Source organism: Solanum verrucosum, unplaced genomic scaffold, assembly GCF_900185275.1.
Source record: "Solanum verrucosum unplaced genomic scaffold, falcon-dt-bn FXZP01000078.1, whole genome shotgun sequence".
Classification (NCBI taxonomy): Eukaryota; Viridiplantae; Streptophyta; class Magnoliopsida; order Solanales; family Solanaceae; genus Solanum; species Solanum verrucosum.
The window spans coordinates 1,027,403-1,171,581 of record NW_026020150.1 but is presented as its reverse complement, the minus strand read 5'-3'; the positions used below and the strand labels follow the sequence as shown (position 1 = coordinate 1,171,581).

General features: G+C 36.4%; 3 protein-coding genes and 1 pseudogene across 3 annotated transcripts; 3 read left to right on the top strand and 1 right to left on the bottom strand.

Annotated features, from left to right (window-relative positions):
• The first annotated feature begins 91 nt into the window (after positions 1-91).
• Positions 92-925, top strand: LOC125828072 (uncharacterized). The gene is made up of 2 exons (XM_049507375.1): positions 92-567; positions 619-925. Exons 1-2 carry the CDS (start codon positions 92-94, stop codon positions 923-925), a joined length of 783 nt encoding a protein of 260 aa, XP_049363332.1.
• Positions 926-10,578: 9,653 nt separating this feature from the next.
• LOC125828071 (uncharacterized) lies at positions 10,579-11,205 on the top strand. The gene has a single exon (XM_049507374.1). The coding sequence runs from the start codon at positions 10,579-10,581 to the stop codon at positions 11,203-11,205; it is 627 nt and encodes a 208-aa protein (XP_049363331.1).
• Positions 11,206-31,070: 19,865 nt separating this feature from the next.
• Positions 31,071-84,397, bottom strand: LOC125828070 (uncharacterized). Its single transcript, XM_049507373.1, has 4 exons — positions 84,335-84,397; positions 32,018-32,128; positions 31,612-31,785; positions 31,071-31,163 (listed from the first exon to the last, which is right to left on the bottom strand). Exons 1-4 carry the CDS (start codon positions 84,395-84,397, stop codon positions 31,071-31,073), a joined length of 441 nt encoding a protein of 146 aa, XP_049363330.1.
• Positions 84,398-86,434: 2,037 nt separating this feature from the next.
• On the top strand, positions 86,435-109,024 carry LOC125828069 (uncharacterized; annotated as a pseudogene).
• Positions 109,025-144,179: the final 35,155 nt, after the last annotated feature.

Here is a 144,179-nt window from a genome sequence, read left to right as displayed (position 1 = left end):
CACAAGGATGAATTAACCTACCTTCTTGGGTTCGAAGGTAGAATAGGACCCACAAAACTTTATTAATGAGGTGTTTAAGATTGTGAATGCCATGGGAGTGACTCCTAGGGAGAAGGCGGAGTTGGCTTCCTACCAGCTCAAGGATGTAGCTACATTGTGGTTTGAGCAATGGAGGGATGAGAGACCCATAGTGGCTGACCCAATAGATTGGGGAGTATTTAAGACGACCTTTCTTGATAGGTTTTTCCCCTTAGAGTTGACGGAGCAAAAGTTGGTTGAGTTCATGAACCTACGTCAAGGCTATATGAGTGTGAAGGAATACTCTCTCAAGTTTACCCAACTCTCTCAGTATCCTCGTACTTTGGTAGCAAATTCTAGGGCTAGAATTAATAAGTGTGTGATGGGGGTTTCCGGTTTGGTTAAAGAAGAGTGTCGTACAACCGTGCTCCATCATGATATGGATACCTCTAGGCTCATGGTTTATGCTCAACAACATGAGGAGACAAAACTTAGGAAGATGAATAGACACATGAAGAGGGCTAGGCCGGATGAACAAAACCAATCTAGGTCTAAGAAAAGGTTCTATAACCAAGATTCTTCAATGGTCAACAATGATAGGGTGTCTAACCCTAAACCTCAAAAAGGGAATGGAGGTGGTTCTACTTTAGAGAGGACTAGGTGTGCTACTTGTGAAAAGCAACATTTGGGCAAGTGTCTTGCCAGCACGGATGGATGCTTTGGATGTGGGAGTAAGGGTCATAGGATGAGAGATTGCCCTACTCTTAAGGCAGAAGGAAAAGAGACTGATCAAGTTGCTCATGATGGCCCGGATCCAAATGCTCCTAAGAGGAACCGTTTCCTTATGCTTCAAGCCAACAAGGATAAGGGAACAAATGAAGGTAAGTCAATTTTCTTTGTTGTTTGATGATAACCTTAGATAGGTTTACCATAAGTGGGTGATGATGAGTTGAGTAGTAAGGTTGTTGATATCATTATCTTTTCCTTCTATTCTAATTCAAGATTGAAACAAAGAGTTCTTAGTAGCATGTTGCATGTTGCAGTCTTATGTGAATTGAGTTTCCATATTCTCCTTATGATGTGGATATTTTAGTTGAATTCTTGTTTAAATAAATAAATGAGTTTTCATGACTTTGTCCCTCATGATTAACATGCATTTATAAGAAATTGTTTAAATTGCTCCATGAGATGCCTAGTCGAGCATGATATGCTATGGAGAAGGAAGTACCTCCAAAAAAATGAGAAGTGGTAAAGTTTTGTGCATATTGAGTGGTAGATGTTATTCTTAATTCTTTGAATTGCACGAAAGTCGCGTTGTAATGCTTTTTATGTGATTTGATGCTTCCTCCTTGATGTGTGTTGTAGTAATGATATTACATTATTGTTGGGCTGCTAGTCCTAGAGTCTTTACTCTTTAATGCTAGAAGTGTCATTCGAGGATTAATGTTCCCAAGTGGGGGATACTGTAACGCCCTTCAAAATGAAATAGGATAATTAGAGCTTCACATGTGTGTTAGTACTTGATAAACTTGTATAAATTTTTGAAAATGAGTTTATAAGTCAGTTTAGTTGAGTTTGAAGTCAAACGTCAAAGAGACGTTCAAGACGTTTGGAAACTAGTCTTTTACATGTTGGTGAGTTCTTGTGTGTTGTTGATATTTAATATGTTGTTTGGAGTCTAAAATCAGTGGAGGGGACCCTATTGTCTTAAAAAATGTTTTTAGGGTGAAAACGTTCGGGTATGACTCCCTACGACCACCCTAAGGGTCCCCAAGGATGACCCCAACCCTTGGCTAAACAAGCTGCCAAGGTAGCTTGAAAATACACTTGGAGGGAGCTTGTCCGCGTCGCGGACTAGCTGCACCAATGGCCAAAAATCTTGGTCCGCATCGCGGAAGTGTCGCGGACTCCTCTGTCTCGAAATTCAATATCCAGAAACTTGTGGGAACTGCTCCGTGTCGCGGACATGTTTACTGATGAAATCTGCGAAAATAATGCTGAAGTTTGACTTGTTTTAAAATGTCCGACTAAGTGAGGGGTGATTTGGGGTACTTTGGCGAAGTATTATAATTGGTTATTCTACCTATTTTAGGGTATTTTGAGTGGATGAAACCCCAAGACCTAGAATTAGACCTCATTATCTAAATTGAACCTTCCCTCTCAAATAAACTTTCTCTCTAGAACTACATGGAAGACATCTTTGAAGCTACAAGCTACGGGATGGGTTTTCACTAATTTCTCCTTCAAATTCCTAATAAATTAATCATAAAGGTATGGGGATTTTATCTTTGATTCTCCTTTCAATCAAAGAGCCAAATCAAAGAGATTTCAATGTTTTTCAAAAACACTAAAAAACCGCAATTACAATTCTAAACTTTGGTTCTTGTATGAAAGTATTTCAAATGATGTTTTATGTTAATAATGATGATTTTAAGGTTAAAAATTCCATGAACCCTTGCATATATTGAAACCCTAATTTTGGGTCTAAAGTGGGTCTATTGATTATGAGCTAATAATGTGATATTAATGTGTCGATTGTTATGGGCTATTGATATATGTATTGTTCTATATTGGATTAAGAGGAATTGATGGTCAATTGTGTTATATTGGATGTTGGCCTTGAATGGGCAATTGTGACCTAAGGTTTATGACGATAATGAAGTTGTGAATAGATTGTTTAATTCTTATATAATATATATGTGTTGTAGATGTTAGAATTGTGAGGTTTGATCCCTTTTAAAGTGGGGAGGTGTTTACTTTATAAGCATGTTGTGACCATGGCCTTGTAGGCAAAGTTGGATGATTGTTGTTTTGAGTAAATGTGATTATCTGAAGCTAATGTGATATGATGTGAATTTGTTTATGGTCTATGAGCATGAAAGGTGACCTTGTGTAAGAGACTTTATGTATTATGCTTGGTTGTTTTCTTCATTGAATGACTTATAATGAACGTGAGGTTAGGGTAGACTATGTTTACCTACTCTCACACCTAGTGAAGAATGAATGAAAGAATGTAAGAATGAATGAAAAGAATGGGAGTTATTGCTAATGAATGAAATTTGCGTCTATTGTAATGATAGTCTCATAAAGTTCTCATTTAAATGAACGGGGTTCCTAGATGAAAGGTTTTCTCCTTTTTGAATCCAAGAACTTTCTTAATGAATGAATGTGGATTAGGATGGGTATTCCTTCGTGAGTTGAGATGAGAATACTTAGTAGCAATCCCTATCCCTAAATGAATGAATGTTGCGCTAGGATGGGTGCTTCTTTGTGAGTTGAGATGTGAGTACCTAGTAGCAATCCTTATCCCTAAATGAATGTCCTACTCCGTGGGGGAGTAATGCCTAGAACCGAGAGGATATAAAGATGGGTGGATACTCCTTCGTTAGTTGAGATGTGAGTATTTAGTAGCAACCCTTAAAATAGGTGCCTCTTCGTTAGTTGAAATGTGGGAACTTAGAAGCAACCCTTCTATCCCTTAACTATGTGCCCACATAGGACTAGCAAGTTGTCTCTACCACGTAAAGACTAAAAGAATGACCCTATCTTAGGCAAATTGGGATCTCTCATCTGGTAAGGGTACTATCGGGATTCCATGTCAAGCTCTATGGTCTATGTCGGTTAACGTTTTTCCCCCACATTAATGAATGAATGAACTAGGGTCTCTTAAGGATGTACTACTTAGTATAGGTGGTGGAATGGGACACCATCTAGACGTTGCACAAGTAGACATTTAAAGGAGATCTTGGTGTGTCTTAGTAATGATAATGAATGAATGAGTCTCTTTGGGCTAATTAATGAAAGTGTTTGTCTTTGAGAAAGCTATTGTGAATGTAAGTGCTTATATTGAATTGGATGTATGTGTTGATCTTATGTCATTAGTGCATGAAGTTGTCTAAATGCATTAAGTTGAAAGAATAATTTATGTTAATATGTGAATGGAGATTGTCTTGGGTAGCCTTAAAGATTACTTGGGTTGGTATGGAGGGGTAGTATAGGCTACCTCACCATGTCTTACTTAGGTGAGTCTTGGGAAAACATTTGATAAGTGTTCTAAGTTTATGAAGTGACTTGTTGGATTATGTGGTTATATGTCTTATGTGATTAATTGGTGAAGGTTGAGGTATGCATGGTAAGTGCACTTTGTGTGACCTTAAGGTTGTTCCTTAGTGTGGGTGATGGTATGGGACGTTGCCCATACAATGCACAAAGGTATTGATTGAGGGTTACTTAAGGTGGAGGTCCAAGGCAAGAAGGTAAAGTTAAATGGGTTATGTATGTTTATGAGGTATTGTGAAGCATATGACTTTGCATTGTTAGTTGTGACTTGTAAGGTGCTTATTATGTTGATGTTCATGAGATTTTATTAAAATGGCATGAAAGCATAACTTCCGAACAAATGTCCTTTTTAGCATGTTTTTCATATCCTCATACTTAGTACGTGTGTTGTACTAACCCTTTTCTTCTATTTTACTACAAGTGTAGGTTGTGGTAACTAGGAGGAGATTGTGCTTTGGAGTTGCTTGGATTGCTTCACTCTTCCAAGTCTTTGGTATGTCCTCAAGATTCGAGGACTATGTTTAGAAGTTTCTTAGTCATTGTAATAGACACTTAAGTTTCATTTCGTTTGTGAATGGTCGTGTCCCTTAGTACGTTTTAAGTTCTTGTCTAAAATTGGCTAAAAAGACTTAGTAGTTCCGCTTGCGTATTAGTGTTTTCAAATGTTGATGACTCTTGAAGTCTCATGGTTTTATTGAATAAAAGGTTTAAATTCTTAGTGATTCTTATGATCTATGCGATGAATGAATGCTAAGGCTTGTATAAGACCTCCAAGAGGTCGAATACGCATGTAACGGCTAGGGGGTCCGCCCGGGTCGTTACAAACTTGGTATCTGAGCATAAGGTTTAAAGATAGCTTGTAGGTTCAAAGTATCGAAAGCCACATCTAGTAGAGTCTTGTTCAGTGGTGTGAGTCAGGACACATCTATGAGCGAGAGGCTATAGACCGATAGAAGTTTCACTTTCTTTCATTATTCTAGAGGTCGTGCCTGAGAGTTTGGTCTATACGTGTCCTTTTCCTAATTTGTCTCTTGTGTTTATATGATATGAATACGAGGGCTAACCGGAGGAGCGCGGAAGAGGAGATAGATGATGGGGGAGTTAGTCCCCAAGGAGTGTAAGGTGGCCAAGCCTCTCTAGGTGGACAAGAGAATGTGATTCCGGTGGTTCCCCCGTATATGACTAATGGGGAGATTAGAGAGCTTTTTCTCTCCCTAGCCGGTGCCATGACTACTCAAGAATATAGTGATGTGAGGCCTAGGGCGTATGCTATTGACAGTACCGTGGCCTCAAGGTTAAGGCATTTCACAAGGATGAATTATCCTACCTTCTTGGGTTCGAAGGTAGAATAGGACCCACAAAACTTTATTAATGAGGTGTTTAAGATTGTGAATGCCATGGGAGTGACTCCTAGGGAGAAGGCGGAGTTGGCTTCCTACCAGCTCAAGGATGTAGCTACATTGTGGTTTGAGCAATGGAGGGATGAGAGACCCATAGTGGCTGACCCAATAGATTGGGGAGTATTTAAGACGACCTTTCTTGATAGGTTTTTCCCCTTAGATTTTGACGGAGCAAAAGTTGGTTGAGTTCATGAACCTACGTCAAGGCTATATGAGTGTGAAGGAATACTCTCTCAAGTTTACCCAACTCTCTCAGTATCCTCGTACTTTGGTAGCAAATTCTAGGGCTAGTATTAATAAGTGTGTGATGGGGGTTTCCGGTTTGGTTAAAGAAGAGTGTCGTACGGCCATGCTCCATCACGATATGGATATCTCTAGGCTTTTGGTTTATGCTCATCAACTTGAGGAGACTAAACTTAGGAAGATGAATAGAGATATGAAGAGGGCTAGGCCGGATGAACAAAACCAATCTAGGTCTAAGAAGAGGTTCTATAACCAAGATTCTTCAATGGTCAACAATGATAGGGTGTCTAACCCTAAACCTCAAAGAGGGAATGGAGGTGGTTCTAATTTTGAGAGACTAGGTGTGCTACTTGTGGAAAGCAATATTTGGGCAAGTGTCTTGTCGGCACGGATGGATTCTTTGGATGTGGGATTGAGGGTCATATGATGAGAGATTACCCTACACTTAAGGAAAAAGTGATAGAGACCGATCAAGTTGCTCATGATGGCCCGGATCCAAATGCTCCTAAGAGGAACCGTTTCTATATGTTTCAAGCTAACAAGGATAAGGGAACAAATGAAGGTATGTCAATTTTATTTCTTGTTCGATGATAACCTTAGATTGGTTTAACCTAAGTGGGGGATGATGAGTTGAGTAGTAAGGTTGTTGATTTCCTTATCATTTCCTTCTATTCTAATTCAAGCTTGAAACAAAGAGTTCTTAGTAGCATGTTGCATGTTGGAGTCTTGTGTAGATTGAGTTTTCATATTCTCCTTATGATGTGCATATTTTAGTTGAATTCTTGTTTAAATAAATAAATGAGTTTTCATGACTTTGTCTCTCATGATTACATGCAATTATGAAGAATTGTTTAAATTGCTCCATGAGATGCCTAGTCGAGCATGCTATGGTATAGATAAGGAAGTTCCTCCAAAAAAATGAGAAGTGGTACAACTTTGTGCATATTGAGTGGTAGATGTTGTTCCTACTTCCTTGAATTGCAAGAAAGTCTTGTTGTGATGCTTTTTATGTGATTTGATGTTTCCTCCATGATGTGTGTTGTAGTAATAATATTACATTCTTGTTGTGGGCTGCTAGTCCTAGAGTCCTTACTCTTTTATGCTTGAAGTGTCATTCGAGGAGAAATGTTCCCAAGTGGGGGATATTGTAATGCCCCTCAAAATGAAATAGGATAATTAGAGCTTCACATTCGTGTTAGTAGTTGATAAACTTGTATAAATTTTTGAAAATGAGTTTATAAGTCAGTTTAGTTGAGTTTGAAGTCAAACGTCAAAGAGACGTTCAAGATGTTTGGAAACTAGTCTTTTATGTGTTGGTGTGTTCTAGTGTGATGTTCATGTTTTTATGTGTTGTTTGGAGTCTAAATTCTGCAGAGGTGACCCTAGTGTCCTAATAAATGTTTTTAGGGTGAAAATATTCGGGTATGACTCCTCGGTACCACCCTAAGGTCCCCGAGGAAGACCCCAACCCTTGGCTAAACAAGCTGCCAAGGCAGCTTGAAAATACACTTGGAGGGAGCATGTCCGCGTCACGGACAAGCTCCACCAAGGGCCAAAAATCTTGCTCCGCATCGCGGACATGTTTCCGGACGAAATCTGTGAAAATAAAACTGAAGTTTGAGTTGTTTTAAAAGGTCCGACTAAGTGAGGGGTGATTTGGTCACTTTGGGGAATTATTATAATTGGTTATTCATGCTATTTTAGTGTATTTTGAGTGGATGAAACCCCAAGACCTAGAATTTGACCTCATTATCTAAATTGAACCTTCCCTCTCAAATAAACTCTCTCTAGAACTACATGGAAGACATCTTTGAAGCTTCAAGCTAGGGGATTGGTTTTTCCTGATTTCTCCTTCAAATTCCTAGGAAATTAATCATAAAGGTATAGGGATTTTTTCTTTGATTCTCCTTTCAATAAAAGAGCCAAATTAAAGAGATTTCAATGTTTTTTCAAAAACACTAAAAAACCCCAATTACAATTCTATGCTTGGATTCTTGCTTGAAAGTATTTCAAATGATGTTTTATGTTAATATTGATGGTTTTAAGGTCAAAAACTCCATGAGCCCTTGCATATCTTGAAACCCTAATTTTGCGTCTAAAGTGGGTTTATTGATTATGAGCTAATAATATGATATTAATATATAGATTGTTATGGGCTATTGATTTATGTATTGTTCTATATTGGATTAAGAGGAATTCATGGTCAATTGTGTTATATTGGATGTTGTCCTTGAATGGGCAATTGTGACCTAAGGTTTATGATGATAATGAAGTTGTGAATAGATTATTTGATTCTAGTATTATATATATATGTGTTGTAGATGTTAGAATTGTGAGGTTTGATCCCTTTGAAAGTGGGGAGGTGTTTACTTTATACGCATGTTGTGACCACGGCCTTGTAGGCAAAGTTGGATGATTGTTCTTTTGTGTAAATGTGATTATGTGAAGGTAATGTGATATGATGTGAATTTGTGTATGCTCTAAGAGCATGAAAGGTGACCTTGTGTAAGAGACTTTATGTATTATGCTTGGTTGTTGTCTTCTTTGAATGACTTATAATGAATGTGGGGTTAGGGTAGACTATGTTCACCTACTCTCACACCTAGGGAAGAATGAATGAAAAAAAGTAAGAATGAATGAATAGAATGGGAGGTAATGCTAATAAATGAAAGTTGGGTCTATTATAAGGATAGTTTCATAAAGTAGTCCTTTAAATGAACGGGGTTCGTAGATGAAAGGTTTTCTCATCTTTGAATCTAAGAACTTCTTTAATGAATGAATGAGGGTTAGGATGGGTATTCCTTCGTGAGTTGAGATAAGAATACTTAGTAACAATCCTTATCACTAAATGAATGCATGTTGGGCTAGGATGGGTGCTCCTTCGTGAGTTGAGATGTGAGTATTTAGTAGCTCTCCTTATCCCTAAATGAATGAAATGAATGTCCTACTCCGTAGTGTAATAATGCCTAGAACCAAGAGGATATGAAGATGGGTGGATACTCCTTCGTTAGTTGAGATGTGAGTATTTAGTAGCAACCCTTAAGATGGGTGCCCCTTCGTTAGTTGAGATGTGGGTACTTGGAAACAATCCTTCTATCCCTTAACTATGTGCCCAAATCGGTCTAGCAAGTGGTCTCTACCACGTAAAGGCTAAAAGAATGACCCTACCTTAGGCAAGTGGGGATCCTCATTCAGTAAGGGTACTACCGGGATTCCATGTCAAGCTCCATGGTCTATGTCGGTTAAGGCTTTTCCCCCACATTAATGAATGAATGAACTAGGGTCTCTTAAGGATGTAATACTTAGGATAGGTGGTGGAATAGGAAACCATCAAGATATTGCACGAGTAGACATTTAAAGGAGATCTTGGTGTGTCTTAGTAGTGATAATGAATGAATGAATCTCTTTAGGCTAATTAATCAAAGTGTTGGTCTTTGAGCATGCTAACTTGAACGTAGGTTCTTATGTTGAATTGAATGTATGTGACAATCTTATGCCATTAGTGAATGAAGTTGTCTAAATGCATTTAGTTGAAAGAATGATTTATGTTGAGATGTGAATGGAGCTTGTCTTGGGTAGCCTTAAGGATCACTTGGGTGTGGTATGGAGAGGTAGTATGGGCTGCCTCACCATGTCTTACTTAGGTGAGTCTTGGGATGACATTTGATCAGTGTTCTAGATTTATGAAGTGACTTGTTGGCTTATGATCTTATACGTCTTATGTGATTAATTGGTGAAGGTGGAGGTACGCATGGTAAGTGCACTTTGTCTGACCTTAATGTGGTGCCTTAGTGTGGGATGGTATGGGACGTTGCCCATACATTGCTCTAAGGTATTGCTTAAGGGTTACTTAAGGTGGAGGTCCAAGGCAAGATGGTAAAGGTAAATGGGTTATGTATGTTTATGAGGTATTGTGAAGCATATGACTTCGTATTGTTTAGTTGTGACTTGTAAGTGCCTATAATGTTGATGTTCATGAGATTTTATTAAAATGGCATGAAAGCATAACTTCTGAACAAATGCCCTTTTTAGCATGTTTTGCATATCCTCATAATTAGTACGTGTGTCGTACTAACTCTTTTCTTCTATTTTACTACAAGTGTTGGTTGTGGTAACTAGGATAAGATTGTGCTTTGGAGTTTCTTGGATTCCTTCACTATTCCAAGTCTTTGGTATGTCCTCAAGATTCGAGGACTATGTTTAGAAGTTTCTTAGTCATTGCAATAGACTCTTAAGTTTCATTTCGTGTGTAAATGGTCGTGTCCCTTAGTACATTTTAAGTTCTTGTCTAAGATTGGCAAAAGAGACTTAGTAGTTCCGTTTGCGTATAGGTGTTTTCAAATGTTGATGACTCTTGAAGTCTTATGGTTTTATTGAATAAAAGTTTTAAATTCTTAGTGATTTTTATGATTTATGCGATGAATGAATGCTAAGGCTTGTATAAGACCTCCAAGAGGTCGAATACGCATGTAACGGCTAGGGGGTGCTCCTGGGTCATTACAAACTTGGTATCAGAGCAATATGGTTTAAAGATTGCTTGTAGGTTCAAAGTCTCGAAAGCCACATCTAGTACAGTGTTGTTCATCGGTGTGAGTCGGGACACATCTATGAGCGAGAGGCTATAGGACGATAGAAGTTTAAATTTCTTTCATTATTCTGTAGGTCGTGCCTTAGAGTTTGGTCTATAAGTGTTCTTTTCCTAATTTGTCTCTTGTGTTTATATGATATGAATACGAGGGCTAATCGGAAGAGAGCGGAAAAGTAGATAGATCATGAGGGAGTTCCTCCCCAAGGAGTGCAAGGTGGCCAAGCATTTTTAGGTGTGTAAGAGAATGAGGTTCCGGTGGTTCCCTCGGATATGACTAATGGGGAGATTAGTGAGGCTTTTCTCTCCCTAGCCTGTGCCATGACTACTCAAGCAAATAGAGATGTTATGCCTAGGGTGAATGATATTGAGAGTACCGTGGCCTCAAGGTTAAGGGATTTCACAAGGATGAATCATTCTACCTTCTTGGGTTCTAAGGTAGATGAGGACCCACAAAACTTTATTGATGAGGTTTTTAAGATTGTGGATGCCATGGGAGTGACTCCTATGGAGAAGGCGGAGTTGGTTTTCAACCAACTCAAGGATGTAGCTCTAGTGTGGTTTGAGAAATGGAGGGATGAGAGACGCATAGTGGCTGACCCAATGGATTGGGGAGTGTTTAAGACGACCTTTCTTGATAGGTTTTTCCCCTTAGAGTTGAGGGAGAAAAAGTTGGTTGAGTTCATGAACCTACGTCAAGACAATATGAATGTGAAGGAATACTCTCTCAAGTTTACTGAACTCTTTAAGTATTCTCCTACCTTGGTAGCAAATTCTTGGGCAAGAATGAATAAGTGTGTGATGGTGATTTCCGGTTTGGTTAAAGAAAAGTGTCGTACGGCCATACTCCATCATGATATGGATATATCTAGACTTATGGTTTATGCTCATCAACTTTAGGAGACGAAACTTAGGAAGATGAATAGAGATATGAAGAGGGATAGGCCGGATGAACAAAACCAATCTAGGTCTAAGAAGAGGTTCTATAAACAAGATTCTTCAATGGTCAACAATGATATGGTGTCTAACCATAAACCTCATAGAGGGAATGGAGGTGGTTCTACTTTTGAGAGGACTAGGTGTGCAACTTGTGGAAAGTAACATTTGGGCAAGTGTCTTGTCAACACGGATGGATTCTTTGGATGTGGGAGTAAGGGTCATAGGATGAGAGATTGCCCTATACTTAAGACAAAAGGGTAAGAGACCAATCAAGTTTCTCATGATGGCCCGGATCCAAATGCTTCTAATAGGAACCGTTTCTATATGCTTCAAGGTAACAAAGATAAGGGAACAAATGAAGGTAAGTCAATTTTCTTTCTTGTTTGATGATAAGTTTAGATGGGTTTACCCTCAGTGGGGGATGATGAGTTGAGTAGTAAGGTTGTTGATATCCTTATATTTTCCTTCTATTCTAATTCAAGTTTGAAACGAAGAGTTCTTAGTAGCATGTTGCGTGTTGGAGTCTTATGTGAATTGAGTTTCGATATTCTCCTTATGATGTGCATATTTTTGTTGAATTCTTGTTTAAATAAATAAATTAGTTTTCATGACTTTGTCCCTTATGATTAACATGCGTTTATGAAGAATTGTTTAAATTGCTCCATGAGATGCCTAGTCGAGCATGATATGCTATGGAGAAGGAAGTTCCTCCAAAAAAATGAGAAGTGGTAAAGTTTTGTGCATATTGAGTGGTAGATGTTATTACTATTTCCTTGATGTTTCCTCCTTGATGTGTGTTGCAGTAATGATATTACATTCTTGTTGTGGGGTGCTAGTCCTAGATTATGTACTCTTTAATGCTTGAAGTGTCATTCGAGGACGAATGTTCCCAAGTGGGGGATATTGTAACTCCCCTCAAAATGAAATAGGATAATTAGAGCTTCACATACGTGTTAGTAGTTCATAAGTCTGTATAAATTTTTTAAAATGAGTTTATAAGTCAGTTTAGTTGAGTTTGAAGTCAAACGTCAAAGAGATGTTCAAGACGTTTGGAAACTAGTGTTTTACGTGTTGTTGTGTTCTAGTGTGTTGGTAATGTTTTTATGTGTTGTTTGAAGTCTAAAATCAGTGGAGGTGACCCTAGTATCTTAATAAATATTTTTTGGGTCAAAACGTTCGGGTATGACTCCCCGGGACCACCCTAAGGGTCCCCGAGGAGGACCCCAACCCTTGGCTAAACAAGCTGCCAAGGCAGCTTGAAAATACACTTGGAGGGAGCATGTCCGCGTTGCAGACTAGCTCCACCAAGGGCCAAAAATCTTGGTCCGCGTTGCGGACATTTCACGGACTCTTCTGTCTCAATATTTAATATCCAAAAACTTGTGGGAACACCTTCGCATCACGAACATGTTTCACGACGAAATCTGCGAAAATAAAACTGAAGGTTGACTTGTTTTAAAAGGTCCAACTAAGTGAGGGGTGATTTGCGTACTTTGGGGAATTAATATAATTGGTTATTCAACTTATTTTAGAGTTTTTTGAGTGGATAAAACCCCAAGACCTAGAATTAGACATCATTATCAAAATTGAACCTTCCCTCTCCAATAAACTTTCTCTGTTGAACCCCATGGAAGAGACCTTTGAAGCTTCAAGCTAAGGGATTGGTTTTTACTGATTTCTCTGTCAAATTCCTAGGAAATTAATCATAAAGGTGTAGGGATTTTTTCTTTGATTCTCCTTTCAATAAAAGAGCCAAATCAAAGATATTTCAATGTTTTTCAAAAACACTAAAAAACCCCAATTACAATTCTATTCTTGGATTCTTGCTTGAAAGTATTTCAAATGATGTTTAATGTTAATATTGATGGTTTTAAGGTCAAAAACTCCATGAGCCCTTGCATATCTTGAAACCCTAATTTTGTGTCTAAAGTGGGTTTATTGATTATGAGCTAATAATATGATATTAATATATAGATTGTTATGGGCTATTGATTTATGTATTGTTCTATATTGGATTAAGAGGAATTCATGGTCAATTGTGTTATATTGGATGTTGTCCTTGAATGGGCAATTGTGACCTAAGGTTTATGATGATAATGAAGTTGTGAATAGATTATTTGATTCTAGTATTATATATATATATATATATATATGTGGTAGATGTTAGAATTGTGAGGTTTGATCCCTTTGAAAGTGGGGAGGTGTTTACTTTATACGCATGTTGTGACCATGTCCTTGTAGGCAAAGTTGGATGATTGCTCTTTTGTGTAAATGTGATTATGTGAAGGTAATGTGATATGATGTGAATTTGTGTATGCTCTAAGAGCATCAAAGGTGACCTTGTGTAAGAGACTTTATGTATTATGCTTGGTTGTTGTCTTCTTTGAATGACTTATAATGAATGTGGGGTTAGGGTAGACTATGTTTACCTACTCTCACACCTAGAGAAGAATGAATGAAAGAATGTAAGAATGAATGAATAGAATGGGAGGTAATGCTAATAAATGAAAGTTGGGTCTATTATAAGGATAGTTTCATAAAGTTCTCCTTTAAATGAACGGGGTTCCTCGATGAAAGGTTTTCTCATCTTTGAATCCAAGAACTTCCTTAATGAATGAATGAGGGTTAGGATGGGTATTCCTTCGTGAGTTGAGATGAGAATACTAAGTAGCAATCCTTATCCCTAAATAAATGAATGCTGGGCTAGGATTGGTGCTCCTTCGTGAGTTGAGATGTGAATACTTAGTAGCAATCCTTATCCCTAAATGAATGAAATGAATGTCCTTTTCCATGGGGGAGTAATGCCTAGCACTGAGAGGATATGAAGATGGGTGGATACTCCTTCGTTAGTTGAGATGTGAGAATTTAGTAGCAACCCTTAAGATGGGTGCCCCTTCGTTAATTGAGATGTGGGTACTTGGAAACAATCCTTCTATCCCTTAAGTATGTGCCCAAATCGGTCTAGCAAGTGGTCTTTACCACGTCAAGGCTAAAAGAATGACCCTACCTTAGGCAAGTGGGGATCCCTCATTCAGTAAGGGTACTACCGGGATTCCATGTCAAGCTCCATGGTCTATGTCTTTTAAGGCTTTTCCCCCACATTAATGAATGAATGAACTAGAGTCTCTTAAGGATTTACTACTTAGGATAGGTGGTGGAATAGGAAATTAATCATAAAGGTATGGGGATTTTATCTTTGATTCTCCTTTCAATCAAAGAGATTTCAATGTTTTTCAAAAACACTAAAAAACCCCAATTACAATTCTAAGCTTAGGTTCTTGCATAAATGTATTTCAAATGATGTTTTATGTTAATATTGATGGTTTTAAGGTAAAAAAGTCCATGAACCCTTGCATATCGTCTAAAGTGGGTCTATTGATTATGATAAGGGGGTAACAAAGGAAAGGGTGGCACCCGGATCAATTAAAGTATAAACATCAAGATCAAAGATTTGCAACATACCGGTTACCACATCCGGAGTCTCATTAACACCTTGTCTACCATGCAAAGCATAAAATCGATTGTCCCTTGGGGCACCACTTTGAGAAGCACCTCTACCCAAAGGAGTAGTGTTAGAACTTCGGACCTCGTTGCGGATCTTGGGACATTCAAACCTCTTATGACCCACTTCTCCACATTCGAAGCAAGCACCCGAACCCTTCATGCAAGGACCACCATGCTTCCTCCCATACTTAGGGCATACATCCATAGAACCCACTTCACCTCCCCCTTGAGGTCTAGGAACATTGATAGCAAATCCCCGGTTGACATGAGGGTTTCCTCGGCCTTGATGAAATCTAGCACCCTTAGGGAACCTATTCTCCAATCGGGCCCTCTTGGCCTCGTGCCCCCTTCTCTTCCTCAATTTCTCCTCCTCCATTTGCTCGGCATAAGTCATCAACCGAGACAAATCCATATCTCCAATGAGCATAGCGGACAGACACTCCTCGCTAACCAAGTCGGATACACCCATCACAAATTTGTTCATCCTCGACCTAGAGTCGGCCACCAAGTGAGGTGCATACTTGGAGAGTTGGACAAATTTGAGGGCATACTCCCTCACACTCATAGCTCCTTGCTTCAAGTTCATGAACTCCACCAACTTTGCCTCCCTAAGCTCAAGAGGGAAGAACCTATTAAGGAAAGCAAGTTTAAACTCCTCCCACAACACCACATAGCCATTACCTTTCTCACCCTTCCATTGATCAAACCAAATTTGAGCAACCCCCTTGAGTTGGTAGGCCGCCAATTCCGCCTTCTCACAAGCACCAACATCCATAATGGTCAAGATTTTGCATACCTCATCGATGAACTCTTGCGGGTCCTCATCCACCTTTGAACCATGGAAGACCGGAGGGTTCAACCTCATGAAATCTCTCACCCTTTCCCCCGGGGTGGTAGCTCGAGGAGCTTGGGCTCCTTGTTGCACTTGGTTAGCTACCACTTGTGCAAGCATGGTGAGTGCATCACAGAGCTCACCATTGGTGGGTGGCTCTTCCGGTGATCGGGCCCGTCTTCCCCTCATGTTTGGCATGATGATCTAGCAATCCAAAGAACAAGCGTTATGGAGGAATCACCCTATCGCACTCTAAGCACGACATAGAACATGAAGAAGGGAAACCTTTCCTAAAACGTTTGTAGCCTCCCATTCATAGTCGTGGGGCGCTTCACAACCATGATTAGGACTCTATTCAACGCGGTGTGTTGGACTTCGAGGATTTAACAACCTAGTACTTTGATACCAAGCTTGTCACAACCCAAGCCTAGGGCCTAGACGTGACATGGCGAATGAGGAACCCGAAGGAACCCCAAACAAGCCTCTCAAACTTGTCATCACACTTCATCGGTCGCGGAAGTACAATCAACATTAATTAACGGGAAATAGGGACTAAGGGCAAACCATTTCAAAATGACATCATAGAATAAGAGTCAAGCTCACTTACAAAATACTTGTCCAACGCACACCTCTACATACATAGATAGGACGGGGGCCATGACATACTACCGGCTCCCCTCATAGTCAAAATACAATTGCAAGCTAAAGTCTCAAAACATAAGAGTAGGAAACATAACATAGCCCTCGAATCATTGAGGACTCACCAACAAACTCGGATAAGCACCGTACTAGCCACGTGAATGGAGAGAAGGATCAAGAGTAGCTCCGGTCCCTACATGGTGACATCATGAAGGCAAAATATGTGTTAGTACTTGGAATGTACTAAGTATGCGGGGTGCAACACAACAATAGACAAGGACACAATCGAAATACAAGAAATAGTTTCATAGGAATTATGAATAACAATATGAGGATGCATGATCAAAGTGAACTCAAAACATGTTTAAGTAAATCTATACTAATAGTAGATATCATATGTGTATGCATGATCCAACCAATCTATAACCCCAACTTAAGATGGGGGATGCCGTTCACACCCGGACACCCTGGTGGCAAGGTATAAACCCCTCACATGGTTGATATTGGTCACACCCCAAGCATCCTAGGTGGTGAGATATAAACCTCTCACATGGTTGATGTTGGTCACACCCCAAGCATCCTAGGTGGTGAGATATAAACCTCTCACGTGGTTGTCCGGTTCTTTTCCCCCAGACTGGGCATGGTCATGCAACACTTTATATAGGAAATTCCCATTAGGCTCTAATGCAATCTCACGTATGGAATGAACATATACACAAGCTTAGTTTCTCATCAACACATCTCTGGATTGCCATACATCTCATAACTCAAGCTTTAAAGCATCGATTCATCAATTCTCCATAATTGGACATTTTGTCAAACACCTTGAAGGCATGTAATGGAATCAAAGAGCATGGAAAATAGGGTAGTAATTATGCAGCCAAACCAATGAACAACGTACAACAACACCTTTTAACACCCACAATACCACATGAAAATCTCCACATCTATTCCAAATTTAGATTCAAGTTCTAGAGTCACAACATGCTTTAAACAATAACTTTTCATGTTTAAAATTCAATGTGTAGGAAATTAATACAAAGAACAAGACTAAATTATGAATCTTAACTTAAACCATGAATTAGTGAGTAGAATAGAGTCTAGGCACTATGGGTGGAAGAACCCATGAGTTCAACACCACATACCTTGAGTTCTTATGAAGGTCTTGAGAGTGTCTTCAATGGAAGCTTGGAACTTGGAGCAAGAGTCTCTTCAATCTTGAGGAAGGTTTTGGATTAGGGTTCTTGAGAGAACTTGAGAGAAAATGTGTCTAAGTATGGGCGAGGTGTTTTGGGAAATGTTTTAGAAATGGGAATTGAACTAATGGTATATAGGAAATAACATATTCCCTTTGGAAAAATGGTCCAACACTTAGAAAAAAAAATGAGGCGGGTGAACAATAAAAACGCTCACTGGAAATTGCATTTTCTGCCGGACAGATTTTACGAAAATGGGCATAACTTCTTCGTCCGAACTCCGAATGAGGTGAAACGAAGTGCGTTAAGTAGATAACTCCAAGATCTTTCCATGGATATGTTATTGGACACGAAATTATTTGTTTTCTAGGAGATATGACCCTCCAAAGTAGACCCTCGAATAAGGCTTCACTTGGAAATTTCGGATTTTGATACGGTTGCTCTAAAATTTGGGTTAGACCCATTTTCCACTCAATTTTACCCCCTAAACAAGAATATGAAGTCGGATTTTCGAAAAACGAAATGGATTTTTTTGATATAGCTAAACAAGTTTCCGGTAACTTCCGAAGCACATTTTTAAGAACCTTTTGGGTCATTTCACTATGCTCTTGTGTGTTTTCACTGTTGTGGGTGGATCCCTAGTGGTGGATCAGGGGTACCAAATCCTGCGATGTTCTCTTTTTTGAAGGGAAAGATTTTGTCATTTCAAATGACTTAATTGTTGTTGTCTTGGAGTTAATTAAAGTATTTTAGTGGTTCTACATGTACCCCCATTCTTATGTGAATTTATAGGAGAGCTACCATGCGTATTTGTGGTTGTTCTACAATATTAATATTCCTCTAGTCGTGATGTCATGTATCGATTATGTGTGGTTGAATGTGGGGATCATTAGGTCCAATTCTACTGTTCTTAAGAGATAATCTACAATTACTAAATCTAGCATTTCGATAATGTTGTTGGAGGGGTGGATGCTTGGACATATCCCTCGATGAATATTTGATTTCTAAAGATTAAATTTGTTATAACCTAAGCTCATGGGAATTTATGTTATGGGATGGAGATGTTGTTAATAACTGTGATTGTTTGGGTATTATAAGTGTGTGTTGGTTGGTTTAGGTTCACTTCTATTTGTAGCGAATATTGACTTGGAATTTTATCATGCTTAACTGCGAAAGGATTCGTCTGGATGATCGTGTCAAGGTCCTTGATAACATGTTGTAGACGTGTGTACGATGGACGTTGGTGGTTGTTGGGAATCAATTTTGTTGTAGATAAGTTTACACACAACAGTAATTATCAGTCGAGTATTGTGATGACTTCATTGAGGCATTTGTGGATGGGTGTGTAGGTATTCAATTGGTTGGGACGAAGATTATATCATAACATGAGACTCAAAATTGTTAAATAGGACCTTCTGTGTGATGAAGAACCGGTTAAAATTCTTGATCGCGATGTCCGAAAGCTAAGGACATGCGAGACAAGTATCCCTAGTAATTCAACGATTCAGATACTACTCTACCATTACTTCAGCCAATCCTTCCTAGTTTATCCCTCAGGGACTAGTGATGGGTAAATTGGAACCTATTGTAACGGCTTAATTCCGTCGTTAGAGAAAAGCCAATGGGGAAAGAATTGTGGTAAAGAAAAAACTTTTTGGTAGTAAATTGGGATTTCCTAGCCTAGTCCAGATTTGAAGAAAACCAGAGTCATGATGGTGAAGGGAAATATGGTAACAAATTATAGATCTATTAATGAATTTTATTACATGAGTAAATAGTTAAGACGTTAAGGATACCGTACGACTTTACAGAATTGAATTCGGGTGAGTAGAACTCTCAAAATCGATCTTAGCGCTAAGTGTATTTTCTGAGCAGCGTTGGTTAGAGGTGTGCTGTGAAATGGGGATTTTGGAATTCTCAAAATAGCTCTATGTTTCGTTACAGCCACTTTGGCGTTGGAATTTGCCGCTCTGTCGGGGCCACTACAACGAGATGAGGGTTGTTGTGGCGGGGTCGATGCGACTTAAAGTCGTTAATAAACCCCTATACGACCTTATTATGCACTTTTTGACTTTTAAAGCTAAAGAACGAACCCAGGCGACTCCTACTCATTTTTCACTATTCTTGAGGCTAAAGGTAAGCTTTTCACTCCCCAAATACATTGTTCGATCCGTAGAACGTAATCGAATTGATAAATATTGATGTGAAAGGGTTTTGTTATAGATTCTATGGTGGAAACAACCCTAAATTGGATAATTGGATTAAGGGTTTGATCTAGGGTTCATAGAATTGTTAGTAATTTGGGTAATTAATGATTGTTTATTGATTCTCATATTAAATTGATTGTTTGTAGAGCAAGAACAAGCGGAACGAATCTGGAAAGGGAAGGATCAAGTTTCTTAGGGTTTCAAGCTTGGATTCGAGGTAGGTGATGGTTGTGATTCTATGATTGTGTGATGTATGTTTGTTCTTGCTTCATTATGATACTTGTATATGTATGAATGTTGCAATGTTGATCACACTTGTTGTAAATGAGATAGATGAATAATGATTGTCATGAAATCATGACTTAAATGTATGATCTTGTGACATACTTGTGATTATGATTGTGGTGTGTTAGATGGATCGGTTGCCATGTTCCAGCATAACTGACTAGGATCGGTTGCCACGTTTTGGCATAAATATGGGATCGATTGTGACGTTCCGGTATAAATATGGGATCGGCTTCCACATTCTGGCACACTAACTTGGATCGGGTACCACGAACCGTATGCTAACAGTTTGGGTTTGGGTTCCATGAAAGGACCATTGAATTGGGTTCCGTGAGAGGACCATTGAATTGTGTTGTGTATCTATTTGTGATGAGTTCATTCATATCTCATGATGATTGATATTGGAAGACGGTATGTTGATCTAATTTGATATAACTATGATATGTGAGAATCGTGAAGTTTTTCATTGTACGTATATGTTGATGATATTGTATATGTTCGATAACTGCATATGATTTTATTGTCGTATTGACTTATGTTTGTTACATTTAGTGGGATAGCCACGTGATCCTACCAGTACACGGTGGTTGTATACTAATACTGCACTTGCTCTTATTTTTGTTGAGTACAGGGCATCTTCCGGCAGCAATTGACAGACCGCGCTTAGAAGATCAGTGATCGTTGATTCGAATTCAAAGGTGAGCCAGTTCTTCCGGGCTGCCTTGAGTTCTCTTTTTGTTTAGTCCATCCTATTCAGATTTAGACTAGTTCTTTAGACGATTTTCTTGTTTAGACTTATGAATCTTGTTAGAGTTTTGGTACATTGACTTTCAGGTTCTAGGGGTTGTTCTTCCACATTAGTTTGATTAGTTGTTTGTTAAAAACCTTGGGAGTTTATGGGAACTCTATATAATTTTTGTATTTAAAAACTTACTTCCGTATCTTTAAATGCATAGTTTTTGGTTAAGATGTTTAGTTTGGGTTGTAGTAATGGTTCTCCCATCGGAGGGTTTGTGTGGATGACAATCACGACGGTCTGGGTCGTGACACCATTATGGTCGTTGCTCATTCACAAGTCAAGCTTCATGATAAAATGAGTCTGATGGACAAAAGGATGGACAAAATGTCAAGTCGACATATCAGACTAAACAAAGCATTAGAGAAAAGGTTGCAAACAATACTGTTCGATATACGTCCCAGGAATGCCACTTGGACACTTTATTGAACAACAAAGAAGAGACGTAGCCTCAATCAAAGAGCAGATCCAACTATTGAGATATAGTAACCCTGGACCTAGGAGAGCTCAATCATCTCCCATAAGGTCTACCCTATTCTCTATGTGCTCACAACGATACTCTTTGTCGAAACCGACCTTATCATTTAGCGCGGTGAAACTACATAAAGAGGAACATGATTTTGACATAGCTAAGCTAGTGTGGGAGGGAAAAGATGCAATGGCTACTCAAAAGCAACCTAAAGAAGCACAAGCAAGGTCCAAATACAAAAAGGTTGCAGACCTTGGAGCTATGATGATGTCAAGTTACAAGGCCCCAATTAACGACTCTATCTTTGGATATTTTAGTCCATTTGTTGAAGAGTTGACGACCTTAGATAATAAAAAATCAGATTGAGAAAAGGAATGGGATGCCCTCGTACATGACATCACTAATGGGGAAGACTGGTTTTTCCGAACACATCGTTTTTCGGACCCCATCTTAGGTATGAATGACCAAGTTGTTCCAGAGCTTTACACTCTAAAAGATGATAGTCCAACCAATGATTCTCTCAGTGCCATTGACGATTACCTCAGATGCGATGAACATCTTGATGACCTAAATCTAGAGCATCTCGATGACATTGATTTGGAGCATGAGCCTGAAGATAATTATCCCTCAGATGGATATATCGACGATAGCGAATCTTCCACTGAAGCCCAGGAATATGCTGATGATTCCTAGGAATATGTTAAAGAAACTGTTTAATATGCACTAGAATCTGATGAAGAGGACTATCCACCCATCTTCACGAATCGTCACAAAGAACCAAACGTCTCTGAAATTGATAATGACCAGAATGGCATGATTGATGATCTGATCCCGGAAAGGAGACAAGAACTAGCGTATACAATACCTAAAAACGTTGGAACTGGGTTTCATACTTTTACTCTCGACGATATTAAGATCGCTGCATGGCCTCAAAGAATCCAAGACTTCTATACTTGGATGGTTACATAGAACCTAGTTGAGCGAGAAAAGTATATGATCCTTTCAGAATTTACTTCAAGGTTCTCCGGTATTCTCAGGGATCCAATAGGTGATGTGAACAAGAACTTATTCCTAACATCCTAAGACTTCGCTGTAAATTTGAACATACTTCTAGAAGTCTTTTGTAGAGATACCGGTCAAATACATGAAAAACTGCAGAGACAACTCTTCGAAATGAATTGTATATCATTTGATATTAATTTCCAAAAGATGGCAAGAATCTACTTTCAGCTTGGTGAAGATTCCAGCTTGTAGCAAGCTTTTGTGTCATTATTGCCAAAGGTATTAGCAGTGCATGCAATGATGATCATCGAGGATACATTCAAATCTAGAACTATCCCACATATTGGCTACATCAGGCAAGCTATCTTTCAAGCCCTGGATAGTATCTGCACGAAGAGATCTGTTCTGAAACAGATCGTTGAAAATAATCCAGCTCTTGATAAGGCATGCAGCCGAAGTGACCTTGTCACTAAGTCTGACTGCTCTTGCTCAAGTCGTCGAGTAACATGAAAGAGTGTCAAGCAATATCAGAGATTCAAGCTGCTTAGGCCACCTGATAATCGATATAGGATGACCAGGAGTACTATGTTTTTCAGGAGAAGAAGTCTAGGCAATTACCAGAAAAATGATCGTTGCTTTATTTGCAACAAAACTGGACACGTTGCGAAGAATTTCCCTCAATCTAAAAGCTCTGTCAAGACCCTCCAACGCCTTGATGACATAGCCGACCATACAGGAATATATCTCAGCAGAGATGATGATCTTGAATCGGTATTTTCATTAGAGGATGAACCGACGGGCGAAACTCTTTTCTCAATAGATGTCTATGAGATGGCTAGCGATGATATTGATATTAATGATGATCGAGGCCACAACATGTATCAGATATCCAATACAAACGAAGAGATTGTTGAATTCCCTCAAGAAGTTGATACACCTCATGTTCAATTGGATATCTACTCTTTAAAATGGGATAAAGTTGTGCAAGTCATTGCGCTTATGGATACATGAGCCGCATCATCCATTTTTTACCCAACAGTTCTACCTGATGACCAATGGATTTCTCATTTACAAAATTTTAGTACACCATCTAAGGAAATCCCTATGACCAAGTTGATTGCAAAACAACAAATTTTAATTGAGTGGTTCCCTAGGTTACAATTTCGGACCAAACTCCTTGGTTCAGCTATTCCAAGAAGAGATATCATCATTGGGTTCGACATCTACACACATCTCAAGGATTGACTTGGGATAAGAAATAAGGGAATAGCTTTCAGACAACTGTTCAAGCCATATACTTCAATGTCGAAGTTATTCTAAATATCCAATGATGAAAAGTATAGGAAATCCCGCCAACACAATCTATATGTTTCAAAAGCCAAAAATCAACCTAGATAAGATGGCGGAGTATCCATCGGAAAGATTCACACAATTTGGGGAACCCTTTGATCCGTCAATTATAATAGAAAAAAGGACATATTATGAACTCCAAGCATTTAAGAAGTATGGAGGATCTATCCTCAAACCTTTTGGAGTCCACCCGGAGTATCCATATTGCCATGTGTTTATTCTATTGGTAGATGATTCCCCCAAGAACTCCTATGGTTATTCTAGTACTTATGTCACCAGTATTAAACTTTTAGAGAGTTCAAGTGCAACTTGTTTAGGGATTTTGATGAAAGACAACCAACACTACAGAGAATTCTATAGTGGTTCCGGCCACGAACTTAGTGGGTTCATTGCTTCAAAAATTCCTACGAGGTTAAGATATCATATTGCACCGTGAGGTGAAGTTTATCAACAATCGGGTCCTAGCTAGACCAGAAATTTCCAGTATCTATTTTATCCTTGGAAGATGAATATCACAAATCTCAACAAAGTATCTTCCAACAAAATTGGTGTATCCCAAATGAAATATGGCTTAAAGAATGGGCTCGAACTACATCGACAACCACCCCCACTAGGAGAAATTCCGATAAGTTGCGAAAGAATATCAAGTGGGGAAAACCTAATTCAATGAATTTATAACCCTCCCCGTTGGATTTCCATAGATAACATGCCTCTTTAGGACGTTACTAGAAAATACAAAGTGGGGAAAAGCCTAGTGAAGGAAAATAGTACACACATTTGATAATACACCTTGAGTGTTACCTCATTAAAAACCTTACTAGAAAAACCCATTTGAGACAAAATCATGGTTAAGGAAAAGAGTACAACGCGTAACTCACTCCCCCCCTAATTTAAACTTTACTTGATATCTTGGAAATGACACATTTTAATGTTATATATCAATTTCTCAAAGATTGAAGTTAGCAATGCCTTCGTAAATAAATCTGCAAGATTATCACTTAAGTTGATCTGTTATACTTCTATCTCACCATTTTATTGAAGATAATGTGTAAAAAAAACTTTGTTGAAATGTGTTTCGTTCACTCTCTTTTGATGTTTCCTTCGTCAATTAAGTTGTACATGCAATATTATCTTCATACATGGTCATTAAAATATTCTTTTTAAAGAAAGCTACACATTTCATGAATATATTATGTCTTTTTATGATAAAAAAATCGGACGTGATGACAACTGTCTTAGACCACTGAAACAGGCCAGCCTAAACAAACCCCGATAAGGCAAATGCGGAAGTAAGAACATGATAAGGAACTAAACAGAACATAAACATGCATAAATAACGATATAACTCACGTTCCCCCCAAAACATGGTATCACGTGTACGAGCCTCTAAGTATTACAATAGATTCAAAGAAATACAATTCTGAATGTCTTTGTATCTAGAATAAAACAAAGGCATAATGAAAGAGTAAGTGATGTCTGCCAAGATGATAAGAAACTACCTCATGAATTCTCAAAGCAAGCCTCAGACGAAGTTAAGAAGGGGATGATCAAGGCAATCCATGGTAGTAACCTACACAAGTGTAGAAAGAAAGGGAATGAATACCAAACAACAATGATAATCACAAGCATTCCTACTAACCCTAAGTAAATCAATACAAAATACATGTTCTCCCAACAGTCCATTCAAACCTCCACATAATACAACCTGCATAGAAATCCGACCAACTCAACCTAACAATTCACAATTCATATAGCACATAACAAGATAATTACATCACAACATGCATCTCAACATATACAAATTATCATCACAGTCCTTCATATTCAAACAACCACAATGGTTATGACAAATCACTCATAAAGATCAAAGTACAATAATGATGTACAATGCAAGAAGTGCAATGTCACATATAGTGATGCACATGTGTCCGAACGATACACACCTACTGATACATAGGTCGATACCCATGGAGAACTCATAAGGTCCATTTATCCACTAAACCATTTTCCTTTGGCATATCTCATCCCTCAAAATAATTTTCCTTCGACATCACCGAAATTATTTCCCTTCAGCATAAACATCAATCACTGAAACCATTTTCCTTCGGTACAAGCATTAATCCAATAAATTTGATATCAATACACAATCCATACTCACACAATCATGAAACATCATCAATTGTGAATCAATATAACCATTTAAATCATCCACGACACATAATGCATTACTATAATGAGTTTAATTTTATCCAACCTTATCATTTAGAAGCAAACAAGAACTACAGAACACTTCTCCAATTCTCATTACTCCCAAGTACACACAATAAGGCATACAATGTTCAATACGCTTAACGTAGGGTCAATAGGTCCATTTACTTAAAAGTAATGAAATCGACTCGGTACCTGAAGCTTCCCTTCACGTCGAGCCACATAATCCACACCAACTAATTAAATATAGAACACCCATAAGAAAATTTGAACAACAACACCCATAATGCTAATTTTGAAAACTGGTTCTAAATTAACATAAAATTCATCCTCGAAGGCTAATGATAATCTTGTATTTTTATAGAAAAATATGTTTCCCAAAGATTTAGGAAATCACATGCAAAATTGTATTGAAAAAAGGGTTAGAAGTCATCCCCAAAAGTCCAGAACATAAGATTAAAGTTCATGAGAAAACCCCTAATAACCAAGTCCGAGAGCCTTGCTCAAATATGAAATATTTCTTGAGAAATATCTTACCCATGATTAAGGAAGTTCAGATATGAAGTTTTTTTAAAATAAAATAGAGTTAAAATCAACCTTGAAATTTTCAATTTATCAAAGATTAACGTTATTGGAAAATTCCAAATTCTCAAGCGTCGTCAATATGATAAAAATAATTGCTGAAAAAGAAGTTTACACCAAAATCAAATTACCCATAACATAAGGATCTTAAATATGCATTTTCATCAAAAACCGAGTCTAATTGATAAAATCCTATTTTCTCCCAATAATATATGGATAATGAAAGAAAACTAGATGAAGAAATCATGATAAATTTTCAAAATGAGGATCAAATACAACCCCCCTATTAAATTGAGAATAATGCTACAAGAATGACTCTATTCCGAGCTCTAAAACTCCCAATATGCTCAAAATACGAAATGAACACAGTCTGAAATTTTAAATACCTGAACAACAATATTTACACCATAACCACGCAACTTTATTTTTCACTAAAAGACCTGTAACTTCCTTATACGATAGAGAAATGAAATATTTCCTTTTTCTAAATGTCTTAAATAATTATATAGAGTTGCTCGTTCAATCAAAACTCAATTATGTTCTCGTTTTCCAGTCAATTGCCAATTCTTTTCGGTAAATAATTATTTCATATATCGCGATAAAAGTTAAATCTTGGCTTAGGAAAAAATGTTCCAAACTTTACTTATCAGTCCTATGATTCATACTTAAACTTTGAAATGTTTTGGAATAACTTTTCGATCTTTAAAACTAATAAGGAACTTTTAGTTGATACAAATTGCTGAAACAATGCCAAAGAACCTAAAAAGCTTTAAAAGTAACCTAAAACTCATTCAAAACTTCCCAATCACAAACCAATTATGGTACTAGCTTAGAAAGGATAATGGAATCATCAAAACACCCAAATAAGATCACCTTAACCTGATATTGACCAAAATCAACTTTAACTGGAGAATCTCCACATTTCTAAATAAGGATATGAAACTCATCAAAAAGTTTTTGGGATTGGTCCAAACCTTCAACTAGATCAAATATCATTATTTGGAACTAGTGGAATCATCAAAACATAAAAATAACCTCAAGCTTTGGAGATAACAAAACTGTCAGAATTAGCTTGCGATTATAAAATGTTCACTTCGATCAACTATCTAATGCTTTCAACATTCAAAATACAAAAAACACTTCCAAAACTCATCTAAATACATGAGGACCTAATCCATTAGTCCTATAACCCAAAAGTCACATTTTGGAGCTGATGGAACTGCTAGAATTCCATTTCAAGACTCGAAACTTCGAACGTTTACTAAAGTCAACCACTTCAACTTAAAAGCTTCCAAATCTAAAAAACATACAAAAATATCAAATTTATAATTTGATTTCCAATCTGACTGCAAAAACTGATTAAACATGACTCAGGACAATTATCATGACTGTTAAAATGGTAATTTTTCCCAGAAAATTATAAAAATGACCTTCAGGATCATTACATTCATTGATCTCAACCAAACACGCTGCCGACTTGCTTCATGGATGACTATTATTTTTACCTGATTTGAAGTAATGACTACTAGCGTTTATTTAGTTGAATACCAAGATACTATTGTCCCTACACATATAGACAAATAACTTATTTATGACCAAGCTTTATGAAAATCATATGAAGACCATACATCTGCTTAACCAATCATTTCTAATATGAATTCGTTGGATAAAATAAATGCATGTCCATGATACTCTAAAAATATCTAAATAAGTACGTAACGTCATTCCAATTTCTTCTTGTTGGGGAGGAGCTGAATTTTGCCAATAAACTCACTACAAAATAAATATCCGATAGAGTATTATTAGCAAGGCACATCAATGCTTTTTTTGTACCAAGAAATGAAGTTTCATCATCAAGAGGCTCATCATCTTTCTTTTCAGGTCAAAATGTATCTTTATTTCTGTCAAGCAATTTCACAATTGTTGGGGGTACTCAATGAACGTGATTTATCCATGTAAAATTACTTCAGATTTTTTTTGTGTGTATGTTGATTTATGAACAAATATTCTATTTGTCAAATGCCCAAACTTTTGGTCAAGACAAAATATTTTCTTATCAAGATTTGTCATTTCAAATTTCATTTTTAAGCAATCAACAACTTTAGAAAGATGTTTTAGAGTGTCAATGATATTCAAGTAATGAATATACACAACTGTTAAAATAAATTCAGATCCCCCATTCTTATAAAAGATGTAAGGACAAATATGATTATTGATGAGTGGTGGATTTGCACTCATTTAAAGTTCTTTACTTAAGATTTTATGGAACTCAAAGTAGAGAAAGAGGTTAATTATGCTTTAAGTTGTGTTATTTCAGGTAATTTGATGTTGGGAAAGAAAATGCTAATAAAAAGTTGAATCGAAGCTGAAAAAGAGAGAAACCTGGCAGAAAAATAAGTCCCAAGTATCGCACTTGTGGAGCACTGATCGCTTTAGAAATCCATTCAACGAAGTCAACCATCCGCTTAAGCGAGGACACGAGGTGAGATTTTGCGAACTAGTTCAAAAGGGCGGAGGTCACTTAAGCGAACTGAAGATAGGCTTAGATTTGAGCATAATGGATGATCCAAGAATAGTTAGAGAGAGAACATTGTAGAGAGAAAAACACATTCAAAAAGTAGATCTGCTAGTGTGCTTGATTTGGGGTTAAGACATTGAAGACAAGTTGCCTCGCATTTCATTTGTGGATTCGAAGTTTGTGTTCTATTTTAGTAATATCTTTTAACTTACTTTAGTTTCTTGTTCTTATTACTAGAAATGCGGGTGTAATATTTGTATGAAATTGGGGCTTTTGTTCTAGAAATAGACAAACCTATATGGGTTTTTGATTAATTGCTTTATTGCTTTTGTAGTTCCTTTTTTCGATGTTAGATTTAATGAAATAGGTTCCATATAGTTTTCATATTTGAATTTATAGGTTGAGAGTAAACCCTCAATCTTAGCTTTCGATCTCTAGTCGATGCTAAAAAAAGATTGATTGTAGTGAAGAATTATATTAATGATAACATTTTGACATTGAATCTTAAATTTGAGATCAAAACCTAAAAGTTTAGATCAATTGTTGGGTGCAAGGATTCCTTCAAAGAGAGGTCTAAGTTATGGTAGTGGGTTATTTTGTATTTGTGTGTTTGAGACCAAAAGGAAATATCACAATAAAATGTTTTGAGATCAAAAGATAATTAGTGTTATTGAAGATGACCTAGACTACTTATTGATGATTGATCTTAGATTGAATTGTAATGGATCATTGAGTGTTAATTGGTTCCAAAAATTTTCCAATTCTCATACATCCCTTGCTTGATATCGTCTTTACCCACATTAGAGGTGTAGTTATAAAAATTACTTTCTATTTGGTAGTTGTGTACCTTATATGTCTAAATTCAAACTAGTATCTAGTAAGCCTTTATACTCTTAATTGCCATTATATTTTTCCTTGTGGGATTCGACCCCGACTCTTAGTTGGATATTTTTATTGATGATAATCGCTCACTCTTTTTATTTGTTTAGAGGATGATTTGAGCGTTATAAAAAATGGAGTCACTGCTAGGGAACAATTAGGTGTATTGAATTGATTTAGGATTTTGAGTTCACTTGTTTCTAGCTAGATTGTGAATAGTTGTCTTTATTTGCATTTGATTTTTTTCTATGGCTTATTGTGATCACTACATCTTTGGGAGTGGTTTGCCCTTTACTGACCTTGGGACTTACGATTAACTAAATGTAATAAGTCAATTGAGGCTTAGGGATGTGGATGTAAAGCTCAGTTGGGGAAAAAACAACCAAATTCCTTCTCTCTAAATAAATTGAAAGGTTTTGGAAAATGCACCTAGCTCGGTGCTATGGCATGGTCAACCTTGAATTTGGAATTCCTACTCTTAGGACGGAGATGAAGGAAATTATGAGGGTGAAAACTCCTCATTATCCAATGGTTGAAAAGAGAGAAGAAGAATATCACGACTTGCCCCTTGCTTGGTGTATGAGACATTCCAATTCATTTTCGGAGATGAATGGTTTGGAACCGATCCAAGTGAAGAGGTAAAGGTGGATATATAAGATATCTTGAGTTTTTGCAACCAACAAAAAGCAATAACAATCCAAGAAGGCGAAATAAGTATCATGATACTAGAGCTGCAAGAAAAAGAAAAAAAAAGATAATATATGGCAACTCTAGATCATGTGAATATGAGAGTGTCATTCACTTGAAGGACACGAATTATGAATTTCAATGCTCACGTGGCCTAGTGACTCTTTCACTCTTGATCAACGATCCAAAATTAAACCATGATACGAAGTTCGGTAAGAGATTCAAGTATTCAAAGTGGAGAGATCAGGTGAAATACTTGATGCTCTCTTGCACTTCCCATGCTCTTCAGAGTAAAATTGATCTCATGTTGGTAGAAGGTTCATTGCCTCAAAGATGAAAAATAAAGGGTAATGTACCCGACATTGCGTCACGACGTTATATTGCGAGGTCGATGAGAGACACCCAATTGGTATGAATGCTAAGTGACTTGTATGGGGCCTCTCGGGGTCTGATGTTCCATGCTACGCCTAGGTGGATACCTTGGTTCGTGACACATTGTAATATAGCAAAAATAGAACAATTAATATCTTGATAGAATAAAACTCAAAGTGTCTTCTTTCAAGAAATTCATCAAACACTTAGGGTACAAATAGTTTTGACTAACAAAACTAAATTATTGTCTGAAAACACCGAATACCAATGTTTGTATGTTCAAATTCTACCACTATCATGTCAATGGCCTCTCCCTCCTTCGTTGCTACCACTGTTTACACCATTACTAGCTCTGTCGTCGTCACCAACTAGACCTCCAACAATTACCTGAACCTTGTGATGCCAACACCAATTTCCGTTGTTGAGAAAATATTCTCACTTGTATTTGTCCTTTGGTGTGAAAATATTCTTATTTGATCTATAGTTCGAGTCTCTCCATCCAAGATTGAAGATTCTATTGTTCTTTTCGGAGAGGAATCTTCTTCTGACATTCCAACATCCTTTCATTTTAAATTATTAATGTTGTAAGAATACATAAAATATATATTAAAAAATTACAACCAAAAAAATAGTGCAACTATAAAATTAGTCGCCAAATAGCTTATGTCTAACAAGTATTTTTTCATAATTTGTTTTTAATCTGTTATTAAATAAGATTATATAATGATAACTTTATTTATTCTAATGATGAGATTTATCAATTTCAAATTCCAATATTTTCTATAGTGGTTTTTTTGTTGAAAAAAACTCTTGTCTAATATCTAGCGTAGCATTAACTTACCTTATTTATGTGTTTGACATCCCTATTCTTGAGGTTGTTCATTGCTTTACCAAGAAACATTTTGACCTCCCTCTTGACATAGTTGTTGCTTTTCTGTTTCTTTGTGGTACACTTCCTTTTCAAGATGGAATGTTCAACTTTTCTTTTCATGTAGTGCTTTTTAATAACCCCAACCTTTGGATTAATAAGAAAAATTTAATAAGAATAATGTAAATGTCTTTGTGTCTTAACATGACAATAAAAGTTAGTGCCATATAGTTAGGAGGTCGTCATGGAAATCACTTCTTGCAGAAATGCAAGGTAAGACTTAGTAAATATTTCTTACACACACATATATATGTGCACAAGAAACTTAGTCAAATAAGCTATAGTAGTCCAACAAAATGCAAATAATGTAAGAGCTTACCTCTTTTACTTCAGTGGTTTCTTGATCAACTTCAAACTTTGATAAATCTTTGAATACATATTTTCTTACCTCCAAAATAGAAGGATATTTTTTGCTCTTATGATAGTAAAACTGCAATGCAAAAAAGATTTTTGTTAAGAACTAACTATATATATGATTTTACAAAGTACAAATTATACACATTACAAAGTAATTATATTACTAGCTATCATTTTCTTGATATATCATTGGTTAGAGATTCACTGGTCCTTAATTAGTGATAAAACTAGTTATATATAAAAAATAAAACAACTAAAGAAAAATATACAATATAAAATCCAAATAAGTTTGAATGTGATAGTATAGTTGTAGTTTAGTAGTCCAGTTTAAAATAAGAAAATAAAGTTTAATTATCGTCTAACACAAACAAAACAAATATTATGAGTTTTTTTTCTTTCTTTTTTTTTTAGGAAAAACAAAAGATAAAACAAGCAATGATATAATTAAGTGGAGGATTCACGATATTGGTAGTAATCAATAAATCCAAAAAATTGTATTTACAATATCAAATGCTCTGGATCCATTTTCACATTGTCTATTTCTAGCTACCTTGTCAAGCCCCGAAGCTACCCGCAGGACATAGACACATGACGTAGGATCACGAGTGGCCCCAACCTAACCCTGCTGGCATACCATAAGCATACTATAGTAAACTGAAGTAAACAAATATTGTGCGGAAGCTAAATAATCATGTAAACTAAAATGATGGGGAATACCCATAAACTACCTAAATATATATATACAAAAAAGCTGAGAGTTTAACAACAACTGAAAAGTCAAACTCAAATACTAAAGCTGAAACTAAATATGTCTGAAAATAGCTTGTAACTGACTAGAATTGCTAGGACATGCCCCAGCTAAATCTAGCAAAACTGAAACTAACACTAAATGTAAAGGAACCATATATGTCATCCTCGAAGAATGAGGACTCACCACTGATGTTGCTGAGTTGATGATCGGGAACCGATCTATGCGTGATCTGGAAGCTGAGAACGTGAACCTACATCACGAAAACATGTAGCACAGACTATGTGTCAGTAATCGAAAGGTACTGAGCATGCAGGATAGAATAAGGCTGAACAATAAACATAACTGAACCAAAGCATGTATTTGAGCAATGATAAGAGATAAGCATGATACTATACGGAGAATACTGAACATAATCTAACTGGATGCAATGACCAAGTTTGTAACATGCTGAGACTGAAAACTGATAGCATGGTCAATGCAATAAAATCTGACTTTAAGGGAGCTACTAATAACTGACATAAAACCAGATGAGCTAAATGTGGAGTCCGATGTATACGCCCCATCGAGAGGACCGAATATACCCTATCCGACGTATAGAGTCATGACTGCGCGATAACTAAAATGTAATGCCCATAGAGGGGAATTATAAATATATGGGGGCACGTAGTTCTTGGATTTGAGGGTGACTGACCCTAGTCCACCCGGTATTATGCTACTCCCAATTGATTATTTAATTAACAATTTATGACTAAATTTCTGTAATACTGGATCGCTCAAAATACTGACATGCTAACTGAAAATGCAACATTCAAATCTAATGAATGTCTATCTGAAATAAGTAACATAGCATGTGTAATTCATGCACTAAATGAACTACATATCTAGGGTTCTGAATTAATGAAAGTATCTACACAAAACCATACTAAAATCATGACAATCTGATTTGGATCATTCTAACAGCTAAAACCCAACAATTTCTAACATTCAATAAACCTTAGGTCTAGATAGTATTAAGGGAATAAATATTCTGACTAAAATCTAGGGACCTAATGGGTGAAAGGAACTCACTAGTGAAATCCCACATACCTGATGATGAAATTCACAGAGAAATCTTTCAATTTTGGAGCAGGAACTTATGAAAACTCACTGCATTTTTGAATTAGTGCTGCTCGACTTTCTCCTCTATTTTGCCCTAAGTTTGATGATTTTTTTGTGAATAATTGATTAAGTTAGGTTCTAATTTGTTTACTAGGATAAAACTGACCAAAACTATGTAGTTTAGGGGTTAAACGACGTAGTTTACGGGTCCAATGCATAAGGAAAAAATCAAAAGACCCTTGACTTAAAAGTCTGCCGAAGTCGACCACAGGCTGACTGACAGTCCATGGGCTAACCCATGATCCATCCTGTCCACCGTGGATTGGCTTCAGAGACTTGTTTCTGGGGCTTTAATCCACGGGACAGGAATACAACTCATGGCTTGACTAATGGTCTGGGAGTTCGGTCGTCGATCAACCATTAGACTTTTTTTCATGAGTTGATTCTGGGAAGGCACTTCATGGGCACTACCATGACCCGTCGTCAGGACTACGACCCGTGAAGGGTCCCGTGGTCTGACGTCTAGGCCAGGTGGTCTATATCTGGTGACCATGACTTGCCAGTACAGTCCGTGAGGTAGTCCACGGCTCGTGAAGAGTCTCGTGGTCCACCCCTTCTTGACCAATGTGAGTCAATGGACAGGTCAACGGACTGTGGTCCCTTTCACAGTTTGTGAACCCTGTCATGATTCACCTGTTGCTGCTGGTTTTTTGCTGTATTTTCTTAGTATGGGTTCCGAGGTGTTACAATATTTCCCCCTTGGGAGCATTCGTCCTGGAATGAAGTCTAAAGTAGCTGGATGGGGAGGGAAAGACCATGAAACCCTACCACTAATTACTAGAAATTGATTTCTGACTGCACTAAGTTCCAAGGACATGCAAATACACTAAAAATGCAAGTACAAACTAAAAGAACATGATACTAAGACTAAATCAGTGCCTGAATGACTGAAAAAACTAGAGAGGAAATATTACCTCAAGCCGGAATGGAATTGGAAGGAAAGAGATGAGGATACTTGGCCTTCATGGCTTCTTCTGCTTCCCAAGCAGCTCCCTCTACTGACTAACTCCTCCACAAAACCTTAACTGATGCAACTTCCCTGTTTCTCAACCTTCGAACTTGATGACAAGAATTTGAACTGGTACCTCGTCATAAGTGAGACTATAATTCGCAACCACACTTTCTAAAGGTACAATAGATGCTGGATCACCCATAGACTTCTTCAACAATGTAATGTGAAAAACTGGATGGACTGGTGCTAGTTCTGTTGACAACTCTATCTCATAAGCTACTTTACCAACCCTTTTCAAGATCTTTTAAAGGCCTACATATCTAGGACTGAGCTTCCCCTTCTTGCCAAATCTCATCACCCCTTTCATAGGTGACACTTTCAGAAAAACCCAATCATTAACCTGGAACTCTTAATCCCTTCTCCTTACATTTGCATAGGATTTCTGGAGACTCTGGGTTGTCTTAAGTCTATCTCTAATGAGTTTCACTTTATCCATAGCATCATGAACTAAATCTGGCCCTATCAAGGCCGTTTCACCTAGTTCAAACCAGCCAACTAGATATTTACATCTACGCCCATACAATGCCTCATATGGGGCCATCGAACACTCTAATGGTAACTATTACTATGAGTGAACTCTATAAGAGGAAGGTGATCATCCCAACTACCCTTGAAATCGATCACGCAAGCTCTCAACATGCCCTCTAAGGTCTGAATGGTACGCTCTGCCTGACCATCCGTCTACCGATGAAATGATGTGCTAAGATTAACCTGAGTACCAAGACCTTTCTGAAATGACTTTTATAAATGAGAGGTAAACTCAGGACCTCTATCTGACATGATAGACAACGGAACTCCAAGCAACCTGACTATCTCATTAATGAAAACTTTGGCGTAGTCCTCCACCAAGTCTATAGTCTTAACAGCCAAAAAGTGCACAGACTTAGTAGCTCTATCAACTATCACCCAAATAGAGTCATGTGGTACGTGAGTATGAGGTAAACCTATAATGAAGTCCATGTTGATCACTTCCCATTTCCATGTAGGAATGTTGATCTCTTAAGTCATACCTCTTGGTTTCTGATGTTCTACCTTCACTTGCTGGCAATTAGGGCACTTAGCCAAAAAATGGGCTATATCCTTTTCATACCATTCCACCAAAAGAATTCTCATAGATCACGGTACATCTTAGTAGTGCCTGGATGAATAGAATATCTTGAATTACGGACTTCTGCAAGAATCTGCTATCTCAACTCACCCACCTTAGGAACACATAATCGACCCTGATAGCGAAGCATAGCATCCCACCCTTGGGAGAAAACCTTAACCCTCTGCTGATGGAGTGCACCGTTTAGTTGAAGAAATATCCGATCATTGTCTTGTCTTTCCTTAACCTCTTCTACCAAAGAAGATTTTGACCCATTCTGAATTGTTACACCACCATCTGATATGCTCATAAGGCAAACTCCTAAGTGAGCCAGCCTATGAACATATTTTTCTAGTTCATTTCTCTCTTCCTCAACATATGCTACACTACACATAGATAGTCTACTAAGAGAATCTGCTACTACATTGGCCATACCAGGATGGTATTGCACACTCATATCATAATCTTTGAGGAACTCAAGCCATCTCCTCCAGTGAAGATTCAACTCCTTTTGGGTGAACACATATTGAAGGCTCTTATGGTCTGTGAACACATCTACGTGAATAACATACAAGTAATGTCTCAAAATCTTAAGGGCAAATACCACTGTTGGAAGCTTGAGGTCATAAGTCAGATAATTCTTCTCATGCACCTTAAGCTGTCTAGATGCATAATTCTTCTCACAACGTAGGCCGACTTTGGATGCATCACAAAAGATCACACATCGTCTGAACCTTCTGGTAGAGTTAAAACTGGAGTTGTAGTCAACCTAGTTTCCAGTTCTACAAAACGTTTATGACAATCATCTGACCACTGAAACCTGACCTTTTTCTGAGTTAACTTAGTCAATGGAGTGGCTATATAAGAAAATCCTTCGACGAACCTTCTTTAACAACCCGTTAGGCCCAGAAAATTTCTTATATATGTAGGAGAGGTAGGTTTGAGCGATTGCTTCACTGCTTCTATTTTCTGAGAATCCACTCAGATCACTTCTGTAGACACAATATGACAAAGGAAAGCAACATATTTCAACCAAAAATCACATTTGCTAATCTTAGCGAATAACTGACGATCTTTGAGAGTTTGCAAGACAACCCTCAAATGATTCACATGTTCTTCCTCATTCCTAGAGTAGATGAGGATATCATCAATAAAGACAAGAACGAACAAGTCCAAATACTGCTTGAACACTCTATTCATCAAATTCATGAAAGTTGTAGAAGCATTGGTTAGTACAAATGACATAACTACAAATTCATAATCACCATTCCAAGTTCTGAAGGATGTTTTTGGGATGTCACTATCTCTGACTCTAATCTGATGATAAGCGGATCTGAGGTCTATCTTTGAGAAATGACTAGCACCCTGAAATTGGTCGAACAAGTCATCAATCCATGGTATGAGATACTTATTTTTGATTGTAACTTTGTTCAACTGCCGATAGTCAATGCACATTGTGAGAGAACCATCTTTCTTTTTCACAAACAACACTGGTGCACCCCATGGGGAAATACTAGGTCTAATGAAGCCCTCATCTAGAAGGCCTTTCAACTGCTCTTTCAATTCCTTATTCTCAGTTGGAGCCATTCTGTAAGGAGGAATAGAAATAGGTTGGGTATCTGGAATGAGATCCACTCCAAAGTCGAGTTCCCTTTCGGGTGGAACTCCAGGAAGATCTTCCGGAAAAACTTCTGAGAACTCATTAACTACTATGATTGACTCAATAGTTGGGGTTTCGGAGCATGAATCCTTAACCAAAACTAGATGATAGAAATAACCATTAGAGATTATATTTTTTGCCTTAAGGTAAGAAATGAATCGACCCATAGGAGCTAAGCTACTACCCTTCTATTCTAAGATTGGTTCGTCTGGAAACTGAAAAAGAATAATCCTAGTTCTACAATCGACTAAGGCATAACATGAATGTAACGAATCCATGCCTACAACAATATCGAAATATACCATTTCTAACTCTACAAGATCTGCTGAGGTGACTTTCTGGGAGACTGTGACAGGGCAATTTTTGTATACCTGTCTAGCTATAACTAGATTACCGATTGAAGTGGAGACTAAGAAATGTTCTGAGAGATTTTTTGGATTGACACCGAAGTTGGCTGCTATATAGGGAGTTACGAAGGAATGAGTATTCCCTGGATCTAATAAAGCATAAACATCTAAGTTAAAAACTCGTAATGTACCAATGACTACATTAGGAGAATCTTCCTGAGCCTGGCGAGCTTGAAGGGCATACAACCTGTTTTGGCATTGTCCGCCACCTTTACCAGATGAGTTGCCCTGCTTAGTCGGGCGACCTGCTCGTGCTGCTGAAGTTGTAGTCTGAGCTCTAATATTATTGCCCCCTTGACCCTATTTAGCAGAAGGACAATCTCAAAACCTGTAACCAGAGTTACCACACCAAAAACATCTTATATTTCCTGCAAGACACTCGCTCAGATGGTTCTTACCACACTTTGTACAAGTTGGTAGGTTCTAGTGCCTGAAACACTCCCGTGAGACTTAGAGGCTGACGTCCTACCTTTCTGATCAAGTTGGAACTTGGAGGATGGAACATTAGCTCATAAAGGTGCTGGAGTTGAAGACTTTTGCTGAAACTACGAGCGATTTCCACCACCCAATTTCTATTGAGAATACTCAGAGTTTCCTATTCTAGCCTTCTTATTATCCTTAGACCGTTCCATAAGCTTATCTCGCTCAACCTGCTGAGCATGTTTCATGAGACTAGAGATTTTCATATTTTCCAAAAACATAGCATTCCTACACTTTGTTTTCACCAAGTCGGATACCTCGTATAGGAACTTGTTCATTTGAGCCCTGGAATTGAAAACCATGCAAGGAGCATACCTGGAGAGTTGGGTGAACCTAAGTCCATACTTTTTGACTATCATGTTACCTTGCCTCAAATTCATGAACTCCTCATCATTTGCCTCCCTGAACTCTCTTGGGAAGAACCTATACAGAAAGGTCTCAATAAAGCATTCACAAGTGATAGGAGTTGCATCTTTACCCTTGTTCTCTTTCCATTGAATATACGAGGTATGAGCTATATCCTTAAGCTGATAGGATGCCAACTCTACCTTATCATTACTTGTCACTTGTATCACTCCAAAGATCTTCTTGACTTCATCTATGATGTTTTGGGGATCCTTACCAATCTGCGATCCTAAGAACTCAAGCAGATTAATCCTAACGAAGTCACGAACCCTGGCTGCCACTGATGCACCTCTAGCATTTGCAGGAACTAGAACGTGCTGGTTGTTCACACTATGAGCCAAAAGCTGCAAGGCATTCCAAAATTCAGTATTTGAAACTTCCTGATCTGGGACTGGAGGAGTTGTGTTAGCATTGCATGCATTTGCATTCCTTCCATAAGCTCTACGATGAGGCATGATCTGAAACACATAACGAGGGATTAGAACGAAGAACTTAGATCATACCTCACGCACCATAAAAGTAACAAAAAAATGAAGTTATCCTAAAACACTTCTTAGCCTCCCTCTCATTAGATGAGGTGCTCTTCACACCCATGAAAAGGACTATACGTAGTGCGGCTTTTCAAGCATCCTAGGACTCCTCAACCTAATGATCTGATACCAAGTTTATCACGCCCAGAAGCTACCTCTCAGACGCGGACACGTGACCTAGGATCACGAGTGACCCTAAGCTAACCCTGCTGGGATACCATAAGCATACTAAATTAAACTCAGGTAAAGAAATACTGTGCGGAAGCTAAATCATCATGTAAACAGAAATGATGGGGAATACCCTTAAAATGTGACACCTTTTCAAATGGATGGGTAGTGACTTTTCTGAAGGGTTGTGACTTTTCTACAGAGTTAAGACTTTTTCGTTGAGTTATGGCATATCTGAAAAGTTGTGACTTCTCTGAAGGGTTGTGACTTATCTGATAAGGCACGGTAAATACCTTTTTATCCTATCATTTGTAGTCTATAAATAGAGGGGTTTTCTCACACTTCTATACTATGAACTTTGTATGTTTTCTATTCTTCTTCTTTAAATAAAGAAGATTGTGAGAGTTGTTCAATTATGCAATTAAAATATACTTTTTTGGGTAAATTAGATAGATCAACAAAAAATGGTTCAACAAGGAGAGTGAAATAAATCAACTTCAAACGAGACGAGTATTTTGATAATTAATATACTTTTGCAGCAACATCAACTTGACAAGAATTTCAATGATTTTTCGTTACACAAACTACAACTTGGTGTTCAGGTTGTGAAAAGTCTTAAACTGTTGGAGAAAAATGATTTCATCAAAAACTTGCTTGAAGTGTCCAAAATAGATTTAATAAGTACTCCTTTGTTTCCAATTTATTTGTTGTACTTTTATTTTTATTAAGTTAAGTATAGAATTATTATTTTTCTTGTGGGTGAGGGCGCACATCTTTAAGATCACAAAGTTAAAAGACACTTTTATATATTCTCCATATGATCCTTTAATTAAAAGTCTTCTTTATTTTTTAAAATTTACTATCAAATTCAAATTAGGCAAATCTATATCTATCTTTTTTAGTCTATACTACCTTAAAAGAATGAACAACCTAACTTTAATGATAAATTATTGTAATACCTCCAACTTAAAAAATCAAATTTAGTATATCTTCTATATTTTATATTGTATTAAATTTATTTATTTATATTATAGTAAAGGTAAACACCTTTTAACATGGAATGGTTGTGACATTTCCAAAAAATTATAACTTCTCCGATGAGTTCTAATATTTTCGAAGCGTTCTGACTTTTCTATAGAGTTGCGACTTTTCCAAAGAGTTATGACTTTTATGATGAGTTGTGACCTTCTGGAAGGGTGGTGATTTTTCTAAAGGGTTGTGATTTTTTTTTATAAATGACAATAAATAGTTTTTCAAATGTGAAAATCTCAAAGTTTAGTGAAATTATAACACTCCCTAATATGAATGTTAAATTAATCTAATTCTTCTACTAAAAACATCCAATTCAGTATATTTTCTATATATTATATTGTCACGACTCGAGTCTACATCCTGGATGTGACCAACACTTGAGAACCATTGTTGGTCCCCAAGCGAACCCTCATCCTCGTTGACTACAAGCGGAAGACTAACTAAAGCATACAAAAAGTTAAAAACTTAATTAAATTCAAATACTCAACTTTAAAATAATCTGAATAATATTGAATAGATAACTCTGAATAAAAATAACGTATTCAACTCGCCATAAATAGACACCTTAAGTTTTTAAAAAATTTAACAAAATAAATGAATAGACTTTTGAAACTCTACTGGCTATCTATGAAACCTCTAACTGACAAAACTGGAAGTCGTGACAAGACCCACGACTTCATAACAACTGATATAACTGAAAGTACAAGTGGAACCCTCCGGAACCAAGAAGGCTCACCATGGTGCCATAGAAGTTAAAGATCAAGAAGGACCCCGATTTAAAGTGAACGGCCAATGTTTCAAATTATATTTTGGGGATTGTCAAGAGATTTCTTTTGTTGAAGAGGTGTATCTGGAGGATGCTTGAAGGCATATCCGTGTCGTGCTACGACGGTAACTAAGGCGTTGTTTGGGAGGCAACCCAAAACCCTTAATTGCTTTATGTTGCCTTGATAAAATAATGGTGTGTTAATTTTGCGGGAAGAAGAGTGAGAAGCATCTGGAAAGAAAGAAATTGGCGACGGAAATGTCGTTTGGCGAGTTGCCAATGTATTAGGCTACCAGACTCACACCCCCGTTTGATCCAACCGAGCTTGGGTTTGGGGTCTGTAAAACATGGCGGTCCCAAAGAAATGATTGGCCAGTCGCCTATCAGCTCGGTGACCCCGATTTGTATTGCAATTTGGATACCCACATTAACTAGGTATTCTATAAAACTTAGCGAGAAAGGTGATTGGTCGGCATGACGCTGAATGGTTCGGCGCTCACGACTAATGTCACTGAGTGGACAAAAACTAGACGGTTTTCAAGCCAAAGGTTTAAAAGTTTCAATTTCCTACGCTTTCCCACATTTTCAAACTTTACAAACTCACACCTAGTTTTACTTTCAATATCGTTGCATCTCTATTGTATTTTAGTTGATTTGTGCTCGGAATTGGATTACTTTGCCGCCTAGCATTTGAATCATTTTGTAGTCAGCACAAAAGGTAGGTTTTCTACGCACCAAATTTAGTTTATTAAAATTTATGCTCATTTGCAATAACCAGATCTTATTGAAAGTATTTTGACCCTACCAGATATGACTAGATTGTTTGCGCGCATGGTTTAATTTGACAATCGTGCTCGAGTAGTTGTGACTGTTGAATTCCAATAATTGTATGCCTTAATCTGGATTAAAATTTGAAGGGTTGTGTTTGGGTGCTATGGGTCATACCTTGATTGTACTAGTGCTCACTTTGATTTTGTTTTCAGGGTTTATAGGGTTGAATTCGAGAAGATGGGTTGAAACTAGGTACATTGAGCCGTTTGGCGAGCTGAGTCGAGCTCGCCGAACAACTCGGCGGTTCACCTAACGTCCCCATCTCAACTTTAATTTATTGATAAATGTGCTATTAATTCTGTAACTTTTGGCGAATTAACTATAGATCAGCGAATAATATCGGTGACTCCCAGAAAGAGTCAGCGAAGTTTATTAGTGCTTTTGTCAAATATTTGTCTAAATTTCTTCAAGATTTTTCAGATATGACTAAACCTAAAGTTGTTGAAAGAATAACGCCAGCCCAAGAGAAGTCCAAAGGAATTGCGATAAAGGAAGATGCAGTTATGTCGAAAGGAAAAGCTTCGAAACTACCCACAACTACTGGGAAAGGCAAGGGTAAGAGGCCCACTCCTGCTAAGAAAGCTATCACCCTAGATCCTAATACTCCTCCATGGGCCAGGGGATTCTGCAGAGCGGTGCATGTCTTTTTGGCAGATTTACAATAACCAGACCTTGGTGAAGCAGGCACTACTATTCCTTCTAGGGTTACTCTAGCCACTGAAGCCTAGACAGATGAAGATACTACATAGACAGGATTTATCCTTACCTCCCTCTCTGTCTTTCTTTAATTTACATTTTTGATTCTGTATTATTTGCATTTGAGGAAAAATAGCTTTTATTTGTGCTGGGGTGAGGCCCACTTCTTTGTGTTGCTTGTGACTCGTGTTTTTATGTATATATTTGGGTTGTTCTGTTTAAATTGTGGTTACACTGCTTTCTGTGGATGTTTGAGCTTGCGACTCCTTTTATTTTTAAATTGCGAAATGATTTTGACCCGTCTGAAAATTTATTTTTGCCACCTCTTGTGTGTTGAATGTGGCTGTTCTTTTGCAAAATTTGAGTCTTAGTTTCGATCAATACTGATGACTTGAATAGTGCTCTCAATCGAACGAACATGAATGTGCGGCTACGATAAGGCCAAATGAAGTTGCATGGACAATATGTGAACTCTTTGCATCTCGTTATGACTAGCCTAGTATCAAATTGAGTTTGTTGTGATGATCATTGCACACTAGCAAAATTGTGGAGCCTTGTTTGACTTATAGTTTCAATGCCTAGTGTGATGAGCTTACGTGTCAACTATGCATGATGGATCCTAGAATTTGCCCCGTGTATCCGGTCAACTAAGTGATGCTATCTCCTGTTATGATCTTAGGCAACTTCTAAGAATGTGAGCTAATTTGACATATACCTCTTTTGTGGCCTACCTTTTGAGTGTGTGTGAACCTTTTTTGAACACCCCTGGCTCCTTACCTTTTCTTTGAAAGAAACATGGACAAAACAATGACATATCTTTATCCATTACCCATAATCCTCATGAAGTTGTGGTTTAGTTGAATAACCAACTTAGGCCAAAAGCCTAAGTTAGGGGTATGGTGAAAAGATAAGGGCAAGTCAAGAAGTGCAAGGAAAGTCTCCTCTTACCCATGGTTTTGAGAAAAATGGAACCCCTTCATATAAAAAAAAGAAAAAAAATGAAAAAGAAAGTTATGGAATAAAGTACAAAAGAAATGGGGTTTCTAAACAATTCATGGAAAGTGATTAATGGGATGACTTATGAGCACTAAAGAAAATGATGAAGGAAGAGGAAAGGAAGTGTTCTAAGTACCACATTTCATGTGGATAAAAGTCAATGAGCCTAAATGACCATACCTTTGCACTTAGCCGCATTTCAAGCCTTGAAAAGCCTTTTTGATCTTGAGTGAGCTGAAGCAAGTGTTGATTGGAAAATACGGGCAAACATATGGGTGAAATTATGCATTATGCTCTTCTTTGTGAGTGTGAGTGTTGCCTCTAATTCGGAAGCTTTAAAGTGTGGACTATTATGTGAATATGGAATCATTCCTTGCGTGAGGGAATTTGAACCATTTGGTTGAGCTTGAACTTTAATTTGAAGCAAGTATTGTGAGCATGAGATTCTTTGATATTGGTAAGTCACAACTTGAATCTTTGAGTGCACATTTGATCTTTGCATAAGTAAATTGAGTCTTGTTGTGTGGATTCATGATTGAGTCTTGTGTAGCGCTATTCGAGATACCCTTTTTGAACGGCTGAACTTGAGTTTGCTTGAGGACAAGCAAAAGTTTAAGTTGGGGGTGTTGACGAGCCTACAAATTGGACTCATTTAGGGCAACATGTTGATAGAATTAGTGTCCTCAAATGCATATTTTATCTCAATATCTGATGAAAACACTTAAGTTTCAGGTATTTGGAGTTTGAGGGAAAGCATGGACACTACTTAGCAAAAAATAGGAACAAAGGCAGTTGAAAGAATGAAGAAATGAAGATCTGAGAATCGCCGAACCAATTCGGCAAATCGCCAAAAAGTCTTAGCCTCACCTTTTGTTCCAGTGTGCCGAGCTCTGAAAGAAAGGATCAAATCGGCGGTGAAAATGAAAAGTCGGTGTATCACAGAGCAGTTCCACGAAGCTGCACTACGTCACGCAATGATCCAAAACATGACGATGTTGAAGGTTAACGCAATAAAGCGATGAGACCTACAAAAGGGCAAATCACCGAGTTGATCGATGATCTCGACTAACGAAGACGTACGATCTGCTGCAGCATAGATTTTTGAAAATTTTAAATACTCGTTGAGAGTTGTAGCTTATTATCATATTTTTAATATAGAATTTTCAACATAGACTTTTGAGTTCTATGTTTGGAGAGGGTTTTGAAGAACTTCCAGATTCTAAGGGTTTCAACTCCACGAATTTGGACTTGGGTCTTGTGGATTCTTCGTTCTTTTATTGTTTTGAGACTTAAATCTTCATACCCATTTGAATGCAAACTCATTATGGTATAAATTTCTATCTCTTTTACATGTCTAGCTAAAACCTTAATTCTTGGGGTGTGTTTTTGTGAATATGGGTTAGATTATCTCTTGGGTCTTGCTTGTTGATGGTTTATTTGTTGAGTAAATGTGATTTCGTTTAGTAGTTATGGTGGAACCTAATAAAATTGTAGTTGCAAATACGATTTCACCTTTGTGTTTTTGGCTTGCACGAGAGAGAGGTCGTAAAACTAAGACTACCAAATTGATGGCCGATGGGATTGGGTCGATATGAGGCTCAGTTTGAGAGAGTGAACCCTAGTCCTTCTCCCACACACTCAGCTAGAGAGAGTGAGTGGGCTAAGGTGGGTTGTTCTTCATGCTACAAGTGGGTATCTGAGAGTAACCCATTTGATTCGGGGTGAGTTGCTCGAGAGACAATTTACCCCCACTATAGTCTAGCCTAGTCAGAAATATTCATCGGGCTTATTATCAAAATCATGTACCCAATAGTTTAATTTATCCTGTATTACTATCACATCCCAAGAATCCCGTCTCATTGATTAGTACTTTTTGTATTTTTGTTGTTTTTGCTTACTTATGACAAACCCATTTGTTAATTGATGCTTGTGTCACCACTTTGATTTATAATGTTTTTAATCGATAATATTTTTAGCTATGACTAATTCAAACTTAATTTTATTTTTCTACTAATTCTCAAGACCACTCCCTTGGGACTCGACCCCAACCATTAGTTCGGTTACTCTACTATTGTACGATCGTAGACATTTGCATTGGAAGTTGTCTCTTGATTATGCAAATATCAGTAACGTACCACTGACTACAGCAGGAGAATCTTCCTAATCCTAGCAAGCCTGAAGAGCATACAACATGTTTTGGCTTTGACTGCCACTTGTACCCGATGAGTTACCTTGCTGAGTCGGGCGACCTGTTGGTGCTGCTGAAGTTGTAGACCGAGCCCTACCATTATTTCCTCCTCTACCCTATTTAGCTGAAGGACAATCAATCAACATATGACCAAACTGACCCACCCAAAGCATCTTCCCTTTTCTGCAAGACATTCGCCTGGATGGTTCTTACCACACTTTGCACAAGTTGGGTAGGGTCTGATGCGTGAAATACTCCTTTGAGACTTAGAGCCTTATTCCCTACCTTTCTGATCCTATCTAAACCTTGAAGATGGAACATTAGCTTATGAAGGTGCTGGAGATGATGACTTTGGTTGAAATTGCACGAGATTTCCACTACCCGATTTATTTTGAGAATACTCATAGTTTCATGTTCTAGCCTTCTTATTATCCTTAGCATGTTCCCAAATCATATATCTCTTAACCTGTTGAGCATGAGTGATGAGCCTAGATATGTTCATATTTTCCAACAACATAGCATTTCTACACTCTATTTTCGCTAAGTCGGATACCCCATATAGAAATTTGTTCATTTGAGCCCTAGAATCGCCAACCATGTAAGGAGCATACCTGGAGAGTTGGGTGAACTTGAGTCTGTATTCTTGGACTGTTATGTTACCTTGCCTCAAATTCATGAACTCCTGAGCTCTTGCCTCCCTCTACTCTCTTGAGAACCTATCCAGAAAAGTCTGACTGAAGCACTCCCAAGGGATAGGAGGTGCATCCTAACCTCTGTTTTCTTTCCATTGAGTAAACCAGATGTGAGATACATCCTTAAGCTGTTAGGATGCTAATTCCACCATATCATTTACAGTCACTTGCATCACTCCAAAGATCTTCTTGACCTTATCTATGAAGTTTTAGGGATCCTCACCAATCTGCGACCCTAAGAACTCAGGAGGATTCATTCTAACAAAATCACGAACCATGGCTGCCACTAATCTACCATTAGCATTTGCAGGAACTAGAACATGCTGGTTGTTCTAGTTGGTCACACTCTAAGCCAAAAGCTGGATAGCGTTCCGAAATGCATCATTCGAAACTTCCTGATCAAGGACCGGAGGAGCTACGTTAGCGTTGCGTGCATTCACATTCCTTTCGTAAGCCTTACAAGGAGGCATGATCTGAAAGCGGATAACGATGGATTAGTAAGAGATCATACCTTACACATAATAAGAATATCAAGAAAGTGAAGTCTTCCTAAAACACTTCGTAGCCTCCCTCTCATTAGATGTGGTGCACTTCACACACATGAAAAGGACTCTACTTATTGCGGCTTTTCATACATTTTAGGACTCTTATACCTAATGCTCTAATACAAAATTTGTCAAACCCCAAAGCTACCCCTGAGATGCGGACACGGGACCTAGGATCACGAGTGACACAAGGTTAAACCTGATGGCATAGCATAAGCATACTTAAAGTTACCTGAATTGAGACTGTATTGTGCGGAAGCTTAAATCATCATGTAAATTGAAAGGATGGGGAATACCCATTAATATTTGAATAAAATAACTATGAGTTTAATGACAACTGAAATATCAAACTCTAAAGTTAAAACTAAATCTAACTATGTCTGAAATAAAGCCTCTATCTGACTAGAAATGTTGGGACATGCCCCAGATTGATCTATAAAAACTGAAACTAAAGACTAAAAGTAGAAAATATAATCATGTCAATCGTCCTTGAAAAATGAGGACTCACCACTTGTGCTGCTGAAATGGAGATCGGGAACCAATCTATGCGTGATCTGAAAGTTGAGTGCCTGAACCTATAACACAACAATATGTAGATAGAGTATGCGTCAGTACTTGAAAGGTACTGAGCATGCAATATAGAATAAAGGTGAACAATGTACATAACTAAACAAAGCATATAACTGAGCAAGGATATAAAATGAACTAATTGAATGCAATGACCAAGTCTATGCATACTAAAACTGAATACTGAACTGTAACTAATAACTTGGTTAATACACTAGAATCTAGATGTGGGAGCTACGATTAACCGACATAAAAGCACATGACCTAAATGTGGGGTCCGATGTATACACCCCATCGAGAGGACCCAAGATATCCTGTCAGAGGTATAGAGGCATGACTGGCATGATCGCTAAACTGATGCCCATAGAGGGGACTTATAAACCTGTGGGGCCACGTAGTTCTGGGACTATGAGTGCGACTGACCCTAGTCCAACTCGGTATATAACCCTACTCCCAACAGACTTCATAAAATACAATAAAACTTAAATAAACTAGATAACTCGATATTCTGAAATGCTTACTGAAAATGCATCATTAATGTACTGATAAAAAAACATTGTTAGTTAAGACATATATGTCTAAGTAATCTCACCTAGCAAGTGTAACTCATAAACTAAACGAATCTACACAACTAGGGTTATGAGTTTCAAGCAAGACCTAAGAAACAATTCCTTGAAAACATAATAATCTGATTTGGATTAGTCTAACAACTAAATCACAACATACACTCCGAAATTCTAGAAACCCTAGGTCTAACATGTTGTAGAGAATAAAGAATCAGACTGAATTCTAGGGACCTAATGGGTGAAAGGAACCCACTAGTGAAATCTCACATACCTAGTGACGAATTTCACGGAGAAATCTTTCGATTTCGGGGATGGCAACGGTACTGGTAACGAAACTACTGGAACAGCACTGACCAAAACCGAATCGGAACTGGGGCCCATTAGGTGAAAAGGTACCGGAACCAGACTGGTAATTTTAGAAAATATACATATTATCCATCCCAGACAGGTATAGTACCGGGACCGAACCGGTAATCGGGACTAACGGCAATATTTTTTTTAAAAATAACTTATTAGAATTCTAAAATTAGATTATGTTACAAATTCATTTAATTATCGATGTTTCATTTCATCAACAACCTAACGTTATATATTAAATTAATGTATGCCTTAAAGATTACTAACGTATTTTGGTTTAAAGTTGTAAACATATGTTTTCTACATCCTATAAAAAAAGTATTCTTTTACCCTTAAGAAAGACAACAACAAGAGATAAAAGATCATATTCTTTACTCTATACTTCGCATTAGCATTTCTCTTCCATTTCTTGTTTAGTATTATTGTATTTTGCTCTTATTTTATAACACGTTATCAGCACGAGTCTCTAACCAATTGATACCTACTTAATTCGGGATTATCTTTTTTTTTCTAAGAGTTAATCAACTTTCATTTAGAGTCAGATATACATTTATATGTTTACAACATCTCTAATAAGACATGCATAAATCTTTGATCTACATTTTAATTACTTCATATATAACTTGATTGAGGTATTATTGTGATACTTTACTAGGCATAATAATCAATATGTTGCAGGTTTATATTGTTATGTTATTTATATACTACTAACTTATAACTCTAAATTAACTACTAAGTAATATGATAACATGCTAGTCAGAATACTAGTAAGTATTTTATTAACATAAATTTATGATTAATATTGGTGTGTCATAAAGAAAATATTACTATATTCAATATGACTTGAAACTCTTTAAAAATGACGTTTAATATCTATTGAAACTATAATAAATATTGTAGAACTATTAAAAGTACATATTAATTTACTATTTCAATACTTCCTGAATTTACATGTTTTAAGACATTCCATATGCATGCATATAATATAATTTATAATCATATTATACCTTATTATTTGAACATTAACTTAACCATTCATTATAAAGAAACCAACATAATAATATTAACTCAATTATTTTATGATAGTTTTCATCATGTCAAATTTGCCAAAGCTTAAATTTGTCGCACTTGACATTTCTTGAAAGCACTATTTCTCATGGGTACTTGATGCTGAAATAAACCTTACAGCTAATGGTCTTGCTCATAGTATAATCGAAGGAAATAAGGCATCAAGTCAAGATAAAGCGAAAGCTATGATTTTCCTTCGTCATCATCTTAATGAAAACATGAAGGTTGATTACTTAGCAGTGAAAGATCCACTTGAATTGTGGATAGGTTTGAAAGGGAAGTAGGACCACCTCAAGGCAACGGTATTGCCAAGGGCTCGTTATGAGTGGATGCACTTACAGTTTCAAGATTATAAAACCGTAATTGAGTATAACTTTGTTGTATTTAGAATCAATTTCGATTTAAAATTATGTGGGGAAGTTATACAAGATGAGGACATGTTGGAAAAGACAATAACTACTTTTCATGCCTCCAACATGATATTACAACAACAATACCGTGAAAAGGATTTTACAAAATAATCTGAATTAATATCATGCCTTCTAGTGGCTAAATAACATAATGACCTTTTAATGAAAAATCCTGAAGCCCATCCGTCTGGAAGTGCTCCATTACTGGAGGAACGCGGGGAAAAAGGATACCGCCAGTCTGAAATAAGGTAAAATAATCGGGGTCATGATAATGTGTGTGGGCGTGGCAAGGGAAAAAGACGATATAATAATCGTCGAGGTGGTGCTCATAACAAAAGGGAGAAGAATATCGGTTCTAAAAATAATCCTTCTAAAGGAAAGGGCGATCACTGTCATCATTGTGGCCTTTGAGATCATCGAAAAAATGAATGTCGGGCACTTGAGCATTTTGTCAGGTTTTATCAAAATTCCTTCAAAAGGAAAGGAAATAAAGGCGGTGCCTCCTCTTCTAATGATCGAGTGGAGTCACATTTGACTTTTACAGATGTTGTTTTGGCAAGATCTTCTCAAAAATATGATGAGAATGTTGAGGCAAATTAGCATTGAAAGATGATGCTTTTGATGGGCTCGATGATATTTCTCATCTAGAAGTTGATGACTTCTTTGGGGATCACATCTGAGATTGATAATTGAGCTGGGAAATGAATAATGTTTTTATGTTTTTTTATTGTCTTAATTAAAGTTTATGTACTTAAGATTTCTTTTGTTAGCTTTCTTACTTCTTATTATGTATTTTTTTTATGAAGATAAATAAAATTTTCTAGTCTTCAGTTGGATCCAAGATGAGTAATGGAGATATGTACCTTCGGACAGTGCCCCAACTCATACGATACTAAGAGAAAAGAAATATTCTCTAATTTGGTAATGAAAAAAGCATATGTTAATACAATATCCGGTAGTACAAAATTGATTGAGGGCTCTGGAAGAGCGACCTTATTGCTACCTGGAGGAACATTATTGGTAATTGATAATGCATTGTATTGTAGTAAGTGTCAATGAAACTTGTTAAGTTTTAAGGTTATTCACCAAAATGGCTAACATGTTGAGACTACGAATAGAGGATATGTTGAATACCTTTATATTACTACAATAAATGCAGAGAAGAAAATTGTGCATGAAAAATTTATTGCACTTTCTTCTAGGTTGTTCCATACAAATATTAGTACGGTTGAATCACATGCCGTAATAAACAAAAGGTTAACTGGTTCTAATGATTTTATCATTTGGCATGATCGGTTGGGCCATTCTGATTATAATATGATGCGCAGAATAATTGAGAATTCACATGGGCATACTTTGAAGAATCAAAATGTTCTTCAATCAAAGGAATTCTCTTGTGTTGCTTGTTCACAACGGAAGTTGGTTATCAAACCACAGTGGCTAAGGTTGGGGTGGAATCCCCTGTATTTCTCGAATGGATACAGGGTGATATATTTGGACCTATTCACCCTGCATGTGGACCATTTAAATATTATATGGTCTTGATAGATGCATCTACAAGATGGTCACGTGTGTGCTTATTGTCAACTTGCAATATGCCTTTTGCAAGGTTGTTGTCTCATATAATAAGGTTAAAAGCACAATTTCTAGATTATTGATGAGTCCACAATTTGGACTCATTTACGACATTATTTGGATAGATTTAGTATCCTCAAATGCTTATTTTGTGCCAATAACTTATTTAAAATCCTTCATTTCTAGGTATTTGGATTGAGGAACAAAGCATGGACACTAATGGGAAAAAAGGAACAAGGCAGCTGAAGGAACGAAGAAAAGAAGACATGTTGATCGCCTAATCCATTGGTTGAGTCGCTAAATAGCAATTATCTAGCCTAAAGTTCCATTGTGCCTAGCCTTGAAGGCAAAAACCAAGTCGGACATAGAAAGGAGTAGTCGGCGTGTCGCGGAGTGGTTCTACGATGCAGTGTTGGATCACTCAAAGTTACAGAACTTGAGGATTCTAAAGGCCAAAGAAAAAAGGTGATAAAACTAACCAAAGGGCGGATCATCGAGTGGATCGGTGATCTCGACTTACTGCACCGACAGGTCCTTCAGAACTTATTTTTGGCGACTATAAATATATTTCTGAACATTTAGTTTATGAGGAGTGATCATTTAAGAGTTTTTTCATAATATAAAATTTTTATCAGTTTTTGAGTTGGAACTCTGAGTTTTGAGACAAACTTTTGCTTAGCTTTGAACAATTGAAGTTTTCCATTTTTGAGAAATTGGAAGTGGGTCTTTGAGATTCTTCAATTTGGTCCTTTGTAAAGAGGAAATTAATCTTACCCAGTTGATGGAAACATAATTTGGTAACGATTTATATATATATTTTGTGTCTAGCTAATACCCTAATTCTTGGTGTTTGATTATGTCATTATGGGTTTATTTAGCTTATGGATATTGCTAATTGATGGATTAAATGCTATTTAGAAGTGATTTCAATCAGTAATAGCGGTCTAATTTAAAGGGTTGTAGTTGCAAATGCAACTCTACCTTCATGTTTTTGTCTTGCTCGAGAGAGATGTTTTAAAACCAAGATTACTGAATTGATGGTCTGTGGGTATTGGGTTGTCATGGGTTCAGCTCGAGAGAGTGAATCTTAAATCCTTTTCCACAAATTCACCTCGAGAGAGTGAATGGGCTAAAGCATAGGTTGTTCTTAATTGTTGCTTGTTGGTGTTCGAGAGAAACCAACTTGATTCGGGGTAAATTGTTCGAGAGAAAGTTTATCCCCACTAAAGTGTAGCTTATTCACTAATTTACAGCTATTTACTAACAATTGCAATTACCCGTTTGTCTACCTTAGCCTATAATCCAATCACATACCAAGAACCCATCTCATTGCTTGTTAATTCATGTTATTTGATGTTGTAGCTGATAGTCAAAACCAAAACCCCCTTATTTGACGCTTGTGTCACCCTTTAATTTGAATTATTCTTTTATTCGTAAATGACCATTCCTATGATTGACTTGAACATATTCGTACTTTGCTATTGTATCTTAAACATGTACCACTCCCTATGGGATTCGACCCCAACTCATTCAGTTGGGTTATATTACTAACTAACTATCGTTGACGCTTAGAATTGGATGAAGTGTCTTTGATAGCCTTATTCAATCAAATGGAGCCGCTGCCGGGGAGCGATGTTGGTTAAGATTCTTTAGTTAAGTTGAATTTTGTTTTTGTTAGTTATAATTGAATCTACTTACTTTTAGTTTTTGTTTTCATTTTGCTTGTTTAGAGAAGAATAAAGAAGCATGTCTTGTAGCAACGGTAATCAAATGGACTTCTCTCTTTTGAGAATGATGATTCTTAGGGATAACATCCTAAGTTTCAGGAAAATAGAGGGTGAGTTAATCCATGAGTTATGGCTGCGATTTAAGTCACTATTTCTATAGTGCTCGGCTCATGGAATCTCATATAACATGCTATTGGACTGCTTTTATAGAGATCTTGGTCCGAAAAACAGATGAGTGGCTGACCAAATGTCTCCGGGAGGTCTCTCACGACTACCTTATGCAATAGCAGCCCAGTTCCTTGATCACATGGCCAAGACCAACAAGGAGACTGAGATGGACCAATTTTTTGTCATACTGTTAACTCAACTAGATCTAGTGGCTAAAAAGATCATGGAATTGGAAGGACCGGACAAAAATAAAGACTTGTAAATTCCCCCTCATGAGCGTATAAAGCCCAAGCTGTACAAGGGTGGACAAATAAAGGAGATACTCTCACTCATTCTTCACAAAGTCGAAGATCACGACAAAGTGTTGAATGGGATAAAAGAAAATGTCTCGCTGCTGAATCAAATGACTGCTTCCCATTCCATATATGTTCACCTCTTGGAGACCCAGATGGGTCATGTGTTGTCTCGTCTCTACCTCACAAATCAAGATTGAATGGGGAAGTGTTTCCACGACATTAACTAAGGCATTTCTTGGGAGGCAACCCAAGTGTTTATCGCTTTATTTTTGTTTTATAAATAATTGTGTGTTGATTTTGCAGGTTGAAGTGTAGAATGTGTTTGAAACGAGAGGATTGGCGAACAAAAGTCCAGTCGGCGACTCACCGAATTGGTCGGCGAGCTCGACCTGGACTGCTATTGGACTCAAAATATTTTGAAATTGGAGTCTATAAAACTCGGCGATCCCTGGAACATATTGGCGAATCACCCACCAGGGCAGCGATCATGACTTTGTTCGCCGTTTGGACCCCCACATTAACTGGAGGTCTTGTAAAACTCAGTGAGGTAAGTGCCCACTTGGCGTGTCAATGAGTGGGTCAGCGAGCAAAACTTATGTTGCCGAATGGGTGAGAATTGAACGGTTTTTAAATGCCAAATATTTAAACTTTCACACTCTCTCACTTTCCCTCACTTTGGAACTTCTCAAACTCATACCTACATAATATTTTCCATATTCATTGCATTTTTAGCGCATTTTAGTCATCGGTTTTGTGTTCGAAGTTGGATTTCTTTGCTGCCTAGCGATTCAAAGTTTTATTCGGCTTCTAAGGTTGGTTTTCCGAACCCTGAATCTTTATTTAGCGATTTTAACTCATTCGCAATTGATTTTGCCTTAATAATGTGTGGTGGGACTCTCTGAACATAATTGTATATGTGTGTGCCTATGTTAATTCGAATATCTTGTCCATAATGCCTTTGTTGTTGAATTCCCAAGTATTTTGCGTCTTAAAATTGATTAAAATTGTGAGGTTGTGCTTGCATTTTATTGGCTCTAGTAGGGTGAAGTCTAAGTAACCCGCATTTGTGCTAAATGACATATTTTTCCCAATGATAGAGCACTTAAAGTCAGTCTTAAGGGCAAAAGTTGTCAAATGGCCAAATTTGGCCAAATCGGGAGAAGTCTGAGTATACCATGGGCATGGGTGTGATGGGTCTTAGTCTAATTACAGGAATGCATGTTTTGATTTTATTTTCAGGGCCTGCGGGGTTCAATTTGGAAGTTGGAGTTGAAAGTAAGCACGTTGAGCCGTTTTGCCTTTAATTTCATGCTTAATTGTGAGTTAGGTTCTGCAACTTTCGACCAGAAGCCTCAGTTTGTCGAGTGCACTCGGCGATTCACCGAAGGTCTTCCTTCATCACCCTTTCCTGCGCCCCTTATCCCTAAAATAACCTATAACTTTTGGCGGGCTAGTCCTTTCTCGCCGGATGTTGTCGGCGATTCACCGAAAGGCCCTTCCCATCGCTGACATGCCATTTTTCAGAATCCTTTTGCCGAGCCTAATCTGGCTTGCCAAAGAGATTCGGTGAGTCTCTCTTCAATTTTTCTTTGTATTTTTGGTTGAATTGTTTTTAACTTTTTTTGATGTTTTTGCAGACATGGCTAGACCAAAGGTTGTTGGTAGGGACATGCCGCCCCACAAGAGGACCGAAGGGCTAAAAATTAATGAGGATGCAGCTGCATCCAGGGCGAAGGCCACAAAACTTACCACAACTTGTGGGAAAGGAAAAGGCAAAGGGAAGGCACCTGCATCACCGGAGGCCAGCTCCGACAGTGATGATATCTACGTTACTCACCTCACCACTTCTGAGAGTGAGGGTGAGAACCAGGAGCATCAGGCTGCAATTTCTGAGCCTGAGAAGGATGAGTCACTAGCAGCATACACGACAGAGCTGCATTCTAAGAAGCTGAATGATCCATCTAGGCTCAGGACTCCCCAGGCTACCACTACTACTCCTCCTGTCCAGCACAGGCCGTGGTCCTAACACCATCGGTACAGGGTCCTCCTCCTTGTTCTATGAACAGACTGAAGACTTAGGGGTTGGCGACAATTATAGAGGAGAACTGGTTGTCGACAGATGGTGTCAATGACAGGTATCTAGAAATTATGAGTTGCCTAAGGTCACACAAGTTCCAGCTGTTCACTCGACCCCGAGGTCCTTATATTCCAAATTAGGTACGGGAGTTCTACACTGCTTTCGGAGCATTGGTGCCACAAAGGAAGAAGTTTGCTGCCAAATTCAAGAGGTTTGATTATGTAGTTGTCCGGGGCAAGAAAGTGTTGTGTGACAGTACTAATTTAAATATGGTATTGGAGTGCACCAATAACATTGTTGACGCCCACCAGTACAGGGTAAAGACTAAGTCCTTGAAGCGCATGAAAAGTTTGCTAGCCCCTCTCATATGTGATGGTACTCCGAGGTGGTTGGAGGCAGAAGTCTTTATAGAAAAGAAGGATCTACATGTAGCTACGAGATATTAATTTGGTTTTATCAGCAGCACTATAATGCCATCCTAGAATGAGTCCGTCCTACACCACACAAAGGCAGCTTGTCTTGGCTCGATCATTGCACGAGAGAGCATAAATTTGGGGATGATCATTGCGCAGGAGATTACCATGAGGGCCAAACAACGCTAGACTTCTCATCATTTCCCGGAGTTGATCTTCGAGATGTGCAGACAGGCTCGGATTCCTAGATATGAGATGAAATATGTGGAAGTGATTCCCACATCTTCTATTGATATCCAAAGAATTGAGGTAGAGTATTTAAAAGATGAGGTGGAAAAGAAGAAGGCAACCCCGATGGACTCTTCCCCGGTTGTGGATATCGAGACATTAACTGTAAAGGCACTTTTACCTATACCAGCCCGTGGGCCTTCAGGTACATCTAGTTATGTTCCTTCTGATACTCTAGTACCTCTGTTGCATCTTGCCTCCCAAATATGTTGTTGTTGTTGTTTCTCGACCCCTGCTCACTGAGGCTGCATTACTCCTGATGGGGAAGCTAATCTATTAGTTCGATCATCATGCTTTCATACTTGATGCCTCTGTTACAGGCATGATTCAGACATCCCTCGTTGATGTTGTGACACCCTTTAGTGCTACCATTGATGCCTTTGCGGTTAGGTTAGCGGTGTGTGAGCTTGGACAAGGGGCTACTGAAGAGGTGACGGCTCTAAAGGCTGTTATTGCTGCGTTGAGGAGAGATGTGGACCAGCTGAAGTCCACCGATATGTCTATGATATTCGGGACGGTGCAGATCCCCGATGTGCTAGTTGAGCCAGACATGCCTCCGGCTACCACCAAAGATGATGTTCGAAGTGAGGAGGCAGTAGATCCCGAGTCTGAGGCAGAGATGGATAAGGAGATGCTTGGGGTTGCTGAGGAGGCTTCTTATGAGGGCCTTACGGAGACTGAGGAGGCTTCTTATGAGGGCCTTACGGAGACTGAGGAGGCCATGGTAGATATAGCTGTGAAGGTTTCTTTGGTAGATACACTATTGGTTGACCCTAGTGGACCTACTACTATTGATGTGACTCCGGGCACTGATGCCTCAGATCAGAGTGTTGCACCGGAAACTGATACCCCGACAAACAGAGCGACTGTTTAGATATGATCTTTTTTTTACCTCCCTCTCTGTCTTATTTTACTGACTATTGGATATTTTATTTCTTGCATTTGAGGACAAATAACTTTTGTTTAGTGTTGGGGTGAGGCCCACCTAATTTGATGATTGATTTGTTTATATATTGTGTTTTTGTGCTATTGATTGTGTATGGCACTGTATTTTGTGGATGTTTCAGCTTGTGGCTCCTTCCTTTAATTGTAAATGATTTTTAGACCTTCTAAAAAAATTTGTTTTTGTGCCACATGTTGATTGTGTTTGAATGTGGATGTTCTATTGCAATTTTGAGTATCGAATTTGATCAATATCGATGACATGAATAGTGCTCATAATCGAAAAAAAATGAATGTGCGGCTACGATAATGCCAAATGAAGTTGTATAGGCAATATGTGAACTTTTTGCATCTCGTTGTGACTAGCCGATTATCGAATGGGTCTCTTGTGATGATCAATGCACACTAGCGAAAGTGTGGAGTCTTGTCTGATATTTGTGCCAATGCCTTGTGTGATGAGCTAACCATGAACCATGTGTGATGACACCTAGAATTTTCCCCGTTGGTTCGGATTGACTAAGTGATGCAATCTCTTGAAATGATCTTAGGCAACAATTTGACACTATACCTCATTTGTGGCCAACCTTGTGAGTGTGTGATCTTTGCTTGAACACCCTTTGAGCCTTATCCCTTTTCTTGTAAGAAACTTGATGAAATTGTGACCTTTCTTTATCCATTACCCATAATCCTTATGATTTGTGGTATGTTTGAATAACCAATTTCGGACAAAAGCCTAAGTTGGGGGTGTGGTGAAAAGAGAAGGTAAGTCAAGAAATGCAAAGAAGTCCCCTTTGACCCATGGTTTTGAGAAAGATGGAACCCCTCCATAAAAAATGAGGGAAAAAAAAAGATAAGAATGAAAAAGAAAATGAATAAAAAAATTGTGCAATAAAGTTGTGAAAATGCAAAAAGAAATGTGGTGTCCAACAATCCATGGAAAGTAAATAATGGGGTGACTTTGAGCATGAATGAGAATGATGAAGAAAAGGGAAGGAAAGTGTTGTCACACCACATTTCATTAGGATAGCAGCCACTGAGCCTAAATGACCATACCTTTATACTCAACCCCATTACAAGCCTTGGAAAGACCTTTCTGATCTTGAGTGAGCTGAAACAAGTGTTGATTGGAAAATAAGGGCAAACCTATGGGTGAAGTCATGCATATGTTCATCTTTGTGAGTGTGAGTGTTGTATTTGATTCCGGAACTATAAATTTTTTAACCATTGTGTGTGAATATGGAATCATTCTTTGTGTAAGGGCATTTGAGTAAATTTGTTGAACTTGAACTTGCATTTGAAGCAATTATTGTGAACTTGAGAATCTTTGATAATGGTATGTCACAACTTAAATCTTTGAGTACACAATTGATCCTTCCAATTTCAACTTTTATGCAACCATCATTATAAATTGTGATACCATCTCTAACAATCAAATTATATATGTGTGCAACACACCAACTATGAAAACCATTAATATAAACACGGCAAAGAGTCGGTTTTAGTATTTTAACAACAAATGTATTATTAGAAACATTATCTAAGGTGAAACTAATTATTTTTTCACAAATTCTATACTTGTGTAAAACACCTATAATTGTTTGAGCTATATAACTACCGATTTTATATATTTTACAACATTTATAACCTATAATTCTTTTTTGCATAATCCAATTTTCATAGATCCAATGTGCAGTAATAGTGAATTAATCATTACCATTTACGCTATGCCCCGTATTAGAAGTAATATCTATTTTATAAGTATTATAATAAAATAAACAATTAAGATATTGAAAATGTTGAGATTGATAATCAAAGATAGCCTTTTTAATTGTGTTTCTTGTAAAACCTTTAAAATGTGGATTATACACAATTTGAATATAATGAATAAAACCGGGATTTTCAGCAAAACTGAAAGGCAAGCCCATAACAACAATCATTTTAGCTAATTCTTCGAGATCTTGTTCTCTACTATATGAGCTTTGAGTACTAGGGCCAGAAACAATAGAAGGATTTAGTTACGTTTGGACCATATTAGAGCCCCCTACTCCTACAGTTTCACTAGGAAGGGTGGTACCATTCTTTTTAGCTTCGGCTAGAGCTTTAGCATGCAAAAAAACATTTTTACAACATCCCATTAAATGATTACACAAATGTCTCATCCCACCCTATTTTCCTACAGTTTAATGATTCATTGTATGTTTATATATATTTACATTTATTACAAACAACTTGTGTTTTATAAATTGCCACACAATTGATTTTTTAGCACGTTCTACCTTAAGGATGAACAGACGGAATAGGAGCAGGACAATGAAAGGGAGAGGGACTGGGAGCAGGACTAGGAGCGAGACTGGGACTGGGAGTGGGAGTAGTAGCCGTAATTGGCTCAGTTTCATCATCAACATCATCATCAAAAGTATCAATCTAATCATTAACATTATCATGTTCATCATCTTAGAAAAAATAAAAGATAAAATAAGAGATAATATAATTAAGTGGAGGATTCAGGATAGGTAGTTAGTAAATCCTAATTTGCAACATGACATAAAGAAAAGAAAATGTCATACATGTTGGAGGCAATTTTGAGACATTCCAACTGAGCAACAAACAAATATACCTAGATAGATGAATATATATAATGCATTTCTGTACGTACTTCAGGAAACTAGCAAATCTCGACATTAGGATTAAAAGAATACAACATAGAAAAAGTTGTATTTACCATGTCAAATGCTCTATTTTCACATTGTCTCCTTTCAGCTAGCCATCCATCTAGTCTCTTCTTGTATTTACGATTAAGTTTTTAAGGATCACTAGTTGGTTCTTCTACAAGATCTGTACTAACCTTTTCTGATTTATAAATGGGTTAACAGTTAGCTTCACCTTTAGAAGGTTTAATTCGGAAGCTAACAATACGAAAGACTGATCTTTTCTTCTTCTCGTCAATCATGTCTTCAGATGCTCTCAAAGGAATTAAAACAAAGAGTAAAGAAAACCCAAGTATAATAGTTGAGAAGTAATGTGGTTTTATTCTAGTTTTTGTATTTGTGAAAAAACTTTGGGGCATCTATAATTAATTTTACAAGAAAATTAGTGGAAAATAAATTTGACCATCAAAATAATAAATTCAAATCATCATTGAATCAAAGGAGTGATATAACATACGTGTGCGAAAAATAAATTATATTCCTACATGGATTTTTTTTGAAAATGAATCTAATTTTTCAGTTTTCACTTTCGTTAGAGAAAATGATATGTGTGAGCATTTGTATAATAGTATGGATATATATGAGCCACTTTAATAACGAGGAGTATAAGATGTACCGTGAGTTTACGGTATTTTTGATACATTTCACTTGAGAGTTGTGTGTGTCTAGGGCTATTTTGTATTAGTTTATATGTGTTTTTCTCATGTTTGCAGGGAATAGGTTCAGGCGCAGAAACTTGAAGACACAACTGAAAGAAGTGCAGAAAATGGCATCTACGGAGGCAACTTACAGACTGTAGGTCTAGTTACGCCCCGTAGATGATAGTCGTAGAAGGGCAGGAAAGACATTGTTGAAGATCAGGGAATTCTTGACCAAGTGTGGAACCACGGTTGTGACTTACGGTCCGTAGATCAATCTACCATACTATTGCTCCGTCAATTCATTCAGAGATTGGTTCCAATACCTGATGCTGAAAAAATCTAAGTGTGGCGTTACGGAGAAGAGTTACAGACCGTAGATAGACTTATGGTCTGTACTGTTGAATCATCGATTGCTTTGCAGATTTTGAAAAAAGAAAAATTTCCTAGGTCCTGAGCCACGGAAGGGACCTATGGATCGTAGATTGACTTACGAATTGTAGGTCAGTCTTGTAGAATGAAGACGCGTCCTACAACTTTATTTTCTTATTTCATTTCCTTTTTAGTTAGGAATTTTTTTTCTATATATAGGGTATTTAAACCTCATTTTTGGGGGTTGTAGATTATTATTTTGTTCTATTTTTTGGCTTGGGAGATTAACTTGCAACTTCAGCAATTCTTAATTTCCTAAGCACGTTTTGGTGATTTTTACTTTAACATTCAAGATGATATTCTGGGATTATTCTACTCTACTACGTAAGTTCATGATATATTCTTCAAACATTATGAATTGTTTTCTTGTTAATATGGGTAACTAAATCCACAACTAGAGTTGTGGGAACCATGAGCGATTAACGAAGTATGAATAGTAACTAAGTAATTCCCAAATAGTGTTTTCCATGCATTGATAATTCTTTCGTCTAAAAGTATTTTTAATGGTGCGCAACGTTAGAACTCGCCTTGTTGCTACTTGCCGGACCAAGGAGGTAGTTAATAAGAAAATAATTATCAACATAGATTTAGTTTGATACTATCTAATAGAATTAATGTCGATTGGTGCAAGGGTAAAAACTAAGCCATACATCGATGTGACGTCTAATATGAGGTAATTGTAAGGGTTAGTAAATTATACACACGTAGTCGGACCAAGGTGCGAGGTGAAATTCTCTATATACTGGACCAAGGATTTAGAGATACATAACTTATCGCTTTGCATGAAATACATTAGGAAGGGATTACTATTACTAGGATTACGGAGTTATGAGCTTATGGGGAACACGTACGCCCTAGTTTCCTTCTTAATTTGATAACAACAAAAGTTTGAATGTTCCTTACTAATTACTCTCATAATTTCCAAAATTTGTTACACAAATCCCCTCCCCCTTTTTACTTATTTGTCTCGGAAATACATTGGCTAAACGAATATAATCGTTATTGAACTTAAGTCTAAACCATATTCCTCGTGGGATCGACCCCAACCTACAAGTTGGGTTTTTTGCGTGATAACGATCGCTTATGCTTCTGAAAAGAGGTGTAATTTGAGAGTATCAAATTTTGGCTCTGCTGCAAGGGAATAAGGCTTTTAGATTAAGTTTTATTGCATTATTGAACTTTAGTCAAATATATCCTAATTTTGCTTTTTTTTGGTTTTTGGCTCTCTCAGGGTCTTACTCTAGTGTATGCCAAGTACACGGAGCCAAGGCAAACCACTTACTCCCTACGATCCCGAGCTGAATAGAACTTTACGGAGAATGAATAATCAAGGAGTTCTGGTTAACCCTATCGGGGAGAGTTAGGTGAAGGTGTTGGATTGCAACCTCCGAGGGTAATTGATGCAAATAATCAGGCTCCAGTTGGGAATAGATTGGGAGATGCAATGAGGGCACATGAAGCACAAGGACCATGTCTGCATGAAAATTTCAGGGTCAACCTTAATATTGCCAATTATGATGGACCTCTTGTCCTACCGCCTCTACCTCAGTGGTATACATTTGTGCTGACCAGTAGCTTGATGTAGATGCTTACAATGAGGGGCCTGTTTGCGGGGTTGCCAGCGGATGATCCACATGCTCACATAGCCAAACTTAATCATGTCTACAAAAGTTGTATAGGTCGACCAGATTGGTATATAAACGTCATTGGGTTACGTGTGTTCCTCCTATCATTGACCGGAGATACTGTTGTGTGGTTCTATGAACTCCCTTAAAACTCAATCTATACATGGGAGCAGTTGACAGAGGCGTTTTTGGTAAGATTCTTTCCAGTGTCCAAGAAGTTGAACAAGAAGGATAAACTCAACAACTTTGTAGCATTACTAGGAGAGTCTGTGAGTAGTTCTTTGGATTGGTTCACTGCCTTCATAAGAGGTTTCCCGAATTACCGTATTGATGATGAGTCGCTGAAGGAGTACTTCTACCAAGGATAGGTTGATAATTGTAAGGCAGTGCTCGATACTATTGCGGGTGGTTCGTACGGTGAATGGACTTTTGCACAAATTATAGAGAAAATGGAGAAGATATCTAAAAATAATAAAGCTTGGAGCACTAGAAAGTCAGACACTGGGAGGAACACATTTGTCGTTCAAGCTACAAACAACCAGCCCGCAGATGAGATTCCTGAGGAGATGGCACAGATGAGAACTGAACTAGGGTTGGTGTTAAAGCATGTGACTGGAGTAGTGGAGACGGTAAATGTTGTGAACTATTTGACTAGAACTCCACCACCGGCAGAGGTGTATTATTTTGAAGAGGATGCTTATGCGGTGAATGAGCAGATAGGGGGTTTCCAACCAAAATCCCAAGGTTCCCACTATTAAAAAAACAGCCTCTAAGGAAGGGAAATCTGGTCCCTGAAGATCTAAATCCAGTCCCAAATGCAAATTTGAGACCAGAAAATGCTGGTCACCACCCATCCCAACCGCCTTCGTCGCTATAGATCTTCCACGACGGGAACAAAATATTGGTCCTTAAATGGTAGTTGAGACGGGAATAAATATAGTCGTTAAATCTTTCTAGAGACTACATAACTAGTCTCAAATAGACTTGGGAAATTCTATTTTCAGATCGTTAAATCATTTTAGGGACTATGAACACCTGGTCTTAGTAATCATTTCAGACTAGAACAACCTAGTCCATGATTAGCTTTTGCGAAGATATTGTCATGGTCGTTGAATAGTTTTAGAGATGAGGAGGACCTGGTCTTTGGGTATGTTTAGAGACCAGAATGATCTGGTCCTTGATTCGTTATAGAGACAAGAATTATTTCTAGTCGTAGATTATTCTTTAGAGACGAGAAACACTTCTAGTCCTAGATTATTTTTTAAAGACGAGATATTTCTGGTCCTAGATTAGACATCAATGGTCCTAGATCAATTGATGCAACAATAAAAAAAATTCTTCAACAAATACTAAATTTCTACTAAAACTTTCGATTAAAAAAAAAGATATAGGGACACAGAAACAAGTAGATAGAGATTAAGAGTTCGATTAATAAAAAATTGGTAAAACATCCCATGATGTTTGTTTCAATATGTTCTTCAAAAAACTTAGCCAACATCCGAGTTAGACTATGCACTATCGAGTTTTGCATAACGTTCGTAGCAAACTAATAACAAGCTTGTCCATTTCTTCTAAGCTTGTATCTTGACTTGAAACTTTAACCTTCAAAATCTGCAAGATCAAAATTTTAAAAAATGATAAATAACTATTGGTATACATATTCAAATTTATACAAGAATTAGATAGATCGCTCATCCCAAAAGTTGTTAAAACTTCACCACGTGTTATCTAGAAATATCCACAAAAGTTGCGGAACATAAGAAAAATCAACTAGAAAATCATTGAGATGGATTTACCAAGAATTCAAATACTATCTATGTGTAGAAAAATTAACATATAAAGTAGCTGTCAAAAAGTACATCAGTGCAGAACTTAACAAATAAAGAAAACACTTATGTGCAGTTTTGCAAAAAAATTTAATTAATGAAGTAAGCATTATGAGCTTCTTTGTTATATGGTTCTTTCGAATAATGTTTGCTTGAAATAAAGTCATCCATCATCAGTTGTGCATCTTTTTTTTTTTACAAGCTAGAAAAACCAATGATATATGTATTGTTCATTTGGTGTGCAAGATGTATTGAACTTCTTAGTCACTTATTCTCATAGAGAAATTAAAGTGAGACCCATGACTAGATGACGCTCTTTCTAGTTTCAAATACAATGCTACATCTAATCTTATATAATAAGCAAGCAAAGATGCAAATTTCATCAGAACTAAAGCTTCCAATATGTGTCTAATCGATGAAGTAGGCCAGCAACAATAGCCCAAAACAATATATTAGCAAAGATGACATAAAGGAGAGTTCCCATATAAACAAGCATGACATTCATACCAATCCATTCTAGTGGTAGAAATAGGTACTTCCAGTTCAAAATGTCAACCAGAATGAAGAAAGCAGAGTACTAATGCAGCTGCTCCTGAGGTTACACAGACATAACTGAAGGTGTATAATTGCTTATTTGAAGGAATAGCATCTGTGACGTAGAGAATAATTCCTAAAACTAAAAGAGCTATGCCCATGACAATCCAATGCAAAAGTCTAGACGAGTGATCTTTCATATGAATAAGGACATGTCAAAAATGATCTCCAGCCACCGTAGAGAGAATAACAGAAATTGAGCTCAGATCTAAGTGTAATTTTGGCAACTTTTTTTTCCTGCTGCGTAAACACATGAACGACTGTATTTCACAAAAAAAACAAAGAACGAAAGTAGCAGCTTTGGCGAATCTAAAACATCATACCAATTTCATAGCTTCAAAAACCAATATCATACAATTAGGAACTATGGCCAAAAGAACGTGTGATGAATCCCAGACAGCAGTAAACAAACAAGTCATCTATCCAACATCGAATCTTCCATCATAACATTAAGCTACTTAACTATACATACATTCTGAAAAACATATAACAACCTGCCGACATGAGATCAGTTTCTACTTTATAAGGCCAGTATCTATCTTTTGTTTGATTGAGTATTAGCTAGTTCTATATAAGATCATAGACAATGAGAACAAGAAAACTAGTAGAGATGAAGGTGGATTCAAACAATTCTAGGTACTTTCTTCTAGCTGGAAAAGATTAGTTACCATCATTGTTTTCTAGAATTAATCTTGGTAGAAAATGACTATATGCAAATCCACAAAAAAAACTAAAAAGTCTGGTATCTTGGGGTTTACTTGGTCATTAGAAAAAAGTAGAGGTCATTCAGTTGAAACAGAAGATGTTGTAGGTTGGACATGTGATTGTTGAGCAACAAATAATTCCTTCATTTTCATTATTTCATTCATTGCATCTTCCAAGGTAGACAAGCGATGGTTCAAGGATTTGTTTTCCTCATTCACGCATTTGTTATCCTCTTGAGTTGAACGTAGCGCAGACAATAATTCAGCCTTCGAAGAACTTCCACCTTTCAAGTCTTTTGCCTTTACTCCACCCCAAAATCCAAATACTTGGCTACGAGTTTGAGGTCCACAACATTTTTCAACAATCTCATGCTAGGTAGAGATGGATCGGCTTGAACCATTTCTTTGACTTGAGCCTAAAAATTATATAAAAAAGCAATTTCTATCAAAACACATAACAAATTCAAGTAATAAACACATTCAATTTATCAAATGCACATGTTTTTCACTTGCTTCAGGTTCAACAAGCTTGTTATTTTTCTTACGAGTCTCACAGAAAATATTCACCAAATTTGGTGGGTTGCCGTCTTTCCCGCCCTTTACATCAAAATCAAACATGTCAAATAACACAAACCTCATAAATGTTTCATTCATGAAATAGTTTTATGCTAGTACCTTTTGATAAATAATCTCTCGAATAGGCTTACTACCAATATGATGAAGCATCTTCAACTTAGCTCGATTTGCTGCATTCCTGCCGCTTCTTGCCTAAATAAATTTTTTTCTTAGTTCGTAGCTTTTATTTTGTTTCAAAAGAGAGAAACTAGAAGATTTTCCAAAAGAAACTAATGCAACGTATTCTTGACTAGGCCATATACAATAGCATTGAGCTCTTTGTCAAGTCCACTGGAAATCCATCATAATGGAAATTCAGTTATCATTCAGTGTCGCTGCTGCAGCAATGTTGTCATTACTACTTTGATCCTCTCATCAATAAGTGATCACAGGAACTGACGACAAAATTCTCCCAGATATATACAACACTTATTGATAGAAATAGAGAAATATATTGAGAATAGCAAAGAATGTTTCCTTTCAAAAGAAGCAACTTCTTAAAATGTCTTCACAACAATACTAATCTTGAGAATATCATTGACATCATCATGGACTACATATGCCATGCACATCAGTTAGTAATGGAAGGATATAAATGGATGTTCAATAATCAAAAAGTTACAGTCTGGTCTGCTCCGAACTATTCTTACAGGTCAGTTAAGTCACAAGGTTAGTTTGTAATTTATTCTTCCTTTACTGTCATCTTCCTCTTTTGTTTAGTCAGAGGTATTTTTGTTTCAATTATTTTGCAATAGAATAATTTGTATTCATTTGAATACATCGCAGATGTGGAAATGTTGCAGCAATTCTTGAGCTAGACAAGAATCTTACTAAGTAGTTCTGTGTATTTGAAGTTGCTCCTCAGGTATGTACATATATTTCTACCTCTTTCTAGTTTGTCATGTTTGGTGAATGAGGAATATGTTAATAATTGATTAACATGCTATTTTCACTCGCAATGGTTAAACAGAAATTCCATATCCCATCATCCTATATATTTCTTTCATTAGAGAGACATTTATTAACATTACGAAATGTAGTGCACTGAGAAGTGGCAAGGTACAGCGCATAGAAATACTGGAACTAACCAAATAGAATCTGGCTATTATAAAAATGGAACTATTGGAAGAGAAAAAACCTCATGACACACTGTACCAAGAATGAGAAGTAAGTGGTCAGCTCCAGAGATTGAGGGACTTATGGAGCAGTCTATACGAAGCTGGTGATGCAACAATTCAAAGCACGATAACTATTTCAGTAACATGGATAAAAAAACTGGGTATATTTGGTGTTAAAGAGGGAAATCAACCGGTAAAAGACTGGAAAATATACTATTTAATCAGTAAGCATTCCTGGAAACTTTCAGAAGCAAAATGTTCCTTTACTAACCATTCCCATTATTTTTTGTCTACTCCCCTTGGAATAGTCCTAAGAGATTGATGGATAGGCTTATCCTTCACATGTTTTGCATGCAAGTGTCCTCTCCATTTGTTCCATAACTCATTCATCCATCCCAAGATATGATCATGAGGATCATTCATGTCCACAGCCTCAAATTTATGCTACAATTATTGAAGCATGTGTTGAGTTATTGCCAAGGGAAACCTATTAGGAAATCATCATAAAATAAAAAAGATCTTTTTTTCTAGTAGAATAAGCAGATATTTCAATAGAAAAGAAATTTCAGTAGCACGTCTGTTTTTTCAGTAGCACATCAAAATTCCAATAGCAAATATCTCCTACATCTACTTTTTCTTTTTGGACTCTTAGAAAAAACATTTAGTAGCAAATGTGATTCACATATACTTGAATGCAGTACCTCATGTGAAATGTGAAAATCATTCGACAAACAACTATGTGTTTGAATCACATAAACATTTGTTACCTCAATGACTGTTATATGGACAAGAATACACAGATGTATTAGATAACAATAAAGAATTTGAATCAGGTGCAATTTGTTACCTCAACGGCTGCCCATATGTGATTCAACTTTTCTTGTTTAATATCATTCCTTGATGATACTCCAAAAGGACAAATATTACAATCACGAACAATTTTCCCCAAATGCCTTGAAAACAAGTTGCTTTTTGTTCGAACCGTTCGATTATTGTAAAAGGTCATTGTGAGCTTCTATCCAATTTCAAGTGCAGCTACTTCTTTGCACATGGTGCTCCCTCGAACTCTTTATACCTTTTTAGGATTAGATGAGCCTACAGTTTCATAGTTTTGTAAAGACTATAGTAATCAAATTTAGTTCTACAATTTATTAACATATGAATTCAAAATTCAATACCTTTTTCAGTTGTTTCAGTGTGTTTCATAACTTGATCAACAGATGGAGGCAATGAAATATTGATTTGCATATCCTTCTCACAAATCAAGGGATTTTTGTCCATTGTTCGCATTTCTTGACTAGAAGACATGGTAGAATTCGATCTTGTTCTTTCAGAAGACATCGCAGTTTCAGATCTTTTTTCTAATCCCTTTCCTATAACACCTGGACCTGAGAAATGTAATATAACAGTTCATCAAAATAACATTGTTTTTAAAAAAGAAAACATAACAAATCTGAAAACAAACTTACTTGGTTTAACTTCTTGGGTGTATTGCTTAACTTGATTAGTACATGCAGAAGATGGAATGTTAATTTTCATGTTCTCTTTCTCAAGAGTCATGGCATTCTTATGCATCGTTTCCATTCCTAGACTAGAAGACATGGTAGAAATTTTCGGTCATTGTCTTCGAGTCTTCCCTACAGAACATATAAAAAATATATCATGTTATTAATCCTTAACAAAGTGTCTTGAAATATGAGAAACTGCAAAATAATGACAAGAACTCACAGAGAAGATTAGGTTCTGAAACAGAAAAAAAAACAGAGAGTAATAGAGAAGAGAACAGACAATAGGTTAATTAACATGCTAGGGAAGTCCAATTAGCGAGTTTGTATATAACAATAACTGGTTGAATACAATTTTTCATTTAACCAAGAAAATAAATATATCTTAATTATTTCAATTTCTTCGATGTAATGATTAACAAGATCATTAGATTGAGAAAATAACTTCTTAGTTGGCATACTCCCTTTCTCACCCAAGGATTTAAGTCCTTGTCCTCGTCCTCATCCCTTTCCAATAGCACCAAGCGCAACAAAAGTATATCTCATAGTACTTTTCATAGTTCAACTGTCCTCACTTTCAGTCTTGATTGGTTTCATCTTGAACCTGTAAAACATCGAAAAGTAAAAAATACATCATCATCCATTTGTTCAACAATGTCAAAGGAATCACGATAAATATACTATAACAACAACAACAACATGCCCAGTGAGATCCCACTAGGTGGGGTCTGAGGAGGGTAAATTGTACGCAGACCTTGCCACGATAAATATACTATAAATATTCTAATTTCAATAATGTGTAACAATAAATATACTAATTCATAATAAATATACTTAACCTCATTAGTTATTTTTCGTTTCTTTTTTGAAGGACTTCCTAATTCTACAATATCATCATCCATTTGTTCAACAATCTCAAAGGAATCACGAGGTTGAGTCTTCATCGCGACTTGCCAACCTTTGTTGGAATTATCATTAGCATAGAACACTTGGGATGCTTGGTTTGCTAAAACAAAGGGGTCATTTGTTTTCAGTAATCTGGCCGGATTAACACTCACAAAATCATACTCGTCTTTTTTTACTCCTTTTATTTCATCAAACCAATTACATCGAAATAAAACCACTCTTTTATCCATGACAAATGGAAACTCAATAACATATGTTACAACTCCATAGTAATCAAGGTTCTCACTATCTTTATCATTCTCACCCAATACAACAACACCACAATTATGAGTCCTTAACTTTTTATCATAATCTTCTACATAAAATCAATATCCATTAATAACATAACCATTAGAATGTGTGGAATATTGGTAGGACCGCGTGAAAGTGAGAGGAGATCTTCCATCATACAGCTATCATCTCCTTTGTGCAATTGTGCGACCTATAAACAAGATTATGTTCACTAGTTTAGAATGAGTAATACAATATTATAATTATCAAATTTGATGTTTATGTATTACTCACCCTATCTTTAAACCATTCAATAAATTGTTTGTTCCATTCTTCATTAGACAAGTGTCGAGCATTCTCATGAGTTTGTGCAAACTCTCTACAAAATTGAAGTAAACCATGAATTTCATGTATGAATGAAATTGCCTTGAAGGAAATAATAATAATAATGAGACGATTTGAAAGAACACTACATACTCAAGATATGGTAAGACTTCATCACAATTCTTTAGTATGTAAATATGTGCTTGTTCTAATTTATCTTCTTCAAGCTCATATGGAGTTTTAGCTCCCAGAGTTTTTTTAGATTGACAAAATATAGATAAGCCTCCATTACATTTCTTTAAACCCCCATCATAATTTCGTTTAGGCTTATTGAACTTTGTGTCAATTCTATGCAGATACCTCCAACATAAGGTCATACATTCAAGGGCAATATAGCCCTCTGCAATAGAACCTTAAGGACATGCCCTATTACCAATGAGAGATTTCAAAAAATATAACCATCGTTCCACAGGATACATCCACCGATAATGAATCGGTCTAGCAATCTGAGCTTCACTAGCTAAATCAACAGGTAAGTGCTCCATGACATCAAAAAATGAAGGAGGGAAGAGCTTTTCTAACTTGCAAAGTGTTATTGGAATTTGTGCTTCAATATGTTCCAAGTTATCAATTTTCCACTCCTTTGATCCAAGCACACTAAAAAACATAGATAATTCTATCAACAGTTCACTCACTTCTTTAGGCAACATTCCACGAAGTGAAAGAGGGAGCAAATGTTGAAGAAGAACATGAAAATTATGAGTTTTCAATCTAAATATCTTGTGATCTTTTAGGTTCACATATTGAGAAATATTATATGAAAACCCATCAGGAACCTTTAGATTACTTAAGAAAAGGCGTAATTTGTGCTTATCTTCAGGTGACAATGTGAAGCATGCAGTTGGAACTTCAAATTTCTTCCCATTTTGAATTGGGTGCAATTCTGACCTAATGTTCATTTCTTGCAAGTCTAGCCTAGTTTTAATTGTGTCCTTGGTCTTTCCTTTGACATTAATTATTGTCCGCATGATATTTTCACATATATTTTTTTCAATATGCATAACATCCAAATTATGTCGCAACAAGAGACACTTCCAATATAGAAGTTGAAAAAAGATACTTTTCTTGTTCCAATTATCATTTCGATTTTCAAGTGAAATCTTCTTCCTTTTCTTTCGATCAATTGATAACTGTAGTCCTTCAAGATCTTGCACTTGATCGAGTATCTCAATACCAGAACACATTTTTTGTGGGGGCCTTTTCTCTTGTGTACCATCAAATGACTTTGTCTCATTTCTCCATTTATGACTAAGTGGAAGGTAACGCCGATGACCCATAAACCACTACTTCTTACAATTAGTCAATCGAATTGAAGTTGTGTCCTTATTGCAACATGGACATGCCAATTTTCCTTTTGTACTCCATTCAGATAAGTTTCCATAAGCTGGAAAGTCATTGATGGTCCATAACAAAGAAGCATGCAACTTAAAATTCTTTCTAGTCGATGCATCATAGGTCTCAATACCAACATCCCACAACTCTTTCAATTTCTCTATTAAAGGCTAGAGATATGTATCAATTGCATCTCCAGGACCATTTGGACTAGGAATAAGCATCGACAAAATGAAATTTTCTTGTTTCATACACAACCAAGGTGGTAAATTATAAGGAATAAGAAAAACATGCCAAATGTTATGTGAGATATTTGAATTTCGAAAAGGCTGAAATCCATCACTAGCAAGTCCAAGTCGAACATTACGAGGGTCAACTGCAAATGAAGGGTGAAGTTCATCAAATGACTTCCATGACATTGAATTAGTTGGGTGCCTCATTATTCCTTCATCAACTCTTTCATCCTTGTGCCATGTCATTAGAGTAGATGTCTTTTTAGACATAAACAACCTCTGAAGTCTAGAAAATAGCATAAGCTCTTTGAAGTTATCTTTTTACCTTTCTTATTCTTTATTTCCCCACTATGTGTATTAATTCTCCATATCGATGCACCATAAATTTTACAAGAATCGAGTAAGCTATCCTCCTTCCAGTATAACATGCAATCGTTAGTACAAGCATCAATCTTATTATAAGAAAGCCCAAGTTCTTGAATTATCTTTTCTGCCCCACAATATGAGTTTGGCAAATCAGCATCATCAGGCAACAACTCATCTTTTAATAGTTTCAATAACATTGTAAATGACGCATTACTCCAACGACCAATACTTTTGATATGAAGAAATTTGATCAAAGAGAAGAGCTTTGAAGCCTTTGAATTTTTGTATAGTGGCTTCTCGAAATCCTTTAATAGGCTGTAAAAAAATTTTGCTCCAACATTTGGTTCCTCCTCAACTAAATCATCACAATATGTGTGTGTACTTCCTCCGACAAGATTAGGATATAGATCTCTCAACAATTCTTCTACTTCATCCTCACTCTCACATTTTCTACTGCATCACCATCTTCATCTTCAGATTCATATTCAGTCAATGGCTCACCTAAACGTTCTCCACGGTGATACCAGAAAGTATAGTTTTGAATTATACCATACACTAGCAAATGTGTCTCAACTGTTTTACGAGTTCTTAGAATTGTATTCAAAGCATTTGACACATGGACATCGTATTTCATGTTCTTCTCTTGTTCTTTAAAAGGCATAATCTAAAAACTTTTTCACACCAGCTAAATAGACTTCATCAAGTCGATTGTGAACAAGTTCCATCCATTGCTTACTAGGTGCCATAACCTTAGAGAAAACATAAAAATTAGATTTTTTTTAAAATGAAATAAAAATAATAATATGCACACAACTTGTTGCAATTAGATGCACACAACTAAGTTGAACTCTTAGATCACAATTTCTAGTAGACCTTGGCTACTTTTCAGTTAAGGAATTGCAATATACTTTCAAATGACAATAACTGATGTATATATATAATTTTTTATAATAAGATGGAAAGAATTTAATGTTTCAAATTTTAATATCCTACTTAACTTAACATTGTACATGACAAGTTTGTACACGATATTGTTAACTGAAAAAAAAGAGTACATAAATTTGATGATCAATAGAAGAGTGCTTGCAACATGAAGCAACAAAGAAAAAGGGACTGAGGCAATTCAAGAAAGTAGAAAATAGTACTTTCGAGTTCAAACGGTTTTCAATACTTTCCCTGTGTTACACTCTACTGGTGTTGAAGCCCTTTTTGTTAGAGAGGCTATAGGAAGAAGCAACATATCAGTTGCTAGAAAGGTAAATTTTTATGTTTTTTGTTTTAGACCTTTTTCTTTTGAGGTAATAAACTGCTCGTTTAAATGATCACATATGTTTCTTTTCTAGATTGTTCTGAAGTTGTCATACCCTTATTTAGTCGAGTAGCTTTGATCTTTAGTTCACATATGCTATCACTTATTTGAATTTCACTCCATCTAATGTGTTCATCATCTATGAAAGAAAGTCAATAACTACATTACAATAGTTTATCCTACAATTCATCATCTTCTCACGATCGTTTGTGTAGGAGTCAAATAGGTAATGTATGACACAAGTGTTAAAGTTTGTTTCCTGCCAATATGTTGACACAACAACCATGAATAACGAAAATGAGCAAACTGAACAAAATTAGAGAAGAACACCATTTACAAAGCAACATATTTAGATTTCTTTCTCATAATTTTGAAGGTTTTCTTTGAGATATCCTTAGCTTTAACTCATGCTTTCTTTCTCGTCAAACTTTTATAATTATTTTCTTCAGCAATCTGATTAGTTGATGTGATATTTTTAAAGCCAGTAGTTGCTTGTTGATTAGACATGACATAAATGGCCATTCAAATTGACTTATTTGTTGATCACTATCTTTAGTTAATTGTTGAAAGACTCCAAAGTCAAATAAATAGTGATGTTAACAGTTGTGTAGATTATGACCTGTAACACATTAATAAAATATGACAATTACTTAACTCGATCAAGACTCCAATATAAAGAATCTTCATGTTGTACAGTCAACAGCTAATCCATCAAGACTCATATATGCATTTATACATGGGTCTGTTTTGTCCATTAAAGAAGGGAAACCACATGAAGGAGAGAAGGAGAGAAGAAGAGAAGAAGGAAGAAGAAGAACATGGGAGGACATTGCGAAGGAGACAACCTATGTTGCTTGTGTGAGAACATCTCTTAGGCTAAGAGACGAAGTACAGTTTCTTTTTCTAAAAATTTTGTATGCTCTATATGATCAGATGATTCATTAGATCAAACATGATAAGACTTAAGCATGATTTGTTGGTTAAGACAATCAGGTTAGTGACCAAAATAACTATTCACTTGTCAATCATTTAAATAAAGTTTAGTGCTTGCTATATTTAATTAACTGGTTAAAGACTTCAAATACAAGTGAATCAATGATGTTAAAATATTTGCCGATTCACGACACGTAACACATTAATGATAGAGAGTGATTACTTAACATTTAATATATAGAAAAAAAATCACGTTTTTTATTACAAGTCGATCAAGACTCCATTGTAAAGAATCTTGGTGTTGTATAATCGACAATTAATCAAATAAGAATCATATATTCATTCAATACAAGGGACTTTGGTGTCCATTAAATAGGGGAATCATGAAACAGAGAAGAAAAGAAGAAGGGTGTCCTCGTAGTTATTTTTCTAAAAAAGACTTTCTATTATGGATAATGTGATTATTTGAACACACAATATACTACAAACATGAATACACTTCAAAAACAATTAAACATTCAATTAGAATCTGAACTCAATAAAACAAGATAACAGGGCAAAGTTGAATGATAGATCATTAAACAACACGAAGAGGAAGAGACATCATACTCAAAATTCATAGTTGAGAGAAGGAAACAAAGAAGTTGTTGTTGCGAATACTTACAGAGGATTTGAGACAGAGCCTAATAACCGTAGGTCGCCGTTGATCAAGATGAAAAAGAGACTCTTCTGTTGAGTTGAGCAAAAGATCAGTAAACAGGAAGAAGAAGAAGAGACAACATACCTTAAATTTGCAGTTGTGAAAAGGAAATAAATATGTTGCTGCTGAGAATACGTACAGAGGATTTGAGGCAGAGCTAAACTCGGATTTGCGTTGCCGCCTAGCATTACAATTTTGTTTACTCAACAAAAAGGTTAGTTTCTGAAAAACCCTCATTCACTTTCGAATAGTTCAACCTCATCTGCAATCTAGGAGTCCATTGATGCGTGTTAGATCTATCTAATATGAGTAGAAATTTTTGACTACTTGCTTCTGATTAGTAAATTGGGGCCTATTTGCTTTTACTGTTCGAAATCTTTTTTCACTCTGCTTACCTTGAATCTAAATGTGGAAAACTATGCATAATAGGTGCTAGCCATGAATCAGTGCTATGGGTCTGGGCTAAATTTCATTAATGCAAAGTTGAATTTTTCTTTTGAGGTTTATGTGATAGATTTTGAAAAGTGAGTTGAATCTCAGGCACATTAAGTCAGTCGGTGAGCTGAGTTGAGCTCGCTGAATCATTCGACAGTTCGCCTACTAGACATTAATAGCCTTTAATTTTCATATCTTAAGCACTGCGAGCTTTGTAACTTTTGGCGGACATATTCATAATCGCCCAAGAGATTCAGTGATTCGCTTATTAGATCAAAGATTCTATCTGCAATTCTGTTCTACAATGTAATTATTGACTAATCTCTCTAACGTTTTGCAGATATAACCACATGATCAACCAAAGGAAGGGAAAAGGGAATTGTGATCAGTGAAAACGTACCTCCACCCAGGGGTAAGGCTACAACAACTGCAAAATGCAAGGGGAAAGGCAGAACCTCTGAATTATCTGACGTAATCTCTGACAGCAAAGACTTTTACACCACCGAGCCACCCATATATAACAGTAAGAGTGTAGAGTCTGACGAAGATTACCAAACAGAGGCAAGGAGGGCTGAGTTATGATCCAAAAGGATACATGATCCGAATCGGATAAAAGATAGTCAATCCACCACTCCAACTCCTCCAACTCCAAGGCAAGCATTAGTGCTGGAAAATCCAGTTAAAGGTCCAAAATATGGATCAATGAATAGATCAAAGGCAGATGGTCTGAGAACAATCATTGAGGAGAAACGACTTTACATAGATAGGGTTATTGATAGGTCTCCAGAAGTAATAGAGTGCCTGAAATACGACATCTCAGCTCTTACATACCAAGCTGGGTTAGAGAGTTCTACGACGTATACAGTGCATTAGTACCTCATCGAAAAAGGCTAGTCTCATCTTTTAAAACAGTTGATTACGTGGTTGTCAGAGGAAGGAAGGTATCCTGTGACAGTGAGACTATCAACATAACTTTGGGAATGTCCGATAAGATTAATGACCACTGTCAGCACTTGATCAGGACACAGAAGCTGGATGCAATGCAAAAGTGGTTAGCTCCGCTGGTCTCAGATGATAATGCTCCGACATGGTTAGCAGAAAGATTTCCAATTGAGAAGAAAAATCTGAACCTATTGGTTCGAATTTATCAGCAACACAGTTATGCCATCACAGAATGAATCAATCATTCGTCATGCTAAGTCATCGTGTCTTGGATACATCATGGAGAAAACCAGGATAAATCTTGGGAAGTTCATTTCCTCTGATATCCATATGCGTGCAAAGCAGCGCCAGACATCTCTCCCTTTCGTGATATTAATCACTTAATTATGCAAAAGAGCACAGGTGCCTGGAGATGCAACGAATGATGTGGAATTGACTGCCAGCACCTCCACCAGTATCCGAAAGATCGAAGCCGAATACCTTAAGGACCAGGCAAAAAAGAAACAGAAGGAAGTTGTGGCCGCTAGATCTATACCTGCAGAGGCATCTTTCCCTACTCCGACTGCTGGGACTTCAGGTATATCTGATGTTATTACCACTCCATTTGACTCTACAAGTCCCTCTGCTGCTTCATTACTACCCAGACCTACAACTACTATTACCCCCCTATGAACCGATCACTCAAGCATCCTTGATCTAACTGGGACAGCTTGCCCAAACTGCTAATTGTCGGACTGCCAACATAGAAAGCTCCATTCTAGGCATTATTCAGGTTGCCCTCGACAATGTTGTGAGACCACTAAGTACTACTATTGATGCACTAGAGGCTAGGATGTTAGTGTGTGAGCACGATTAATGAGCCATAGTGGAAGTAGCAATCGTAAAGGCCACCATTGCAGAGCTGAAAAAAGATGTGGACTACCTAAGGTCCACTTATACATCCATGATCTTTGGAACAGTGGAAGTTCAGATGTGCTCGAAATGCCTCAGACTGCCGCATGACATGGAGTTGGAATGGAGCATATAACTGATCCTAAATCAGAGGCAGAAACTGATGAAGAAATATTTGAGGAAGCTACAGCGGATGACATAACCGAGACTGAAGAAATCAAGATAAATGTTGTTGTGCAGGCTTCTTTAGTTGGTCTCATGTTGCGGGATCCAGTGGAGCTGGCCCTTTCGGTGGTCACTCCGGATATTGATGCCATGACAGATGGAGCAACCACATAGCCAGGATCCCCTATTTACCTCCCTCTCTATTCTTCGTTATCTTTAAAAAATTTGAAATCTTATTACTTGCATTTGAGGACAAATGATTTTATTTGTGGTGGGGTAAGGCCCACCTTTTGTATGCTATTTGATATTCGTATTCTGTGATTATATTTTGGTTGTTCTATTTATAATTGTGTTAAAACTGCTTTTTATGGATGTTCGAGCTCATGGCTCCACTTACTTTTAATTGCAAATGATTTTGACCCCTTCCAAAAAAAATTGAATTTTTCACAAATTTTCCCACCCCTCGTGAGTTGAATGTGGCTATTCTTTTGCAAAAATTTGAGTCTCGATCTCGATCAATACCGATAACGTGAATAGTACTCTCAATTGAGCGAATATGAATGTACGGCTACGATGAGGACAAATGAAGTTGCATAGACAATATGTGTACTCTTTGCATCTCGTTGTGATTAGCCACTTTTCGAATTGATTCTCTTGTAATGACCGTTGCACACTAGCAAAAGTGTGTAGTATTGTTTGACTTAACTGTCGATTTCTTGTGTGATTATCTTGCTTTGAACCATGCATGAATAAACCTATAATTTTCCCTGTTAGTATGATTGATTTAGAAAGGTGTCCTCTTGAAATGATCTTAGGCAACATTAAAGAATGTGAGCCAAATTTGACATATACCTCTTTTGTGGCCTACCCGTGAGCGTGTGAAACTCTTTTGAACACCTTTTGAGCCTTACCTTTCATTGGAAAAACATTGATGAACCCTAGACCTTACTTGACCCACTACCTATAATCCTCTTGATTTGTGGTTTAGCAAATAGCCAACTTAGGCCAAAAGCCTAAGTTAGGGGTGTGGTGAAAAGGAAAAGGAGAAGTCAAGAAGTGTAAGAAAAGTCCCCCTTACCCATGGTATTGCCTAAAAATGGAAACCCCTTATAAAAAAAATAAAAAAAATTGTGTGGAATAAAGTACAAAGGAAATTAGGTTTCCAAGAAATCCATGAAGGTGAATACAAAGGTGACTTAGAAGCACTAGAAAAAAGTATTGCTAAAGGAAAAGAAGGGAATGCCTTGAGAATACCACAGTTCACGAGGAAAAAGTCACTGAGCCTAAATGATCATACCTTTGCACTCATCCCCATTACAAGCCTTATAAAGACCTTTTTTATGTTGAGTAAGCCGAATCGAAAGTCGATTGGAAAATAAGGGCAAACCTATGGGTGAAAACATGCATTGTGTTCCTCTTTTTAAGTGTGAGTGTTGCATCTGTTTCCTGATCTTGAATTGATTAACCTCTGTGTGTGAATATGAAATCATTCTTTTTGTGAGGGCATTTAGATACTTTTTTTTGAGCTTGAACTTGCACAAGTAGCAAGTATTGCGAGCATGAGAATCTTTAGCAATGTTGTGTCACAACTTAAATCTTTGAGTACATAATTGATCCTTGGATAAGTAAATTGAGTCTTGTTTTGTGCACTCATGATTGAGTCTTGTGTAGCACTATTTGAGACACCTTTTTTGAATGCCTGAACTTAAGTTTGCTTGACGACAAGAAAAAGTTTAAGTTGGGTATATTGATGAATCCACAAATTGGACTCATTTAGGGCTTTATTTTGATAGAAATAGTGTCCTCGAATGCTTATTTTGTCTCAATATCTAATGAAAACTCTTAAGTTTCAGGTATTTAAAGTTTTATTGGAAGTATGGACACTTAGGCGCAAAAAGGAACAAGAAGGCTGAAAAGAATGAAGAAGTTGAAGCCTGAGCATCGCCAAGCACCTTTGGAAATTCACCGAAAGGGCAGACTCTGCCCATTGTTCCAGTATGCGAAGCCCTGAAGGAAGAGGATCAAAAAGGGGATGAAAGGAGCAGTCAGCGCTTCGCCGAATAGTTCCGTGAAGCAGCACTCTACCGCCCAATGGTCAAGAACGTGAAGATGTTGAAGGCAACCACTAAACGACGATGAGACAGAAGAAGGGCGAGTCACCGAGTCATTCGGCGAACTCGACTAACCTCGCCCAACTATCCGCCAAAACTAATTTCTAATGGCTATAAATACTAAACTTCTTATTAATTTTTACAAGTTCCGAACCATTATTATACTTTTAACAATAGAATAGTACTTTTTACATATTTTCTCTCAAGTTTGGAGAGTGTTTTGTGGGAGTATTGAAAAGAGAAGGATTTCATCTTCCCCAAGTTGGAAGTGGGTTTTCTCCATTCTTCTTCCTTTGCTTAAATAAAGGTTTAATTTCTTATACCCATTTGATTTTAGTATCATTTTAGGTGTATTTTGTTATTTCTTGATGTGTGGCCAAAAACCCCCATTCTTGCGGTGTGATTTAGCAAATATGTGTTGATATTGTTGTTGGGTCTTGCTTGATGATAGGTTAGATCTATTTTAATGGTGATTTCACCTAGTGGTTGTGGTTTAATTTAATGGGTTTGTAGTTGCAAATACAAAACCACCCATGTGTTTTCGGCTTGCCCGAGAGGGAGGTCGCGAAACCAAGACCACTAGATTGATGGCCTAAGAAGTGGGTCGACATGAGGTTCAGCCCGAGAGGGTGAGCCCTAGTCCCATATCCTAACACTCAGCTCGAGAGAGTAAGTAGGGAAGGCATAGGCTGGTCTTCATGCCGTAAATGGGTATCCAAGAGGAACCCATTTGAAATGGGGTAAGTTGCCCGAGAGGGAAATTATTTCCATTTAAAGCTTAGCCTAGTCACTATTATCTTACAAATTTCTTATTGAAAGCATGTACCCAACGATTTACCTCAACCTGTATTGCGGTCTCACCCCAATAACGTTTCCCCATACTTGATTTTTCTTGTTAATCTTTGTTGTTTTTACTACTTGTGGCAAAACCCCCAATTGATATTTCACACTTTTGTGTCACGCTCTTTAATTTACTATATTTTTAATCGTTAATGTCTTTACCTATGACTAGTTAGAGCTAAATTTTATTTTTCTATCAGTTCTCAAAACCACTCCCTTGGGACACGACCCCAACCTTTAGTTGGGTTACTATACTATAGATGATCGTAGACACTCGAATCGTAGGTTAGTGTCGTTGGTCACGATAAGCATCATTCATGCCCATAAACAACACATGAACTTCATAAGTTGAGCATCTTTGAGAGGAGTAGTATCTTCAAGTTCTATGTTCTTGAGTATCGAGTTCCTAACCTTTTTGAGATTATATTCCTAATCATGGGACTATTACATTTTACCCATGAAGTCCTTGAGTTGAGTTATTCATTCCCATAATTCTGCATGAACCCTATGAGTCGAGCAGTCTATGGATGAGTAGTATTATTAAGTCTTGAGTACTGAGGTTCTTTATTGATATTTAGATCCTTGAGTGGAGTCGTTCATGTTCATAATTCCACATGAACCATATGGTTTGAGTTATAAATTTTTAAAAGTTTTTTAAAGCTAACGCTTGAGTTCCATAACTGGTTTGTCAAATATTTTAAAAATAAATTTCTCTAGAAAAAGAAACTCCTTCAAAATTATTTTCCAGATAATAAGGAAAATAAGTTTCATATATAATTATTTTTGGAATAATATATTCTTCACTTGTCACACACTAGAAAATAAATAAGAACCCTATTTATATACCAACAAAACATTGTCCTTTTTGTTGTTTCCTTGGGAGAATGTGCGTTAGTAACAGTTAGGAGCATTACATGTCTTGATTATGTGGTTTTGAAGGAATTTGACTATTCAATAAAAGTATCTGCCATTTGAGGTTTGCTTTCTGTCTATTTGATATCGAAAATGCAAGTAGTTTTCCTCATTCCTTTTCAAATAGTTGAGATTTAGATTTCAAGAAATTTTGATTGAATCTTACTTGTATTAAAATAAACAACGTTTGATTGAACCTTACATATTGTATCTAGTAAATATTGAACAACTAAGATCCTATATTAAAAAAACACAATCTTATTGATAGAAGAAAATACAAAGTAAATTCTTTCAAGAAATTCATCAACTACTTGGGGCACAAATACTTCTACTTAAAAATCTAATAAAATATGAAAAAAAAATGTTGGGATATTCAAATTCTACCAAGGTCTCTCCCTCCTTTCGTTGTCACCACTGTTTGCACCGGATACATGACCCTCGTCAAATCCCATGACATCACCAAATTCACCATTACTAGCTCCACCACCAACATGGAAAACCAATGTTTGGGATATTCAAATTCTACAACTATCATCTCTTTGGCATCTCCCTCATTCGTTGTTGCCACCGTTTGCATCATTACTAGCTTTGTTGTCGTCGCCAACTAGACCTCCCCAAATTATCTGAACATTGCTATGCCAACACCAATTTAGGTTATTCAGAAAATATTCTTGCTTGTATTTTTCCTTTGGTGTAAATAATATTCTTACTTGCTCCGTTGTTCCAAGATCTCCCTCTAAGATGGAATATTCTATTTTTCTTTTTGGGGAGGAGTCTTCTTCTGACATTCCAATATCCTTTAATTTTAAAATTATTAATGTTAAAAGAATACATAAAATATGGATTAAAAATATATGACTAAAAATAATGTAGTGCAACTACAAAATTAGTCGTCAAATAGCTTATAGTTAACAACTATATTTTGATAATTTATTGTTAATCCGTTAATAAATAAGATTATAATGATAACTTTTTTTTGTTCTATGATGAGATTTATCAATTTATAATTCTTATATTTTCTATAGTGGTTTTTTTGTATAAAAAATTGTTGTCTAATAACTAACGTAATATTAACTTACCTTGTTTTTGTGTTTGACATCCCTATTAATAAGTTTGTTCATTGCTTAACCAAGAATCTTTTTGACCTCCCTTATGCCATGATTATTGCTTTTCTGTTTCTTTGTTGCGTACTTCCTTTTCAAGATAGATTGTTCATCTTTTCTTTTCATGGAGTGCTTTTTAATAGCCCCAACCTTTGGATAAATAAAAAAAATTGTAAGAATAATGTAAATGTCTTTGCGTATTAACGTGACAATAAAAGTTACTGTCATATAGTTAGGAGGTCGTCATGGAAATCACTTCTTGCAGAAATGCAATGTAAGAGCTTACCTCTTTTACTTCAGTGGCTTCTTGATCAACTTCAAGCTTTGATAAACCGATGAACACATATTTCTTACCTCCAGAATAGAACGATATTTTTTGCTCTTATGATAGTAATATTGCAATCCAACAAAGATTTTTGTTAGGAACTAATTATATATATGATTTTACAAAGTACTAATTGCACACATTACAAAGTAATTATACTGCAACCTCTCATTTTCTTGATTTATAATTTGTTTGAGATTCATTGGTACTTAACTAGGATAAAAACTAGTTATATATAAAAATTCAGACAACTAAAAAAAAATCTACAATATAAAATCCAAATAAGTTTGCATGTGATAGTATAGTTGAAATTTAGTAGTCCAGTTTGAAAGAAGAAAATAAAGTTTAATTATCGGCTCACACAAACAAAACAAATGTTGTGATTCTTTTTTCTTTCTTTCGTTTAGGAAAAAGAATCGATAAAACAGGCAATAATATAATTAAGTGGACGATTCATGATATTGGTAGTGATCAATAAATCCAAAAAATATATATTTACCATGTCAAATGCTCCAGATTCATTTTCACGTTGTCTCTTTTCAGCTACCCATCTACGTAGCATCTCCTTGTATTTACGGTTAAGACGATAGAAAATTGGTTCTTCTGCAGGATTTGTACTAACCGCTTGTGGATTATAAATGGTGTAACAGTTAGCTTCACCTTTCAAATGTTCAATTCGGAAGCTAACATTACGAAAGACTGATCGTTTCTTCTTCTAATGATCAATCATGTTTTTAGATACTCTCAAAGGAATTATAAGAAACAAAAAAGTAAAGAAAATTCAAGAATATTAGTTGAGAAGTATTGTGGTTTGAGGCTTGAAATGTCGAGGATTATATATAGGTAATTAAATTGAGAAGATGAAAATTAATTTTGAAAATAGTTAAGGATGAAATATATAAGATAGGATTTCTTTAAGAAAAAAAAATTATGATATTTGCATATTTGGTCAATAATTATTTATTATTTGTAGAAGGTGACTCTTTCAGGAAAAAAATTATGATATTTTGATATTTGGTCAATACTTATTTATTATTAGTAGAAGGTGGCTCTTTTAGGGAAAAAAATCACGAATTTTGGACATTTAGTCAATACTTATTTATTATTTGTTGAAGGCGGAATGGTCGAGGAGACCCTTCTACTTATCCTGATTTTGACTAAGCTTATGTGACATTTTAATTTGCTGAGTCTAATAAAGTGTTTGGTTTCACATATTTAAAAGTGAGTGAACACATAAGTTTGAACTAAAAAATATTTAAAAATTTATAGGAGTGGGGGTTTGAGGGGGGAGGGAGGGTATTATAGAAAAATAAAAATTTCTTAGGCTACATTTTGAAATTTCTTGCTTATGAGAAGATAAAAATGTTATTTTTTAACTATACGATTCCTCAAAATTTGTAGAAATTGAGTTCTTTCAAAAGATATTTCCTTTCAAGATAACCTTTTGATATTTGTATTCTCATCATATTAAGTTTTTCTGAAAGAAATATCTTTGCGAAAGTAACGACCCGAATCGTCATTATTTAGGAAGAGAAAAAATTGAAAATTACTAGGCCAATGTCACCCCGGGCGGGACATATGCCGCTAGGGCGGCGGTACCACAGCAGGGTAAGTTGGTGCCAAAGCGGGAGAGGCGAGAAAGAATGTAAATAACGCGAAATCTTATTTTCTCCTTCTTCCTAAATTACATAAATTAGTCATAGAACACCCTAGAAAACCTCAGATTGCTGCTCTAAGCTTGGGAATGAAGGAGAAGGAGATTTCTAGTGTAAATAGGTCAATGGATTGCGGATTTCCAATCAAGATCACCGTCATGATTTTTGGAAAACCAAAATGGGAGATATAACTTCGTGCAGCTGCTTGGCGCCCAGGTAGGCTAGGTTTATGAATTAAGTAGTTATAAATTTGTGCTCACTGCGTAATATATGTAAATTATTGGTAGGAATTATGCGTAGGCCTTCATGCACTAAATTTATGCAGACATGATTTACGTCGATGAGTAGTTCATTGCAATGGTGGTGATTTTATGATTGTGTGTTGTAGGTTTGTTCTTGCTTTATTATAATACGTACATGTATGTGAACGAAGCTTGTTGGTCACACCTAATGTATATAAGTATGAACGAAGAATTATAAGTTGTGAATCATTCTTGTTGTATGGTTGTGATGATATACATTGTTATTGTGGATCGAGTGTTGTGTTCTAACAGACTAACTTCGATCGATTGTAACGTTCCGACATAATTATGGGATCGACTGCCACGTTCCAGCATAATCTTTGGATCGGGTACCACGTTCCGATAAGCTAACAGTTTGGGTTTGGGTTCCCTCAGAGGACCAATGATTTGACATAATTGTATGCCTTGAGGATTGTGAAACTGTACCTTATTCGTAATGATAGTTGATGTTGTATTTCCCGGAGTTGTTTTATGGTTATGAGGACTTATGTTTGATTGTTTTTTTATGTTCAGTAAACTTGATATGTACCTTGATGAAAAGTGAACCGGAAAGGACACACCCAACCAGGATGTGATACGGTAGGTGGGGAGTCAACGTTTCAAGAATTGTTAATGTTCGAGTAAAGGGTGTCATGTGTTGTAATGGCGAGGAGTGGGGATAGTGTACGTAATGTAAGTGCTTTGGTGGATTTGACTTTGGAGAAATGGATTTGTGGTTAGTGGTTAGAAAGCTTGATGTAATGTACTGTGTGGCCACAGTTGTGTAATATGTAGAGGTAGTAAGGGTTTGACGTGAGCGGTTAGTTGGAATGTTATAGTTGTATTTGGGAACTTTTCTATGTGTTAGAACGGTTAGGCAATGATCAAGAACTTAGTAAGTAGGTTGACCAAGAAGGTAATTATTAGTTAGATTACTAGCGTGATCAAAAACTTAGTAAGTAGGTTGACCAAGAAGGTAAAGGTGGAGAAGCGATGGGTTTTATTGCATGATCTTACTAGTTTTTTTCTTATGTTATGTGGTGGGCATCGGGTTTACCGATGATGCCTACCAGTACAGGTGGTTTGTACTGATACTACTCTTGCTATGTCTTTTTGACATAGTTTGGATGCAGGTTGGTGATGCTTCATTAGATGAAGATGAAGAATTCTCCAGCAGCTTCTACTTTTCCTTCCGCATGGTAGGAGTTGTGTCTTTTATTAATTATATCCAGTTTGTACTCTTATTAGCTCTTGTACCCGTTTAGACTAGATCCTTGGGGGTGTTAGTTACTTTACAACTTTTAACCCGAAATTGTTTAAAAGTTTTGCTTATAAAAACTCTATGATTTCATTTATCTCCATTTTTCGTTAATTTTTTTCCGCATATTTTAACTTTGGGATATGAAGGTTTTCCTACTTAGGTCTTAGAGTGGGTGCCCGCATGGCTCGAGTGGTTGGGTCATGATAGAAAACCTGATTGATCATGAGAAGAAGAAAAGATCAGTCTTTCGTAATGTTAGCTTCCGAATTGAACCTTCTAAAGGTGAAGTTAAATAGTACACCATTTATAATCCACAAGCGGTTAGTAAAAATCCTGCAGAAGAACCAATTTGTGATCGTCTTAACGGTAAATACAAGGAGGCGCTACATGGATGGGTAGTTGAAAAGAGACAACGTGAAAATGGATCCGGAGCATTTGACATGGTAAATACATTTTTTTGGATTTATTGATCACTACCAATATCGTGAATCCTCCACTTAATTATATTATTGCTTGTTTTATCGATTCTTTTTCCTAAAAAAAAGAAAGAAAAAAGAATCAGAACATTTGTTTTGTTTGTGTGAGACGATAATTAAACTTTATTTTCCTATATCAAACTGGACTACTAAACTACAACTATACAATCACATTCAAACTTATTTGTATTTTGTATTGTATATTTTTTTTTAGTTGTTTGAATTTTTATATATAACTAGTTTTTATCCTAATTAAGAACTAGTGAATCTATAACAAATTATATATCAAGAAAATGAGAGGTTGCAATATAATTACTTTGTAATGTGTGCAATTTGTACTTTGTAAAATCATATATATAATTAGTTCTTAACAAAAATCTTTGTTGGATTGCAATATTACTATCATAAGAGCAAACAATATAGTTCTATGTTGGAGGTAAAAAAATATGTATTCAAGGGTTTATCAAAGTTTGAAGTTGATCAAGAAACCACTGAAGTAAAAGAAGTAAGCTCTTACATTATTTGCATTTTGTTGGACTACTATAGCTTGTTTGACTAATTTTCTTGCGCACATATATATGTGTGTGTAAGAAATATTTACTAAGTCTTACCTTGCATTTCTGCAAGAAGTGATTTCCATGACGACCTCCTAACTATATGAAACTAACTTTTATTGTCATGTTAAGACATAGACATTTACATTATTCTTATTAAGTTTTTCTTATTAATCCAAAGGTTGGGGTTGTTAAAATGCACTCCATGAAAAGAAATGTTGAACGTTCCATCTTGAAAAAAAAGTCTGCAACAAAGAAACTGAAAAGAAACAACTATGGCAAGAGGTAGGTCAAAAAGTTTCTCGGTAAAGAAATGAACAACCTCATGAATAGGGATGTCAAACACAAAAATAAGATAAGCTAATGTTACGCTAGCTATTAGACAAAAGTTTTTTTTAACAAAAAAAAAAACCACTATAGAAAATATAGGAATTAGAAATTGATAAATCTCATCATTAGAATAAAAAAAGTTACATTATATAATCTTATTTAAAAAAGAATTATCAAAAAATACGTGTTAGCCATAAGCTATTTGGCCACTAATTTTGTAGTTGCACTATTTTTTTGGTTGTAATTTTTTTATATATATTTTATGTATTCTTACAACATTAATAATTTTAAATGAAAAGATGTTGGAATGTCAGAAGAAGATTCCTCCCCGAAAAGAATAATAGAATCTTCAATCTTGGAGGGAGAGCCTGGAACAAAGGACCAAATAAGAATATTATTCACACCAAAAGACAAATACAAGTGAGAGTAGCATCACAAAGTTCAACTAATTGTTGGACGTCTAGCTGGCGATGACGACAGAGCTTGTAATGGTGCAAACGGTGGTAGCAACGAAGGAGGGAGAGGCCGCTGAGATGATAGTGGTAGAATTTGAATATCCCAACATTGGTTTTCCATGTTTTCAGACAATAATTTAGTTTTGTTAGTCAAAACTATTTATGCCCTAAGTGTTTAATGAATTTCTTCAAAGAAGTCACTTTGAGTTTTATTCTATCAAGATCTTAATTGTTCTATTTTTGCTATATTAAAATGTGTCACAACCCAAGGTATCCCCCTAGGAGTAACATGGAACATCAGACCCCGAGAGGCCCCCATACAAGTCACTTAACATTCATGCCAATTCGGTGCCTCTCATCAAGCTCACAATTTAATGCCGCGACGCAACGTCGGGTATATTACCCTTTGTGTTTCAACTTTGAGGCAATGAACCGTCTCCCAACATGAGATCAAATTTACTCTGAAGAGCAGGGGAAGTGCAATAGAGCATCTAGTGTTTCACCTGACCTCTCCACTTTGGATACTTGAATCTCTTACCCAACTTCGTATCATGCTTTAATTTTGGATCATTGAGCAAGAGTGAAAGAGTCACTAGGCCACGTGAGAATTGAAATTCATAATTCATGTCCTTCAACTGAGTGACACTCTCATTTTCACATGATCTAGAGTTGCCATATATTATCTTGTTTTTAACTTTTTCTTGCAACTCTAGTATCATGCTACTTATTTCGCCTTCTTGGATTGTTATTGGTTTTTGTTGGTTGCAAAAACTCAAGATATCTTCTATATCCACCTTTACCTCTTCACTTGGCTGGGTTTCAAACCATTCTTCGAAAATGAATTGAAACGTCTCATACATGAACCAAGGTGCAAGTCGTGAGATTCTTCTTCTCTGATTTCAACCATTGGATAATGAGGAGTTTTCACCGTCACAATTTCTCTCATCTCAACCCTAAGAGTAGGAATTCCAAATTCAAGGTCGACCATGCTATAGCACCGAGCTAGGTACCTTTTTCACAACCTTTCAATTTCTTTAGAGAGAAGGAATAGGGATTTTTTTCCCCAACTGAGCTTTACATCCATGTCCCTAACACTCAATTGACTTATTACATTTGGTTCATCGAAAGGCTTTGGGTTGGTGAAGGGCATACCACTCCCAAAGATGTAATGATCACAAAAAGCCATAGAAAAAAACAAAAGAAAATAAAGACAACTATTCAAAATCTAGATAAAAACAAATGAACTAAAAATCCTAAATCAATTCAATACACCTAATTGTTCCCCGGCAGCGGCGCCATTTTTGATAACACTCAACTCATCTTCCAAACGAATCAAAAGAAAGAGCAATTATCGTCAATAAAAATATCCAACTAAGAGTCGGGGTCCAATCCCACAAGGAACAATCATATATATATATAAAATAGAACCTTAGGCCCGCCTACGTGGTGCCATCACAAACCAGAATTCCCTTTTAATTTATTTATTTACAAAATTAGTCTTCCCTTTCATGAAAAGTTGTGAATTTTATGAAGAGTTGTGACTTTAATGAAGAGTTGCGACTTTGATGAAAAGTTGTGACTTTTATGAAGAGTTGCGATTTTATAAAGAGTTGCGACTTTTATGAAAAGTTATGAATTTTATGAAAGGTTGTGACCTTTCTGAAGGGTTGCAACTTTTCCACATAGTTGTAACCTTTCTGATAAGGCACAATAAACATTTGTTCACACTACCCTTTGTTGTCTATAAATAGAGGGATTTACTCTCATTTAGCACAACGAAAATTTTGAACCTCCTCCTCCACTTCTTCTTCTTCACAATTAAATATTTGTATACTTTTCTCATGTTGAGTGGCTCAATGACACTATTGCTTATGTTACAGATCCTGATATGTATTTTTACAATCATTAATTTATAATTTATGCTATGTTATTAAGGCTAAATGATAAGATTTAATGATTTTCATTTTCCTTTACATTATTAATGTTTGTTACTATGTAATCTTGTATGTAAGATAATATAGTGTTTAGTTTTAATGCCTGATAGGTTTTAAGTATTACTTTATAAATTCCGTGATATTAAATTTTTGTGCGAAGCACTGGTTATTTTACTCATATAATGGTAATTAACAATATAAAGGATAACTGGATACTAGTTTGAATTTAGACATACCAGGTACACAACTATCAAATAGAAAGTAATTTTTATAACTACACTTCTAATGGGGGCAAAGACGATATCAAGCTAGGGATGTATGAGAATTGGAAAAATTTGGGAACCAATTAACACTCAACTATCCAATGCAATTCAATCTAAGATCAATCACTAATAAGTAGGATAGGTCATCTTCAATTACGCTAATTATCATTTGATTTCAAAATGTTTTATTGTGATATTTCCTTTTGGTCTCAATCACACAAATACAAAATAAACCAATACCTTAACTTAGACCTCTCTTTGAAGGAATCCTTGCACCAAACAATGACCCTAAACATTTATCTTTTGATCTCAAATTCAAGATTGCAAAATGTGATCATTAATCTAATCTTCACTACAATCAATCTTTTTCGAGCATCGACTAGAGATCGGAAGCTAAGATTGAGCGTTCACTCTCAACCTATAAATTCTAATATGAAAACTAGATGGAACCTATTTCATTAAATGAAACATCGAAACAAGGAACTACAAAAGCAATAAATAAATTAATCAAATACCCAAATAGCTTTGTCTATTTCTAGAACAAAAGCCCCAATTTCATACAAATATTACACCCACATTTCTAGTAATAAGAACAATAAAATACAATAAGGTAAACTCTAACTCTAATAAAGTAAGGTATACCCAATCATCTACTTCAAACTCTAACTCGCTTCTCCTAACATTAGTGTAATATTTCTCATGACTCTACACCATTTTTTACCTCTCTTGAATAACTTTCACCTTCTCCATAGCTTGATGAACTAAGTCTGGTCCTATCAACCCAAATTCACTAACCCTCGAACCATCTAATAGGAGATCTGCATCTTATTCCATAAAGAGCTTTAGAAGGAGCCATTTGGATGCTAGAGTGGTAACTATTATTGTAAGCGAACTCAATGAGAGGTAGGTAATAATCTCAATTACCTTTGAAACCAATCACACATGCCCTCAACTTTTCTTCTAAAGTCTAAATAGTATGCTCTGCTTGCCCATCTGTCTGAGGATGAAAGGCAGTACTTAAGTTTACCTTTGAACCCAAGCCTTTCTAAAAAGAATTCCAGAACTATGCAGTAAATTGCACACCTTTGTCTGAAATAATCAGAACTGGCACCCCATGAAGTCTAACTACCTCTTGAATATACAACTTAGCATAATATTTTACCTAATGGGTAGTCTTTACCGGCAAAAAGTGGGATGATTTTGTCATCCTATCAACAATCACCCAAATAAAATCTTGCTGCCTGGGAGACCTTGGTAAACCTGTGATGAAAGCCGTATTGATCATCTCCCACTTCCATTCCGGAAGTTCAATATTCTGAGCCATACCACCTAGCCTTTGATGCTCTACCTTAACCTATTGGGAATTCAGGCACATAGCAACAAACTCAGCAATGCCCTACTTCATACTACTCCACCAATAAACCTCTCTCAAATTGCGATACATCTTTGTGGAACCCAGATGGATAGAATACCTGGAGCTATGAGCTTCCTCTATGATCCTTTCTTGCAGTTCGTCCACCCTTGGTACACACAATCTTCCTTGATGCCACAATACATCATCTCCCCCTTGTTCAAAAGCCATTACTTTTTACTTATGAGCATTTGCTTTCGATTTGAGCAAAATAGGACTTGGTTTTGCTTTTCTTTCACTTTTGGCACTAAGGATGATTCTGCCTCATTCATCACCACTACTCCTCCTTTTGTGGAATCCATTAGGCGAACTCCCAAGCATGCAAGTATATGCACATGCATTGTTAGTTGTTTCTTATTTTTCTCAAAATGGGTGGTACTACCTTTAGACAACCCGCTCAAAGCATCAGCAACAACATTAGCCTTACCTGGGTGATAAAAAATACTCATGTCATAATCCTTAAGTAATTCTAACCACCTCCTTTTTCTGAGATTAAGCTCTTTCTGGTTAAACACATACTAAAGACTCTTGTGATCAGTGAACACATCCACATGAACGCCATATTGATAATGACGCCATATTTTCAAAGCAAACACTATGGCATCCAACTCTAGATCATGGGTTGGCTAGTTCCTTTCATGAACTTTCAACTGTCTCGAAGCATAATCTATAATTTCGCCATTCTGCATTAACACACAACCCAAACGAACTCTAGACGCATCACAATATACGACAAAACCTTAAGTACCCTCTGGTAAGGTCAATACAGGGGAAGTAGTCAATATTTTTTTCAATTCCTGAAAGCTTTTCTCACAAGCTTCATACCATTGAAACTTCATTGTTTTCTGAGTTAACTTGGTCAAAGGGGACGAAATGGATGAGAACCCCTCTACGAACCTTCTATAATATCCAGCCAACCCCAAGAAACTCCTAATATTAGTTGGAGATGTGGGTCTAGGCCTATTTTGCACTGCCGCTATTTTCTGAGTGTCAACTATAATTCCATCACCGGAAACCATATATCCTAAATGCGCCACAGACTCAAGCCAAAACTCACGTTTAGAGAACTTGGCATACAACTCTCTATCCTTTAGAGTTTGAAGAACTGTTCTGAGATTACTAGCTTGATCTTTCTTATTCCTTGAATAGATTAGTATGTCATCAATGAATACAATAACAAACATATCTAAATAAGGCTTGCATACTCTATTCATAAGGTCCATGAACACTACATGCGCATTGATTAAACCGAACAACATGACCAGAAACTCATAATGACCATAACGGGTCCTGAAAATTGTCTTTGGAATATCACATTCCCTTACTCTTAATTGATGGTAGCCAGATGTGAGGTTTATCTTAGAGAAACAAGCGGCACCCTGAAGTTGATCCAAGATATCATCAATTCTCGGAAGAGGATACTTATTATGGATGGAAACCTTGTTCAACTGAAGGTAATTTATACACATTCTAAGGGAACCATCCTTCTTCCTCACAAATAAGATGGGTGCGCCCCAAGGTGAGACACTTGGTGGAATGAAACTTTTATCTAGCAGATCTTCCACCTACTCCATCAACTCTTTCAACTCTGCTGGTGTCACGCCCTGAGCTACCCCCGAGACGCGGACACGGGACCTAGGACCACAAGTGATCCCAAGCTAACCCTGCTGGCATGATCATGAGCATACTAAAGAAAATAAACTGATGCGGAAGCTAAATCATAAATAAATCTTAAAAGATGGGGAGTACCCATATACTATAATTGAATATATCAAATCTGAGAGTTTCATACAAAAGAAATATCAAACTCAAATACTAAGCCGAATCTAACTATGTCTGAAATAAGCCTCTAAATTGAATAGAAATGTTGGACATGCCCCAACTAGATCTAGCAAAACTGAAACTAAAGACTAAAAGCAATAAAGATAAACATGTCACTAGTCCTTGAAGAAGGAGGACTCACCACTGATGCTGCTGAACTGGAGATCGGGAACCGATATAAGCATGATCTGGATGCTGAGAACCTGAACCTACATCACGAGAAGATGTAGAGCACGTATGCATCAGTACTTGAAGGGTACTGAGCATGTAGGTTAGAGTAAAGCTGAAATAACATATAACTGAACAAAGCAATAAAGCAATGAAATAATCTGAACATGATATAGATATTGAATGCTGAGCTAACTGAATGCAATGACCAATTTATAACATGCTGAGACTGAATATTGAATATACTGATAAATGGTCAATGCAATAGAATCTGACTGAACTGTGGGAGCTACCGATAATCGACATAAAACCACATGAGCTAAATGTGGAGTCCGATGTATACGCCCCATCGAGAGGACCCAATATACCCTCCCACAGGTATAGAGGCATGCTGGCGTGATCACTAAACTAATGTTGCCCACAGAGGGGACTTACACCTACGTGGCTCGTAGTTCTGGGACTATATGGGTACACTGAAACCCTAGTTCAACTCGGTATTATGCTACTCCCAATGAATTAAGTGGTTAACTAGTTATGACTGAATTTCTGTAAATACTGGATAGCTCGAAACTGAACATGCAAAGTGAGAATGCAACAATTAATCTGATAATGATGCATTCAAAAACTGAGGCATGTAAAACTGAATACTGAAATATCTGACCTAGCATGTGTAATTCAAGAACTAAAGAAATACATACCTAGGGTTCTGAAATTCATGTGATAAACTGAGCAATAACATGATAATCTGATTTGGAACATTTAAACAATTAATTCATGATGATCTGTTCAAATTCTAGAAACCCTAGGTCTGTTTATAATCATGGAATCAAGAATCTAACTGAATTCTAGGGACCTAATGGGCGAAAGGAACCCACTAGTGAAATCCCACATACCTAGTGACGAATTCCACGGAGAAATCTTTTGATTTTGGGGCTGGAACTGAACTAACCTCGCTGCGTTCTTGAACTAGGGTTCTTGACCTTTTTCTCCTCTCTTGCTTCTAATTTTTCTAAGTTTTGATTAATGAATTTGACTTAGGCAGGTTCTAGTTGTCTTTCTAGGCTTAAACTAATTAAAACCTCATGATTTAGGGTCTAAACGACGTATATTAGGGGTTAAACGAAATAGGCAAAGACCAAAAGACCCCTGAATTAACTTTGTCGGAGTGACTGACGGAATGGACCTACGGTCCGTCAATCAATCGATGGTCCGTCGATTGGGTCCGTAGGTCGAGTCTGCCCGACTGGGCTTCACTAAAATGGGCATAAGTTTTTACTCGAAGGTCGGAATTTAGCAAACTTGGTGGCGTTGGAAAGATAATTCAATTATCTATCTAAACATAGGTCATTGTACATACAATTCATTTTGTGCTAAGATTTATGACCATCTGAAGTTGACCCATCAATATTTTTCAGCTAACTGGCTGTTGACCCTCATCTACGGTCAGACCTATGGACCGTGGATTGAATGACGGTCCGTGCTGGTCGACTGTAGTTTGTGTCAGAGGCTGGGTAAAGGATGTCTCGATCCACGGACCGTGGTCTGATATATGGACCGTGAGTCTGTCCGTGAGTCGGGACTTAGCCAAATTTTTAACTGAGTTCTGGGGAAGTTTTCTGTCACGCACCACGGACCTACAGGACGGACCGTGAGTCCATTTACGGTCCGTGGATGGTGTCCTTGAGTGCCACCTGTAACACCAGAAATCTGAAATCTCTATTTTCGGATACGGGGTGTTACAGCTGGAGCCATTTTATATGGTAGAATAGATATAGGACGAGTATCTGGAATAATATTTATACCGAAGTCTATCACTATCTCAGGAGGGACTTCGGGTAGATCATCTGGAAAGTCTTTTGGAAACTCATTCACAACTGAAACTGACTCAATTGGAGTTGTCTCAACACTAGAATCGTTAACTAGAACTAAGTGGTAGACACAACCCGTGGAAACTAACTTTCTCACTTTCAGGTACAAAATGAAATGACCCTTAGGCCCTGCTAAACTGCTACTCCACTCTATAGCTAGCTCATTAGGAATTTGGAACCTAACAATTCTAGTTTTATAATCAATGGAGGCATAACAAGCATGAAGCCAGTCCATACCTATAATGACATCAAAATCTACCATGTCTAACTCAACTAAATCTGCCATGGTGTCCTTTTGTTTGGTGGAAATGACACAATCACGATATACTCACTCAACTAGAATAGACTCCCCAATGGGTGTAGAAACACAAAAGGGCTCACAAAGTTTCTCAGGAAAAATATCAAAATTATTTGCAACATAAGGAGTCACAAAAGATAAACTTGCTCTTGGGTCTAGCAAAGCATAAACATCAAGATTAAAGACTTTGATCATACCAGTGACAACATATAGAGAATTCTCTTGCTCTTGATGACTAGTGATCGCATAAAGGCGGTTAGCTCCTCTGCCAGTACCGAAAGTAACTCCTCTAGGTGCAGCCCTGTCCGGTGGAGCAACTAAAGAAGATTGGGCTCTATTTCCTTGATTCCCATTACCTTGCCGATTCTTAGGGAAATCTTTCATGACATGACCCTCTTGACCACACTTGAAACAACTTGTGGAGCCATCACAACACTTACCTGCGTGGTTCCTACCACACTTAGCACATGCAGGAGCCCAGTTACCTCCTTGTGCCACACTACCCTGAGATTGGGCAAGTCTAGCTTTGAAGTGTTGGGAAATCTGACTATTATACTAACCTTTGTTTTTGGGTGCAGGTGCACTAGCAGATAATGAAGCAGGTCCCTTTTCCTTTTGCTGAAAGGACGAACGGTTCACATTATTTCTTTTATGCCCGGATTCGTTCCGTGTCTTAGCCTTCTTGTTTCTAAACTCCTCCCTATCGCTCAGTTTCTCCTCCTCAACCTACTCCACATAAACCATCAACCTTGCTATAACCATGTCCCATATTCTCTTAATTGCTCGCCCTCTTTGCTTGAAAGATGGGACAACCCAGTAACATATAGACTCATCCTGCTCCTTATATCCGCAGTCATCTCCGGAGCATATCGCGAAAGTTGGGTGAACTTTAAGCTATACTCATGAACACTTAGTAAGTCTTGCTTAAGGGTAAGGAACTCTCGTACCTTAGCCACTCTCAATTCTGGGGGAAAGAAACACCCCAAGAAAGCCTCCTCCAACAACGCCCAAGTCAAAATTGGTTCCCCCTCAACTCTACCTTTCTTCCACTAGTCAAACCAAGTCCTAGCAACATTCTTCAGTTGATATGCAGCTAGTTCCACTCAGTCAATAATGGCAAGGTGCATTACCTAAAATACCTTTTGGAGTTCCTCAACAAAATTCTTTGGATCCTTAGTAGTGCTTGAACCAGTGAAACTTGGAGGACTCATCCTCGAAGTATCATCCCCTTCCTGTCAGTTCTCCCTCTACCCAACTTGGTTGGACACAACTTTACTTAACATCTTGATAGCTTCCCTAGACTCAGCATTGGCAACTTCTCCTTAGGGTTACACTTCAGGTGCATTAGGTACCCCTTGATCTTGAAGGTTCTTCCTAGCAGGACTACCTCAGACAACTCTTCGTGGAGGCATGATCAACTGAAATACACGCATGAGCATGAGTTAGAAGAAACTTTTAAGAGATCAAACTCTAACGCACAAAATGAGTGTGAAAGAAGTGAGATAATTCCATAAGTGTTGCAGCCTCCTAATTATAGATATGGTGCCCTTGACACCCATAACTGGGACTCTACAGGAATGACTTCATAGATTCCCTAGGACTCTTGAACTCTGTGCTCTAATACCAAGTTTGTCATGCCCAGAGCCTACACCCTGGGTGGGACTGGCACTCGAGAACCATTGTTGGCCCCAAGAAAACCCTTTGCCTAGCTTACTTACTTAGCGGAAGACTTAAACATAAGAAATATTCTCAAATAAGGAAATTATAAATTAATCTTGGAATGTATTTAAGGAAACATTCAAACTAGCCAAAATGGCTACTCAAGTCTCCTAGCAAAACATCTGAAATATAAGACTAAAGAACTATAACTTTTCGTCTATAAAACCTCTAAACAAAGAGGAATGTCACGATAAGACCCCCGATCATCCTTACAACTGAAATGAACAAAAAAATAAGACAAGATATAACCAGAGGGATCCTCCGCAAATCTTGGAGGATCACGAACTAACTCTTAGTGCTCAATTGGATCAACGAGGCTGTGGATGCTAATCGTGGTTACCTCCATCTGCATCATAAAATGATGCAGAACAAATAGTTTCAGTACATTGAATGTACGAGTATGCGAGGGGAAAACTAAACATAACTTAAGCTCGAAAGTAATCTGTAAGGAACACTTACCTTGGCTTTACTCAACTCAAATGCAAAGTAAAACAACAATAATGGTGCATTTTATACCAAGCATTTAAAACATTAATTATCAACTCAATTTGTTAAAGAAATGCAATAACAACTCAGTTTACATATAAAGTAATATAGTACTGTGATAATTTCTCTAACCGACAACCATCACTATGAGCGTAAGTGATGATACAGTGTCTCGCCCACGCTGCCAGAATTGTCCTATACCTGGCTATCATATAAAATGCCTCAACTAAGTAGATCCACTAGTCTATGCTAAAAAGCACTAGGGAATCGTCTAAAAAGTATGATCATTTCTACCCATGATGGCTACCTGGTTTATGGAGACTTGAGTTATTATGAACTCGCGTCCCCATATCGGTGCTCAATACTTCTCCTAAAATACACTCAGCTCATATGCTTTTAAAAAAAAAACTCTTTCTGTGATTTGAGATAATTACTCAAAAACTAGCTCACAGGCTCTCTTGGAAATTAGTGTTTCCTTTCTTGCTCAAATGTGAAAACATTTTAAATCTTGGGAATACTTAGTTCCCGTATAATCTTGGAAGAAATGAACTCTACTCTTAATCTTTACTCAACTAAAAGATTAAGTTTTAAAACAAAGTTAAAACGTTTCTAAAAGACCTTTGGAAAACTCTATGAACTTCTTTTTACTTAACTATCACCCTCTTGGTTTGACTCTTAACATTCCTTGAATTATGGTTTCAAGGTTCATGACCTCACGTTTATAGATGATTTCACTATGGTTAGACGTACCTTAGATTATAGAAATCAAATAGAAAACATAGGTATGTTGTTAAGGAACTAGTACGGAAAGAAGGGGGGAAAAGTAGGAGGACTAGTGTCCCTGGCGCTCTTAGAGGCGCGGGCGCCAACCCTGATATTTCAGAGCCTGACTTGGGGCGCTCTGGGTGGTACGGCGCTCCAGAGGTCAACTTTCAGAGGGTGTTTTGGGGCGCGCTGAGAGGTGCGGCACCGCAGCCTCTTCCCCAGATTTTTGACGAAACTTCTCCTTCATTTTTCAACTCTAAACTCTCTAATTTCACTTGGTTCTTTCTCCAAACACTTAGAATCGACTATATTATTAATATATGCAAGATTCAACTCGAAATTGCTTTCAAAATGATACAACTCTATGTTATCTTACATACCTCGTAGGGATTAACCCTTGACGAAATCAACATGAAAATCTCCAAGAAATCAACGAATCCTTGCTTCTTCTCCTCTTTTCTCCTCTTCTTTTCTCTTCTCTCAAAACCCTAACTCTTTTTGAAAAGCATAAGCTGAACCAAATCAGTTTAGACCCCAACTTAATTAACAAAAACAAAATTAAAATATTAGGGTATGGAGAAGACCATAATTCCCTTCTAAAATTCGGTTTTGACTTTCCTTATCTAGACAACCCAACTTCAAATGGGAAAATCTCACTCATACGAATTTGGAATTGAGTAAACTTGGTGGTGTTGGAAAGATAATTCCAAGATCTTTTGTACGGTATCTTTTAGCACACCTAATTTATCTTGAGCTAGGAGTTATGGTGGTTTAAAGATGACCAAAAAGTCAAACTTAACATAACTTAACAAATTTTTCCAGATTTTTCTTTCTTTCCAAAAACAACTGTTTCCAATTCTAACTCTTCTAATTCTTTTAAATCGCGAGGTGTTACACTCCAACAATTGAAAGATTGGACAGAAGTTTACAACAATTGAAAATTGAAGAGAAGTACTCCAATACAATAACAATAACAAGAAGAAAAAGGCAAGAGTATACAACTTTGAACTACAAAAAAATGTTAGAAATAATAATTCAAAGTTAGAGTAGAAATGTTAAGTCGTTTAGGATTTGTTATTTATGGTATTTACTTATTTATGTTTTGATTAGAATTTGTTAGTTAGAGTAGTTCCTAGTCCTAGTTTAATTTGATTTTTACCTTTATAAATAGGAATGTTACTAAAGATAGAAATATACAAAAATACAAGAAATGGAGAAGGGCCTTAAATGCTCCTCAAGTATTTGAATTGGTACAAAATTACCCTCCATCCACCTATCGGCTGTAAAATACCCCTGTCGTCCACCTTTCAGCTCGAAATACCCTTATGTAATCATACTCATTAGGTGGATGGAGGGTAATATTGTTCCAAATCTCATAGTTTAAGGGCATTTTAGGCCCTTTTCCATTAAAATAATTTTTAAATTACTTAATATATAATCTCACATGATTGACTTGATTTAGAATTTCATAGTAAATTTAATATTATAAAATGGTTAGGCGTCTACTCTTTACTCTTTCCTCCCTGGCCCTTCACTTCCTATCTCTTCCATTTATGACAAACAAGAGAGAAAAAAAGAGGAAAATAACGATGCATTCGTATAGAAATAATTAGTTCAATAAAAGATGACTCAATTAAGCAAATATGTACAAATATTACATTTTTCTTTTGTGTGTACCCAAAATTAAAATTAAATTAATAAAAATAATCATTTCTCTTATCCCCACAGTCATCCCATCATGACAATAATACTAATTAAAAGAATATAAATATGTGATTTCATTTCAAGTTTGAGTGACAAATATCCTAATTAAGAATAAGAGATTACAAAAAGGAATAAAAGAGAAAATGAACAAGACATTTTGATAATTGAGAGAAAATTTTATATCAATGAAATTAATATTTTTTTAGATGGACAATAAGTCGGGGTAAGTATGGACTTTAGTTGGATTCCCATTTATGAGTTGGGTTACGTTATAATAAATTGGGGTCGATTTAAAATAGGCCAATAGGAAGATATCATGAAATTAATTATTTTTTTCAATATTTTTTTCAAGTTTATCGAGTCAAAATATAAATTATAACTGGTTTTATAGAAAATTAGAATTTTTAAATATATTATTTTTATTATTTATTTGAGAAGGGTTTAAATTTGGACCGATCACATTAAGCAATATAATAAATAAATAAAAAATAAGGGAAAATATGAGTCAAAGGATTAACATCAACGGTATTTTTGAGCCGAAAGGTGGCTGTCAGGGGTATTTTAGGGCTGATAGGTCGATGAAGGGTAATTTTGTACCAATTCAAATACTTGAGGGGCATTTAGACCCTTCTCCATACAAGAAAATAGATAGAACTTGAAGTAAGATTCAAGAACCTTTGAGTTTATAAATAATATATATATATATATATATACTAGTTTTGTCACACGTGTGTTGCACATGAATATCAAAGCATGTACCACATTGTTTTTATAAATAATGTAAATACTATTAAATAAAAAAATAAGTAAAAAATTATTACATGAATGAAAAAGTATAACTTCCTATGAATAGTTAATCTAAACTTTCTTATGATTACTACTAAAAGTTAGTCACAATTAAAATCTCTTTGTTACACCTCTTAAATATACTTTCTCCTCCATTCCTTGTAGTGATTTATTTAGTTATTATTGTGTTGTTGAAGTTCTTACTTTTATAATATAATATAAATAAATATTGATATATGTAGAAATATTTTGAGCTCAGACTCGAAAAATCCTTCGTTGTAAGTAGGATTTTACCGAGGAATTTAAAATTTTCATAAGTGTTAAGGTCACTAGATGTAGCACCTTTAGCTCCAAGAAGAACTAAAGAAAATTCATTCAAGTCATTCCTAAGTTCCTTTAAGTTTTGGGTCAACTTGAAACGACCATAACTTTCCGTACGTGATGACTTAGGTGGCCCATAAGATATCAAATGAAAGGTCTTTGAATTATCTTTCCAACGCCAATGTGTTTGCTAAGTTTTGAGGTCCTATGAGTGAGATTTTCCCTTTTGAAGTCAAGTTGTCTAGTTAAGGAAAGTTACCAGAATATATTAAGGGGTATTTTTGACTTTTCCTTACCCAATCAGATTTAATTCATTTTTAGTAAGGTTTTATGGGTCTAATATGATTAGGTTCAGTTTTGTAATCCTAATATACGCCTAGAGTTTTAGTTGAGAGTTCAACAAGAGAAAAGATGAGAAAAGGCCGAGATTTTGTCGAGTTCTTGAGGATTTGATTTATGATTTCACCAAGGGTTTAATCCCTAAGAACTACGTCAGCTTCCATAGTGTGGGGTTTGGTCACCCACATATCAATCATGTTCATTTAAGTGAAATTCGTTCTAGAAGGTTGAATGTATGATGTTCCTGAACTATGTTCTTGAAATTGGCTTTCGTTCTTGACTTTAGATGAGATTTGATGAGTTCTTGAGGAAATCATGTCAAATTTAGAGTTGTGCTTCATTAGATTCTTGTGTACATGTACTGGGTATCTGAATGGAAAGAAGATTTGAGAAAAAGAATTGAGTTCAGGCGAATTGGTATTAGAAAATGAAGAACAAAAAATTCTGGTGAATTTGGCACTCCACTCTGCGTCGTGGACCTTCCCTCCTTATGCACAAAATCTTTCTCCACATTGCAGAGATGTCGCGGACCCCTTTGCCTCAAAATTTATTTTGCAACCAAATATTAAAATGCATCTCCTCATCGCGGATTTGCTTCCAGACAGTGATTTCTTGATAGTTTCTCATATTTAACTATTTAAAAAGACTCCTAATCATTACAATATCCTCCTATCACATATCATAAGCTTGAATTCATAATTCAAATTCAAGGAAGAGTTAAGAGCCAAGTCTTGAGAGTCCTTTGAGTCTTTTGAGGAGTTTTCCACAAATTCTAATAACTTGTTTCAAGACTCAAGTAAGTGAGCATGAGAGTGCGGAAAATGTATTCATGAGTCTACACTATCTACGAGATCCTTCATATCATGAACTATAACTCTTGAATTCATAATTCAAATTCAAGAGAGAGTTAAAATTAGAGTTCAATAAAGTCTTTCAGTCCAACTGTGAATCCTTTGAAATCAGCTATTGATTTGAACTAAGTTTTGAGGAAGTACGTATGAGAAGAAAAAGAGTTGTATACACGAGTTCCATATCATTATGTAGACCCTCGAGTCGAGTCGTTCATGACCACAAATTCTGCATGAACTTCATAAGTTGAGCATCTTTGAGAGGAGTTGTATCTTCAAGTTCTAAGTTCTTGAGTATCGAGTTCCTAACCCTTTTGAGAGTATATTCCTAATCATGGGACTATTACATGTTACCCATGAAGTGAGTTGAGTTGTTCTTGCCCATAATTCTGTATGAACCCTATGAGTCGAGCAGTCTTGGGATGAGTAGTATCATTGAGTCTTGAGTTTTGAGTACAGAGGTTTTATATTAATATTAAGATCCCTGAGTGGAGTCGTTCATGTTCATAATTCCACATGAAACCTATGGTTTGAGTTATAAATTTTGAAAAGCTTTTTAAAACCAACACTTGAGTTCCATATTTGGTTGGTCAAATAATTTTTTAAAATTAATTTCTCTAGAAAAAGAAACTCCTTCAAACTTATTTTCCTCATAAAAATAAGGAAAATAAGTTTCATAAATAAATATTTGTGGAATAATATATTCATCACTTGTCACACACTAGAAAATAAATAAGAACCCTATTTATTTACCAACAAAACATTGTCTTTTTTGTTGTTTCCTTGAGAGAATGTCTGTTAGTAAAAGTTAGCAGCATTACATGTCTTGATTATGTGGTTTTGAAGGAATTTGACTATTGAATAAAGGTATCTGCCATTTCAGGTTTTCTTTCTGTCTATTTGATATAGAAAATTCATGTATTTTTCCTCATTGCTTTTCAAATTGTTGAGATTTAGATTTCAAAAAAGTTTGATTGAATCTTAATTGTATTAAAATAAACAAAGTTTGATTGAACCTTACAGATTATAATGTAGCAAATATTGAACAACTAAGATCCTGTATTAAAAAAACTCAATCTTAATAATAGAACAAAATACAAAGTAAATTCTTTCAAGAAATTCATCAACTACTTGGGGCACAAATACTTCTACTTAAAAATCTAACAAAATATGAAAAAATAATGTTGGGATATTCAAATTCTACCAAGGCCTCTACCTCATTTCGTTGCCACCACTGTTTGCACCGGATCTATGACCCTCGTCATATCCCATGACATCACCAAATTCACCATTACTAGCTCCACCACCAACATGGAAAACCAATGTTTGGGATAATCAAATTCTACCACTATCATCTCTGTGCCATCTCCCTCCTTCGTTGCTGCCACCGTTTGCACCATTACTAGCCTTGTTGTCGTCGCCAACTAGACCTCCCACAATTATTTGAACCTTGTGATGCCAACACCAATTTAGGTTGTTCAGAAAATATTCTCGCTTGTATTTTTCCTTTGGTGTGAATAATATTCTTACTTGCTCCTTTGTTCCAAGTTCTCCCTCCAAGATTGAAGATTCTATTTTTCTTTTAGGGGAGGAGTCTTCTTCTAGCATTCCAACATCCTTTCATTTTAAAATTATTAATGTTATAAGAATACATAAAATATGTATTAAAAATTTATGACCAAAAAATTATAGTGCAACTAAAAATTAGTCGCCAAATAGCTTATAGCTAACAACTATATTTTGATAATTTATTATTAATACGTTATTAAATAATAGTATAATGATAACTTTTTTTTTGTTCTATGATGAGATTTATCAATTTGTAATTCTTATATTTTCTATAGTGTTTTTTTGAAAAAAAAATTGTTGTCCTATAGCTAACGTAATATTAACTTACCTTGTTTTTGTGTTTGACATCCCTACTCATAAGGTTGTTCATTGCTTCACCAATAAATTATTTGACCTCCCTCTTGCCATGGTTAGTGATTTTTGTTGAAGACTTCCTTTTCAAGATAGAATGTTCTGCTTTTCTTTTCATGGACAGCTTTTTAATAGCCCCAACCTTTTGATAAATAAAAAAAATTAATAAGAATAATGTAAATGTCTTTGTGTCTTAACATGACAATATAAGTTCGTGTCATATAGTTAGGAGGTGGTCATGGAAATCACTTCTTGCAGAAATGCAATGTAAGAGCTTACCTTATTTTCTTCAGTGGCTTCTTGATCAACTTCAAGCTTTGATAAACCCCTGAACGCATATTTTCTTACCTCCACAATAGAACGACATTGTTTGCTCTTATAATAGTAATACTGCAATCAAACAAAGATTTTTGTTAAGAACTAACTATATATATGATTTTACAAAGTACAAACTACACACATTAAAAAGTAATTATATTACTAGCTCTCATTTTCTTGATATATCATTGGTTAGAGATTCATTGGTGCTTAATTAGGATAAAAACTAGTTATACATAAAATTTTAAACAACTAAAGAAAAATATACAATATAAATCCAAATAAGTTTAAATGAAATAGTATAGTTGTAGTTTACTAGTCCAGTTTGAAATAAGAAAATAAAGTTTAATTATCACCTAACATACACAAAACAAATATTGTGATTCTATTTTCTTTTCTTTTTTTTTCAAGAAAAAGAAAAGATAAAACAAGCAATAATATAATTAAGTGGACGATTCACAATATTGGTAGTGATCAATAAATCCAAAAAATTGTATTTACCATGTCAAATGCTCCGGATCCATTTTCACGTTGTCTCTTCTCAGCTACCCATCCATGTATCATCTCCTTGTATTTACTGTTAAGACAATCACAAATTGGTTGTTCTGCAGGATTTGTACTAACCGCTTGTGGATTATAAATGGTGTAACAGTTAGCTTCACCCTTAAAAGGTTCAATTCGGAAGCTAACATTACGAAAGACTGATATTTTCTTCTTCTAATGATCAATCATGTTTTTGGATACTCTCAAAGGAATTATAAGAAACAAAAAAGTAAAGAAAACTCAAGAATAATAGTTGAGAAGTATGGTGGTTTGAGGCTTGAAATATCGAGAACTATATATAGATAATTAAATTGAGAAGATGGAATGTAATTTTGAAAATAGATAAGGATGAAATTAATAAGATATGATTGCTTTTAGAAAAAAAGATTACGATATTTACATATTTGATCAATAATTATTTATTATTTGTAGAAAGTGACTCTTTTAGGAAAGAAATTATGATATTTGGATATTTGGTCAATACTTATTTATTATTTGTAGAAGGTGGCTCTTTTAGGAAAAAAATCATGAATTTTGGACATTTGGTGAATACTTAATTATTATTTGCTGAAGGAGGAATGGTCGAGGAGACCCTTCTACTTATCCTGATTTGACTAAGATTATGTGACATTTTATTTTGCTGAGTCTGATAAAATGTGTGGTTTCACATGTATAAAAGCGAGTGAACACAAAGGTTTCTACTAAAAAATATTTAAAAAATTATAGGAGTGGGGGTTTGGCGGGGGGAGGGGGGGGGGGGGAGGGATATTATAGCAAAATAAAATTCCCTAGGCTAGATTTTGAACTTTCTTGCTTGTGAGAAGATAAAAATGTCATATTTGAACTATACGATTTTTCAAAATAAGAAGAAATTGTGTTCTGTGAAAAGATATTTCCTTTCAAGATAACCTTTTGATATTTATATTCCAATCAGATTAAGTTTTTCCAAAAGAAATATCTTTGTGAAAACATGATTGAACACGAGAAGAAAAAACATCTCTCTTTTCTAATGTTAGCTTCTGAATTGAACCTTCTGAAGGTGAAGTTAAGTGTTACACCATTTATAATCCACAAGAAGTTATTACAAATCCTGGAAAAGAACCAATTTGTGATCGTCTTAACAGTAAATACAAGAAGATGATACATGGATGGGTAGCTGAAAAAACACAATGTGAAAATGGATCTGGATCATTTGACAGGGTAAATACAAATTTTTGGATTTATTGATCACTACCAATATCGTGAATCCTCCAGTTAATTATATTATTGCTTGTTTTATATTTTCTTTTTCATAAAAAAAAGAAAGAAAAAAGAATCACAACATTTGTTTTGTTTGTGTTAGACGATAATTAAACTTTATTTTCTTATTACAAACTAGACCACTAAACTACAGCTATACTATCACATTCAAACTTATTTGGATTTTATATTGTATACTTTTATTTAGTTGTTTAAATTTTTTTATATAACTAGTTCTTATCCTAATTAAGGACCAGTGAATCTCTAACCAATGATATATCAAGAAAATGAGAGCTAGAAATATAATAACTCTGTAATGTGTGCAATTTGTACTTTATAAAATCATATATATATATATATATATATATATATAGTTAGTTAGTTCTTAACAAAAATCTTTGTTGGATTGCAATATTACTATCATAAGAGCAAACAATATCGTTCTATTTTGGAGATAAGAAAATAAGTATTCAAGGGTATATCAAAGTTTGAAATTGATCAAGAAATCACTGAAGTAAAAGAGGTAAGCTCTTACATTAATTGCATTTTGTTAGACTACTATAGCTTGTTTGACTAAGTTTCTTGCGCACATATATATGTGTGTGTAAGAATATATTTACTAAGTCTTACCTAGCATTTCTGCAAGAAGTGATTTCCATGACGATCTCCTAACTATATGACACTAACTTTATTATCATGTTAAGACACAAAGACATTCACATTATTCTTATTAAGTTTTTCTTGTTAATCCAAAGGTTGTGGTTATTAAAGAGCAGTCCATGAAAATAAAAGTTGAACGTTCCATCTTGAAAAAGAAGTGTACAACAAAGGAAAAGAAAAGCAACAACTATGACAAGAGTGAGCTCAAAAAGTTTCTGGGTAAAGCAATGAACAACCTCATGAATAGAACACAAAAATAAGGTAAGTTAATGTTACGCTAGCTATTAAACAACAATTTTATCATTATACAATATAGGAATTAGAAATTGATAAATCTCATTATTAGAATAAAAAAAGTTATCATTATACAATCTTATTAAAAATAGATTAACAACAAATTACCAAAGAATACGTGTTAGCCATAAGCTATTTGGCGACTAATTTTGTAGTTGCACTATTTTTTTATATATATTTTATGTATTCTTACAACAATAATAAATAAAAGGACGTTGGAATGTCAGAAGAAGATTCCTCCCCGAAAAGAACAATAGAATCTTCAATCTTGGAGGGAGAGCTTGGAACAAAGGAACAAATAAGAATATTATTCACACCAAAGGACAAATACAGGTGAGAATATTTTCTGAACAACCTAAATTGGTGTTGGCATTGCAAGGTTAAACTAATTGTTGGAGGTCTAGTTGGCAACAATGACAGAGTTAGCAATTGTGCAAACGGTGGTAGCAATGAAGGAGGGAGACACCGCTGAGATGATACTAGAATTTGAATATCCCAACATTGGTTTTTCATGTTTTTAGACAAAAATTTAGTTTTGTTAGTCAAAACTATTTGTGCCCTAATTGTTTGATGAATTTCTTGAAAGAAGTCACTTTGAGTTTTGTTCTATCATGATATTAATTGTTGTAGTTTTTCTATATTACAATGTGTCACGACCCAAGGTATCCCCCTAGGCGTAACATGGAACATCAGACCCCGATAGGCCCCATACAAGTCACTTAGCATTCATACCAATTTGGTGCCTCTCATCAAGCTCACAATTTAACATCGCGACGCAACACCGGGTACATTACCCTTTGTGTTTCAACTTTCAGGCAATGAACCATCTCCTAACATGAGATCAAATTTACTCTGAAGAGCATTGGAAAAGCAAGAGAGCATCAAGTGTCTCACTTGATCTCTCCACTTTCAATACTTGAATCTCTTACCCAACTTCGTATCATGCTTTAATTTTGGATCATTAAGCAAGAATGAAAGAGTCACTAGGCCATGTGAGAACTAAAATTCATAATTATTGTCCATCAAGTGAGTAACACACTCATCTTCACATGATCTACAGTTGCCATAAGTTATCTTTGATTTTCTTTTTCTTGCAACTCTAGTATCATGCTAGTAGTTTCGCATTTTTAGATTGTTATGTTTTTCGTTGGTTGGAAAAACTCATGATATCTTCTATATAAACCTTTACCTCTTCACTTGGATCGGTTTCAAACCATTCATCTCCGAAAATGAATTGGAACATCTCATATACGAAGAAAGGTGCAAGTCGTGAGATTCTTCTTCTCTCTTTTCAACCATTGGATAATGAGGAGTTTTCACTCTCAAAATTTCTCTCATCTCAGCCCTAAGAGTAGGAATTCCAAATTCAAGGTCGACCATGCTATAGCACCTAGCTAGGTACCTTTTTCAAAACCTTTCCATTTCTTTAGAGAGAATTGATAGGGCTTTATTGCCCAAATTGAGTTTTATATCCATGTCCTAAGTGCAACGACCTGCTCCCATCATTATAGAAAAGTCAATGGGGAAAAAAATTGGGCCAGAAAACTTTTTCGTAATTACTTGGAATTTCCCAACCTAGTCCAGATTTGGACGAAATCAGGGTCATTAAGGTATAGGGAAATCTGGTAGTAATTGGGTGATATATTTGTGAATTTGATCACATGAGTAGATAGATAAGTTGTTAAGGAACTCGTATGAATTTACGAAATTGAATTCGGGCAAGTAGAACTCCCGGAATTGAACTTAGCGTGAGAGGTAATTTCTGATTGTCTTTGGTCAAAAGTGCGTTGTGAAATGGGGGTATTGGAATTTTTAAAATAGCTCACTATTTAATGTAAGCCGCTTTGGCAGTGATTTCTGTCGCCAGGGCGGGGCTGTTGTAGCAGGGTGAGGACCACTGTGGCGGGCCCGATGAGACTTAAAGTCATAAATAAACCTCAAAAACATTTTATTCTGCAATTTTCAAACTTGAGAGCTAAAGAACGAACCGAGGGATTTTCTTGACAGTTTCCACCATTCTTGAGGCTAAAGGTAAGATTTTCACTCCCCAAATCCTTTTTTTGATCCGTAGAACGTAATCTAGTGGGTAATTATCCATGGGAATTAGTTTTGATCTGAGAAATATGGTGGAAAAAGCCCTAATTTTGATATTGGGATCATGGGGATGATCTAGTGTTGTTGGAATTGTTAGTAATTCGGGTAATTAGTGATTGTTTATTGATTTTTGTGTTATTATGAATATTTGTAGACCAAGAAAAAGTGGAACGAATTCGGAAAGGGAAGACTCAAATTTCTTAGGGTTTCAAGCTTGTTTTGAGGTAGGTGATGGTTGTTATTCTAGCTTTCAAGGGCTCATCATAGCTCTTTTGTGACTTGACTCAAGCTCATCAAACCTTTTTTGTGATCACGCTCATCATAACCTTTCCTGAAAGTAGACGACAAGTTTGAAATATTAACATCAACATAATCATTGAAAGAGTATCTTCTTTTTCACCACATAGCATCAAGGTGACAGGATTTCTATGATTGTGTGGTGTATCTTTGTTCTTACTTCAGTATGATGCATGTATGTATGTGAATGTCACATGATTAATCATATTAATTGTAAATGAGGATATATGATCGATGAATTCTATGAATCATGACTTGATTGTATGATTATGGGAATGTATTTTGTGATTGTGATTGTGGCTTGTTGAATGGATTGGGTAGTGCGTTCTGACACACTAGCTTGGATCGGTTGCCATGTTCCAACAAAAATATGGGATCGGTTGCTACGTTTCAGCATAAACGTTGGATCGGGTACCACATTTCGATATGCTAACTGTTTGGGTTTGGGTTCCATGAGAAGACCAATGACTTGTCATAATTGTGTATCTTGAGAAATGTGAAGTTGTTCGTTATTCGTAAATGTTAATAATATTGTATATGTTCGATATATATGTTATTATATTATTGTATTGACTTATGCATGTTACACTGAGTGGGATAGCCGTGTGATCCTACCAGTACATTGTCGTTGTGTACTACTACTGCACTTGCTCTTTCTTTGTTGAGTACAGGGCATCCTCAGGAGGCTATTGACATACCTCGCTTAGAAGATCAATGATCGTTTGAATTCAAGGGTGAGCCACTTATTTCGGGCAGCCATGGGTTCTCTTACATCTATGCTTATCATTTAGGACTTAGACTAGTTCATTAGATACTCCTATGTTTAGTTTGGTCGTACCCATTTTTCTTTAGGCTTGGGTTCATTGATAGATGTTTTGGTACACTGACTTTCAGGTTCTAGGGTATTTCTGCATTGTTTATTTGATTAGATTTTTGTGTGGAGTTTATGGGAACCCCCTATTTCTTTTATTAGTATTTAACTTGCTTCCGTAACTTAATTGCTTTAGTTTTTGGTTTAGTTGCTTGGTTTGGGTTATAGTAGTGGTTCGCCACCAGAGGGTTAGAGTGGTTGTTAATCACGACAGCCTGGGTTGTGAAAAGTTGGTATCAGAGCCTAGGTTCATTGATCTCGATGTACCAAAACGAGTCTAGTAGAGTCTTACGAAATGGTACTAAGACGTCTATATTTTTCTTTGAGAGGCTATAGGACTTTAGGAAATCTCTTTATTTTCTCTGGTCTCCTTTCGTGGTATAACTTGATTCCAATTAGTATCCGGTGATTCAAATTGGTATCTAACCTCCTTCACTCTCATGTCCGCAGATGGTTAACACTAGATTCAACGACGTCAGTCCCATAGCTCCCATCAATGCTCCAGCTGAGGAATCTGCAGCAAGAGGTCGTGGTCGAGGCAGGGGTAGAGGTTGAGGAAGGGCAGCACCTCATAGGGATGGAGCATCGATTGAAAATGCTCCCAGGAATGAGGCTCCTCTCGTGCATTAGGAAGAGATAGAAGAAAATATTGAGGTTGAAAATGTTGACGATATTAAACAAGAGGAAGAGGTACAGGCTGAGAACACATGTATTTCTCCCATAGACCTAGTGTTAGGTCAACAATTCATGTCATTTTTGAAAGGGTTGGCTGGTCCTGGAGTGTTTCCATTTGTTAAAGTAACTCAAGCTCACGCCAATCCCCCTATTTCTATCACTACTCCCAAGGTGGGGGGAACTATAGGTACTGATGCTTTTTTCCGCCATTTTTTGTTTTCTGTTTTGATTGGAAATGAGCATGAGATGTTGATTAAGTTCTTTAAGTTGAAACCGCCTGTGTTCCTTGATTCTGAGAGTGAGGATGCATATGAGTCCATCCTAGATTGTTATGTGAGGATTCATAAGTTGGGAATAGTCCATCAACATGGGTTTGAGTTCATGTCTTTTTAACTTCAAGGTGAGGCTAAGCAGTGGCGAAAAGCTTATATGGAATATAGATCTTCAGTTTTACCTCTACTCAGTTGGATCCAATTTCAATCTCTATTTTTAGAGAAATATGTTCCTAGGACTTTGAGGTATCACAAGAAGGATGAGTTTACATCTTTGGAGCAAGGTGGTATGTTTGCGGCTACTTATGAGGCCAAGTATCATGCTCTGTCTAGATATGCTACACAATTGGTGAATTCTGAAGAAGAGAGGAGCCCCCTATTTGTTAAGGGGCTAAATGCAGAATTGCAGGGATTGTCTGTTCATATGACTTCTGCAGGGAGAAGCTTTAATGAGGTGACAGACTTTGTTAAGAAAATGGAGAGGGTGAGGCGAGATGATCAAGCTAAGGCATTGGCTAAAAGGGCCAAGAACTCGGGTAACTTTCAAGTTTCTTACTCCAAGGGGGCAGGAAGGCCAACACTTGCAGCCAGACCAATTCAGTCTACCATGCCAGCCTCTACAGGTAATTACTCAGGAACTCTATCTCATAATTTGATTTAGGATAGTCAGGGAGTCACGCCTTCGACGGGCAGCATACCATCTTTTGATCGTACTTGCTATAATTGTGGAGAACCTGGGTATATGAGGAGATACTTTTCCCACCCACGCATGTTGAAAACCGCACAACAGCACACTAGAGCAGTAGTGCCCCTGGGAAATGGTAATAATGGTCGAGGTCGTCCACAAGGTGAGCTAGGAGGTAATCAGCGAGGTCGTGGGGGTAGAGAATATGGTAACGCAGGCAGAGGTGCGCTACAACTAGGCGGGGAAGTAGCTCGTCAAGATGGTAGGGCTCAATGTTACGCCTTTCTAGGCAAGAATGAGGTAGAGGCACATGATGCAGTAATCACAGGTACTATTCTTGTCTGTGATCGGATGGCTAATGTGTTGTTTGATCCGGGCTCTACTTATTCTTATGTATCCGTGAGATTTGCCTCAGAATTTGATATGAATTGTGATATAGTTGATGCCCCCATCCATGTTTCTACCCAGTTAGAGAGTCTGTCATAATTACCCATGTCTATCGTGCTTGCTCTATTTTGTTTATGGGTTTTCAGACTTGGGATGATTTGGTGATTTTGGATATGACTAACTTTGACATAATCTTAGGCATGACTTGGTTGTCCCCCTATTATGTTGTGCTTATTTGTAATACTAAGTTTGTGACTCTAGAAATACCAAGAAAGGAAAAATTAGAGTGGGAAGAGGTGTACAAGTCTAAGCAAGCTAAGATTATATCTTTCATTCGGGCTAGGAAACTGGTAGGGCAGGGTTGTTTGGCTTATTTGGCTCATATTCGAGATGTGGAGGTTGAGTCTCCATCTATTGAGTCTATTCCTGTGGTGTCAGAATTTAGAGAAGTGTTTCCTAATGACTTGCATGGTATGCCTCGAGATAGAGATATAGATTTCTGCATTAATTTAGAACCTGGTACTCATCCCATTTCTATCCCTCCATATCGCATGGCCCCCGCGGAATTAAGAGAGTTTAAGGCTCAAATCCAAGAGCTTCTTAATAAGGAATTTTTTTCGTCCTACTGCTTCCCCATGGGGTGCTCCAGTTTTGTTTGTTAAGAAAAAAGATGGTAGTACAAAAATGTGTATAGATTACCGGCAATTGAATAGGGTCACCATTGGAAACAAGTACTCTTTGCCTTGAATAGATGATCTTTTTGACCAGTTGGAAGGTGCATCAGTTTTCTGTAAAGATTTATCTAAGGTCTGGCTACCATCTGTAGAAAATTAGGCCTGAGGATGTGCTCAAGATGATGCTTAGAACTCACTATGGGCACTATGAGTTTTTGGTTATGACTTTTGGTTTGACCAAAGCGCCTGCAACTTTCATGAGCTTGGTGAAATGGGTGTTCAAACCATTCCTTGATTCGTTTGATATAGTCTTTATTGATGATATTTTGGTCTATTCGAAAAGTGAGGAAGAGCATGCCGACTATCTTCGTATTGTTCTGGGTGTTCTTGGGAAACAAAGGTTGTATGCTAAATTTTCTATGTGTGAATTAGGTTTCAAAAGAAGGGGTAATGGTAGATCTCCAAAAGATTGAGGCGGTTAAGAATTGGGTTCGGCCTAGCTTTGTGATGGAAGTTAGGAGTTTAGTGGGGGCTCCTTAGCTACTATTGTTGATTTGTGAAGAACTTTGCTTCCATTGCCATTCACTTGGAAAATTTTACCAAAAAGGAGATACCCTTTGAATGGGCTGAAAAGTGTGATGAGAGATTTCGAAAGCTCAAGAATCTCTTGACTACAGCGCCTATTATAGCATTACCGGTAAGGGGTAAGAATTTTATTATTTATTGTGATGCTTCACATTATGGTTTGGGTGCTGTGTTGATGCAAGATAAGAATGTTATAGCTTATGCCTCGCATCAATTTAAGGTGCATGAGATGAATTACCCAACACATGACTTAGAGTTGGCAGTGGTAGTGTTTGCTCTATAAATCTGGGGACAATACCTCTATGGTGTTAAGTGTGAGGTGTTTACTGATCATCGTAGTTTGCAACATGTGTTCACTCAAAAAGATCTGAATTTGAGACAACGAAAGTGGATAGAGTTACTCAAGGATTATGATGTCACTATCCAATACCATCGGGGCAAGCCTAATCTAGTGGCAAACGCTTTGAGTCAAAAGGCGATAAGTATAGGTAGTTTAGTTTGCTTGAGTGTAACTAAACGACCTTTGGCTAAGGAAATTCAGACCTTGTGGTCTAAATTCATGCAATTGGGCATCTCAGACAAAGGTGGCGGGTTAGTTAGTATTGAAGTAAGGGCCACATTCATTGAGGAGATCAAGGCCAAACAGTTTGAGGATGAGAATTTTAAGGAGCTTAGAAAGAAGACTGCGATTGGTAAGGCACAAGAGACCACTCTTGATGCGGAAGGTGTGCTTAGTTTTAAAGGAAGGATTAGTGTTCGTCGAGTTGATGACTTGATTAAAAAGTTGTAGATAGAGTCCCATGGTTCGCGATATTCCATTCATTCGGGTGTGACCAAGATATACCGAGATTTGAAGTGAACTAATTGGTGGCCGGGTATGAAGAAGGATATAGCGGAGTTTGTGGCTGAGTGTCAAAATTATCCACAAGTGAAGTATGAACACTAAAAGCCTGCAGGTTTGCTGCAAAAAATGCCAATTCTGGAATTGAAGTGGGAGATGATAGCCATGGATTTTGTGGTTGGTCTTCCCAAGACTTTGGGGAACTTTGATTCTATTTGGGTAGTGGTTGACAGATTGACTAAGTCAGCCCATTTTATTCTGGTAAGAATAGATTACAACACTGAACAATTCGCTAAGGTGTATGTTAAAGAGACAGTGAGGTTGCATGGGGTGCCCATTTCTATCATCTCAGACCGTGGCACGCAATTTACTTCCAAGTTCTAGAGGAAATTGCATGATGAATTGGGCACACAACTAACTTTCAGTACCGTTTTTCATCCGCAGATGGATGGGCAATCGAAGAGGACTATTCAAATGTTAGAAGACATGTTGAGGGCATGTGTGATTGATTTTGGAGGACATTGGGATAAGTTCTTACCTTTGTGTGAATTTTCTTATAATAATAGTTATCACTCCAGCATTGATATGGCACCATTTGAGGCATTATATGGGAGGGGATGTAGATCACTCATAGGATGGCTCGAGGCTGGAGATGTGAAACCATTGGGGGTTGATTTAGTGAAGGATGCTCAAGATAAGGTGAGGATTATTCAAGCTAACCTTTTAGCAGCCCAGAGTAGACAGAAGAGGTATGCGGATCATAAGGTAAGAGACATGACATTTCAGATCGATGAGAATTTTCTTCGTAAGGTATCACCAATGAAAGGGGTGATGAGGTTTGGCAAAAAGGTCAAGCTAAGCCCGTGATACATTGGTCTATTTGAGATTCTTGAATGTGTAGGGCCAGTGGCTTATAGATTGGCTTTACCTCCTAATCTATCTAGAGTTCATCCGGTATTCCATGTGTCCATGTTGAAGAGATATCATGGTGACAGAGATTATATCATTAAGTGAGACTCAATTATGTTAGAGAAAGACCTCGAATAAGAGTAGGAACCGATTGCAATTATTGATCGTGATGTGCGTAAGCTGAGGACCAAGGAGATTAAGTTCGTGAAAGTTCAATGGAAGCATAGTCCAGTCGAGGAAGCTATTTGGGAAACCGAGAGGGACGTGCGAGACAAGTATCCCCAATTTTTCGTCGATTCATGTACTACTTCTTTCTTCTTCAACCTGTTTTCCCTAAGTTGTCACTCGGGGATGAATGATGGGTAAATTAGTATCTATTGTAACGACCTGCTCTCGTCGTTCTAGACAAGCCAACGGGGAAATTTTTGGATCGGAAAACTTTTTCGTAGTAACTTGGAATTTCCCAACCTAGTCCAGATTTGGACGAAATCAGAGTCATTAAATTCTAGGGAAATTTGGTAGCAATTGGGTGATCTAATTGTGAATTTTATCCCATGAGTAGATAGATAAGTCGTTAAGGAACCCGTACGACTTTACGGAATTGAACTCAGGCAAGTAGAACTCCTGTAATAGAACTTAGCATGAAAGATATTTTCTGAGTGTTATTGGTCGAAGGTGCGTTGTGAAATGGGGGTATTGGAATTTTTAAAATAGCTCACTATTTTGTGTGAGGTGCTTTGGCGGTGATTTATGTCGCCAGGGAGGGGCCGTTGTAGAGGGGTGAGGACCACTCTAGCGAGCCCGACACGACTTAAAGTCGTAAATAAACCCTTAAAATATTTTATTCTGCAATTTTTGAACTTGAGAGCTAGGAATGAACCCATGTCTTTTCTTCACATTTTTCCACCACTCTTGAGGCTAAAGGTAAGATTTTCACTCCCCGAATCCATTTTTAGATCTATAGAACATAATCTACTGGTAATTATCGATGCACAATAGTTTTGATCGGAGAATTATGGTAGGAAAATCCCTAATTTTGATATTGGGATCATGGGGATGATCTAGGGTTGTTGGAATTGTTACTAATTTAGGTAATTAGTGATTGTTTATTGATTTCCGTGTCATTATGATTGTTTGTAGACCAAGAACAAGCGGAATGAATCCGAAAAGGGAAGAATCATGTTTCTTAGGGTTTCAACCCTTTTTCTAGGTAGGTGATGGTTGTGATTCTTTGATTATGTGGTGTATGTTTGTTATTGCCTCAGTATGATGCATACATATGTGAATATTGCATTATTGATCACATTAATTGTAAATTAGGATAGATGAATGATTAATGCCAAGAATCATGACTTGTTGTATGATTATGATAATGTATTTTATGATTATGATTGTGCCTTGTTGAATGGATCGGGTGTTGCATTCGGACACACTAGCTTTGATCGGTTGCCAAGTTCCGGCATTAATATGGGATCAATTGCCACATTCCGGCATAAACTTTGGATGGGGTACCACGTTTCGGTATGCTAACTGTTTGGGTTTGGGTTCCATGAGAGGACCATTGACTTGTCATAATTATGTATCTTGAGAAATGTGAAGTTGTTCGTAGTTCGTAAATATTGATAATATTGTATATGTTCGATATATGCATGTGATTATATTATTGTATTGACTTATCTATGTTACACTTAGTGGGATAGCCGCGTGATCCTACCAGTACACTGTGGCTGTGTAATGATACTGCACTTGCTCTTTCTTTGTTTAGTACAAGACATCTTCAGGCGGCTATTGACAGACCTCACTTAGAAGATTAGTGATCGTTCGAATTCAAGGGTGAGCCACTTCTTCTGGGCTGTCATGGGTTCTCTTTCGTTTATGTCCACCATTTCGGACCTAGACTAGTTCATTATATATTTCTACATTTAGTTAGGTTGTACCCATTTTCCTTTAGTCTTGGGCATTGTTAGATGTATTGGTACATTGACTTTCATGTTCTAGGGTATTTCCACATTGTTTAGTTGATTCGATTTTTTTTGGAGTTTATGGGAACTCCCTATTTCTTTCCTTAGCATTTAACTTGCTTTTGTAACTGAAATGCTTTAGTTTTTGGTTTAGTTGCTTGTTTTGGGTTGTAGTAGTGGTTCCCCCACTGGAGGATTAGCGTGGGTATCAATCATGACGGTCTGGGTCGTGACACTAAGCTTCAATTGACTTATTACTTTTGGTTCATCGAAAGGCCCTGGGTCGGTGAAGGGCATACCACTCCCAAAGATGTAGTGATCACAAAAAGCCATAGGAAAAAACACAAAGGAAAAAAAGACAACTATTCACAATATAGATAGAAACAAATGAACTAAAAATCCTAAATCAATTCAATACACCTAATTGTTCCCTGGCAGCGATGCCATTTTCGATAACGCTCAAATCATCCTCCAACCGAATCAAAAGAGACAGTGATTATCGTCAATAAACATATACATCTAAGAGTCATGGTCGAATCCCACAAGGAACAATATAATGGTAATTAACAATATAAAGGATAACTAGATACTAGTTTGAATTTAGACATACAAGGTACACAACTATCAAATAGAAAGTAATTTTTATAACTACACTTCTAATGGGGGCAAAGACGATATCAAGCCAGGGATGTATGAGAATTGGAAAAATTTGGGAACCAATTAACACTCAACGATCCATTGCAATTCAATCTCAGATCAATCACTAATAAGTAGGCTAGGTCATCTTTAATTACACTAATTATCTTTTGATCTCAAAACGTTTTATTATGATATTTCCTTTTGGTCTCAATCACACAAATATAAAATAACCCACTACCTTAACTTAGGCCTCTCTTTGAAGGAATCATTGCACCCAACAATAACCTAAACGTTTATCTTTTGATCTCAAATTCTAGATTCAAAGTCAAAATGCGATCATTAATCTAATTCTTCACTACAATTAATCTTTTTCGAGTATCGACCAGAGATCGGAAGCGAAGATTGAGCGTTCACTCTCAACCTATAAATTCAAATATGAAAACTAGATGGAACCTATTTCATTAAATCAAACATGGAAATAAGGAACTACAAAAGCAATAAATCAATTAATCAAAGACTCAAATAGCTTTGTCTATTTGTAGAACAAAAGCCCCAATTTCATGCAAATATTACCCCCGCATTTCGAGAAATAAGAACAAGAAAATAAAGTAAGGCAAAAGATATTACTAAAGTAGAACACAAACTTCGAATCCACAAATGAAATGCGAGGCAACTTGCCTTCAATGTCTTAACCCCAAATCAAGAACACTATGAGATCTACTTTTTGAATGAGTTTTTCTCTCTACAATGTTCTCTCTCTTACAATTCTTGGATCATCCATTATGCTCAAATCTAACCCTATTTTCTAAGTTTTGGTTCCAAAGCTCGAGAACTTCTCATTCTGCCCCTGTCTAAAAAAGGAGGGCTTCACAAAAGTGGCAGGAGGTTTGCAAAAGCGAACTTCAGTTCACTTAATCCACCTCCGCCCTTTTGACCCTGTTCGCAGCTCACCCCGTATCCTCTTCTAAGTGGATAGTTGACTTCGTTGATTGGATTTCTAAAGCAATCAGTGCTCCATAAGTGCAATACTAGGGACTTATTTTTCTGTGAGGTTTCTCACATTTTTCAGCTTCAATTTCACTTTTTATCAGCATTTTCTTTTCCAACATCAAAATACCTGAAATAACACAATTCAAAGCATAATTAACCTCTTTCTCCACTTTGAGTGCCACAAAATCATAAGAAAATAACTCTCAATGAGTGAAAATCCACCACTCTTCAATAATCCTACTTGTCCTTGCATCTTTAATAAGAATGTGGGGACCTGAATTTGTTTAAAGATTTGTGTATATTGATGACTTGAACATCATTGACACTCTGAATGATCTTTCAAAAGTTATTGATTGCTTAAAACGAAATTTGAAATGAAAGATCTTGATAAGAAAATATTTTGTCTTGACCTAAAGATTGAGAATTTGACAAATGGAATATTTGTTCATCAATCAACCTACACAACAAAAAAGATTATGCAGTAATTTTACATGGATAAATCACATTCATTGAGTACCCCCAGTGATTGTGAAATTGTTTGACATAAATAAGGATCCATTTCGACTTGAAAAGAAAGATGATGAGTTTCTTGATGATGAAACTTCATATCTTGGTACAAACAAGGCACTGATGTGCCTTGCTAATAATACTCTATCACATATTTATTTTGTAGTGAGTTTATTGGCAAAATTCAGCTCCTCCCCAACTAGAAGAAATTTGAATGACTTTACATACTTAATTATATATTTTTAGAGTATCATGGACATGCATTTATTTTATTCTAACGAATTCATATTAAGTATGAATCATAGGATTGATAAGAAAAGTTTGGAGCATTTTTTGGTAAGCCAAGATTGAACTTTACCGAGTAGAATTGAAAACGAGAACGGAATTGATTTTCGATTGAACGAGCAGCTGTTTATCATTATTTAAGACATTTAGAAAAAAGAAATATTTCATTTCTCTATCGTATAAGTAAGTTACGGGTCTTTTAGTGAAAAATTAAGTTGCTGGTTTATGGTGTAAATATTGTTGTTCAGGCATTTAAAATTTTAGACTGTGTTTATTTGTTATTTTCAGCATATTGGGAGTTTTAGAGCTCGGAATAGAGTGCTTCCTTTGGCATTCTTCTCAATTTAATACGGGGGTTATTATTTTGATACTCATTTCGAAATTTAATCATGATTTCTTCGTTTGGTTTTCTTTCCTTATTCATATATTATTGAGAGAAAAATAGGATTTTATCAATTTAGACTCAGTTTTTGATGAAAAATGTATATTTAAGATCCAGATGTTATGGTAATTTGATTTTTCCGTAAACTTGTTGATTCATCAATTATTTTTATCATATTAACCGCGCTTGAGAATTTGGAATTTCCCCATAAAGTTTAACTTTGATAAATTTAGAATTTCAAGGTTGTTTTAACTCTATTTTTTTTATAAAACTTCATATTTGGACTTACCTAATCATGGGTAATATATGTCTCAAGAAATATTTCATATTTGAGCAAGGCTCTTGGACTTGATTATTGGGGGTTTTCTCATGAACTTTAATCTTATGTTCTGGACTTTTGGGGATGATTTCTAACTCTTCTTTCAATACAATTTTTCATATGATTTCCTATATCTTTGGGAAACATATTTTTCTATAAAATTCAAGCTTATCATTATCCTTCGAGGATGTATTTTATGTAAATTTAAAACTAGTTTTCCAAATCAGCATTATGGTGAGGATTATGTGGCTCGACGTGAAGGGAATGTTCAGATACGAAGTCGATTTCATTACTTTTAAGTAAATGAACCTATTGACCCTTCGTTAAGGGTATTGAACATTGTATTTAATTCTTGTTCACTTGTGAATGATAAAGTGGGATAAAAGTAAACTCGTTATAGTAATGCATGATGTGTCGTGGATGATTTGAATGGTTATACTTATTCACAATTGATGATGTGTCATGTTTGTGTGAGAATGGATTATGTATTGATATGAAATTTATTGGATTAATGTTTGTGCTGGAGGAAAATGGTTTGAGTGATGGATGTTTATGCCGAAGGGAAATAATTTCGGTATTGTCGAAGGAAAATGATTTGGACGGATGAGATATGCCAAAGGAAAATGGTTCACTGGATACATGGACCTTATGAGTTTTTCGTGGGTATCGACCTAAGTATCAGTAGGTGTGTATCGTTAGGACACACATGCATCACTATATGTGACATTGCACTTCTTGCATTGTACATCATTATTGTTCTTTGATCTTTATGAGTGATTTGTCAGGGCCATTATTGTTGTTTGGATATGAAGGACTATAATGATAATTTGTATGTGTTGAGATGCATGTTGTGATGTAATTATCTGTGTTATGCGCTATATGAACTGTGAATCGTTAGGTTGAGTTGGTCTAATTTCTATGCAGGTTGTAGTATCTGGAGGTTCGGATTGAGTGTTGGGAGAACATGTATTTTTTATTGATTTACTTAGGGTTAGTAGGAATGCTTGTGACTATTATTGTTGTTTGGTACTCATTCCCTTGCTTTCTACATTTGTGTAGGTTACGAGCATGATTCACCTTGATCATCCCTTTCTCATCTTCGTCTAAGGCTTGCTTTGAGAGTTCATGAGGTAGTTTTTTTGCCATCATGGCAGGCATCACCTACTCTTTCATTATGCCATTGTTATATTCTAGATACAAAGACATTTAGAATTGCATTTCTTGGAATCTATTTTAATACTTAGAGGCTTGTACACGTGATACCATGTTTTGGGGGGTACTTGAGTTATATCATTATTTATGCATGTTTATGTTATATTTAGTTCCTTATCATGTTCTTACTTTTGCATTTGGCTTATCAGGGTTTGTTTAGGCTGACCTGTCTCGGTGGGATAAAACAGTTGTCATCACGTCCAATTTTTGGATCGTAAAAAGGCATAACATATTCATGAAATGTGTAGCTTTCTTTTAAGGAATATTTTAATCACCATGTATGAAGATAATATTGCATGTATAGCTCAATTGAAGAAGTATACATCAAAGGAGATTGAACAAAATACATTTCAACAAAGTTCTTTTTTAGACATGATCTTCAATAAAATGTTGAGATAGAAGTATAACATATCAATTTAAGTGATAATCTTGCAGATTTATTTACTAAGTCATTGCCAACTTCAATATTTGAGAAATTGATATATAACATTCAAATGTGTCGTTTCCAAGATATGAAGTAAAGTTTTAATTTGGGGGAGTGAGATACATGTTGTACTCTTTTCCTTTACCATAGTTTTGTCTCATAAGGGTTTTTCTAGTAAGGTTTTTAATGAGGCAACACTCAAGGCGTATTATGAGATGTGTGTACTATTTTTCCTTCACTAGGCTTTTTCCTACATTGTATTTTCTAATAAGGATTTAAAGAGGCATGTTATATATGGACATCCAACGGGGAGGCTTATAAATTCATTGAATTTTGAACTATCCATTTACTTAATCATGAGCTACTTACATTCATGTATATATTCCCTACGTTCAATGAATCATTTTGTTTAAAAATGTCTCTATTATTTATGACATTTAACATGGTGATTTTCAGAGTGATTTCTCAACCTATAAATAGGACTGTAATTCACCATCTAAGAGATACTTGAGGACATTTCTATCAGATGATCTCTACATTCTAATTTGTATATCTCTTGTCTACCTTGCTTGTTGTATATTGTTTATATTTTACAACATTTACTATTTGAATTGTTTTTTTTCTAATAAAAAGAACATAAAAAAACCTATTATAAATTGAAAGTTTTTTTAACTATATTTTTCCTTTTGAAAACATGGTAGGCTTATGTTATGCCAAAAGGACATGGAAATAGAATAATTTCTTATTCAAAATTACGTAGATGAAATAAACTTTTCTTCTTGGTTCGATGAAATAAAGTTTTCAATACTAATAATACTAAATCAAATGGATTAAGATAATTTGGATCTCTAAAACATTTTCATGAGATTTTAATGATCAAAAACAAAAAGGAAAAAAGATAAGTGTTATGAAACTATAAAATAATAAGAAGAAGAATGTAGGGAGAAGAGGGAAGAATTATCAGTTCTTTTGAGGGATAATTTTACAATGAAGAGGACCCCTCAGGGAAAATTGACGTGGTCCCAAAGTTAGGGTTCCTAAATTTTCTCTAAAAGATAGACATTCACTATATTTATTACACTCCCCTAGAATGTTTAATTCGTAGATAATGTGTCTCGTTAAAAACCTTACTTAAAAAAACTTTTTTAAAAAGATACACTCTACTGAAGATAAAGAGTATACATATCTAATGGGACAAAACCTCATAAGAGAAAAAGAGTACAACATGAATTAACTCCCGCTAATCAGAACATCTATCCAAAGAATTGAATCTTCACATTCCAAGCTTGTGCACCATCTTCTTGAAAGTTGCAGTTGCTAGAGACATGGTGAATAGGTCAGCCACATTGTCTCTTGACTGAATTTGTTGCACATTTATATCACCATTCTTTTGGAGCTTATGCGTGTAGAATTTTGTTTTGCGAAATGTTCTTTGTTCTATCTCCTTTTGTGAATCCTCCCTTTAGTTGTGCTATGCATGATGCATTATCTTCACATAAAGTGGTGGGTACTTTGTCACACTCCAAACCACATTTTTCTCGAATGAGATGTATCATGGACCTCAACCACACACATTCTCTATTTACTTCATGAATGTCTATTATCTCAGCATGATTTGATGAAGTGGATACGATAGACTACTTTGTAGATCTCCAAGATATGACAGTACCACCACATATAAACACATAGCCTGTTTGAGATCGAGCTTTGTGTTAGTCAGATAAATATTATATATTAACATAACCAACAAAATTGGGACTGCAATTGTTAGAATAAAATAAGCTCATATCGGTAGTTCCTTTTAAATATTGTAATATGTGTTTGATCCCATCCCAATGTCTCCTAGTAGGAACAAAATTATACCCTGCTAACAAATTAATTGAAAAGGCTATATCAGGCCTCGTAGTATTAGCAAGACATTAGTGCCCCAATTGCACTAAGATATGGTACTTCAGAACCAAGGAATTCCTCATTATTTTCTTGAGGTTAGAATGGATCCTTATTCACATCAAGTGAACCAATAACCATCGGAGTACTTAATGGATGTGCTTCATCCATATAAAATCTTTTCAACACTTTTTCTGTGTAGGCATATTGATGAACAAAAAAATTGTTTGTCAAATGCTCAATTTGCAAACCAAGACATAATTTTATCCTACCAAGATCTTTCATCTCAAATTCATTCTTTAAATAATCAATTCCCGTTGAAGCCAATAGTTCCAATAAGGTTTATGTCATCAACATAAACAACAAGTACAACAAATTCTGATGTTGTTTTCTTTAAAAAAATAAATGGGCATATTGCACTATTTGTCTAACTTTCTTTAAATAAATACTCACTAAGACGGTTGTACCACATGCGTCTAGATTGCTTCAAACCATACAATGATCTTTACAATTTAAATACATTTCCCAAGATTTTAAACTAAGGGTTTAGACATCATAAATCCTTCAAGAATTTTCATGTATATCTCATTATCAAGTGATCTATAAAGATAGGTTGTTGCCACAATAATCAAATGTGTTTCTAGTCTCTTATGGACTGTGAAACTAAGGAGATAATGTAATGTTATTGCATCCATAACGGGTTATTATGTCTCTTCATAATCGACACCAGGCTTTTGTGAAAATTCTTGTGCAACAAGGTGTGCTTTATACCTTTATATTTAATTTTTCTCATTTCTTTTTCGTATAAAAAATCATTAATAGAGAACATGTTTCATACCATTAGGTGGTTGAACTGTAGGTACAAAAACTTCACGCTTGACAAGTGATTCAATTCTGATTGAATATCTTCTTGCCATTTTGTTCAAAAAAAAATTTTGTAGACATGCTACAACATATATAGGTCCACTATCTTGCATGATTTTTTTGAAACATTATATGCAAAGACATAATCAACAACTATTTCTGATTCCGATTAATTTCAATATTTCTTGAATTTATTAATAGTTCTTTATTTTCTTGAGTCTCAAGCTCATTGATTCCTTCATGTATATCAGATTTACACATATTTTGGACTTCCATGTGAGATTCTTTTATAGTGTCATGTTGGTCTTCAATTTTTCCCTTTTCTAGGATTTTGATCCTTACAACCCAATGGTCTACCACACTTTGAGTGTTCTTTTGACTCATTAGCTATGACACTAGTGGATGGTCCTATAGCGACATCAATTGGAATTGGAACATTGTCTGTAGGAATATGTGATTTAGTAATCCTTTTCAAATTTGTAAATGCATCTGGCATATGATTTGCAATTTTCTACATGTGAATGATCTTTTATACTTCTTGCTCATAAATAGAAGAACATGGATCAAGATGAGACAATGATAAATATTTCCACAAAATTTCTCGTTTCATGTCACTATTCCTCCCCCCCCCCCCTAATTTTGGTGAAAATTATCTCATCAAACCGATAACTTGCAAATCGAACAGTAAACATGTATCCATTTAATAGTTCAAGATAGCGAATAATGGAGGGCAATTCAAACCTAACATATATTCCTAACCTTCTTTGAGGATCAATATTAGTGCAGTTTAGTGGTGCCACAGGCACATGTAAAGCACATTCAAAAATTATCAAATGGGATATATAGGTTCTTTACCCATAACCAATTGCAATGGAGAAAACTTATGACAATTCGTCGGTCCATGATGAATAAGTGTTGCAGCATGCAAAATTGCATGACCACTTTTAAAAGTGGAAAACCTAGTTTGCAGAAGCGATGATCTTGATATAAACTGCAGACGTTTAATAGTATGAACATGAGCAACAAGGTGTTCAACTTTTATCCCAATTGATGGGCAATAATCATTAAATGATTGGGATGAAAACTCTGCAGCATTATCATCTGATTATCAGAAAATTGTGCCCTTAATCTTATTATTTGTGCCAACAATTTTTCAAATGACAAGTAACGACATGACAATAGGCACACATGAGACCATCTTGCAGAAACATCTATTAGTACCATAAAGTATCTAAACGACAAACTAGTTGGGTGAATAGGTCCACAAATATTCTCATGTATATGTTCCAAGAATGCAGGGGATTCAATCTGAACATTCATTGGTGATGGTCTCACAATAAACTTGCCTTGATGACAAGCAGTACAACAAAATTCATCACTTAAAAAGAATTTTTGACTCCATTTGAATTTTCTATAGTTCATCTCATTATTATAGACCCTGGATGTTCTAGACAATCATGCAAAAGTACAAAAGTATTGAAATCGGTAAACATCTAATTTACAATAAAATGTGTCTCAATTTCAATAATTCTTGTCAATATTTTTGGTGATACCAAGATATTCAAGATTTATTTCATTCATTGATTGGATATGATAACCATTTTTACGGATATCTTTAAAGCTCAACAAGTTTCTCCAAGACTTGGGAGAAAACATAGCATTATTTATGATGAGTTTAGTTCCTTTAGGCAAAATTATTAGGGTTCTTCCAAAGCCCTCAATCGTATTAGTACTACCAAAAATTATAGTAACATTTATTTTGCTCATACTTAAATGAGAAAAATATTTCTCATTTTTGAATAACGTATATACTGTACCAGAATCAATCAAGCAAATGTATTCATATTTAGATAATATGCTTTGAGAATTGTCCATATCTTCAAATAAAATGAAATAAATATCTATTAAGCCTTTATTACAAAGTAAAAGTTAGATAGTATAATAAACCAATAACCATCTTCTACTATGTAATTAATAAAGTAATAAACACATGCACATAGTATATCAATGTGTATTTTTTATTTTGTTTTTTTGTGCTTCTATGAATAAGTTGTGTTACTTGACATTTTTACAAGTAAAAAAATGCATTAACTAGTGTACAATAATTAAATAGATATTCAATAGCTTTTCAGCACACTATTTTTTATATACTTAATACACTCAATATATTAAAAATTCAACCATCATACAATAAAAATATACAAAACCTATTAGAATACAAACTAATAGTAAATGTATTATTTATTCACTAGACCAATTTAAGTCTTAGTTTATTATAAACACATAATAGGGTTTAGTGTTTGAATAAAAATATTCCTCGAAAACTTTTCCAAATATAGCAATCAGGTCAAATATCCGAGATTAAAATACAAATAAAATGTACATTTATCAATGACATTAATAAGATGCAGTTTTTTTTCTTTTCTTTTTATCAAGCAAATAAATATAAAAAAATATTATTTAACTAATTCAAAATCAAATTCAAGTTCAATTCAATAATGAATTACAAAACTAATTAATACTAACTAAAAAAAGAAAAACTAACACTCATGTAAACAACTATCTTTACATGTTTTATTTAATAACTACTAAAAAAAGACAAACAAGATGTTCACTCCTCCATGGCCACAGAACCATCACCAATTCGCTGCAGTATTTTTCTGTATCTTCTTTAGTAAATCGTGGTAAAGTTTAACCAAGTGTTTGGTCTTTGAATTTCTTCGCTCTATTTCGCATCCAGTTAGTAATTGAGTTGTAAAGGTGGAAACAAGAACACCAACAATAGTAAATGTGTCCTTGGAAATAGGTTTGTTTCCCTGGCTTACTGTGGGCATGTAATGACTAGAGACAAACATGAGGCTTTTATGATATTCTTAAGATTGAAACATTTATTCTTCATGGTTACTGAATATGAAGATACTTAGGATTTTCCTTGCTGACTGTCATGCGTTTCTTCATAAGATGAATATAGCGGAGAGGTTTGGGGTTGACTTTGTGACATATCAATTCAAGGGTGGCACCAAATTATAGTGGTGGTCTCATGTTGAGTGCCGACTAGTAAATGCACTACTCATGACTTAGGAAACATTTTATAACCTATTGTATGGAGAAGTATATACCTCAAACTTTGAGGGATAGGAGGAGATATGAGTTCCTGAAAATAGAGCAACATAATGTATTTGTTGCAGCCTTTAAGGCAAAGGTTTGTGTTTTCTCAGTCTAGAAGAGAAAATTTGTCATGTTGTGAAGGGATTAAAGTATGATTTGCATAATTAAGGTTATAGGTGGCTGCTTTAACAAAAAACTTTTCAGGAAGTGGTTTGTTTGGTAACTGAGGTAGAAGGGGGTGAAGTTAGAAGACTTAGCCAAGGGGACAACATTCAAGAAGTTTTGTAAGGGAAGGCTAGGATAATGAACACCATTACTTGGAAAATGTATTTAGTATTGTTGTCATATCATGTATGGGTTGCTTAGTCAATGATGAAATTATGTTGCGACAATTGAAGTTGGAATATCTGTTGCGATTTCCTAGATTGAGTTCATGTCAAAGAGAGTCATGATAGGACTACTACAATAATATGGATGCTTACTTGGTTAAGTTATTAAGTGTGTTACAATTGTGGAGAACCTGGGCATATGAGGAAGAAATCTGTGAGGCCATGGAGGTTGGTGAAATGGTAATGCAGGTAGGGAAGTAGTGCCACCAGGCAAAGAGGTTGCCCGTCAAGATGACATGGATCAGTTTTATGCCTTTCTGGGAAAGACCAAGGTTGAGGTGTCTGACGCAGTGGTCACAAATGTTATTCTTGTTTGTGACCGAATGGCTACTGTTTTGTTTGATCGAGGTTCTACTTATTCATGTGTTAGTTCACTTTTGTCACGCCCCGAGCCTACACCCCAGACGTGGCTGGCACTCGAGAACCATTGTTGGCCCCAAGTGAACCCTTGCCCTGGCTTACTTACTCAGCAGAAGACATCAACCGAAGAAACATAACTCATGCAATAACTTAAGAGATAATAACATAGCCAAAATGGTAACTCAAGTCTTAAACGCATACAACTGAAATGAATAAGACTAAAGAACTATAACTATCCGTCTATGAAGCCTCTAAAACAAAGAAGGATGTCGGGACAAGACACCCGATCATCCTAACAACTAAAATACTAGAAAGCAATGAAAAAAAGATTCCTCCGGAATGCAATGAGGCTCACTAACAGACTTTGAGTGATCACGTGGATCAATGATCATAAGACGATACAGGCCAACTGACATCAATACATTGAATGTACAAGTATGCGAGTTGGAATTCTGAACATAACATAGGCTTGAAAAGAATCTGAAAGGAACACTTACCTTGGCTTTACTAAACTCATGAACAACTTAACTCAATATAAAGCAATAAAATACATGCAATATATAGAAAGTTTTTAAAACAGTAGAAAGCAACTTAGTTCATTAAAGAAATGCAATAACAAACTCAACTTTACTCAGGTAATAAAAGTAATGTAGTTTCTGTGGGAGTTTCTCTAACCGACAACCACCACTATGAGCCTAAGTGGTGATACAACGTCTTGCCCACGCTTCCAGAACTGTCCCATACTTTCCCGTCATATAGGACGGCTTAACTAAGCGAATCCACTAGTCTATGCTAAAAATATCTTAAGGAGTCATCTAAAAAGTATGGTCCTTCACTACCCATGATGGTATATGATTTATGGAGACTTGAGTTATTATGAACTCGCATCCCCATATCGGTGCTCAATACTACTCCAAAAAGTATACTTAGCGCATATGTTTTTCAAACAATCTTGTTTCTCTTGGTTTGAGATAATTACTCAAAACTTAGCTTAAATGATCTTTTGAAAATCGGTGTTTCCCTTTCATGTTCAAATGTGAAAAGATTTTAAACTCTTAGGAATACTTAGTTCCCGTATAATCTTTGAAGAAATGAACTCAACTCTTTACTCTTTGCTTAACTTAAAACTTAAGTCTTAAAACAAAGTTGAAACGTTTGTAAAAGACTTTTGAAAACTTTAGATAGCTAAACATGAGAAAATACCAAGAAATCACAGTCTGGGAACAAGTCCGCGATGCGGAGTTGCATTTCAATATTTGATCACGAAATTAAATTTTGAAACAGAGGAGTCCACGTCCTAATCGCGATGCGGAGGTGATTTTTGTACATTGGGGAAGCAAGGCTGCGACGCGGACTTGCGTGCCAAAACCTGCTTAACTTTTTCCTTCTTCATTTTCTCAACCCAATTCTCCTAAATCCGATTATTTTTGCTCAATCCCTCTTTAGATTCCATTGCCCAGCATATATACACAAGAACCAAACTCAAAACAACTCTTAAATCGACACGATTCCATCACGAACTACACAATCCCATAAAATCTCAAGAACTAAACCAAACTTCAAGAACATAGTTCAAGAATATCATACTTTCAACTTTCTAGAAACGAATTTCACTGAAACAACATGATTGGCGCGTGGGTGAATGAACCCGATTTTGTGTGAGTCTCCCATACCTTGTAGGATCGAATCCTTGGTAAATTCCACAACTAAAATCGCAGGAACTTGACGAATCCTGAGTTTCTCTTCTCATTTCTCCTCTTTTCTCTTATATCAAAGCCCTAGCGTGTTTCTTAATTGTGTAAACTGATCTAACTCAGTTTAGACTCCAAATAATTTACTAAAAATGGATTTATTTAATTGAGTAAGCAAAAGACTAAACTACCCTTCAAAAATCTGGATTAGACTTTCGTTATTTGAACAACCCAACTTCAAATGGGCATTTTTCACTCATACGAACTCAGAATCGCGCAAACTCGGCGGCGGCGGAAAGATTATTCCATGATATTTCCTATGATATCTGGAAACACACCTAACTCATCCTGAGTTAGGAGTTATGGTCATTTGATTTTGACCAAAAATCCAACTTTACATACTTAACAAATTTTCCAGATTTTTATATCCGTTCCAAAAATGACTATTTCAACATTCTAACTTCTTTCTAGTTCTTTCTAGTTAAGGAGTGTTACAATATCTCCCCCTTGGGAACATTCGTCCTCGAATGAGCTTACTCTTAGTAGGCTAAGGTTGTAACATGTAACATTCAACTCAACACCCAACAAGCAATGAAATTATAACATGCTAACATATAAATGAAAGAGTACTAAGAAGAGAATTAGTACCTTGGTCTAGAACTTCTCTGATCTCAAAGAGATGTGGATATCTCTTCTTCATATCTTGCTCAGCTTCCCAAGTAGCTTTCTCAACAAATTGGTTCCTCCAAAGGACTTTGACTGATGCTACTTCCTTAGTCCTCAACTTACGAACATGGCGATCTAGAAACTGGAACGAAATCTCTTCATAAGATAAGCTATCCTTGATCCCAATATCTTCAATTGGTATGATCAATGAAGGATTGCCCATGCACTTTTTCAACATGGAGATGTGAAATACCGGATGAACAGCAGCTAACTCTTATGGTAGCTCCAACTCATAAGCTACATTACCAACTCTCTTGGATATTTTATAAGGGCCAATATGCCGGGGACTAAGCTTCCATTATTACCAAATCTCATAGCACCTTTCATGGGTGAAACTTTAAAAAATACCCAATCATCTACTTCAAACTATAACTCTCTTCTCCTAACATATAAGTGTAGGATTTATGACGACTCTGCGCTATTTTCAACCTCTTTTGAATCACTTCCAGCCTCTCCATAGCTTGATGAACCAAATCTGGTCTTATCAACCCCGCTTCACAAACTTCAAACCATCCAATAGAAGATTTGCATCTTCTCCCCTAAAGAGCTTCATAAGGAGCAATTTGGATGCTAGAGTTGTAACTATTGTTGTAAGCAAACTCAATAAGAGGTATGTGATCATCCCAATTACGTTTGAAATCAATCACACAATCCCTCAACATATCCTCTAAGGTCTAAATAGTGCGCTCTACTTGACCATTTGTCTCAGGAGAAAAGAAGTACTTAAGTTCACCTTTGAACTGAAGTCTTTCTGAAAAGATTTCGAGAACTATGTAGTAAATTGTGCACCTCTATCTGAAATAATCGAAACTGGCACCCCATGAAGTCTAACTACCTCTTGAAGATACAACTAGGCATAGTCCTCTGCTGTATGGGTAGTCTTTACCGACAAAAAAGTGGGTTGATTTTGTCATTCTATCAACAATTACCCAAATAGAATTGTGTTGTCAGCGAGACCTCGGTAAACCTGTGATGAAATCCATATTGATCACCTCCCACTTCCATTTCGAAAGTTCTATATTCTGAGTCTAACCATACGGCCTTTGATGCTCTACTTTAACTTGTTGGCAATTTGGACAATTAGCAACAAATTCACCAATGTCCTTCTTCATACTACTCCAGTAATACACCTCTGTCAATTCGCAATACATCTTTGTGGAACCCAGATGAATGGAATATCTAGTGCTATCAGCTTCCTCCATGATCCTCTCTTTGAGTTCATCAAATATTGGTACACACAGCCTACCTTGATACATCAATACGCCATCTCCCCCTTGTTCAAAAGCGAATACTTTTTGCTTATGAACATTTGCCTTAAGTTTATGCAAAATAGGATCTTGGTCTTGCTTTTCTTTTACTTCTGACACTAATGATGATTTAGCCCCATTCATCGCCACTACCCCTCCTTTTGTGGAATCCATTAGACGGACTCCCAAGCGTGCAACTTTATGCACATCTTTCGCTAACTCCTCTTTTCTTCCTCAACATGGGCGGTACTACCCATAGACAACCTGCTTAAAGTATCAGCAATAACATTAGTCTTACCTGGGTGATAAAGAATAGTCATCTCATAATCCTTGAGTAATTTCAACCATCTCATTTGTCTGAGATTAAGCTCTTTATGAGTAAACACATACTGAAGACTCTTGTGATTAGTGAATACATCTACATGAACACCATATAAATAATGACACCATATATTCAAAGCAAATACTACAGCAGCCAACTCTAAGTCATTGGTTGGGTAATTCCTCTCATGAATTTTCAACTGTCTGGAGGCATAAGCTATAACCTTGCCATTATGCACTAATACGCAACCCAAACCAATCCTAGATGCATCACAATACACCACAAAACCTTGAGTACCTTCTGGTAAAGTTAATACTGGGGAAATAGTTAACCTCTTTTTCAATTCCTGAAAGCTTTTCTCACAAGCTTCAGACCATTGAAACTTCATTGTCTTCTGAGTTAACTTGGTCAAAGGGGATGAAATAGATGAGAACCCCTCTACGAACCTTCTATAATAGCCAGCCAAATCTAAGAAACTCCTAATATCAGATGGAGATGTGGGTCTAGGCGAATTCTGCGCTGCCTCAATTTTCTGAGTATCAACTTTAATCCTCTCTCCGGACATAATGTGGCCTAAAAATTCCATTGACTCAATATAAAACTCACATTTCGAGAACTTAGCATACAACTCTCTATTTTTTAAAGTCTGGAGAACTATTCTGAGTTGACTAGCATGATCTTCTTCAGTCCTCGAATAGATTACAATGTCATCAATGAAGACGATAACAAACATATCTAAATAAGGTTGGAATACCCTATTCATAAGGTCCATGAATGCTGCAGGCACATTGGTCAAACCAAAGGATATGACCAGAAACTCATAATGACTATAACGGGTTCTAAAAGTTGTCTTTGTAATATCACATTCCCTTACTCTTAACTGATGATAGCTTGATCTAAGATCTATCTTAGAGAAACAAGTAGCACCCTGAAGCTGATAAAAAAGATCATCAATCCTTGGGAAATGATAATTGTTCTTGGTGGTAACCTTGTTCAACTGACTGTAATCTATACACATTCGACGGGAACCATCTTTCTTTCTCACAAATAAGACCGAACCACCCCATGGTGAGACACTTGGTCTAATAAATCCCTTATCAAGGATATCTTTCAACTATTCTTTAAGCTCTTTCAACTCTGCTCGTGCCATTCTTTATGGCAGAATAGATATAGAAGAATGTCTATACCGAAGTCTATTTCTCTCTCAGGAGGGACTTTGGGAATATCATCAGGAAAGACTTCTGGAAACTCTTTTATTATTGCAACTGACTGAATAAGAGGTATCTCAACACTAGTGTCATTAATTCGCACCAACTGATAGACACAACCCTTAGACACTAACTTTCTTGCTTTAAGGTATGAAATGAAACGACCCTTAGGAACTACTGAACTACTTTTCCACTCTAACACTAGCTCATTAGGAATTTGGAACTTAACAACTCGAGTTCTACAATCAATGGAGGAATAACAGGAATGATGCCCGTCCATACCTAGAATCATATCAAAATCTACGATGTCTAACTCAATTAAGTCAGCCATGGTGTGTTTGTGATTGACAGAAATAACACAATCACGATATACTCGCTCAACTATAATAGACTCCCCAAGAGGTGTAGAAACACAAAAGGGTTCACAGAGTTTCTCATGAAGAACATAAAAACTATGTTCAACATAAGGGGTTACAAAAGATAAACTTACCCCTGGGTCTAGCAAAGCCTAAACATCAAGAGTAAAGATTTTGATTATACCAGTGACATCATTTGGAGAGTTCTCTTGCTCTTGGCGACTAGTGATCGTATAAAGACGGTTTGCTCCTCCGCCAATACCGGAAGTAGGTCCCCTAGGTGCATCCCTGTCTGGTGGAGCAACTGGCGAAGATTGGACCTTATTTCCCTGAGTTCCACTACCTTGCCGGTTCTTAGGGCACTCTTTCAGGAAGTGACCCTATTCCACACAATTGAAGCAACCTTTGGAGCCATCACGACACTTACATGGGTGGATTCTAACACATTTAGCACATGCAGGAGCCCAGTTACCTCCTTATGCCACACTACCCTGAGATTGTGCAGGTCTAGCTCTGAAGTGCTGGGAATTCTAACTATTATGCTCAGCTTTGTTTCTGGGTGCAGGTGCACTAGCAGATGATGGAGATGAGGTGTCTACGTGACGTCAAAATATCTCCCAAGCGTCTCAATTGTGTGGAGTCAATGGGTGGGCCACATAAGCCAAAAGGTGTAGAAAATTACAAAAACAAATGTGTTCGTGGGGCTAATAGGACCTTAGTATAGTTAAGGTCTATCTATGGGATTTTGATCATAGTCTAGGGGGTACTTGTGCCTTATCCCTATATAAAAAAAGGCATAATATATAAATATGCCATTTAACTTAGCTTTAGTTTGCATCTATAAACTCCAACTTTTTGTGTGCATAAGTAGACACTTTTAAAGATTTAAGAAGTTGAATAAGTAGACACATGAGTCGTACGTGGCATGACACATGTAGGATACCACTTTGGATGTGAATTTCAACGTATAACACCAAGTAGAACATGTGTATCTACTTGTTCAACTATATACAAGTTTAAGTACCTACTTGTGCACACCCAAAGTTGGAAGGTTTAGATTCCAGTTAAAGTCATGTTAAAGAGTACATTAATGTATTATGCCTAAACAAAATGATGACTCCTTAGGCAACATTTAGAACTTTCTTTCTTATTAGAAAGATAAAAATGCCACCTTTGAGTTGTATGATTCTTCAAAATTAGAAGAAATTAAGTTGTTCTGAAAGATTTTTCCTTTCAATATACCCTTTAACTTTACCTCATTTCATATTTATGTCCTTTAAATTTGGATGTGTACAAGTAGACACTTAAACTTGTATAAAGCTAAAAAAAATAGACATACGCGTCTTATGTGGCATCCTACATGACAATTTGTGTTTTATGTTGTGTCCTAAGTATATTATGCCACCAGGGACTCTTGTATCTACATGTTCAACTTTATACCAGTTTAAGTGTCTACTCGTGCACACTCAAAATTAAGGGGCATAAATGTAAAATAAGACAACTGTGAATAAATGTGAAATGAGGCAACTGTGCAGAAATTTGAAATAGCTACATTTTTTTCAAGAGGCTCTCACAATAAATTTTTTTGTTATTCTTGTATGAGTGACCTTTTAATTTTTCTTTCTTTGAAATTTTATAATTATATTTTAAATAATTGAAGGAGACTAAAACTAGTCTGTTTTTTAAAAAATGCATTTTTTTTTTTGACAACTTTTTAATTTCAACAATATTTTTTACCTAGTGTCAGTCAAATATATAAAAAGGACAATATTTTTGTTGTATGTGCATTCTATTATTGATAAATTGATTGGTTATCTATTTTGTTGTTCTAGGCTAGGGTAAGGCCTAGCCCCCAATCTCCCTCGATCCCTATTTTGAAATTATACTTTTATCATTGGTATCATGGATGCTCTTGATCATCGGTATATTAAAAATATTCATTACTATAAATAGTTGAATTGGTCAAGACATGAGTAGAATTACATCATGTCAACATTATGACAATGTATCTAATAATAAAAGAGTTGGCACAAGGAAAATGCTTAAATAAGAACCATTGGTGAAATAGCACACACATGAAAAATAGTCATTTGAGCAAATGGTGGGATCAATTGACCGCCACCACCGCCGTTTTCACCCTGTCCATGACCATCACCATCTCTAATGCCAAAACTAGATCCCCCCATCACTACCTCCTCCTCCACCTCTACTGTCGCCTCCACCACCATTTGCACCGAATCTGTGACCTCGCCATATCCAATGCCAAAACTAGAACTCCCTAAACAACAATTAGCATCAACTTGCATCTAATCTTTGTAGTATATACTGTCAGTACTGCACACAAAAATAGCATAATTTCGATTAGTGACCAAATTAGAAATTCAAGTAATTCTAGCAAGAGAATTCAAAAACAATGTTCGACTTGAAATTTGAATTAAACTAATTTTTAAATCACTTTTACTACAACACTAACAGTTTCCTAAATGTTATGAGAATTTAACAATGTGTATGTATACAAAACAATTTTATCTTATTTACTCAATTTAATATCGCAACTACAGAGATTCAATTGAACCTCTTTCAGTAGTTAGCTCCACTTTTAACAACCACTACAAGAAATAAAATTTTAAGTGACAGACTTTTTTTTGCGGCTCATGCAGCCACAAAAAATAAGTAAAAGTTTTTGCAACGAATGTGCCACAAAAATATCGAAGTGAGCGCTAGTCATTATTATAACTCCCATTGTTAGCTTAAAATATATATGCATGGTTTAAAATTATTTAATACTATGTAACTCGTATGAAGTTCTCCAAAAATATATTATTTTTAATGTATCTGACATGCGCTTGTTAATATTTTTTGAAAAGTTCAAGCAACATAAATTTGAAGAATAATGTATCTTACTTTGCTTTCGTGGCCTTTGTTTTGTGAGGCTAACTGCTCGCCATGAAAATGCTAAAATACTACTTAGAATGTTGTATTAATTAATATTTTAGATTCTATGAAAAATCTTAATAGATAGGGTTATGTAATATGTAATGGCATGCTTAGTGACTATTAATTAGAAGTACATTTAATTAATCTATAAATGTTTGGAAAACGTAAAAAAAATAAAAAAATTGAAGTGAATGTATAGTTAGTTGAACATCAATAAAGAAAAAGGATTTACTAAATTCTTAAAAAACACAAAGTAAATTCTTTCATGAAATTCATCAAACACTCGGTGGCACAAATACTTTTACTTGAAAATCTAATTAAAAAAATGAAAAACAAATGTTGGGATATTCAAATTCCACCAAGGCCTCTCCCTCCTTTCGTTTCCACCACTGTTTGCCATGGATCCATGACCCTCGTCATATCCCATGACATCACGAAATTCACCATTACTAGCTCCACCACCAACGTCACCACAATTTGTTGAGTCCATGGACCTCGCGATGACCTATGCCAACACCAATTTTGGTTATTCTTATTATAGTTGTTGCTTTTCTATTTCTTTGATGTAGACTCCTCTTCCTGATGGAACATTCTCCTTTTTTTGGAGCGTTTTTCAACAACTTTAACCTTTGGATTAACAAAGAAAATTCAGTAAGAATAAAGTAAATTGTCTTTGCATCCCGAAATGACAACAAAAGTTAGTATCATGTAGTTAGGAGGTCATCATGGAAATCACTTCTTGTAACAATCAGTTTGGTAGATTTATATTAGGATCGTTTTGCCTTAATTAAGTGACACTTGGTCTAGGCTTTAAATGTATGTCATGAATTGGAAGGATGGGTAATACATAAATCGAGTTAATTAGATGTGTATTAGAGAATGAGAAACTAGAAAGTTTAAATTTTAAGAATTGATCAATGTCAACATTTGGGATAAACGAGCTCAGAATTGAGGTTTGAAAATCCCTATACATCTGAAGGGTGATTTATGAGTTGATTGAATAGTTTGAACAAGTTCCAATGAAATCAGGAGAGATTCAGAAGTTTAAGTTGCCAACTAGTAAAATTGAAGATTAAGAGATCATCACAATCAAATATGTGCTAGATACCTCAGCTTAGTATCTCAGTATCCCAACAAGTTTGCAGGGCATTTTGGTGAAATTTTCATATTTGATTTTCTTCTCGATAAGTTCATGCACTTAACCAGATAATGGTAGGCACCTATTTTTGTGAACTTTGAAGTTGCAAGTTTTGGTGTGGCATTTGCGAAGAAGTGATGTGGTTATTCTGATTCAGGATCACAAGGGTTGTTGTGCAATTGCGTAGGGGAGAATGCTGGGCAGAACATTGTGATCATGAGGGTTGAGGGTCCGCGATTGGAAAGAGAAAGGAACGAGTGGTTTGTGGGGTCAGTAATGATGTAATAATCAACAATCTCTCTACCTTTGTAAGGAAGGGGTAAGACTGTCTACACACCATACACACCATTCTAGCCAGACTCCACTTTTTGAATTAATTACACTGATTTCGTTATCGTTGTTGTTATTGTTTCAAGAAAAGTGTAACACCACATATCTGCAAATAGACCGAACCAACAAATTTCCAGAAGTCGCAGGTGCAACCGACGATTGCCACCCACAGACTGTAGGGTGACCCACGGTCTGTCCTGGTGGTCAGTGGATGGCCACCTGCAGCCCTCCATAGAATCAACCCAGAAATTTCTCTAAGGCATGACACACAACCGGACTAATGGATAGTAAGTCAGACCACGGGTAGTCGTCCAGGTCCGTGGATCGAGGCTTCAGAATCTGGTCTTTAAAGTCGATCGACGGGCTGACAGGATGGATCGTGGATCAATCCACATATCGTCTATCAGTGTATAGGTTGAGACCCTCAAGACCCCTCAGAACCTGGTCTCTGAAGTCAATCGACGGACTGACAGAGTGGATTACAGATTAGTCCACGGATCATCGATCAGTCCGTAGGTCGAGACCCTCAGGACCCCCAGAACCCATCCTCTGAAGTCAATCGACGGACTGACAGGACAGATCATGGATCAGTCCACGGACCATCGATTAGTCCGTAGGTTGAGACCCTTTGGACCCCCTAGAACCCATCCTCTAAAGTCGATCGACAGATTGACAGGACGGATCGTGGATCAGTCCACAGATCGTCGATCAGTCTCGTTGGTTGCTTCAACAGATTTTACATCAAGAGTCATTTGGTCTTTTCCTTTTGTGTTGGACCCGTAAACTACATCGTTTAAACCCTAAACTATGTAGTTTTGGTCATTTTTAGCCTAGCAACTAATTAGAACATAACCTAACCAATTATTCACCAAAAAATCATCAAACTTAGAGCAAAGTAGAGGAGAAAGTCGAGAAGCCCTAGTTCAAGAAGGCAACGAGTTTTCATCAGTTCCAACCCCAAAATCAAAAGATTTCTCCATGAATTTCATCACCACGTATGCGAGATTTCACTAGTGGGTTCCTTTTGCCCATTAGGTCCCAAAACTCAGTAACAATCATGATTCCAATAATATTATCTAGACTTAGGGTTTCTTGAATGTTAGAAATCATGGGGTTTGAACTGTAAGAATGATCCAAATCAGAGTGTCATGAATTCAGTATTATTTTGTGTATATTATTTAATAAATTTAGAACCCTGGCTATGTCTAGGTTAGATACTTTAGATATACATGCCTCAGATTTGAATGCTACATTATCAGTATATTAATGTTGCATGATTAGTTAGCATGTCAATTTTGAGCTATCAAGTATTAAATAAATTCAGTCATAAATTGTTAATTACATAATCAGTTGGGAGAAGCTTAATACAGAGTAGACAAGGGTCAGTCACCCTCAAGTCCCAGAACTATGTGCCCCGTAGGTTGTATGTCCCCTCTGTGGGCATCATTTTAGTGATCACACCAGTCATGCCTCTATAACTTTGGCCGGGTATATTGGGTCCTCTTGATAGGGCGTATACATCAGACTCCACACTTAGCTCATGTGGTTTTATGTCGGTTATTATTACCTCCCTTACAGTCAGATTCTATTGCATTGACCATGTTATCAGTTACAGTTAGATTTCAGTCTCATTATGTTATAAACTTGGTCATTGCATACAGTTAGTTCATGTTTAGTATTCTCAGCTTAGTATCATGCTTATCTCATATCATTGCTCAGTTTTTTACTTTGGTTCAGTTATATTTATTGTTAAGCTTTACTCTATCATGCATGCTTAGTATCTTTCAAGTACTGATGCATATTTTGTGCTACATCTTCTCGTGATGTGGGTTCAGGTTCTCAGCTTCCAAATCATGGATAGATCGGTTCCCGATCTTCAGCTCAACAGTATCAGTGGTGAGTCCTTATTCTCTGAGAATGACAGACATGTTTCCTTTACTTTTAGTTTTAGTTGCAGCTTTTGATAGATTTAGTTCGGTATGTCCCAGCACTTCTAATCAGTTAGAGGCTATTTTCAAACATTGTTGGATTCAACTTTAGCATTTGAGTTTGACCTCTCAGTTTTTCGTATATTCAGATAGTTTATGGGTATTCCCCATCATTTCAGTATACATGATGATTTAGCTTCCACACTGTATTTCTTGTTTCAGTGTATCTTTAAGTATGTTGATGATATGCTAGCAGGGTTAGCTTGGGGTCACTCATGGTCCTAGGTCCCGTGTCCGCGTCCTGCGGATAGCTTCGGTCCGTGAAAAACTTGGTATCAGAGCATAGGTTTAAGAATCCTAGGATATCTGAAAAACCGCACTATGTAGAGTCCTTTTTGATGGGTGAGAAGTGCACCGCATCTAATGAGAAGGAGGCTATGAAGTGTTTTAAAAAAACTTTACTCTCTTTGTTACTCATATTTTGCATGGGGTATGATCCAATTTCTTCGTTCTAATCTATCGTTATGTGCTTAAGATCATGCCTCCTCGTAGAGCTTACACAAGGAATGCTAATACACGTAATGCTAATGTAGTTCCTCAAAGATCGAACGTAGTGTTTCAGAATGTGATTCAGCTTTTGGCTCAAAGTATGACCAACCAGAACAATAAGTAGGTTTCACTTCCTAATAATATAAATGGTGGATCAGTGGCCGCTAGGGTTCGAGATTTTGTAAGGGTGAATCCGCCTGAGTTTTAGTGTCGCAAGTTGGTGAGGACGCATAGAATTTCATTGATGAAGTTAAGAAAATCTTTGGAGTGATGATAGTGACTAGTAGTGACAGGGTGGAATTGGCATCGATATGGGTCACATATGGTTCATTCAGTGGAAAGACAACATGGGCTAATTTTTCCTTTGTAAATCCTTATATAGCAGTAAACATCGATGTCAAAAACTCTCTCAGATTCCTTCTCAGTTTCTACTCTAGTCGGTGACTAGTTATGGCTAGACGGGTATACAGAAATTGTCAGCTGCTTCCTTTTGACCTAGTCAAGCAGGCGTTGAGCACGAACTGAGACTCTCCCACCCCTTTGATAGCAATTCCTGCACTTGACGTCGGATTCGGGAGACATGGTCCAAGCCCGGTGAAAAAATGAAATAAAAAAAGATTATGATATCAAAATCTCATACCCTTGTTTTTCTAATTTCCCGGTGTCAGTCTTCCAGAAAGTCACCTCAGCAGATCTTGTAGAGTTAGAAATGGTAGACTTCGATATCATTCTAGGCATGGATTGGATACATTCCTGTTATGCCTCAGTCGATTGTAGAACTAGGATTGTTCATTTTCAGTTTCCAGACGAACCAATCTTAGAATGGTAGGGTAGTAGCTCAGTGCCTATAGGTCGATTCATTTCTTACCTTAAGGTCAAAAAGATGATCTCTAAGGGTTATCTCTATCGTTTAGCTCGAGTTAAGGATTCAAGTTTTGTAACCCCGACTCTTGAGTCAGTTTCAATAGTTAATGAGTTCCAAGAAGTGTTTCCATAAGATTTTCCTGGAGTTCCTACCGAAAAGGAAATCAACTTTGGAATTGATCTCCTTCCAGATACCCAGCCTATTTCTATTCATCCTTACGGAATGGCTCCAGCTGAGCTAAAGGAATTGAATGAAGAGTTGAAAGACCTTCTAGATAAGGACTTCATCAGACCTAGTATTTCCCCATGAGGTGCACTAATGTTGTTCGTTAAAAATGAAGATGGTTATCTCAGAATATGCATTGACTATAGGTAGTTGAATAAAGTCAAAATCAAGAATAGGTACCCTATCCACAGGATTGATGACATGTTCGACCAAATTCACGGTGCCAGTCATTTCTCACAGATAGAGCTCAGATTTGGTTATCCTCAGCTTAGAGTCATAGATAGTGACATCATGAAAACACCCTTCAGAACTACGTATGGTCATTATGAATTTGTAGTTATCTTATTTGGACTAACCAATGCTCCTGCAACTTTCATGGACTTGATGAACAGAGTGTTCAACCAGTAGTTGGACTTGTTCGCTATCGTCTTTATTGATGATATCATCATTTACTCTAGGAATGAGGAAGAACATGAGAATCATTTGAG

Bases quoted from the DNA above. Each gene is read 5' to 3' on its own strand.
- LOC125828072 (XM_049507375.1), top strand. From the start codon at position 92: ATGGGAGTGACTCCTAGGGAGAAGGCGGAGTTGGCTTCCTACCAGCTC. The intron at 568-618 runs GTCTAAGAAAAG...CAACAATGATAG, and splicing joins GATGAACAAAACCAATCTAG to GGTGTCTAACCCTAAACCTC.
- LOC125828071 (XM_049507374.1), top strand. From the start codon at position 10,579: ATGACTAATGGGGAGATTAGTGAGGCTTTTCTCTCCCTAGCCTGTGCC.
- LOC125828070 (XM_049507373.1), bottom strand. From the start codon at position 84,397: ATGCTACGTAGATGGGTAGCTGAAAAGAGACAACGTGAAAATGAATCT. The intron at 32,129-84,334 runs GTAAATATATAT...TTTGCATTGCAG, and splicing joins AATCTGGAGCATTTGACATG to TTTTACTATCATAAGAGCAA. The intron at 31,786-32,017 runs GTAAGCTCTTAC...ATTAATCCAAAG, and splicing joins AAACCACTGAAGTAAAAGAG to GTTGGGGTTATTAAAAAGCA.